At 42.8% G+C, this 128,797-nt stretch overlaps 4 protein-coding genes and 1 long non-coding RNA gene across 10 annotated transcripts in view; 3 read left to right on the top strand and 2 right to left on the bottom strand.

The window, feature by feature from the left end:
- Positions 1-8,208: 8,208 nt before the first annotated feature.
- On the bottom strand, positions 8,209-30,920 carry TGS1 (trimethylguanosine synthase 1). 2 transcript variants are annotated; one of them, XM_081204477.1, is made up of 13 exons: positions 30,711-30,920; positions 28,433-28,497; positions 26,521-26,702; positions 25,210-26,041; positions 23,350-23,476; positions 21,550-21,636; positions 20,059-20,233; positions 18,895-19,237; positions 17,799-17,969; positions 17,433-17,576; positions 16,620-16,836; positions 13,755-13,833; positions 8,209-8,510 (listed from the first exon to the last, which is right to left on the bottom strand). In XM_081204477.1, exons 1-13 carry the CDS (start codon positions 30,827-30,829, stop codon positions 8,394-8,396), a joined length of 2,658 nt encoding a protein of 885 aa, XP_081060603.1. In that variant the 5' UTR covers positions 30,830-30,920; the 3' UTR covers positions 8,209-8,393. The 2 variants fall into 2 exon arrangements, with proteins under 2 accessions (XP_081060603.1, XP_081060602.1); XM_081204476.1 differs by lacking the exon at positions 30,711-30,920 and having other exon boundaries at positions 28,433-28,727.
- Positions 30,921-36,509: 5,589 nt separating this feature from the next.
- On the bottom strand, positions 36,510-70,765 carry LOC308593625 (uncharacterized protein). Its single transcript, XM_081206075.1, has 16 exons — positions 70,758-70,765; positions 61,805-62,131; positions 60,643-60,807; positions 59,565-59,758; positions 58,975-59,035; positions 57,530-57,669; positions 55,969-56,072; positions 53,641-53,707; positions 50,517-50,700; positions 49,399-49,455; positions 47,820-48,185; positions 45,501-45,665; positions 42,578-42,771; positions 40,758-40,818; positions 40,051-40,190; positions 36,510-37,927 (listed from the first exon to the last, which is right to left on the bottom strand). Coding segments are annotated over exons 1-16 (2,325 nt in total). The 5' UTR covers positions 70,759-70,765; the 3' UTR covers positions 36,510-37,828.
- A 7,989-nt stretch (positions 70,766-78,754) lies between these two features.
- LOC308593145 lies at positions 78,755-81,182 on the top strand. Its single transcript, XR_014010780.1, has 3 exons — positions 78,755-78,966; positions 80,148-80,495; positions 80,691-81,182. It is a non-coding gene; the product is annotated as an uncharacterized lncRNA (long non-coding RNA).
- Positions 81,183-84,746: 3,564 nt separating this feature from the next.
- On the top strand, positions 84,747-92,696 carry LOC308592962 (DGAT1/2-independent enzyme synthesizing storage lipids-like). Of its 5 annotated transcripts, none has more exons than XM_081205069.1 (9): positions 84,747-84,854; positions 85,262-85,373; positions 86,753-86,973; positions 87,972-88,350; positions 89,464-89,628; positions 90,017-90,207; positions 90,627-90,687; positions 91,144-91,283; positions 92,513-92,696. In XM_081205069.1, exons 4-9 carry the CDS (start codon positions 88,071-88,073, stop codon positions 92,615-92,617), a joined length of 942 nt encoding a protein of 313 aa, XP_081061195.1. In that variant the 5' UTR covers positions 84,747-84,854; positions 85,262-85,373; positions 86,753-86,973; positions 87,972-88,070; the 3' UTR covers positions 92,618-92,696. The 5 variants fall into 5 exon arrangements, with proteins under 5 accessions (XP_081061195.1, XP_081061193.1, XP_081061194.1 ...); XM_081205067.1 differs by having other exon boundaries at positions 85,262-85,410; XM_081205068.1 differs by lacking the exon at positions 86,753-86,973.
- Positions 92,697-103,355: 10,659 nt separating this feature from the next.
- The window catches only part of LOC308593590 (uncharacterized protein), a 44,749-nt gene continuing 19,307 nt past the window's right edge, over positions 103,356-128,797 (top strand). Inside the window, exons 1-7 of the mRNA XM_081206049.1 lie at positions 103,356-103,805; positions 106,220-106,569; positions 107,797-107,961; positions 114,576-114,766; positions 115,223-115,283; positions 115,747-115,886; positions 118,364-118,459. Coding sequence (XP_081062175.1) covers positions 106,314-106,569; positions 107,797-107,961; positions 114,576-114,766; positions 115,223-115,283; positions 115,747-115,886; positions 118,364-118,459 — 909 coding nt within the window. The 5' untranslated portion in view covers positions 103,356-103,805; positions 106,220-106,313. The remainder of the gene's footprint in view (positions 103,806-106,219; positions 106,570-107,796; positions 107,962-114,575; positions 114,767-115,222; positions 115,284-115,746; positions 115,887-118,363; positions 118,460-128,797) is intronic.

Raw genomic sequence — 128,797 nt, 5'->3', positions numbered from 1 at the left:
CATTAATGCAGAATAAAGGAGTATAATCCAGGATATAATGTGGCAGACAGCAATCTTTCAACAGTGAAACTCTGTAAAGTACCCCTGTCCATAAAGGTGGAGGCAACAAATGCAGGTTTAACCAGTTGCAGGTATTTGCACAGCCAAAGATGCATGAATCTGGGTGCTTTAGTGATGTAGTTGATGCTGGAAAAAATGCTTTCCATATAGTCTGTCTCTGTCCAGCATGTTGCTAATGGTTTGGATTTGAGGCTGCTAGCCCTTCGTTTCTATAAGGAGGCCCTATTTCTGCCAGCTTTAGTTCCATCTGCAGCCTGCACCCCATTCCATATTCAAAGCATTCAGAGGCCCCTGGAGCAGATTTTCAGGGGAATGCAATTGGAAGGGAGAGGTGAGAGAGCCCCATTCTGTGAATATGTTTTGTTCAGGGAAGGAAAGATGGGATCCAAAGTAATGTATGCAAGCAACAAATTGTGGGCTGGAGCATCAGTTCATTCTTTTCCCCTTCACCATCCTAGAACAAGAAGGGTAAAAGGCAGCCTTGAAATATTCCAGTTGTATACACAGATGCCCTCTCTTTGACCTAGAAAACCATGCTCTGCCCTGCAGGCATTATATCCTGTAGATTGGATCGCAGACTGGAATGTATGACATCACTTTGTACATGTAGTATGCAATGCAAATTTACATAGGAGCTTTCCTAAATATTCAGAAGGCTTCACATGTATTATCTCAGTAATACAGCCAGGTAAGGCAGGCAGGTTGTAGAGACTAGACTAGTGTAATCCCCATATTATAGAAGGTCAGAAGGGTAAAGCTAGGAGACTATAGACCTGAACTTACAGTGAGTGCATAGCTGACCTGAGATTTAAACAAAGCACTTCCAACTTCTTGAACTACAACATTCTAAACACATTTTTTTCAGAAAGAGAGAGATAATATGATGGTTACGGTTTTAAAGCATTTAAAAAATCAGGTTATTTTCAGCTTATAGAATCAAACTATACTCCATGAAGTCAACCTTAAATACTTTTCTCCTACGGAAGAAGGAAGTGCACTTTGTTTTTGTGAGCTGCGTTGCTATCAAGAGTCTTTTGTTCATAATCACACATTCCTGAACCGGTTACTTGAGGTGAATTCTATTATAAGGAAAGAAGCAAAGGACTGTTACAGTTAAGTAGACAACGGTAAGTGATGAAAGCATAATAGAAGATTACTATCACAGGAAGCAAAAGCAAACATTTGAAGCCAACTCACTAAGTAACCAAACAGCTTTTTAAAGCCTCTAATAAAAAACCCCACAACCAGCTCATATTGATTACAGTATTTTGAAGGAGCAGTAGTGTTGTTCAGAATCCTTTACAGAACTAATGTGGTTAAGGAATGACTCAGGCAAAGTTAAGTATTTGTGAGTCCCAGCACTTTTACTGTAATAGGAAAATTCTGTGCTTAACCAGCTCACACCCAAAATAAGTGAGTGTGTGGAAAAAAGAAAGAAATACAAATAAATTGGACTTCATTGTGCTTAATTTTGGAGGAATCATAACCTTACACTAGTATTTTGTATTTTAAAACATGTTTATAAGGGAACTTCCTCTTTGATTCATTGAACACATTATAACCGCTCTCCGTTCATATTTTTCCTGCTTCAAATGTCACCACAACTCTTCTGGTGAGGTTGCATGCACAGTATATACATAAAGTATCAAATGTGGTGTCAGTAATAATAATACAACAAAACAACACCACCACCACAAACTGGCTTATAAGTATAAAACCAAATTTACTAGAATAATAGCTAGAATAGAGATAGACTTGTAACCATTCAAACAACAAACATACTAAGGTGCCATGTGCAAGACAAAGCCTGGAGATAATGTAAACATGGAGTGGATAAATGTACAACTGTATCTTAACAAGTTACATGTGCAGTAAACGTTATACAGACTGGATAAATTAATCGTTCAACAAGTAGCATAAGTCCAGTCAGAGAACGGCAACCCTGTGCCGCCACAATGGCAAGGGTAGCACACTGGAGAATGTGAAAAAGTTTTTCAAAGCTGTTTTTCAAAGACTGGACTGGATGAGATGTTCTTCAATAGGTCTTGAGTTGGAAACACAAAGCCGTATGCATGGATCAATCACGGGAAGGCAAATCAAAGCCACCACCCTGGTGAGAATAGCACAAATTGGCAAAAGGAGACCTGTTCTCCGAATATATTACAGGTTTCGCTACACGCTTCATCAGTCTGAAAAGCTGCATGATACAAAATAGCACTCCAATTACAGTGTGTGGTACAATGTGTGGGCAATCTCCCAAGAAGCTCTCCTAGCTTGTAAGTGGTACCTCAGGTTAAGAACTTAATTAGTTATGGAGGTCCATTCTTAACCTGAAACTGTTCTTAACCTGAGGTACCACTTTAGCTAATGGGGCCTCCCGCTGCCGCCAAACCGCCAGAGCGCAATTTCTGTTCTCATCCTGAAGCAAAGTTCTTAACCCGAGGTACTATTTCTCCGTTAGCGGAGTCTGTAACCTGAAGCGTCTGTAACCCGAGGTACCACTGTAGTTACAATGCACTCTTCCATAAACTACCCTCTCTAGTGGGAAGAGTTGCTTCCACATAGAAAAAGCAGCTGGAAAACCACTTAGGTTTTGCTTTCAGCCCTCCCACCCCCGCCATAGGACAAAAGGATAAACAGGTCTCAAAGATACCACAAATGATGGCGTGTTTGATTGTTAAATATGACCAATGTGTTTCAGCATAGAAAAACTGAAAAAAACTCATTTTGTGTCTGTGTTTCCCCTAACAAATAAAATTATAAAGATACCACCCTTCAAAACCTATGTGCCCTCTCCCTCCTCCTACTCCCCATCTGATCATCTTGAGTTTTTCTTTGATAAATTGAACGTTAAAGACAAAATTGTATAACAGTTGTGATGCTGAAAAGTTGCTAGATATCATTTCATCTGTACTTCTAATTTGATGGTGCAAAGTAATCTTGCAAATGACCCCACAGCTTTTGGTGTGAAATAGTTGTTTTCGACCACATCCTGGCCATTAACAGAAGAGGAATGAGCCAGATCCTGTGAACCTAGTACCACAGGATGGAGCTCAAAGGCTGCCAACAGCACCATCAGCAAAGCACTGCCCTTTCAAATACCCGTCTTGTACAAAAATATAGAACTTCTGGACACAATTCACACAGCATGTACAGAAAAATGAGAAGGGCCAAGGAGGAAAATGCACTTTAATAGGTTGAGTTCTCACAGTAAGAGAGATGTATGTGGAAGAAGAAGAGTTTGGATTTGATATCCCACTTTATCACTACCCGAAGGAGTCTCAAAGCGGCTAACATTCTCCTTTCCCTTTCTCCCCCACAACAAACACTCTGTGAGGTGAGTGAGGCTGAGAGACTTCAAAGAAGTGTGACTAACCCAAGGTCACCCAGCAGCTGCATGTGGAGGAGTGGGGAAGCAAACCCGGTTCACCAGATTACAAGTCTACTGCTCTTAGCCACTACACCACACTGCAGCTCAGTGGGAGAGTCCACATTTCGCATACAAAAAGCCCCAGGTTCAATCCATGATCTCTCCAGGCAGGGCTGGGGAAAGACACAGTCAGTGTTGACAATACTGCGCTCAGTGGATCTATTCTCTGACTCAGTATAAGGCATATGATGCTTTCACACTAATGAAACCCCCTCCCCACCTATATTCAAAATATTTAAATGCAATACCATAAAACTCAGAATCAAGCAAACAAATTAGACCACTTTCTGTTGTCATGACATAGCAAGGCTGGCGTTTGGGCTAAGTTCAGTTTGTGGAACCTCCCAATGTATAGGACTCATACACACAGAGCATACACATGAAGCCTCCTTTGATGGAGACCCAGGTGTCACGCCCAGTCCTATTTGCTTTCCTTTCTGAATCTGGGAGAGTGGGAATATCATGACAAATTGTCAGCACAATCAGCTTTGACAATACTAAACACTTTGCTTGGGGGGTAGAAGATTAAAGTGCAATATTCTGGACCGGCTCATTTTTAAAACTATATTAAAACGTTTCTTGGGGGGGGGGGAGCTGTCCAAATGCAGACATAAATGTGAACATATTCTCCTTTCTTCCGGGGATGTGCTGAGAGTCTGAAGTATGAAAGGTTCTCTCCTTCCTTCCCCCGCTTGTTTTCCATCCATGCTCATCAGATGGGAGAGCAAAGAAGTGAAAGAAAAAACTGGGCAGCAATATCAGGATATCCTGCTCTGTTTATCTAGCGAAGTCAGATACATGACTCATCAAACTGTTTAATAACCAGACCCTACTGGGCAGCTTTCTGCTCATTTAAAATTACTCCCTCTCCCTCTCTCCCCCTCCCCCCCCCTCTCTCTCTCTCTCTCTCTGTGTGTGTGTGTGTGTGTGTGTGTGTGTGTGTGTGTGTTTAATACAACCTTCTGGAACAGAAGCAAGTCATGGGAAGGAGGAGCCAGAAGGGGCATCTCTTCCAGCTGCAGCCAGGTGGAATGGCTGCTGCCACATGACACCTGAGGGAGGAAAGGAGGAAGCTGATGGCCTGGAGCTGGTCTTCTAGCAGAGCAGATAGAGGCTCTGCTTCCCATCTCAAATATATCTCAAATATAGTTATCTTTATTTCTTGCAGTGCTAGATAACCATAAGAAGCTGTCAGAAGTGCTGCAGATTCTACTGCATTTAGGTACGCTTTCCATTAAGCCTGGAGAATTCACAACAGATTGTGATGATCACTTGTGCTTTGGCTGCTTTAGTTAAGTGAGTTTTTCTAGGATCACGTGTGTGAGCACATAGCAGCTTGAGAAGAGCCTGCTGGCTCATTCCAATGGTCCATCTAGTCCAGCATCCCATTTCTCACAGTGGCCAACCTATGGGAAGCCTAAAAGGCAGGATCTGGGCACAACAGCACCCTCCCCACTTGTGATCCCCAGCATACTTGCCTCTGACGGTGGAGGTAGAACGTAAGACACTGTGACTAGGAGCCATTAATAGTCTTACGCTTTCAGCTGCTCTACAAATAAGATGCCAGCCTAGCCTAGTTTTATTGCTGCTAATCATGACAAATGATTGAATGTTTTCAATAGAGCAATAAAAAGCAGCTGGATGCCTGACTCAATGCATTCTATGGTTCTAAGTTCAACTGCAAATCATAATCATCTAATGCAGCTCAGTAATTTAGCACTTGGCTGGTTACTTGTAACAATTCTCTTTTCACTGCCACAGAGAGAAGAGCGGCAGGAGCAGCTACCATAAATACTGTCTTACACAGGGCTGTGTGAGGAGAGCAGCTCTGTTTCTAAGTGCTATTGGTTCTTAGGCTACAAGAGAGCATGAGACATGTAGGCAGCTTTCATAGATCCACCCTGAATTAAATGACAGCGGTATATGACAATTGGCGGCTCATTCTGTTCAGTTCAAAACTCTGTAACAAGGACTGCAACAAAATTTTGCAGAATGTCCTCCCTCCTAAAAGTTTAGGAATCTGGTCAGTAATTCCCTCCAATAAGAGTTCTACTCTTCCTTCTTCCCCTCCCCCTACTGGATTTTCCCTTTTCCAGCTACTTTCCCAGGCTACTGAGCACGCAGTTTTAATTGTTTCAGAGTTTGTCTTGCTCTTTTAGTAGCAGGTCACGTGATCCCCATGAACACTTGGATACCTACCTCTCTCATTTCTCAGTGGCCCTGTTTTGGCTACAATCCTAGCAGCACTTGCCACCAGAGATCTCTATTAGGGACCAACAATTTTTGTTGATTTATTAACAAACAACACTCCCAGAAATCTTTCCATGTTAATGATGGTTCAGTTTCAATTTGCCCCCTGTCAGTTTTCACTAATTCTCTGGAAATAGAGCATCTTGTACTGATCAGCTTGGTCACTCCTTTGCCCCAGTGCAGCAATCTAAAGGAATTTGGCAGCAATTAGAAAGTTATTGTTGCTAGTATGGCGTTTAACAGGAAAGGACAAATCCAAAGCATGATGCTCCTTTGGGGTTGTTACATTTGAGTGTGGAATAAGTCTGGGGGTCCTTCATTTCATCCCTTGTTCTCTTTTCTTTTTGCTGTAATATTGCTGGTAGTATATAAAGAAGGCCGATCGCCAAAGAATTGATGCTTTTGAATTATGGTGCTGGAGGAGACTCTTGAGAGTCCCATGGACTGCAAGAAGATCAAACCTATCCATTATGAAGGAAATCAGCCCTGAGTGCTCACTGGAAGGACAGATCCTGAAGCTGAGGCTCCAATACTTTGGCCACTTCATGAGAAGAGAAGACTCCCTGGAAAAGACCCTGATGCTGGGAAAGATGGAGGGCACAAGGAGAAGGGGACGACAGAGGACGAGATGGTTGGACGGTGTTCTCGAAGCTACCAACATGAGTCTGACCAAACTGCGGGAGGCAGTGGAAGACAGGAGTGCCTGGCGTGCTCTGGTCCATGGGGTCACGAAGAGTCGGACACGACTGAACAACAACAACAATATTCTTGTATGGGATTGGGAAATTGGAGAAATGTACAGTATGTGGGTTGTTTGACCATCCCTAGGATTAAGTGTGATTCTTGGGATACCCAGTGTGGAAGACAGTTGTGATTTACGAGTTAGCACCCACTGGGCATGAGCCAGGGGATGATGCATGTTTGCAATACTACAGGTTAAAAGAGTGGAATGCCTGTGAACAGGATTTATATTATGGGTGCTATAAACTATTATGCTAGGTCCTTTTAATGTAAACTGGCTGCAGTGCGTCTGTGGTTGGGTTGTCATCTGTGGGTAGTGTATATAGCTGTCTGTGACTACTTCTGAGGTGGATTGTAGGAGGAATGTGCCTGCAGGGAGTAAATGTTAGGGCAGTCTATCTCAGTGTCAGGCCTGTCCCAGAGAAGGAACATGCCTGATAATTAACTGTTTATTGGCAAGAGCAATACAGCAGCTTCCAGGTGCTCCGGATACCACACATTTGTAGCCTCTAAGCAGCTGTCCAGAGGTCTGGACCCTATGGAGTACTCGCAGCAACAGTGGGGGCCCTCCTCTCCTCCAGCTTACATTGCAACCCTGATGGGTTGCATGCCTGCAACCTGAGGCTTCTCCTGCACAGAAGGCGCCACTGCTCTTCCCACTTCAAGACCCCCCTGGTTCTAGGGGAAAGTGGGGTAGGGAAAAGTGGGAGTCTACTGTCAGCTGAACCACCTCCACATCTGGCACACCTTCCTCTGCCCCGACTTTCCCTCCTCCCCAGCTCCTGCCTTGCAGGCAGCATCACCCCACCTTGCATAAATCACTGGCCCCCTCTTCTGGGTCACTGCCCTTGTCCCCTACCTCCCCCACACTCTTCAGAGCCCTTCCAGTCCCTGACACTCAGTGTTCAGGGGGAGGGGCAAGCATGGCCAGGGTAGGGTGCACCAGAGGAGGGATTACAGGTCCTTGCATGGTGGGTCCTCTCAATTCTTGGTATCTCTGGATGCTCCACCACTGTGACCAACAGTCTGGGGGTGGTGCTGTTAAAAGACTGGGTCTGTTTGCCATAGGAGCATGCTGATCCCTTAATTGTGGATGAGCAGGCTGACCTACTGCATTTTATCAAGACCTGGGTGGGCCAGATGCAGCTCTGCCTGCTAACCTAGTCAGATTTGGCAGGGGGAGTTGCTGTGGACCACCAGAGTTCATTTTCCATCACCAGGAAACCCTTTGGAGCAGGAGTAGAAGGCTTGTATCTGGTGTTGGGTCAGACAGGTTAAGGACCCTGCTTCCCAACAGCTTCCCAAACTGAGGTGGTCTCCAGCATAGTGCTGGAGAATTTTGGCATCCATGCCAAAATCCATGCTCTGGGCCCAGTTTAGGATTTCATCATGGGCTGTCTCAAGTGGTTATCTGCCTGACATATGGAAGAGTGGGATACACCCTTGATTTGGCCTTTGCTCCAAATAGGGAGGTGTGGTGGTCTAGAAATATGGGCAGAGATTGCCCCTCTGTCATAGTCTGACTACTTCCTGGTGAAGTTTGTATTTGCAGCAACTATTCCCATCTGCAAGAGGGCAGGAAGTTCAGGTGGTCTATCTATCCTTGGAGGCTAATCTAGCTAATATGTTTGGGAAATGGCCTCACTGCTCTGTGTATGTAAATGGAAGTCTAATTATTAATCCATCTCACACTTTACTTTGATAATCACTTAGAAAATCCTTCAGACTTATTGTAAAATATTTTATTGATAACTGCAACAGGCATTCTAAACTATTTTTCATTAATTAACAAAATGACAATATTTTAGAGGAGCCACTGATTGTAAAATATATAACAGGCAAAGGGAGTATTCTTCAAAGCTTTGGGATAATACATTTTGCCTTGACAAGCAGGTTCACTCACATAAATAAGTCAGGGTGCATGTTTTTTTATTAGATCACCAAAGTATGCAGTTATGGTTTTCAATTTGTTGTTCAGAAAGTTTTGTTCTATTTCAACTTTTCCTCCTGGCCCAGCTAAGGAAGCTACCTAAAAAGTAAAAAGAAAGAAAAACAACAACTGTTAAATAACTCAAAATGTGACACCAAGATGGTAATAGATTCGGAACCTTAAAAGCCCTAAACATCCTCAGCCTTGTATACCTGAAGGGGTGTCTCTATCCCCATCATTTATCCTGGACACTGAGGTCCAGCTCTGAGAGTCTTCTGGCAGTTCCTTCACTGCGAGGTTACAGGGAACTGGGCAGAGGGCCTTCTCAGTAGTCACCCCCACCCTGCAGAATACCCTCCCATCAGATGTTAAGGAGATAAACATCTATCTGACTTTTAGAAGACAACTGAAAGCATCCCTGTTCAGGGAAGTTTTTAATGCCTGATATCTTACTGTGTTTGATGTTTGAATTTGCTAGAAGCAGTCCAGAGTGGCTGGGGGAACCCAGTCAGATGGGTGGCATACAAATAACAAGTTATCATCATCATTATTAGTAGAAGTAGTAGTAGTAGTATAAGCGGGAAGGCTCATCTAGCCCAACCTGTTTCAGAAAACCCACTACCACAGGATCCTTGATAGGTGACTATGAGCCTCTGCTGGGGAAATAATCAAGCCCATAAGAAGTTGAAATAAATGCTACCTGTTCCATACATAGGGACAGCTAGGAAGGCATAGCTAAGGAGCTCTATTCATTGATAAGGCCGTGGTGTGTGGGGAAACAGGTTTCTTTTTGTTCAAAAGTGGGGGACACTTTGGGGCAAGCAAGGCCTGTACAAAGAGGATATGTTCCATTCAAACTAGAATGGAACCAGTCTGCTGACACTTAGGAATACAGGAAGCTCAGTCTTATACTGTGTCAGTCTATAGATCCATCTAGCTCAGCATTGTCTACACTGACTGGCAGTGGCTGTTCAGGGTTTCAGAGAGTGTTCTCTCCCAGCCCTGCCTGGAGATGCTGTGGATGGGGCCTGGAAGCTTCTGAATGCAAAGCAGATGCTTTACCAGTGACCTATAGCCCCCTTTAGTAGCAAAAAGAGGGTGATAAGTCTTTTAAACTGGCATCTTTAAACCGACTACCTGTATTATGTGGTACCTGTATTAATGCCAATTCCATCACCAATTGGCCACATTCACATGTCACTGTGAAGCACAAACCATAGCTTATCATGCATACAAAGATCACGCCTACTACCCTGCTCCCTGGTATGGTTATGTGAAAGCAAATCACATTCTTCGCCTAGTGCTACATCCAAATCAGGGACTGTGGTTTGTCTCAGCCCTAACAAACCACAATCTGTAGCCAGATCATTTGGGAGTGAAACAAACCTACAAAAACTGTTTCAAACGAAACACAAACCAGAATGATGGTTTGTTTTCTCCCAACACTCAGAGGGAGAAGGAAAGCAGCTGTGATTCATTTGTGCATTGCAAACCACGTGACATGTGAATGTGGCTAATGCCTCCTCCCATGGCTGTATTTGGATAGAATATCAATTCATGACATGCCAGCATAAGCAGTTAAGTAGTAAAAGAGTAAACTGGAAGGAAGCATATCTGATTGAATATAAACCCTCCCAGTGACAAACCTACGTTTACTAAAACCCTCTCATTTCCCAGTGCTACTTCCTGAGCTCCTTGCTAGGTAAGGGAGAATCTTGTCTGTGGTACAGTGATTCATTAAGGAATTACTAACTTATCTTGACTCCCCAAAATATCTCAGCAGTTTCCATTTTTGCTTATGTACAAATGACTGGAGTCATGATCTACTTGTGTGGACTAGTTATATTACTGCAAGTGGATTTCTCTAAAGTTCATTGAACCCTGAGAGTTAAGGGGAAAAACTGGATTACGCAAGACCCTCAATACAATCTAACTGCTTCTGGAAACTGCATTTACTTAGTTCCTGTCCTATGCGCACTTGTTTGTTAAAACACATGTGCATGTAGGCAGCACAGCAGGCTTTTAGGGAGAAACAGATTGGATTATATTTAAGAGATGCAACTCTCAAAAATAAAAATAAACATTCTTAGAGAAAATGAATTTCTGTTCACCCCATCAGTTAAAAGAAGGAGGGATCGTCATTCAAATATATGTCGCTTCCAGTTGCCAGCTGCTTATGGCTAGGTCAGGGGTCTGCAACCTTTAAGACAAAAAGAGCCACTTGGACCCATTTCCGAAGAAAAAACAACTGGGAGCCGCAAAACCATCGCGACATTTAAAACAAATATACCCCCGGAGCCGCGATCTGACAGCGGGCGGGAAGGTGACGGGACGGTGCGTGACTAACGCACGCACCGCCCCCATGCGACGTCACAGCCAGTACAGCGCCCGCCACAGTGGGGAGTGTCGGGGTGCACAATGCGCCTCCTTCCCTCGCTAGTATCCGCCCAGGAGCCGCGGCAAAGGTGTAAAAGAGCCACATGCGGCTCCGGAGCCGCGGGTTGCAGATCCCTGGGCTAGGTGCTACATGGAAATTTTCAAAATGGTCTGGAGGACACCCTCATCTCAAAGCCTCAGATGGACAATGTGTGTCCTGTAAAGCTCAATGGGACCTTCTCACAAATTTGAGCATCTGTATGTGAAATGCCCATATTTGCTGCACGGCCTGGGCTGTGCCTAATGGAATAAATTTCACAACTCTTTCTGTTCTCAGTGTACATGTTCTCTATCTGCAGCACATGGAGATGTACAGTTCCAGAGTGCCTGCCTATAGACTACTGAACCCAGTCAAACTTGTTCGTGATCATCTCCAATGGTTTGAATTTGAGTTAACATATCTGAAAAAGGAAAAACACACACACACAAATCTTCCTGCTTCCTAGGATAGAATTGGATGTGGAAGCTGTGTGGATATTTGAAAGGGATATCCGTTATGCTTGTGCAAATAATGCTATCAGTGATGAGATCTGTGTAGTCTCTGCAGCAAAGATTACTTAGGAAAAGCATATCTGAGCATCCCATACCACAAAGATGCCATCCTATGCACATTTACCTGTGATTACATCCCGCTAACTTGACACACCTGCCCATTTGGGACCATCTTCCTATTTGATTGTACAAGCTATCACTGACATTTTTAAGTTTTGCTTTTTCATGTGCTACCAGTTTTTATCTCTGTTAACATTAGCAAGATCTGACATTTTTGGAACCTTTGGGAATTTTGGAATCTGCAATATCTCAGCAGACCTTTATGTAAACTTGGGGAAAGGCTCATGATCCTGAGAGAATAAGTATCTGCTTTTCTCTACGTACTTTGTTATTGCAACAAACCTAGAACTGCAACTGAAGAACAGACAATGGCTTAGATTGTAAGCGCAAACGATCAGCTTCTAGAAAGATCAGTTCCAGAAATGACAGCACACTGGGAATAGTGGTCTGGATGTGTGTGTGCAAACATACATACAATGAAATTTTAACAAAAGTCTGTCCTATTCCAGGGTAGGTGTGTACATCCATATAAATTGTCTTTGAAGTAGTACTTTTTACTGCAAGTTGCTATGAGCAAACATAATAATGTCTAATAACAAACACCACAAAAACAACATTTGTTGACCTAGTTTACCTTCACTTTGCTTTTGTGGTTCTGAGCTTTTTAAACAAAAATACTTTCATGCCAAGCAAGTATCCCACAACCTGAAAACTCTGTCCTGAAAAGTGTATAAAGAAAGCCAGCAGCAAACACCAAACAGTTCATTCTTTGCTCAGTTTAAAAGCACAGCATGCATAATTTACTTATGCTATCTGTATCTTTTTGGTATGACTGCTCCCTCTAGAGGAAGTAGAAAGAAACTGACAATAATTCAAGTTTGATCACCTTTGCCCCTTCAGGCAGTGTTTATATATCTTCAACATTTTAAGGCTGGATTTGGTTATTAACTGCTTATATTAAACTTTGTGGGGGTTTGTACATTGCTACATCTACAGCAATGTAAATGTTGTAAGAAAACTGAAAATGCAAAGTAACGGTGCCCAAACTTTTGAAGTGTGATGGCAGACCCCAGTACAAGGTAGTGTAACAGGTATGGTTCAGGATCTCTGATGTGCAGCCTGCAAGCCTTTCCTTGCTAGCCATGCTTGTAGACATTCCTAAAACAAGGTTTTAATGCTAAACGACCAGGGCTTGGGAACACCCTTAACCATTATTAGAATGCTTAGATGTCAAAAATCCTTAAGTAAAAAGAGGAGAGATCTGTATACAAAGTGAGAAAGCGAATAATCCAATTTCCAACTTTTAAATAATTACTAGCATTGGAAAAGTTGCAGCTGCACCAGCCCAGTACAGCAAAACATTTAGTGATGGTCTTTGCCAAAAAATTACACCTGGTCCAGCTCTCTGAGTTCTTTGCTCGGCATCAACTAGTATCTAGGGTTACATTGCCTCAGAACAAAGAGATTCTATTTTTATAGTCATTAACAGACCTAGCCCCTATGGACTGGCCTAACCCTTTAAAAATGCTATCTAAGCTAGTGGTCCTTGCTAACTTTTTGTGTACTCACTGATTTAAATTATGTTTTTCTTTCTGTCTGCTCTGCCACTCAATCTCACAGAGTGACCTCAGTTTCTAGCACAGAATGATAACACTATCCATACTGTCTCTGCTGTTCAACCTCTATCATGTTTCCCTTTGGTCCTTTCCGCCCAAACGTCTAAGGTTATTGAATGTCAAAGAGCCTACTTTTTTTTACAACAAAAATACATATTTAGCATTCTAGGACCCGTAACCCTCTAGGTGTTGGACTCCAACTCCCGTCAGCTCCACTGTGTAATGGGCAAGGTCGGGAATGATTGGAGATGTAGAGGCCACCTGATTCCCCATCCTTGTTATACAGGGAGAAAGCTTGACAACAATAATATTCAATCTTACACATTCTACATAGGCTCCCAGTCCTCCTTACAACAAACGTGTAAGGTAGGTCAGTATTATTGCCATATTGTAGATGGAGGTGGGAAGAAATGGAAGGTGAAAGAGAGAGACTGGACTTAAGCCTATTGGGCAGAGGGGAAATGTCTGTTCGCAGCTCAGGGGCAGAAGTCAGTCAGCAGAAGCCTTGCATAAGGACTTTCACTTGTGCAACAGGGCTTTCCCCACCTCTGCCCCCCCAAAATGGCTTGAGTAGGTGTGCGGAGAGTCCTCAAAACAGTGTGTGTGTGTGTGTGTGTGTGTGTGTGGGAGGGATCATTCCTTTTGGCAAGCTGCAAATGCGCAACACTGAATTGCACCCTACGTCTCTAGAATAGCAACTGTACCAGCGCTACCCCTGAACCTGCAAATTAAAACTTACCTGATCTATGTTAGCATTACGAGGAAGAAAGTACACAATCTTGCTGGTAATCTTTTGCGACAGCTTGAAAATTTCAAATGTACAGATGTGTTAAGGAAGAAAAAGCAAATACTCTTTCAATGGGGATGGCTCTTTTAGTAAGACAGTCCCCATAGGTAACACACATTCTTCCACAGGTATATACAGAAGACCATGAGTGATATTCTAATCAGGGCCCTAGTCTACACAAGCAGCAGGATGAGGTAGCAGAGTGGATTGTACCACTTCAGAATGCAAGATAGGTACAGTGGTACCTCGGGTTAAGTACCGTAGGTTCTAGTGTATTAGAAGACCCCCCAAATTGGCAGCTGCAATTTGGGGGTTCGTCTTATAAGCCTAGTCGCCTAATACGCTGGGCAGGTCCGTGTTGGGAGAAAGCCGCCTGGCGTGGAGCGGACTCCGCTCCGCCCATACCCGGCGTATGAAACGACCCCTGACTCTTTAACCCCTTTTCCGGGGTTAAAAAGTCGTCTTATACACCGGACTCTACGGTACTTAATTTGTTCCGGAGGTCCGTTCTTAACCTGAAACTGTTCTTAACCTGAAGCAACACTTTAGCTAATGGGGCCTCCTGCTGCTGCCACGCCGCCGGAGCACGATTTCTGTTCTCATCCTGAAGCAAAGTTCTCAACCTGAAGCACTATTTCTGGGTTAGCGGAGTCTGTAACCTGAAGCGTATGTAACCCGAGGTACCACTGCATAGTTTTTAAATATCTAGTAAAAAGCAAAACACAACTATTTGCAAGTATAAAAATGAAAACAAAGCATTAACAAATCAGCAAGAAGTATTGTTCAGATTAGCCTTCTTCTTGCTATGCTAATTTTCAATTTAGAGCTGTTATTCACTTTCAAAAACGTGTCTCCCCCTACCCCTTGCAGTTTAAGTGGTATATTCCATGCAACCACTTTAGGTCTCTCCAACCTAATTCCCAGCTTCTCTGCTGCATGTACTGACCATACCCAAACTACTTGTCTAATGTTGTCTGATGTTGTTCAGATGCCTGATGATCGTCTTCCAAAGCAACTACTCTATTCCCAACTTAAGAATGATAATGCTGGTGGACAGCAAAAGAGGTTTAAAGATTATCTCAAGGTAAATCCTTAAAAATGTAGTATAAACACCAACAACTGGCGACAACGAGCCCGCCAACTGGAGAATAAAGGTAAAGGTAAAGGTACCCCTGCCCGTATGGGCCAGTCGTGTCCGACTCTAGGGTTGTGCGCCCATCTCACTTAAGAGGCTGGGGGCCAGCGCTGTCCGGAGACACTTCCGGGTTACGTGGCCAGTGTGATGAAGCTGCTCTGGCGAGCCAGCACCAGCGCAGCTCACGGAAACACCGTTTACCTTCCCGCTATAAAGCGGTACCTATTTATCTACTTGCACTTAGGAGTGCTTTCGAACTGCTAGGTGGGCAGGAGCTGGGACCGAAAGACGGGAGCTCACCCCGCCGCGGGGATTTGAACCGCCGACCATGCAATCGGCAAGCCCTAGGCGCTGAGGTTTTACCCACAGCGCCACCTGCGTCCCTGTTCAACTGGAGAATAGCCTCTACCAAAGGCGACATGGACTTTGAAGAAGCATGAACTCAGGCCGAAAGGGAGAAACGTTTGGCAAATCATCCTCACAGTGATTTAACTCTCACCCAGAAACCTATGTCCTCACTGTGGAAAGATGTGCAAATCCAGAATCAATCTCCACAGTCACTTACGGACAAACTGCTAAGACCATTTTCGGCTACGAGTGATCGCCAAGAAAAAAGAAGGTTTTTCTCCAGAGACAGAAGTGTTTCTAACCCTCACTCATACCATATGGACAACAGATCTGAAAGGATGATCACGATGAATTTGGAAACCTGAAACTGCCCTTTACACTAGGTCCTCAATGTGGGAATTAGTTACTGAATCATCTAGGACACATGTAAAGTCATCCTATAAGAACTCAGAAATGTTAACCCGGAAGGAATTATTAGATTTAGTAGGTGATCTCGCCACAGGACCAAGAGTGAGATTTGATAAGTATCTGATTCTTTACAGCCCTAGGAGTCTATGAACCAATTTAACACCTTTTGTCTAACAGACAGTCAAAACTAAGAACAAGGAACTGTCAAAATGTGGTGGTTTTTTTTTTTTAAGCAACTACAGAAATTCCCCAGATTACGCAAGACTTTATGCCAACTCAAACAAAACCTCTTCAACAAAAGAAATCTGGTTGTCAGCATTATAAAGGCAACATCCTAATTAGGACCAATTCTGAAAAGAAAGTCACTTTTTAAAATAAATAAATAAATAGTATTCAGATAATAAACATAGGGGTGTGTGAAAAAACCCAGCTTGTCTGGAAGCTTATTTATGATGTAATTGTCCACATCTCTTGTTAGTCAAGAGTACCCAAATCTCTCGTGAGAGAAACAGCAATGAACATTTGATTTACAAGAATCAGTTTGCAACACTGTCATCAGCTGCTTTGAAGAAGAACATCACCAATCATTCAACAGTACAAAAATCTTAACTCATGACACTGGAATTCCTATCCAAGTTGTGTCATGGGAAAAAAACACACCCCACAATAGAACTTAAGCTTAATATAAGCAACTTGAAACTAAGACTACAATTTTCAGATCATCTGAGCCCCTTGCAACTACAAAGTAAGGGGGAAGGACCCTGTTCTCTGGAAATAATTCTTTGGGAGGAAGGGTGGGGTATTAATTTAATGTATAAGATGAAATGATATATGGCAGAAAGCATAATATGTGATATGCGGTCACCCTGTAAGAAAAAACAGCATTGGTTTTACTTTTGTGGAACAAGTGACTTGAAAAAGGATATCCATCGGGAGAAATCATAGTCTGAACATCAAAGATTTCTGCAGCAGCATATTCAGGGCCACCCCACGGAGGGCTCAGAAACACAACATCTGCTTTTAAACTGGATGCTAGCTTCATGAAGTCTCCACAGATGAACTCTATTTTATCTGCTACTCCATAGACTTCTGCGTTGTTGAGAGCAAGACTGATCTTCACAGGGTCGATATCGATTGCGATTACTAAAAAGAATGAACAAGGTATTTTTTTTAACACAGAGGTTTTTTTTAATTCAATCAGTCATGTACAGTATATTGAAAAGCAAGGAAGCAGTGGGAATTAGTATTTGTGCCACATAAACAACCAATTGCCTAAGCTGGAATAACACCACTATATTTTCTCTGCATTTATATAATTTTTTTGGCTGGTGTATATTGTGTAACTCTAAACTAATCTGATAATGGTTTACTTTTTCTAAGCAAGCAAAGCGTAAGGCTGAACTCAGATCGTCATGGAAAAAAAGACTCCATCTCTTGGAGGATCTCACTAGTGAAAGCAGGAAAGGCACTTCTGCAGATTCCTCCCTCCTCTTACATCCACACAGTAGAGGGTGGAGGCAGTATCCAACACTTCCAAGACAACATGGAAAGTGACACTGGGAACTGGAGGGAAGAATTTAGCCAATTGCAAAGACTAGATCTGTCCCCTAGTAAGAATCTTTAGCTTTAACTAGAACACACACAATACACAATCTCTCTCTATATATATCTACCACAACACTAGCATTATTAATGCGTACACAGTGGAGAAGAGAAAAGAAGCAAACAGAAATGTTTACCTTTTTTCCCTGCCAAGGCAAACTGAATAGCGTTTCCTCCTACGCCACAGAATACATCTGCTATTAAGTCAGAGTTGAAGGACTGGCTTACACGATCCGCAATATGCTCTGCAATCTTCTCAGGCGTAACAGAAAACCATCCCTCTAATGGAAGAAAGCAGTAGTCATATTTCTGTACTTAAAAAGGGCAAGCTTGAACATAAAAATCAGTGAAGTATATAGCTCACACATGCACAATCATCATTTAGCAACCGAAGTATCAAGTGATGATCTACATGTGTAGAATGGTCTATTACAGAACTTGCCAATCACTTCAAAACAAAGTAGCTTCCAATCAATATATTCAGCTTTATCATTACTATTTACCTCTGTCTAACTGAATTCCTTCATCAAATCGAGAGAACAGTCTATACCGCTGTGCCCAGTATTTAGCCAACTCGGGATCAGCAACTATTTCAGGAGGCAGGGGTTGCCCACACCTGTTTGTCATCTTCGGTATTATCTTGATTTTCCTCTTGTTTGTAGTTTTTACTTCACCTAAACCAAAGAAAACCATACTGTGCAATTAGCTCATTTCTCTTAAATGGGTTTAGGAACACAAAGAAAAATCTAAACTACTTTTATTACCCATTTCAGTTCAATTTATGCATTGCTTCAGAGAGCCAGGAGGAGTCCCAAAATGATTACAGGGACAACAGCATGCAAAATATAACATACAATAAAATCCATTAAACTGAAATAAATATTAGTGTAATTGTTCACTTCGGCTGCTGATATTGCAACAGGGAAACAAAAAAGCCACAGAGATCTACTTTATTGCTGCATCTACTGTAGTAATCAAAAGTGAAATTCCCTACAAATTTATTCACTGGGAATAAGAAATAAAAAAATAAAAAATAAAGTAGCAAAAGAAGCATACAAACACATTTCAACAAAAATTAGTACAATGAAAACCAAAACATTCTTTTCTCCCACCGAGATTTCAGAAATTTAAGAGAACACAGAAATTCTCTTAAACCAACCAACAAAACCTTTTACGCAAAACTCCCCCTAACACCTATGTTGCTTATCCTATAACATTTCTTGAGAAAGAAACTCTTCATTGGACCAAGAAGATCTCTACTATAGGTTGGAACTGCTCTCTTGTAAAGCAAACTCACAGAAGCAGGCAGAGTTCCATGCTCCCTCATCAGCCTGCTACATTTATTTCCAGCAGAAGTTGTTGCTAGCTGGATTTTTATTCAAAGGAGTAGCTGGTGAAGTAGCACTCTGTTCTTCGCCAAACAATCCCTCTTGCAAATAAAAAGGGGATTAATTTTGGTTTTTTAAGGCTTTGGGGGCTTATCAACAGTTTCTCATTCATACACACAGACACAGACACAGACACAGACACAGACACACACACACACACACACACACACACACACACTTTTTAAAGCTTTTACTCAGAATTATCACATACCTTCTGCTTCCACCTGTAAGTAGTCCGGAATGTCCACAGGAACTAACTCTCTTCCTGAAGGATGTGCATCTTCTCTTCCTGCCTCTTCCTTAGGCTCCTGGAACTTCCAGTCACTTGCTGCTACTACCAGATTTTCTTTGCCTTTTCCCTCAGCGCTGTTTCCTCCACGCTTACCAGAATCTGAACTGGAGAACGGCAGGTCACTTTTGGAAGAATCCAAATTATTTTGTGAGCCAGCAATGTTTTCCTGTTCCTCTGAATCACTACTGGAAGAAGGAGGGTGAACTCTGTCTTGAGACATCTCTTCCGCAGGCTCATTCACTTGTTTCAAGAAGCTTTCTACCTAGGAAGACCATGTATTACAGAACCACATTTCAAACAATTGCAGAAATGTGACTTGCTACTGAAGGGAGATTATCACTACTTCAGCAGTCTAAGTAAAAGGAGAAAGTCGTCAACAGAATCCTACAAAGGAACACTACGTTTTGGCATTTGGGAGCATTCACCTCACAGGCTTGTAGACTCCCCCCACCCCCAGGAAGGGCTCTTCCTCCACTCCACCACTGTTTACTGTGATATCCAAGTTGCTTAAAAATTATGGCTCAGCCTTAATCCTGATAGTTTCTTGTTATGTCTACAATGAACCTTGATGTAAGCGGACAATGCCATTGCAGAGAGAAACAAGCTGTTTTATCTGTGTAAACTGGTCCTTGGGTACATTGTGTTGCAGTTTCTTTCACTGCACATATGCAAACCAATGAAAATATTCGGATGGACATGCAGTACAGTCATCACATGATGCACCACCACATCAGATGACCTTGGCAGCTGCAGGGTATCTATATGTAGGGAGCTTCTGACATGGTAAAATCTCAGTTCCTGTATATGCCCCAGGAACAATCCCAGATGGTATAATGGGGCTGCGTCCTTCCTAAACATTGAAGTCTCTTCTTAAGATACAGTCCTTACTAGACTAATATGAATTTAATTACTTACATAATCTAGTATACAGTAAGAAACATACTTTCTTTCTCTCACTAGCAACTAAGAGCATTCTAAATTATGAACACAATCTTGCACTATTTTTAAGAGCCAACAGACACACAGGTTTTAACATCAGAATCCCAAGTTCAAGACTATTAATATACCATATACAATACTGACCTTAATCAAAATGCTGCTCTTTTTAACTGCCCCTGTCTCAGGTTCTTCTGTAAAAAATATATGTTTCCTTTTGGTCTTGACTGTTCTGTGCATGTCCAAGAATTTTGATTTAAACTTCATATTTTTATTGAGATGACTCACTCTTCTTTCACTGAAGTCAGGAATGTCTCTGTATCTGGAGAAAACAGAATAAAAGTTAAAAACAACCTTTTCAGTGAGGGGGGGAGAAGTTTTGCTCAGCTTCACAGTATGTTTATTAGCTGTGCCTTCTTCAACTGAAGGCCCCCTTTAAGCATGCCAACATTGCCACATAAATAGGCCTAAAAAATTAATGGAGTCACAGCAGTAAACTTTGCTTTTATACATACTGTGATACATTTATAGCTTACTAAAAGGCTTTAATGCATTTTGTACGAATATATCTTGTGTTGAATCACGCAAGTATTTAAATAAGGCCTGGGGAACCTTCAAGCCTCCTAGCTAATTAGGCCCATCAAGTCTCCCCATTTGGTCTGCAATGACATTTCAGCCAAGCCATGCCCACATGCCCTATACCTGATGTCATATATAATGTTGGGGGTGGGACAGGTTTAAATCCGGCTCAGCTGAAAGGTGATTTGCAGGCAAAACCAATCAGTTTATGCAAAGTACTGCAAGTATAAGTGCTTTGAAAGGAGCTTAGAGTCCTTTTCAAATCACTCCAGAAGACCTTGATCAGATGACTGAAAGGGACTTAGCAACAGTGACCAAAGTGCTATCTTGTGCAGTACTTTGAAAGGGGTTTCTCCAGAGGGTACTGAGTAGCACTTTGCAAAGCACTCTGCAAGACATATGGAGGGCATAAATGTCACCCAACATCAATGTGAAGCCAAGTGATTGACAAGTAAGCTACCAAACACTGCCTGCCCAGGGCAAGGGAGATCATGATCTGGCCCACTGGCCAGATCCAGTTTTCTACCTTTGATCTAAATGGTCTTAGGTTGTGGTTTTTTTTGTAATTATGAACAAGTCTAAGTATCCGTCATTTGTGACAACTTTAGTATATCAAGAAGATGCAGGAAGTGAACACCCATAGTATTTCAACAGCAACCTAGGAAAAGGACATATTCTATGCATAAAACCAGCAACCATCAGCAGCATCACTTTTAGGAAGGGATGGGGAACCTTTGGCCTGATGGCCAAATGTGGACCTCCAGAATTCTCTATCTGGAGTTTCCAAGTCATACCTCTCACTGACCCTGCTCTGCCTGCTCCTGAAGTGCTTTTGCATCTTACTTGCTTGAATGGATACAGGTGTGTAGAAACCTCTAGATTTTGCATGGGTTGAATGTAGCCTACTGTACAAAGGCAAGAGCCACACCTGTTGCTCCACCCACTTTTTGCCAACCACCGGCATGCAGCCCCTGGCAGGTTGCCTAAGAGGCAAGGTGGTCCTCAGGCTGAAATGGTTCCTCACCCCTGCTTTAAGGAAACCATTAGAACACTTATTACTTTTGTCCTCTGCCATGTTTGAGTCCCAAAAGACAGCAAATCTTTTCTGAATCAGCCTGGGAATGTTCTTCAGCATCCAATTCATGGCTAGAAAGAAACAAAAATATTTGTCACTACAGTTCACAGTAACTTGAGACAAAACAGCTGCCTATTTTGACTTCAAATGAAAGGTAAGTTGATTTCTAAATGATTATAAAGCAACTGAGCAAAAGAAACAAGTGTTTACTGAATTCAAATAATGACTTTTATCACTTGTTTACAAGGTCAGAAATTCGCAAAGCCGGGTTCCCCAATGATGCCTAATAAATGCCTTCTCAGCATTACCCGAAGTTTTGTGCCCAATATTGTTTCAAACTGAGACTTAGGGTCTTCAGTGAGACTGCCATAAAGGCTTTTGGCTTGAAAGGTAAAAAGTAACTGTACAAAACCATTAGTCTGCCTATCTCTACCAGGAAGGGAGGGGACAACCTTGGACTCAGAGAACTCATAGAATATTAGAGTTGGAAGGGACCCAAGGGTCACCTAGTCCAACCCCCTGCAATGCCGGAATCTCAGCTAAAGCATCCATGACAGATGGCCATCCAACCTCTGCTTAGAAACCTCCAAGGAAGGAGAGTCCACCACCTCTCGTGGGAGTCTGTTCCACTGCCGAACAGCTCTTACTGTCAGAAAGCTTTTCCGAATGTTTAGTCGGAATCTCCTTTCTTGTAACTTGAAGCCATTGGTTCGAGTCCTACTCTCCAGTGCAGGAGAAAACAAATATGCTCCCTCTTCCATGTGACAACCCTTAAGATATTTGGAGATGGCTAGCATATCTCCTCTCAGTCTCTTCTTTTCCAGGCTAAACAAGCCCAGCTCCTTCAAGTGCTCCTCATAAGGCTTCGTTTCCAGACCCTTGATCATCTTGGTTGCTCTCCTCTATACACGTTCCAGCTTGTCAACATCATTCTTAAATTGTGGTGCCCAGAACTGGACACAAGTATTCCAGGTGTGGTCTGACCAAGGCAGAATACAGGGGTACTATTACTTCCCTGGATCTGGACACTATACTTCTGTTGATGCAGCCTAGAATAGTGCTAGCTTTTTTTGCTGCTCCAAAGGCCACTGTCTGTGGCCTTTGGCCCATTTTCAAACATACAAGTAATCTGTTCAATCCTCTGGCAAGAGCAACGTGCCTGTCTATCAGCAGCCTGCTGAGTAGCAAGGAAGGGCAGGGAAAAGACAGAGAAGTGAGATCAAAAAGGGAGAAGAGAAGGAAATGCCTGGCCATGCTGGCTTTGGCACCTTCCAACACTGACATGTGATTCCCGACAGAAAAAGGCTGCAGACCCCTGTTCTAAACTATAGTGAGTTATTCTTCAATAGAAATAGACCCAAGAGAACAGCCTTATATTTCACAGAATATTCAAATCACTAGTAATAACATGAAAGCAGCAACATTTTAAAAAAGGCAATATGGCAGCAGCCAGTAAGGGTTAATAAGTACAGTCATACCTTAGTTTTCAAACAGCTTAGTTCTCGAACGTTTTGGTTCCCGAATGCCACAAACCCAGAAGTGACTGTTCCGGTTTGCAAACTATTTTTGGAAGCTGAACATCCGAAGGGGCTTCTGCAGCTTCCGATTGGCTGTAGGATCTTCCTGCAGCCAATCAGAAGCTGCACTTTGGTTTCTAAATGTTTTGGAAGCTGAACAGACTTCTGGAACAGATTCTGTTCGACTTCCAAGGTACGACTGTACACTAAATCATATAGGCACCCAAATGTGAATGGGAGAAGTGAAAGATATGATAGATAACCTGCCTCCTCTTTAATCTGACTTGTTTGTGTTCAGGTGGCTCATCATCATCACCATCATCACCGTCACTGTTACTGTGCGATCCCCTACCTCCTGTGGCATCTGAACAAGATCTAGATGACCCCTGTGAAACTAAGAAGGAAAAGGAGGGGGGGGGGTAGAGAAAGCATTGCTTTGATACACTGGTGGGGAATTTGTTTGCTGCTAGGTTTTTAAGACTCCATCAGCTCCATCGTTCATGGACAATAGTCAGGGATGATGGGAGTTGAAATCTAACAACATCTGGAAGGCCACAAGTTCCTCATCCCTGCGTTAATGAATTTTATTTGTTTGTTTGCTTAATTTGTATCCCACCAATGGTGCTCAAAACGGCCAACAATAATACAAAACACAGCAAAATATAATAAAATACAGTAAAACAGCAATCTTCAAGCAGTCATTCATTTCCTGTATGAGGAAAGCAACTTCAATCAAAAAAATTACATTTTCACCAAATTCACAGTGGAAATACTATTTTCCAGTTGCTTTTCATTAGGAACCCAACTGCACTCATCAATCTATCTGGTGTTGAGACAAAACTGTTGACTGTGCATTTGGCGAAACAAATCAATCTACCATCAATCTGAAAGCCTCTGCTTCATTGAGTATCTGATCTAGGCATTTAAAATTCAAAACTATCAGAAAGCCATTCTTTCAGAGCCTCTTTCCAAACAACAGTATAACAAAGTCCAAGTAGCCAGCTCTGAATTGAAAACATCAGCATCTCAGGAATGTTCGGATTTCTGAAATACTGACAGGGCTGGGAGGTGCCTGGGCACTGCAGTATGTTCTGATAGCACCTCAAATTGGTAGAAATGCCTAGCAAGAAAACCAAACATTTCTGTGGAAAGATCAGAGGAATTGTGGATAGAATATTAGGGGTGTTTCAGAGAAGCAAGGTTGGGCTTTGTCTTAAGTGAAGATTGAACAATAGTTTCCCTTTAGAATGACAAATGCATGTGGATGGAACACACACACCCTTTGCCCCTTTACCACCTCACAGACTAAAGGCCATTATTACCTGTACATCTTGCAAAATGGAACCAATCACTCTATTAGATTAATATTTTCAAAGTGAGACATCTGGGTGCTAAATAACCTTTGAAACCCAAGACCATAATATGGATGTGAGGCTCACTTTGTAAACAATATTCTAAAGACCATTCACATTTTGCAAATGACTCTTCTGAGTCCAAAACATATCCCTTTTGAGAAGAAATGCCTCATCCCTACCTGCCCTGGAAATGATAGGTAGAATTCCAGGCTGCAGAAGTAGCTGCTTATGCACACTTATTTATTCTCTACTGGATTCAGTGCAGGAATGTAGTAGACAGACAATATCTCTGAGCTGGCACTGGAAGCGAGTTGAGAATGTAAGCTGGAGCGTAGCACTTCTACACAAACACTGTCTACACCAATGTTCTGCATTTCTGCTGGCTGCTCCCCTGCACTATTTTCCAGGTCACTATTATGTGTGGTGTCAACTGAGAGCACAGGGAGAGGGTCTTTTTAAACCTGTGTTCCAAAGCAGTCTAGGATGCTTGAAAGACAAAGTGTTCAGCTCTAGACACAAAGTCTTCGATGTGTCATCTACACTTCTTCAGCTGAGAATGTAAGTTGAAGGATTGGGGGAAAGGGGAGGGAAAGGGAAACAGGATTGCAAAGAATGGGGAATAAAACATCCAAAATAATACAGCTTTTATATGTGCCACTCAATGGAGAAATGCACAGTACGGAATATAGGATGGCTGCAAGGGAATTTCTTTCCTAGCTTTTGCAAACACAGGGTCTTATGCCTCCTGGGAAAGGGAACCTAGTATACCAACCTGGCTTGTCTGAACATCCATTTTCAGAAGACGCATTACTTTCTCTTGTTCCCTCATCACATTTCACAGTCTGAGCAGTATCACAAGGACAACACCTCTCAATGCTTGTTATGCTCAGTCCTCTCTGACCATTACAATCATCCGCATTTTCCAATTTGATCCGTTCTGCTTCTTCAGAGTTTAGATTTATTTTACTAATTTCAGGAAGAATGTCACTATTACAGTGATTATCATTTGGAGAAGGATTTTCCTTGCAGCTGGCACTGGATGCGAGTTGAGAATGTAAGCTGGAGCATAGCACTTCTACACAAACACTGTCTACACCAATATTCTGCATTTCTGCTGGCTGCTTGGTTTCCAGATCCCCTGCACTATTTTGCAGGTCACTATTATGTGTGGTGTCAACAGTCCAACCTTGACTTGCCCAGTAGTGAAACTGTTGCCAGTAATACCAGTATAGTTCATTATAGTGCTGCTCCCACTTTTCCTTTACTTCAGGATTATTCCAAGGCTCAGTAATAGACAAAAGTTCAAAATTTTTCTCTTGCCAACTTTGCCACAGAAGTCCTTCTCCATACTCACTCCAATACTTTTCCCATTTTTCTTTCATATGAAACTCATCAAGTAAAAGCTCTCCATTTTCACAGCTCTTGTCATTCTCCGATCCCTTTTTAATTGAAGAGTGATCATCGGAAAGAGAGAGGTCATCTTCATCATGATCTTCTTTCAATGATTCTTGCATTTCTGTGACAATATCTCTTTGCAGCGTTTTCTTTTTCTTCATCTTCTTCTTCTTCACTTTCTTACTTTTCTTACTAATATTCTCAAGTGCCTGAAATTCAGCATGAAAAAGCATAAATGCAGTTTTATGTACTTTGTTCAACAGATTCTGATTCAATATGGTTACCTAGTTAATTTATTTCACAAATTTTCATGGTATAGCTTGGTTGTAACCCAGCCAGAAAATCACAAATGACACATCTACCCAGCTCTACAATTCTATGATTCTACGCCATAATCTTCAACTGCTATCTTATTTGAGGTGCTCTTAGATTAACAGCCAAGAATGCATTTGCTTTCCAATTTTTTATTTCCAACTCAACTTTTCTTTTGTCACACTTCTTAAAAGCCCATTTTCCCTATTCCTTCTCTCATTTAACTTTGGTTTTTAATTCTAGAGCCAGGAGGAAAAAGAAATGTATACCTGAAAATTCTTTTGTGGGGTTTGTTAATGCAAAGTACTAAATTTACTTTACATTCCAATAACTTTAAATAGCACAAAGGAACAGAAAATGCATTGGGTTTTATTACCAATGTCTTATGGGCTGCTGCGTTGCCAAATTGAACAGGTAAGCCCATGCGTTTCATGAGTTCAGCCTCTGAATCGAGTTCAACGTCTTCCACTCCAGAAGCATGACTGTTAGATAAATCAGCAGTCCCAATGGAATTACGCTTGTCTTTTTCTTCATCCTCGGTGGTTACTTGATCTTCCCCTGTAAACCACAATACCAAGTTACAAAGTTGTATTTTCATTCTTACTTTTGTCAGTCGTAGATTTCTGATGCAGAAGAATTACAATACCAAATTACCGTATTTTTCGCTCTATAACACGCACCCGACCATAACACGCACGTAGTTTTTAGAGGAGGAAAATCTGTAGGCATGCCACCCATAGGCATTCCCTGCATAACACGCACAGACATTTCCCCTTACCTTCTAGGAGGAAAAAAGTGAGTGTTATGGTGCAAAAAATATGGTATTTTTCCCAACAAGCATCATTTCAAAAGAGTACACCAAGTTCCTTAGGAAAAATGATTAATTTTCCTTAAAGCGAATTGCATTAGATGTTTATTGAAGTTTGAGAAGATGCTCTCTTGAAAATACCAAATGTAAGTGAATAATTGACTCAAATGTATATTCAGTGATTGATTCCAGGCTTAGATTAACTCTGTTAGTCCAAAGCTAAAGTTCCCAAAATGCTTGAATTTAAATAAAATATTAAAAGCACGATTTCCTACTGCAGACACTTTTTCTTCCTACAGGCACAAATACAAGGGGGGAAAGAACCAGAGGATCTCACAGTCATGAAGACTAGATACCAAAGGCACACAACTGTCTATATGAGAACCCAGCTGCAAAACATTTCAAGCCTGAAATTCTATTTAATGCAAAACTATGTAACAAAGCAGGCAGCTGGCAGCCATACCATGTTTCCCTAGTCCATGTCCCTGTTTGTGAAATGTTATTTCCTCACAGGCACCTATTCTCATGTCCTCCTTATTCTCCCATGCCTTTTACAAATATCAGCTAAATTATTTTTAGCCTGTTCTTATTGCTGCTATGTTCTCTTCTGCTGCTTTGCTCTTGTTACCAACTTGCTGTTTTTATCATTTAACTTTTGTAGGGGTTGCAATGCTGCCCTGAATACTATCAGGGCAGAACTACAATCACTACAAAAATTCATTGATGGGTGGAGTATGAATTGTATAGTAAGCTAACTAAAATGAATAATTATTTGTGGAACCAGTCAAGAAACCTAAACAGAATTCACATGCAGCAGTTTGTACAGCAGTTTCTTGGGATAGGGGCGAAAGCAGGGAAGGGGCACTGCTGAGATGCCCTACCAACTGGTTGTTGATCAGTCTCCTACTGTTTTATGGCTGAGGACTTTTAGGTTGGAGTTCTGAGATTTAATTGTTTTCAGGTACTGATGTAACCATCTAATAAAAATCACTAGAATCAGGCTATGAGATATTGGATAGCCTTGGGTAGAAGTGCTTAGCAGTGATTTGAATCCATGTTTATTCACATATATGTGTAACACTAAGAGTGGAATTTTGTGCACGTTCACTCAGAAGTAAGTTAATCTAGGCTCACTCCCAGGTTGATGTGTATGTAGTTCATAAGTAATTGGTTCACGTACCTAAAGACACCCTATCTTGCCGATTCTCAAGCAGATTTCATATGTGGTTTGGAACAATATATTTACTCAAGCAAAACTACTGTTGTAACACTTTCCATATATACATTCTCTTTACTTTTCCAAAAGTCTTCACCTACATTTTCTTATATGGAAAAATCTGTATCTGAGCATTGGGTTGATAAATTAATAGCAGGAATACAACTATAATTTGTTAATTCAAGTTTCTCTACCTTAGAGGTGTGCAAACAACTTATTTTGCAATGCACACAATGTTAATTCAACATTGTGAACATATCTTACCTATACTGTCACCTTCATCTTTGACATAAAAGCCCTTCAAGCCTAGTTTGTAAAGTTTTCGATCCCTAGGGAATAAAATAAAAATACATGTCACTGTTAAGGCCATCAATGAAATATGGAAGTAAAATAGCAGATGACAAAGAAAGCATGCAAAAAAGGCCTTCTTTACACAACATGCTATAATTTTAGTTTTCCTGAAACTAGTCATCATGTACAACAAAGAGTCTTGAGGCATCTTAAAGACTAACGAATTTATTTCTTGGGCTACATTCCATTTCATCAAATGTATGAAATGTTGTCCCAAGGTGTAGACAGCCCAACTCTCTTTGGCATATTCTTCTTTCTGTTGCTCTCATATGCCTTCAGCTTGACTGAAAATAGTGTGTATTTCCATTCAAGAAGGGAGGGACGCGGGTGGCGCTGTGGGTAAAACCTCAGCGCCTAGGACTTGCCGATCGCATGGTTGGCAGTTTGAATCCCCGCGACAGGGTGAGCTCCCGCTGCTCGGTCCCAGCGCCTGCCAACCTAGCAGTTCGAAAGCACCCCCGGGTGCAAGTAGATAAATAGGGACCACTTACTAGCGGGAAGGTAAACAGCGTTTCCGTGTGTGCTGCGCTGGCTCACCAGAGCAGCTTTGTAATGCTGGCCACGTGACCCGGAAGTGTCTGCGGACAGCGCTGGCTCCCGGCCTCTAGAGTGAGATGAGCGCACAACCCTAGAGTCTGTCAAGACTGGCCCGTACGGGCAGGGGTACCTTTACCTTTTACCATTCAAGAAGTGGCAGGGGTCTGTTCAACCTGGCACGTCTCCATGCCAAGACAAAAAATGCAATGGGTTCTTATCCACAATAAGTGGTTTGTAGATAACGCAACCTTGACAGCACAAGGAAACTACAGAGACTCATCAACCCCAAGCCTACATGGAGTTTGGCCTCACCATCAGCCTGACAAAGACCAGCATCCTGTTTTATGGAAGTGAATCATGGGTAGCTTACACCCGCCAGGAGTGACACCTCAATGCCTTACATATGTGCTGCGTCAGGAAGGTTTGGGGCACCACATGGCAGGGCCGAGTCTCAAACAAAGGTGTTTTCTCCCAAGCTCACATTCCCAACATGTTTGCACTTCTGTCTCTGTGGCATCTATGCTGGCTTGCTCATGTACACAGAATGGAAGATGGCAGAATCCCCAAGGATGTGCTCTACGGAGAGCTGCCTTCAGGCAACAGGCCTGTTGACAGACCAACTCTAAATTACAAAGATGCTGCAAACGTGACATGAAGGCTGGCAACATTAACCCCGTAGTATGGGAATCCTTTCCAGACAATCACGGTGCCTGGAGACGGGCAGTCAGGTGCATCCACACCAGTGACCAATGGAGGAATGTCCACTGGGAGGAGCACAGAGAGAAGAAACACCATGGTGCACTTGGAGCAACAAAACCAGCATGGAGCAACAAAACCAGACGGCCTAATCTGCAACAAAACATGCCTGTTCCATATCAGTCTCTACAGCCAAAGCAGGTGCTGCAACTCTCCAAAAGTTTGACTTTACACCCAAAGACACACACTTCCATTGTATCCTGAGACAGACAAATGCCAACAACATGAGAAGTCTAACACATAGCAGCTTTACCTTACTTTACTTGAGGGGGGGGGGCACCCCTTGCATTTCACCCCACTGTTAGCTAGCAAAAGTGTGGCAGAACCTCATAATTACTAAAATCCAGGCTAAATTAGCTGAACTTGGAACCCCACTAAAGTACATGAGACTTAGTTGTGACTAACATGTCCCATCTATTTCAGTGGTACTTGAAGTTCAACTAACATATGAACAGGATTTCCCAAAGTTGTGGTACACATACCCCTGGGGGTATCAATGGGTGCATGACTCCCCCCTCACCCACTTCACTGTGATGTTTTTCCGGCTGCAGAAAACAATTCAAGGATAGAACAGTATTATTAACCCCTGCCCCCCTATATATCTCCACTTGTGAAGATCTTTGCAGCAGTAAAGACTACGCTCTCTATCTAACAATGGATCTAACCCATTGCCATCATCATCACCACCAGGTTGCTACTACTCAGAAGCCGCGGGAATTCAAAAGGACACTCCTCGGCGCCACTTCTCCCGCAATTAAGCCGCCTCGGATCCCTGTCAGAGAACTAGGCGGGAAATAAACAAGCAAGCAAAAAAAGCGAGTGAGACCTTCTGGGTGGCCGCTCACACCGGCTCCCCCCCCCGCCCCCCACCCGACTCCACGACCCCCACCCGACTCACTCCACGAAGGCTCGCGTGCACAGGCAGAGGATGTCGCTTCCTGCCTCCGCCTCTCCTTCGCCCCGCAGCGTGAGCAGCAGCTCGGCCACCACCAGGGTCTGCGGCACCTCGCGCAACATGCCGCCACTTCTGCCCCTCGAAAGGACTCGAGGCAAGCAAGGGCTCCGAACCCCGCGGGAGAAACAGCGTGGCGGACCCACACGCGGACGGGTATTTCCGGCGGAAGTGCGCGTCCGCGAGTGTTGCACCCTGTAAGAGTCCGGCGGGTGGGAAAGGCGATGGCGCGCGGGGCCGCTTTGTGCCCCCGAGGAGCAGAGCGAATTTGCTTGGACCCCTCCCTGTTCTGCGGACATTTGAACTACAATTACAATAAAAGATTTTGTGCTGTTTCAGCCGTGCAGTTGTTTTGTGCTGTTGCCAGGTGTTCTCGAGGCCGGTTTACCCCTCCCTCTCCGCCTCCGGCACAGGAAGGCAGAGGCAAAAAAGGGCTGTGTCATAAGAAATGCAACTTTATCCCGCTGGATGGCGCAACATCAATCCTTAACCACAGCCCGTCTCCCATTTTCTAATGTTGTCCATGTTACAAGGAACTCTCTCTTTCCCTCTCCCTCCCTCCCTCTCTCTCTGTGTGTAAATCCACGCCCTCCGTTTCCAAAAGCCACAGTGCTCTATTTTTAAAATGTGAGCTGCCACACAGGCTACTAGTTTTCCTAGAAACCACATCCTCGGTTACGGAAGCGCTTCGCCATGATGCAAAATAGGCGTTCGTGGAGATTGTACTCGTGCTCAAAAGCGCTGCTATTATTTCACATGTCCCAAAGCTAATCTCTAGAAAAGATCAAATTAACCCCTGTGCAGTAAAACATGTTTCATGTCGTGGTGTCTTCTGGGTTTTGTTGTTGTTGTGCTTAAGAGCATTATCAGAAATTATTTTCCCCTTACAAATACCCCATAACTCTTTACCATACCAGACACACGTCGGCTCTCATTTGGTCTCTTTAAAACCAAGACAGAACCACAGTTGCCCCCTGTCTCTCTACTTGGGCATCCTTGTCATCATGTCTAATAAAAATAATGCATGAACAAAGACACATAACTACCCTTCTTCTCCACACTGTGTCACATTGATCAGTCAAGAAAGAAGAATGTGCAATGCACAGTTGTTACCCATTGTTCTTTTTAGACCAGGGATGGGGAACATGAGGGTCCAAATTTCATGGAGCCCATGGCTCAAATTCATACGGATTGGAGGAGCCCAGTGAAACAGAAAGTGGGCAGGAGGGGGGAACTGGGGGAGGAAATAGGAAGCCTAAACAGGCCAGATCTCTGGAAGAACAATCTGTCCAATCTTGTCTATCCGCTAGCAGCCCAGAGAGAATGTGGGGAGGAATTGAGTGGGAACTGGGGTGGCAGAAAGAGAAAATGTAGCTTTGTCTACCACTGACTTCAGTCCCACCCATGTATATCCACCTGATTACACCAAGGGAATGTGGCCGTTACAAAGAAGCAAAGAGTGATAGTGGTCTTTGTTTCCTATCATGTCTAGTGTGATCCTTATACAGTACCGCAGTTTGTCGCTTGCTCTAATAACACTGTTAATATTTCCGATTCTTAGAACATATATCTGAAAAATTTAAGTTTGCACCTATGGAGAGCCTGCTCAGGAGGATATTTCGAGAGATGTGCTGAGCCCTGCTCTCAGCTTCGAATGGCATTCACAGAAGGCATGGAAAACAGGAATGGGGTTGTGCCAAGTGACCTCATCATTGACCTCCACAAGTTCAAGTGAAAGACGTATACAGCTGTATGAATTTAATGCCCTGCTCACACCTTCTGTTGAACACACTGAAATTGAGTGGGACCAATCAGTTCAATCCCTCACCCTCTGTTTAATGAATGTGAGAATAGGGCTCCACTCTCCCATACACATGGATGTTAACAACCTCCTAGTGATACAGCAATAAAACTGCTAGCACATGTACAAAGCTAACAGGATCTGGTATGCTTTCAAGCTGGATGGGGGACTGAATGTTGAGATTGCTGGCATTGCAGGGGGTTGGGCTAGATGACCTTCAGGATACCTTTCAACTCTATGATTCTATGATAGACACATAGAAAGCAGAATCTCAGAATTGTAAAGACACTCATGACATATGAGAACCTGTACCCGCCCAAGGTCTCCTGGATCATCAGAGTGTGTCTTACCTCCTGCAGAGTCCATTACTCTGAAAAGTTGGGTACTCTTTTCAATACTGTGTTTGATAGGCTCTTTTTATAATTCTGTTGCACACAACTCCAATATCTGAGAGGTGTGTGATTCCATGAGTGCTTATCCAGGGTATGTGTTTCCTTTAGAATGAGGGACAGTCGAGACTGTGGGGTCTTTATGATATATGGTTTATTCACACACACACACACACACACACACACACACACAACCCGAACCTATGATGAAGGGGTTCACATCATTAAGACCCGAAGAGGGTTTTGCTTCTCCTTATTGTTTAGTCGTGTCTGACTCTTCCTGACCCTATGGAGCAGAGCACTTCTGCTTCTCCTATTTCAACAGGCTCTTTTTATTGCTCAGTCTCCCGGCTGCCCAACCTACAGCCTGTCAGCTTCTACCTTTAAGCTCACATACCGGTAACTGCGCAACTTTGGCCTTTGTCACCATCCTATTTGTCTTAAGGCACAGAGGCACTCCCTTTGTTACCTTAATGGCCCATACTTAGAGAGCCATTATTTCATCAGGAAGCTAGTCAGGTTGTTCCAGGAATTGAACCTATGCTGATCCCAGGAATTAGAAGGCGGTTCAGACATACAGCCTACTTCCCCAACACATAACAATATAGTGGCCTCTTTCATCTTCTGCACCTCTCCTAGCTCACCACTGGAACTGCAAGCCCCAAAACCTTCCCTTCCCTTCAGACCCCTAGCTTCTTTATGCTAAACATACTCTCTTTATCTGGTCAGCATTTTAAATGGTCAGCATTTTAAAACAACTTACCAGTCCCAGACTGAATTGCAGAGCTAAACACAGCTATCAATTGTATTGCATCCTTCTCCAAATTCTACAGTGAAGTTTTGGATCAAAATGAATATACTGTATGTACCATATTATTATTATTTTTTAAAAAACCACCACAAAAAAACCACACACAAAAAAAAACCACTGGAAAGCGTACAAAAATGGGCATGCATATAAAATGCATACACCTTACATACAAAATCTGAACTGCAGAACTTTAACTCCACTTGAGTAATTTCTCTAGTTTTTTTTTAAAAAAATCATCATTTTCTAATATTCATACTTTCTCCTTTTTGAGCTTCTTTGTACATGACCCAATTATTTTAGCTTGAAAAGAAGCCACCTATTGCATATAAGCCATGTACACATTATACACTAAACTGTCCAAAATCTAATTGCACAAAACCCAATTATTATAAATACATACCTAATAAATCACTTGGCACATGATTGAAACTCATAATTAAAATTTGTGCAATAAGTAAGTCATGTGAAATTAACTTTTATGTGGCATTCACTTATTATGTAAAATTCAATTACACAAGGGTTATTTTACAACAAGAGCCATTAGTTGCACAACTTATCTACTGTATAACTAGACAGGTTTCTATTTATCCAGCCTGGGCTGCCAGCAAATAATGCCCAATTCCTTTGAACAGTGTTGAAAGTAAATGAATCACAATGGTTATCTAGCACATTTCATCCCATGCAAGGGGCTCCCTACTGCCAGAGAAACTGCACAGCTGTTTGTAGACCACACTTTTAAGCTGCACAGGCTACCGCAGCAGATTGTCTCTGGCACAGGAACCCACTTCACTGCTCAGTTCTGCAAGGCATTCAATGCAGTGGCTGGAGCTGGAGCTGAGCATCTCTTCTGCCCACCATCCAGCTACAAATGGCAATGCAGAGGAAAGGAAATAAACTATGCAGCAATATTTCTACTGCTATGTCAATTACCAGCAGGACAATTGGATGGCATTCCTCTAGCTAGCAAAGTTGACATACAATAACTCATTGCATGCCTCCACCAAGCAAACTCCCTTGTGAACAATGGATATCATCCTCACACCTGCCAGACACCGGCTCCCCTCTTGTCAGTGCTGGCTGCAGCAGAGGTTGTAGAAGAAGAAGGAGGAGGAGGAGGAGGAGGAGGAGGGGGGGGGTTGGATTTGATATCCCGCTTTATCACTACCTGAAGGAGCTAACATTCTCCATTCCCTTCCTCCCCCACAACAAACACTCTGTGAGGTGAGTTGGGCTGAGAGACTTCAGAGAAGTGTGACTAGCCCAAGGTCACCCAGCAGCTGCATGTGGAGGAGCAGAGATGCAAAACCCGGTTCCCCAGATTATGAATCTACTGCTCTTAACCACTGGCTCTTACACTGGAAGAGCTGGAAGCAGTTCAACAGTTGCTATGAGCACAACTTGACCGCCCCAAAGTGACATACCAGAGGGCAGCTGATGTGCACAGGCAACCAGGAACTCTGATCCAAGTGGGGGGTTGTGTCTGGCTCTCGACACAGGATCTGCCTTGGAAAGCCCTGTGTAAGAAGTTGAACCGAAAGCATATCAGTGCCTTCGAGGTGGATGCAGATCAACCTGGTAGTGTTCCACCTGCATCTGACCTCTGTGAAGATCCACCCTGTGTCTCCAGAAGGAGGCATATAAGATGCCATCCAGCTAACTTGGGGACTCCAATCTGGATTTGTTTTGTCCACTCAAGTCTGCTGGAGCCAGTCTTTGCATGCAGTGGAAGTCCCTAACTCACCAAAGATTTCATACTCATTGGCTACCCTCACCTGGTTTAGCCGGCCAGTTGAAGCTGATGACAGATGTCTGATTATGGGCCAATCTGCCATTAAACAGCAGCAGCCCAAACACTTTAATAAATGCCTAAATAAATTATCTAATTACATCACCAAATTATATACGGTGGTTGGAATTACAGACAGATGTACTTGGAATCTCATAGAACAATATATCCAACAAGTTTTCATGTGTCTATCAGGGAGTGATAGTCCAGTAGGTCCAATGTCTTAATGGGTGTATGTAGGATTGCAGTTTTGCATGGATTTGAGCTGCAATATATACACCAACCTTATTTGGGCAGCTGAATTTATTTATTTTTTTAATACATACAATGTATAACCTTATAATCAAAACGCTCAGGATGACAAATAGGGATTAAAACCAATAAAATAACAAAAAAAATCAACAACACACCATTATATATATACATATATATTTAAAAAAGGAAAGTTGGTTTAGAAAGGGGCAGAGAGACTTAGTAGCAATAATTCATTGTGAAACTCAGGGCAGAGGAATAAAATCCAGTAGTGGAAGCAATGTAGAACATAATTTAAATGGCCTGAGAAAATAAAAAGGTATCTGTCTTGATCCAGTAAGATATGAAAGCAATTGTACGGTGTGCATCTCTGATGATGGCATTCCATGGCCAAGGGATCAATTCTGAACAGGCTTTCTCACACAGTTTTGAGATCACTATCACTTTGATGGAGCCTTGCATGGATTAGAAGGCTGAAAGTCCAGCTTGCGTCACCACAACCAAAATCAACTTACAAGTGGATAACAGATATGGGCACAGTTCCTGCTGATTTTTATCTTCCTATTGCTAGTCTAGGAAGGGACAGGATCTTTCTTATGTTGGTTTCCATTTGTACATAACATTACTGTATTATACTGTCTTGTTTAATTAGTGTTTTTATGGAGCAGTCAAGTAATTTCGTTGTCCCCGAAGGGGGCAATGACAATAAAGATATTATTATTATTATTATTAACTATTATTACTTGAATACAGCCCAATGACTTTGATAAGACAGGAAAATTGGGGTTTGGGCTTTCATTTTAATCATTAATTCACCCACTTCCATCTCAGTCATCAAAACAGTTCTTTTTGCTCTAGCCTTTTGAATGCCAGCAATATCTCATTTCCTTGCACCAAAAATTCCTGTGGACCTTTTCTCCCCCTCCTTCTTCGGGTGACCTGCTCTCTTTCCTTTGCTGTCCTTTCTTTCATTCTTGACTTTCTGGCTCCAATATCTCATACTCTCCTTCCTATGCTTTCCATAGCACTCCTCACACTATTGCTCTTTTGCAAAACCAGAACTTTATTTCACTCCTAGCCTACCCTGTAGAATCGCCCCCAGTCTCTGGCCTGCTTTCTTTTGACTGTTGCCCTAAAAGCTTCCCCAATGTCCCACAAAATCACTAAGCTCTCTTCTTCCTCTGGGAACCTCACCTTCTCTTTCTAGTCAACACGTTTCCTTCTGAAACAGCCTATTGATGATTATTTTTGGCCCTGGCAGATATATGTGGAATGAGGGCCAGCCTTCAGATACCAAGGCTTCAGAGCACAAAGGGCTTAAAAGGGCATGTAGGGGAATTTAGGGCTGTGCTCAGGCCCTGCTTTCAATTTCCCATATGCCTCTGGTTGGCCACCACAATAAAAAGATGCTAGACTAGATGAGCTATTTTCTTGTGTTAAAGGTATAAACGGATCCAGTGAAGATGACTAGTCACAGTTGGTATTTTGTATTGACTGAAGTTTCTGGCCAGTTTTCAAAGGCTGCCTCATATAAAATGCATCACAGTGATGCGAACAGGAGGTAACCAGCACATGGAACACTGAATCCAGACTCTCTGTCCAGGTAGGACTTTACCTGGTATGCCAAGATGGTATGAGCAGAAGGGCAGTGCTACCCAGGAGTAACTTGGAAAGAGGGATACAATGGTTCATGGTATGAAAAGGTGCCCTGAGGTCCAGGAGAATCAACAGTTGCACTCTTCCTGACTCTCTCCCAGCAAAAGACCCCCATCAGGGTGACCCAGGCAGTTTCAATGCCAAAACCAGGCTTAAACTCCAATAGAATTGGATAAATAAAAAGCCCCCCCCCCATCAAAACAGCTGGCAAAAACTCAACTCAAGCACTTTTCTTAGAGTGAAAGATGCTGTTTCTGTGATACAAAACATTAGCCATGTTTTTTCAACAAAAGAGATGCTTGTATAAATAAAAAAATACTGCAAGACTGTTAGGAAGGAAATATATACATTTTCAAAAGAATTTTCCTATTAACTTGGAATCTTATAAAATCGTTCCAACAGTGCTCTTTGTATGCTACCTGGAATTTTTTGGTGTTTATCTCTGAGATCTTCTATTGCTGTCTTTGTCTGAAAAAAAAAATCCAGAAAATATTATGTTTATTTTTATATAACCCCAGAATATATAAATGCAAGTGTAAGTTTAAAGTATTTAACCCTTCTATACAACAGAGTGGCTGTGGACCCTAGTAGGTCCAATTTTTAAGTAGAGCTCTGTCACTTAATATTGCATGCAATTCTCAGAGGTCATGTGTCCTGTTCAGTGGCGTAGCGTGGGGGGTGCAGGGGGGGGGCCGGCCGCACCGGGCGCAACATCTGGGGGTTAGGGTTAGGGGGCGCAAATCCACGGGTTAGGGGGCGCAAATTACTTGCCTTGCCCCGGGTGCTGACAACCCACCCTACGCCACTGGTCCTGTTGTGTTCCATCTTTTCTCCTCTCCCTTTATTTTTTTTTTTTAAAAAATGCAAATTACATTTAATTTATGAGCAGAGCAATCCTAAATCCAAATCTACCGGGTGGAGAATGGCATAGAAGTGCCCCTTGTCCTTAGATATAATGATCTACCAGTGGAGAACCCATGTTCACCATAGAATTATTCTTGTTATTGTTATTCATTTATTTATACCCTGCCTTTTTCCCTGACAGGGACTCAAGATGACTTACAGATATCAGAAAGAAGCAATTAAACATTGATAGAATTAAAACTCTCTGTCTCTCAAATCTATTTAAAACAGTAAATCCAGCATTGCACCAGCCCTTTCTTTCATTAAAAGCAATCAATTTCAAGAGGCCTGTTGCAATGAAAAAGTCTTCATCTGCCAGCAGAAGTACAACATGGAGGGAGCCAGTTTAACTTTCCTAGGGAGGTAGTTCCAGAGTCCGGGAGCAGCCATCAAGAAGACCCTCACCTGAGTCCCTACCAAGCAGGCCTGCCAGGGTGGCAGGACCAGGAGAAGGGTTCCCCCTGAAGATCTCAAAACCCAAGTTGGTTTGTATAGGGGAAATACAGTCAGCTTGGAACTAAGCCACTTAGGGCTTTATAGGTCATAACCAGCACTTTGAATTGCGCCCGGAAACAGACCGACAGGCCAGTGAAGCTGTTGTAGCAAGGGAGTTGTATGTTCCTGCTATACCCATGGAAAACTTTATTTGCATAGATGTAGTACCAGTGATCTTCCGGTGGTAGCTGTCATTAGGACCGGAAACAGAATGTTCCAGGGAAGAACCTCAAGCTGGTACAACTAATTATCTTCTCACTAAAACCAAAGGAAGCAGGAAGACACAAGTGGGGTGGAAGGACGTAAGTTCAGCACCGCCCCACTTTCCAGCCTGGTTGCTCCAAGCCAGCAGGCCTTTAAAGGTGGAATGCCTCTCTCCACCCCTTTCCACGTAGGAATTCACACCAGGAGACCTAATTACTCCTACTGAAATTAATGGGAAAGTGAAACTAACCCCACAACCTTTCAAAATAAACTTGAGGAAATATTTTCCCCTGTATAATCTAATCTATTTTTAATGTCTTTATACCACTATAAAGCACACTGAAGGACGCCCTCCCGAGTTTTGTAATCTTCCCCTTTTCTCAAATTCCCGGTGTGCACAAAAGAACGCAACAGAAAATGACAGGAGAGGCTCACTGAAACCCAGGAGACAATTTTACCGTAGGTTAATTCTGCTACACTTTCTCTGTCTTCAGGCAAGTGTTGATACTTTCACTGTGTGAACCTGCAACACTGGTTTCTTATCTGTAATGCTCTTTTGAAAACCAAAAACCATATTAGGCAATTGGGGTACGCTGGGTCCCTTCCATTATTTTCTATAAGCCCAGTATTTTACCTCAGCATTTTTTGGCCACTGTCATTTTCTCTTCTGTTAAGTCCAATATTTCAGCAATGCATCTCTTCTGTTTTCTTCCCCAGGACTTAATACTCCAGTGAGGAGTTTAAGTGAACACCTATACATGTCTACTCAGAAGTAAGTCCAGCTGAATCAATCTCAGGTAAATGGGTGTAAGATTGCATCCTAACCATTTAACCTTATGCTTGCCTACTGAAAAGCAAGAAACACTGAACTCAGTAAGATGTACACCCAGAAAAGTGTGCATAGGATTGCACTCCCAGAATACTACATTACGCATATGCCTTGTACTTTAGAACATAGGTATTAATAAAACCTAGTACACCAAACTTACCTTTTCAACTAGTTCTTCAACTGTTATATTCGGATCATAAGGAATGGGATCTCCTACATAGGAGCAAAATTTGACTGGAAACCCTCCATATACAGGAACAATTGGCCATCGGGTACGTTCATACAGCCACTTAAATGGCCCTGTGTGTAAATTTTTCAAAAATTCTCATTTTTAATATATGGTAATATGATATAGTCTTAGGAATGAGAAGAAGCCTTAATAATAGATGAGCAAAGGCCATGCAGTTGGGGCTAACTGTGCAAAAAGTATGTCTAAATTGTCATGCACAATAAGCAGCCTCAACCCATTGTATAATTATACATATTTTAAACCTCATTGATTTCAATGTGCTAATGTGTGCACAAATACATATAAGACTACAGTACAAGTAAATCAGCATTACCCGGCCATGGACCAGGCACAACTGGACACCTAAACAAATTCAAAGAAACTGAAGAGGAAGAACCACACAAACAGAGATGGAGCAGGTAAAGGAAAAAGAGCTAGGATAAGACAGTGTGATGCAACGCAGAGAAGGATGTATGACAGCATAAAGTTCAAGATGACAACAAAAATATTTCAGGAGAAAAATTCTAAACACAATTATACAGAAGTCCAACTGAAGCCAGTGGAATTTACTTATGTGTAATGTGTTTAGCCCTAGGGCATAAGCTGATATGGGAAGATGCAAAGGGAATCAATCTTACATATTTTTCCAAGTGCTCTGTATCCTTCCCGAAGATTTTTTGTAAATATAGGGATGATAGGCTGAGAAAGGTGGGAGAAAAGTAGCCACAATTAGGGCAGTAGTTCAGCCTCCACTACTTAAATATCTTGTATTGATATCATAGTTATCCTCCATGCACAAAAAGGAAATCATCTCATGGATGTTATCTCCATGTATAAAAAAGGTGTTGTATGGTAAGATGCCACAATTCTGAAACCAGTTTTCCAATGAAACTTATCACTTCACCTATGTCTCTCAAAATTTCAGCATCAGTATTTTAAGCTCATTACATAAACTGAAATCGACACATCTCAATGTAATGATAAACTATGGTTTAGTCCTTACATTAATAAGCTTTGGCTTTTTACGTTATAATAATTTTAATAATAATTTATTATTTATACCCTGCTCATCTGGCTGGGGAAACCCAGCTACTCTGGTGCATCTGTGAGATCATCAGAAACTTTCACTCCATTGTCAAGTAAACTCTGAACTATGTTTTATTGAAACAGTGTTTGAAGTTTAACTAAACAGCTTACCAATTTCAGGCATAATGCTACATAATGCTTCCAGTTTCCCCCTCCTAGTTGGGGAAGGGGAGGGAAGGGGAAGGACAAGAGTTTGAGACTCATTCACATACTGTAGTGATAAAGGTAATGTCACTGCCAATGAAAATTAGAGCAAGTTACTCAGCAATTTAATACTAAGAAAATGAGTGGGTGAGAATATTCATGCATCTGTTTGCCGTTTTGAAAAAAGGAGGGGATTCCCTTTCATTAATCATCCCAGGGTGCGGTCTGGAGCCACATGAGACCACCACCTTGCTGAAGCTGAACTGATGTGTGCCTGGGCACCACCCTGGGTTACACGGTGGAAGAAAGGTGGTATACAAATGAAAGGAAATAAATAAATTATATTTCTTCAGCTGTCGTGGGGCATGAGCCCAAAGATAAAAACTTTTAAATGTCACTGATTTCCAGTGGGAAAGAGTTAACTCTCATTTCCTTAACTCTCTTATGCCCCACCTAACAAGTTTTTTTGAAGTTAGGAAATATCAAGTGCATAAGACAAAAGGAAAAACCTTTGCCCCCTCCCCTTTGGATCATGTTAATGTATTTTCCCTCCACAAGTAAGTTTAACTTCCCTCTAAAGTTAAATGCATCTGGTGCACAGGCACTGCTGGTCATTGTCCTATTGAAAGGTTGTAGCCTTTATCCTGTTACTAGTGTATCAGGTGGAGTTGTCCAGCAGATGAGATTTCTCATCCCATGACACGTCCAGACAACCTGCCAGTATTTTCTCAACACACATGGATAAAACGGTTGTAGCATCACTGATCTTTCAAAAGGTTCTCTTACGGCTTTGCTGCAAATGCGTTTTCTATTCAGGGACACAAATACACTCTTCAAATCTACAGCACCTGGCCACTCACCACTTTTGCATCTCTGGCCACGTGAGCAAAGCCTTTGCGGCTGCCCCACAAGAGACCCTCCACAAGTAAGTTTAACTTCCCTCTAAAGTTAAATGCATCTGGTGCACAGGCACTGCTGGTCATTGTCCTATTGAAAGGTTGTAGCCTTTATCCTGTTACTAGTGTATCAGGTGGAGTTGTCCAGCAGATGAGATTTCTCATCCCATGACATGTCCAGACAACCTGCCAGTATTTTCTCAACACACATGGATAAAACGGTTGTAGCATCACTGATCTTTCAAAAGGTTCTCTTACGGCTTTGCTGCAAATGCGTTTTCTATTCAGGGACACAAATACACTCTTCAAATCTACAGCACCTGGCCACTCACCACTTTTGCATCTCTGGCCACGTGAGCAAAGCCTTTGCGGCTACCCCACAAGAGACTGTAGTTTTCGTCACTAAAAAGTGCTTCTCGGGCTCCACCTGGTAAGACTCCAAGCAAGTATCCCTTTCTCAGAATTTCAACACATTCCTCTCTTCCATCATGTGTAAGGCCATGTACTTTATAAAACAGTTTGATACCTGCAGGAGAAATACTTTGTTAAAGGGAAAACACACTATATAAAACAAGTACATCCTGCACATTTTAGACATAAAAAAGTGAAAGGTGTGCCATCTTTTATGAAAGATAGGCTCAAATGCAACAGCACAATTTTATACACTTCCACTCAGAAGCCAGAACCAGAGTTCAGTGAGGCTCACTGCCAGGTAAGTACCGTATTTTTTGCACCATAACACTCACTTTTTTCCTCCTAGAAAGTAAGGGGAAATGTCTGTGCGTGTTATGGAGGGAATGCCTACGGGTGGCATGCCTACGGATTTTCCTCCTCTAAAAACTACGTGCGTGTTATGGTCGGGTGCGTGTTATAGAGCGAGAAATACGGTAAGTGTAGGACTGTAGCCTAAAAGTTGGCATCTGTCTTGTATGTAATAAAATTAAATTATGTTTATCAGTTGTGGACAGAAAAGGCATGAGACTGCAGGGCTAACAGAAAGCATCCATTTGTGTTTCTGAGCATTACATTAATTCATCCATGCAAACATGCAGCTTGTTGCACATCCTTTTTTGGAACACCAAAATCTTGATATACACGTTAAGAAACCAAAGCTTGATATATTATTCTGCTCCCAACATCTAACATTTAATTTGAAAGCAAATCTACATGCCATTCATGCAGCCTGCTCCTATGTAAATAACTCCTACTGAGTCCAATAAAAGTTACTCAAAATTAAGGGCAAGATCCAACATAGCATGAGCAGCATTCAGTAACATGAAGAGGCTTCACCTTCCTCAGCTGTAAAGCCTCCCATATACCCCCATAATTTGCTCTGGAGGACCAGAGAATCCTCTGAAACAGAATTTATGGGCATTTCGTGGGCTAGGGAGGTAGACAAGAAACCCAAAATCCATTGCGCACCATTGGATGTTGTCCTAAGTTTCCAAGTTACAGATAGGTAGCTGTGTTGGTCTGCCATAGTCAAAATAAAAAAATTCCTTCCAGTAGTTGGTCTTTAAGGTGCTACTGGAAGGAATTTTTTTATTTTAAGTTTCCAAGGTTTTCAGCCTTAGATATTGCAAATGGATTACCAGGGCTTAATTATGCATACTGTATAAGTGTGTTCTGAAATGTGTTTTTATAAATGCATTAGATTCCAATGTTTCTCTTCCTCTTTCATCCAAGGCAAATGTATCAAACATAGAAACCCACAGTTAATTTAACAGAGCACAGCTGCCTCCCCTCTCTAACACATGATCAGTTGTACCTACTCTGAGAGTGCTCCTTAGCTACTTGACAGAGAGAAAGTGGGTCTACAGCCATACTATCCTAAACACGACCAATCTTGTCTGATCTTGGAAGCTAAGCAGGATCAGGCTTGGTTAGTACTTGGATGGGAGACAGAAAGGGAGGGGAGCACAAGCACACTGACTCCTGAAGTACTAATAGTTACTTTGTTGTTCTGGAGGGCATCATCCCACGCATAGACACAAATACACAAATCTCTTACTAAACTGAGATTTTCTTTAATAATTGATACTTAATAACTGAGTGCTGAGAACGTGAAACAAATCACTAAAAATAAAATGTGTTCATTCAACACTTATATAAACTAGTCATATCTAAAAGCTTTCAAGGCCAAAACTTATTTTCTGAAAGAGGGAAACAAAAATATTGCTCTTTAAAATAACAAATTGGGCTTCATGGATGTGGGCTTAAAACACTCACACACAGAACAACAACAAAAACCCCAAAGGCAACAAGACTTGAATCAGGTAGTTAGAATACACAGCGGTACAAGACAAGACATTATAGTTAGGCTTTGAAATTTAGAAAAGATAGGAAGCAGATTGTTTAGAAAAGAGGGGAGAAGGAAAGGCATTGGATAAGGAGAGCTGGCAAAACAGCAATGGCTCCAGGGAGCATAGAAAGTGAAATACAGTGGTACCTTGGTTCTCGAACGGCTTAGTTGTCGAACAAATTGGCTCCTTAACACTGCAAACCCAGCAGTGTTCCAGTTTGTGAACATTTTTGGAAGCCAAACGTCCGACATGGCTTCCCCTTGAGTGCAGGAAGCTCCTGCAGCCAATCAGAAGCTGTGCCTTGGCTTTCAAATGGTTTCGGGAGCCGAACAGACTCCCAGAACGGATTAAGTTTGAGAACCAAGGTACCACTGTATCCCTTTGGAGGAGTCCATCATTCGTGTTCTTTTTCTATGTGCATCTTTCTAGACTTTTCTTGTAGTTTTATCAGCAGGTTAGCACATCTTCTAAGGCATCTTCTGGGCAATATACGCAGTAAGTTATTCTTGGTTTGTTGAGGCAAGTAATTGAATCCTTCAAATAACTTTCCAGGAGATACTACATAAAGTGCTAATCTTGGCCTATTTTGTATTTTCAGAGGGGTACTAGACACTGAAAGAGCCATCCTAGACATCCCGAGGTTACAGAGAAACACTAGTCCTTGGGCACATCTGTATAAACCTATATAAATGTAGAAGCAAACTAAAGCCAATGTAAACACAACAAGTGGAAATGTCAATTATGACATACCTAGGGACTTGACTGGGGGTTTCTAAAATTGCCCCCGAGACTGGCCATTTCTAACACTGGTCCAGGCAAGATGCATATTATTTCCTATCAGCAGTGCAACAGTACCCAGATATGCCTGTGTTTCAGGACTAGCATTTTAAAATTATGGTGTACATTTTAAAGTTTTGCAACACAATGCACATGCACACCCACTACATTTTACCTGGTATTTTGGAAAAATGGTAATCAACCACTGATTGGCAGAGTCTGCCTGTCTGCAAATAGAGTCTAGATACAAAGTAGAAATAGTCTAGAGGAAAGGCTCCATGGTAAAATACAACAAGCCCTGGTCCTTCTGGTACTTTATCCATCCCGTGCACCTCATAACCTGTTCAAAGCACAGAATATAAGAGTTTTAGCATTGCTTCAATCAAGCCCCTAAGATTAGCAGAAAGCAACAGAAGAAATTGCAAGGAATGTCAAATGTTAGTAGAGTTATTGCAGTCAGAAATGGACTCCAAATTAATTTTTTAGTCTAACAGTGTTGAGTAGCCTGTATTCCCCCATTTCACTACAATGACAGCCGAACCAGATGATACTTTAATTGCACAGTGAGCACCTACATCCATGCTTAAAATAATAATAAGAAGAATAAGAATAAGGTAAGGTTTCCATTGTGGTCCTTCCTTTCCCAGCAATGATTTTGACAAAAATCAGCCTCCTAGACAGGTATGAGGTTTAGGGCAGAAACTTCCACCAGTAGCTCCCCACCCCCCACCTCACTGCTGGTATTTTTTAGATTGAGAGGCAAATGTTCATTGGCATTGTGGCTGTTAAGGGAAGGATTTAACCTCCTTCCTACATGCTTTGGTCCCAATTATCATCAGTTCCTGTGCCTGTGATTGATTTCTTTAAAATTCAGACACAGTTGCACTTACCCATTTCTGCAGCTCATGAAAGCTGAGCCTGGAGCTCTAAAGGAGCTGTTGGTTCAGAAATGAAAAACTTCACCCAAGGCTCATAAAGGACCTACAGGGCTGGATGCAACTAACCTGACACTCTAGTGGAAGCCACCACAGGGGCTTCTCTAGTGCAATGGGGCTTTCCTTGTTCTACTTCCACCAATCTACTCTGGAGGGTCAAGCGAAACCCTGGAACATAATGTGTGGGGAGGAGAGGAGGGATCATTCCATCTGGCAGGCAGAAATACTTGTGCTGACAGAGCAACTGTAAAAGCCCAACAGTGAATTCCTTTCAGACACTTCACCCCTTCTTGGTTCTCAGCCCAGCCCTGATCAAGGTTGAAGCTTACACACCTCTCAAATAGCCAAAAGTACAGCCAACTGGGCAATCTGATGACAGGTATGAAACTCCTGTTTGGCCATCTCCCCTGTTCCTATGGTACTGGGCTGTTTGCATGTGAGGGGTGCTCTGAGAGCCAGCCTAAAACCAAAGAAACTGAAATTTGGAGTTGGGAATGGTGATGCCTCACGGTCACAGGTGGTGCACAGACCTACTGTTGGGTATCTCCACTGTTCCACCCTGGGAAGTGAAACCCACTGCATTTGCTGAGACCCTACATTCATGTAGCACAGGGACTCTAGATGTATCTGATACGCATCTTGTGGTGGTTTGAATAATGATGCTTTCACTTCCAGGGATGTCAGTACTTTTACTAAATTACCATTCCATCATGTAAAAAATAAAAAAGATTTTAATGATGTATGGAATCTTCATACAATAACGATAACCCAAGTCCCTGTTCATGTAGTCAAGTACCAAAGTGCCATAAAGCAGAGCAGAGGGAGAGAAGATAAACAGGGCTATTCTGTCACCTCTTTGGCCCTTCCTCAAGTGTCACTCGTTGGCAGCCACTCTTATCAAGCTACCTTTCATCCCTGCAAGAAATGTAACTGTTAGAATGGTACTTGACCTGCCTTTTAACTATTCCCTCCTCATGTCTTTTTCCTTGTCTGTTTTTGTCATTTGAAGTTGTGTGTCTGAGGAAAAGGACTGCTTTGCTGGTGACTTTTGTAAGCCACTCTGGGAACATAAATAAATGGATGTCTACTCACATTTTCAGCTAAAGTGCAGGGTATAAATAAATAAATAGTAGCTAGATAGCTGGATAGAGGTCTACTCCTAGCACCCATTGAGTTCAATATGGCTAACTCTCAGGTCAGTATGAATAGAATTGTAGCCTAGTGATACAATCCCATACTCATTAGTAAGCACCACTGAGGTCAGTAGGACTTCTTCCAGGTAAACATATAAAAGACTGCTGCCTACACAGTTTTAGGTAAGTCGATAATGCTACCAGTTCAGCTTACAGGGCTGTTGTTAAGCTTACTGAGATAAAAGTATGAAAAGTGCTTTAAGCACTTGAACTGCATGATACAAGCGAATATTATTAAAATCGATTTCTGCAGTATTTCTAACAAAAACTTTAATAAATAATACTTTTTAAATTCATGATTAATAAATAATCCTGTTACCCAAGTTGTCCCTGTGCAATGTGGAAGGGGGAGAAAATGGTGCTTACCATGCCACACTGTGCCATACATGTCCCAAAGATAAAGCACTGCCCTCCTTCCAGTGTCCCATGACTTACTGAGATAATCATCTCCTTTTACCTTAATCTTTATCTTGTAAATATTCAGAAGAAAATTAGAAAGGTAAATACATCCAAGAATGACTAAGACAGGTGACAGCAGAATTATGAATGGTGTTAATATCACCAAGAGGTACACTGTATAGTCTGTGAAAATCCCTAGATAATTATTTGGATACATCCAATTTTTCAGGAGGTCCATGAGCCACGTCACTTCTTCTTGTTCAAAATAAGAAAATGAACTGATCATCTTCCGTCTAAAAAATTTAAAAAGCAACTTGGCCGAAAAAGAAGTTTCTTAACGTTGGCCCTAGATATAGAAAAGAAACTTGTGGTTAATGCAGTGCAATTATCACAGCAGGTGTCATGTTGACCAGAAAATCAAAGCCATTTTAGGACTGCTAGGCCAGGAGCATCCCAGCCCCTGGTGATGTCACAGGGCAGTTTTGCAGATAGAGGCTAATTGGGAGAGGCGGTAGAGAAGGGCAGATCGCCTCTATTTGCACCCAGCTGAAATTTGTAAACTGCACACACAGTTTTCTTAATGCTTTGCTATTGTTCTTGTTAATTATTATTATTGTTAATAATAATAAACCCAGCTGGAGATTCAGACCTTACACCTGCCACCTGGAAGAGGCCAGGCAGGCCAACTTGGAGGCTTCATGATAATCATAAAACAATTACAACTAGTAATAGTAATATTAAACCCAGCTGGAGATTCAGGCCTTACAACTGCCACCTGCAAGAGGCCAAGCAGGCCAACTTGGAAGCATCATGTCTGACGTGGCTTGTTATCCCTTTTCGATGGTGTCCAATTTCAACAGCCCCAGCCAGGGAACGGTTGACCGTGCAATGCTACATGTGCCTACTCGTAAGTTACTCCCACTGAGTTCCATGGGAATCACTCCCAGGTTGGTCTCAACCTGGGTCCTGAGCAGCCGCCTTGCGGAAACGCCTTCCAGCCCGCGCCGCGTCCCTCAGCTCCCTGTCTCTTTCGTTCCGCCTCGGCATCCCTCTCCCTCCGAGCTGGGCTCCTCCTCGCCTCCCTCGCGCCAGAGGCCGGCCCAGCTCCCCCTCGGCTCCGCGAGTGTCGCACCGTCGCCGCTGACTCACCTTCGTGCGGCTTCGGATCGCGGCGCTCCATCAAAGGTTCAACCCCACCATTCCTGGCGCGCGGCGGAGACGCCCAGGCGCGCGCAGGGTCCTCGCCTAGTGGTTTCGCGCGCTTGGGCCCAGCGCGGGTTTCTTTATGGCGGGGCGGGGCGAGGGGGCAGGTAGGGAATTTGCGGGCCGGTAGTGTGTGTGTGTGTGGGGGGGGAGCCGCAATGCAGTGCGACGTTACGCGGCGTCGTCCGGTTGCAGAAGGGGAAGGAGGCGTTCTGAGGAAACCTCTCCTCACAACCAGGGGCAGCTGCGCCTCTCGGGCGCTTCCAGGCTTTCCTGTTGCGTCACGCGCCACTGATACGGTGGAGAAAGGCTTTGTGTGAAACATAATATGAACCCCCCCTACCCGCGCTGGGCTGTACCACTTCAGAAGGCAGGTGGAGATTGGCATCTTTCAGTGCCCCTTGCAGGGGGAAAAAAATCAAAACATAGGAGGATTCAGCCCAGCCTGGTCCCCATCCCACTTAATTGGCATGTAGCTGCTCTGTAGCATTGAAACATACCTGCAGCCTGAAGTGGTCCTGCCCACGCAATGTATTGCCACAGGAGCGGCAGGGCCAATAAAACAACAACTGAGAATAGAGAAGGAAACGAGAGGGAAGTGATTCTAAGAAGAAGTGAATCAGCCCTGTATGGGACAGCTTGTATTCCCGCCCCCAGTCCATTTTTATTGGTTTCTTTAGACATACTGTACATTCATCATACCACATTGTAACAACTTGATTTTCCTGTAATTAAACAATATATATTTAAAACACAATAAAAGGGAAAACACACACACAAATGCATACTTATTTATTTGATTCATTTGTAATCCATTAGCATTTGACTTCCCTCCCCTTCTTACTTGGGGCTTCAGTTGTACTTGGTTAACTGCCCCTCCTAACACAGCCATTTATTCAGTAACCTGGTTCATTGTATTTTACTATTTTTTTCCTTACAGGAGTTATTCTAAACCGGTCAAAATTTTTAATTCTCTATAATGGTATTGTAGCAAAATAAATGTCTGGACTGAAAGGAAAAACTCCAGCAGCGTTGAGGAATAACAAAAGGGTGTTTATTGCTAGCAATAAAGGCTCCGTGGGATTGCTCTCCAAAAGCTGAGCAAAGCCCGAAAGGGTGGGGCCTGCTTTATATACATAGCTGTTTTCTCTTTAAAGCAATACATATGCCAAAACCTCCTTCAATCTAAAGTTACAACACAATACTAATTACAACATGTATGGTCTTTCCTTCATTACCTATTCATTAGGCAAGAAAACAAAGGACTCTCTCTTGTCAAATGTAGACACTTAGGAATGTTGTTTACAACCTTGGGAGTAAAGCTGCTCCTAGCACAAGATAAGGCACAAGGCCTCTAGCGTGGCTAGTTAGCTGAGCTTATGTGCATCAGTCTTTCAAATATTGTTTGAATATATTCCAATCATTTTTAAAAAAATTGTATTGTTTGATCTTTTATCTGACCTGTCAGCTTGTCCAGTTCTGCATACTCCATCAATTTGATCAACCAGTCTCTCTTGGTCAGCATGGTCTCCATTTTCCAATTCTGGGCAATCAAGACTCTTGCTGCCGTGGTGGCATACATAAATACTTTCTTAAAGTCTCTTGGAATTTTATTCCCAATGATCCCCAAGAGGAATGTTTTGGGCTTTTTGGGGAATGAGATTTTAAACATCTTTTAAAATTTGTTATAAATTACCTCCCAAAATTTCCTCATCTATTTACATGTCCACCAAACATGATATGTTGTGCCCGCCACTTCTTTACATTTACAACACTTGTCCGAATTTTTTAAATACATTAAAGCAAGTCTGTTCGGTGTTAAGTGCCACCTATAGAACACCTTCATATAGTTCTCCCTAATAGTGTAGCATGCTGTGAACTTAATGTCCTCCTTCCATTATTTCCCCCACTCTTGACAACTGTACATTATGACCTAAGTCCACTGCCCACTTCACCATAGCTGGTTTTACCTCCTCATCCTTTACCAACCAAACCATTCTAAATTTTATACATTGTAGATAGAGTTATATGGTTATTATATATCAGGTCCTTCTTGAATCTTGAAAGTTCTTGACCAAATCCCTTCTTTTTATCTTGTTTGAATAATTCATGTATTTGGTGATACTCTAGCCAGCCTGTAACCTTTTTTTTTATCTTGTCAATATTTTAAAGCTGTAGTTGATTATCTTCCTCCCAGAGAATTTATTTATATGTTACCCACTCGTCCCTCATGTTGACCTCTTTTACAGTCATGGCCTCCATTGGTGACAGCCACCATGGTGTTTTTTGCAAGACAAGAGCACAGCCATTGTCGGGCTGTGCTCTGTATCCCCACGTCGGCAAGGCGGTGGTCCAGAAGATCACGATCAACCATATTAAAGGCTGCTGACAAATCTAACAGAATCAGCAGTCCCAACCTGCCTCCATCCAGTTGTCTATGGAGACCATCCGTTAGGGCGACCAGATATGTTTCGGTCCCGAAACCAGGACGGAAACTGGACTGAAATGGATCTAAAGCCAATGTTTCCTCCAGAAACCTACCAAGCTGTTCAGCAACCACTCTCTCTTTTTTTGTTGTTCATGTTTTTATTAATAATTTTTATTAAGTTTTCCATTAAACAATCCAATCATATCACATTAATTATTCCAAATTATACCAATACAAATCATAAAATCCGAATATTTTGCCAAATTATAAATTTTGTTGGGGGTTCCCATGCTTCGAGTTCTGTAGGGTCCGATCATCTCATATTTGTGCTGCTTCTAATGTTCACCAATCCCATCTTCCAATCTTCTTGATGTTATCCTTTTTTCCTTAATAGCCTCTGAGTTGTTTCCACAGGTGAGTTAAAATAAACAATATTATGTGAATTTTGTAAGGCTCTCCCTAAAACAAAACAAAACTGGTAAGTCTTTTGTTTGCAGTAAATCTTAATGCGTTAATCCAAAAGTCTTCCTCGAGTGGCAAATGCCATTTTTTCCAGCTCCGATGAAATAGAATCTAGGTGTTTGCTCATTAATTTTACCAGACGATTTGCACCATAAATTAGCCTTTGTAGAGGAGATGTGCCAGAAATCTTAGAGTACAAACATAATAACAAAGGCGTGTCTCCCCCTATGGCTATTAATTTTGCAACATAGTCTGCCTCATAATGGTGGATCCCGATTAAAAAAAAACTGCGTCACAGAGAGCCTTTTATTTTCTTCCCAGATATTCCAACAAACAGAGGCTTTACTTGTTATTTTCATTTCCACACAGTTTCTTTTACTCAGCCACCGCTCTCTCAATTACCTTACCCAGATACAGAAGATTTGAAACTGGGCGGTAATTGGACAGATCTAAATCTAATGAAGTTTTCTTTAAGAGTGGACACACCACTGCTTCCTTCAGCTCCCCTGGGAATGTCCCCGTGCCAAGGGACAAATTGATAATTTCGACCAGGGGAGTCTGTGCGACATCTGGGCACGCCCTAATCAGCCAAGACGGGCATGGATTAAGGAGGCAAGTGGTGAGCCTGCCAGCTTGGAGGAATCTATCCACATCAGCAGGGAGTATCTGATCGAAATGGTCCAATACTGGACCCAAAGACAGTCGAGGGGCCTCCAGTTCTATTACTGTATCTAAATTGGCAGGGAGGTCATGGCGGAGCAACAGGACTTTCTCCGCAAAAAAGCACACAAATGCCTCACAGCTATGAGTCAAATTTGTGCTTAAATTAGCCAGTACAAATATGCTGAGAGTGGGGCATGTTGTGAAACTGGCACTCTGAGGATTTATTGAGTAAAAGAATAAGTACAATTGAATATTCAAGCAGTTCATTTGTTTTTTAAAAATAGGATATTTATTGAAAAGGTCAACAGAATCAATTGGCACAGACCTTTGTAAGCAACATGTTGATAATAGACTAAATTGTGATTAGTTAAACCAAATAAATCAAGCTTTCACTTTTAAATGCATGCATAGAAATACATAGGAAACTTAAAGGTAAAGGTAAAGGTAAAGGGACCCCTGACAGTTAAATCCAATCGCAGACGACTTTGGGGTTGTGGCGCTCATCTCGCTTTACTGGCCGAGGGAGTCAGCCTTTCTCCACAGACAGCTTCCGGGTCATGTGGCCAGCATAACTAAGCTGCTTCTGGTGAACCAGAGCAGTGCACAGAAACGCCATTTACCTTCCTGCTGGAGCGATACCTATTTCTCTACTTGCACTTTGACATGCTTTCGAACTGCTAGGTTGGCAGGAGCAGGGACCGAACAATGGGAGCTCACCCCTCGCGGGGATTCAAACCACCGACCTTCTGATTGGCAAGCCCTAGGCTCTGTGGTTTAAAATCAGGGCACTTCCTGATTGTCATTATTTCCACAATGCAGAGTACTAACCGCTATATGATCACAACCAGATTGTCATTATTTTCAGGTGTACCATGGGGCTGACAGGAAAAGCAGGTCAGAGAGGTAGACGCGAGGCTAAATTGCAGTTAGTTTCTTTATTAAGGAAATGAAACAGTACAAGGAAGCACATCAAGGCAAGTGTCCCCCCCCCCCAAATAAGAGTCTATTAATTTTATTAAGTATTTGCTTCACCTGGATTTTGGTCATGATGGTGTAGGCTGCCCTGTACATGGGTGTATCCGGGGGGGCAGGGGGGTAGCTGTCCCCCCAAATCCATTCAAATCAATACAAATGTAAGGTTCCACCCCCTAACAAAAGCTTGCCCCCCCAACAAAAATCCTGGCTGTGCCTATGCTCCTGTGTCTCTCAATGACTCGATTTTCAGCCTTCTATTCCATGCATAGGTTACATCAAAATTATGGTGAAGTGATCTCGTAACAATGTAAGAAAGTCTGTTCAGAACTGGTCCCTTGGCTGTGGAATGCCATTGTCAGAGAGGCACACCATGCAATTGCTGTAATATCTTTCTTGAGCAAGACAAATAGCTTTTTATTTTCTTAGACCTTTTAAAACTATGTTTTACACTGGTTTTATACTGGTTCTACTACCCTGTAGATTTTATTCCTCTGTCCTCAGTTTTATAATGAATTATTGCTACTAAGTTCCCCACCTTTTAAATGGAGTTTATTGTTTTATAATAATTTGTGATTTTATAATGGTGTTGTATTGATTGTTTTTTTGTGTTATTTTATTGCAATCTTGCTTGTTTTAATCCCTGTAAACCAGGGGTCAGCAAACTTTTTCAGCAGGGGGCTGGTCCACTGTCCCTCAGACCTTGTGGGGGGCTGGACTATAAGGTTCATGTATGATTATATTGCAGATTATATTGCAAGGCTGCAATCCTACACACACCCATTAAGACATTGGCTCTACTGCACAACCACTCCTTTAAAAATTGGTGGATGTTACTTCCAAGCACACCTTAATTCCAACTGCATCATATAATTTGGTGATGTAATTGTATGGATAGCTGTTTTGTTTTCTTATTTGCAAAGTACAGCCTGATACTGATAACAGATTATAATGACTGCTTACCCAAGAAAATTTTACACCTCATATCTAAACTAGATAGAGTTCAGGGAATCACATGGCATGAGTGCTCTGTTGCATAATTCATAATAGCCTTAAGCTGGGGAGAAGTACACATTTTAATAGTTTCAAAACGTACAGTGGTTGCATAATGATAGGTTTTAAAAGAATAAAATATTAATTTATAAGATAAAGCAGGTTGTTGCATCTAATGCTAGTACTACTAAGAGTAGAAATTAATGGATATGACAATGTTCTATTAATTTCAGTGGGATACAACCCAATGCATTGACTCCCATGAGAGGTGGTGGACTCTCCTTGAAGATTTTAAAGCAGAAATTGGATGACCATTTGACATGTCTGATTTAGCTGAGATTCCTGCATTGCAGGGGTTGGACTAGATGACACTTGAGGTTCCTTCCAACTATACAATTCTATGATGATGATGATATTTTATCTATACCCCACCTTTTTCCCTGATAGCACTCAAGGTGGCTTAGAAATTAAAATAAGAACCACTAAAACACACAAAAGGCCCATAATTAAAAAAACAACAACAATTAAACATTGATTATAAAAAACCTATTAAATCCATAACAATAATTGCAATAAAAACAACATGGTGCCAGCCCTTTCATTAAAAGCTGTCAGTTCCCCAAAGCCTATTGGAATGAGAAAGTCTTCACCTGCTGATAGAAGGACAACATGGAGGGAATTAGTCTGGCTTCTCTAGGAAGGGAGTTCAAAGTGTGGCGGCTGACACTGAGAAGGCACTCTCCACCACCCCTGCCAACTGTCCCCCTAACGGTGCGGGGACCAAGATAAGGGCATCTCCTGAAAAATCTCAAAATCCAGGCAGGTTCATATGAGGGAATACAGTCTTTCAGATAGCTTGGACCTAAAGCTGTACAGTCATACCTCGGGTTACAGACGCTTCAGGTTGCGTTTTTTTGGGTTACGGACCGCCGAAACCTGGAAGTACCGGAACAGGTTACTTCTGGGTTTTGGCGGTCGCGCATGCGACCAAGGGTCATATAGTCCAAGTCCCTGCAATGCAAGAATCTCAACTACAGCATCCATGACAGAGGGTGGGTGTCATCAACTTAACCCTGAAACTCTGGACAACCTCCTCCAGAGGTTTCATGTACATGTTAAATAGGATGGGGGACAGAATAGAACTTTGAGGGACCCCACAGGCCAACAGCTAAGGCATCAAACAGGAGTTCTCCACCACCACCTTCTGGGTTTGCCCCTACAGGAAGAAACAGAGTCACTGTAAAACAGTGCCTCCAAGTCCCATATCAGCAAGTCTGCCCAGAAGCATACCACCAAGGAAACCCACCAAGAGGTCCAGCAGAACCAACAGGGGCAAACACACCATGTCTCATTCCTGGCATAAGTCATCCACCAGAACATCCAAAGCGGACAGACTAATTCTCTTTGTGATATTTATCAAATCGTTCTAAGAGGGCTCTTAATATATTTCCTGGTCTCTTTTGGTGTCTGTTTCGAATATTTTCAAGAGCAATCTTTGTCTGTTAAAAGAAAAGAAAAAGAAAAGACATGAAATTATATTCAATATTTGGAAGAACGCTATTTATAGGTAGCAATATCATTACAGTCGTACTTTGGATCCTGAATGCCTTGCGACTCGAACGTTTTGGCTGCAAACCTGGAAATGAGTGTTCTGATTTGCGAATATTCTTTGGAACCCGAACGTCCAATGGGGCTTCCATGGCTTCCGCTTGAGTGCAGGAAGCTCCTGCAGCCAATCGGAAGCTGTACCTTGGTTGTCGAACGTTTTCAGAAGTCGAACGGACTTCCGGAACGGATTCCGTTCGACAACCAAGGTATGACTGTAATGGAAAAGGAAGACTTTTTCTGCATAAGAACAAAAAATAAAATCACCTTCGGCTGCAGAAGCATCAGCGGTATCCAGTTAAGTTGGAGTAGACCCAATAAAAACTGATGGACTCTGAGTATTACTTAAATGCAATTGCCTTCTGTAGTAATGAAGTATGTTTGTTCAGTGGGCACTATGCTGTGCAAACACACAAGTGTATATGCAACCCAATACAGTGGTACCTCAGGTTAAGAACTTAATTCGTTCTGGAGGTCCGTTCTTAACCTGAAACTGTTCTTAACGTGAAGCACCACTTTAGCTAATGGGGCCTCCTGCTGCTACTGCGCTGCCGCCGCGCGATTCCTGTTCTCATCCTGAAGCAAAGTTCTTAACCCGAGGTACTATTTCTGCGTTAGCGGAGTCTGTAACCTGAAGCATCTGTAACCTGAAGCATCTGTAACCCAAGGTACCACTGTATATATGTGTACATTTGCCATACTTTATAGTGCAATGTCATTTTTCTTCTACAGGAGTGGGGATCCTCTAGCCTGCAGGCCAATCTTGGCCATGAGGGGGTCCGGTTTGCCCATGGGTGATGTCAGCTGACTGGCAAGGGTCCAATCCTGCTGGATGCCATTTCACCAACATGCTTTCTGCAGGGAATGAGCTGATGAAGCAGGCCCCTCCTTTTCACCCTGCAGGTCAGCTTTGGCAGGTGGGCAAGACTGTTCACCTATCAGTCACCTGCTGTCATCATCATGTAACCCTACCCACCTGTGAAAGTTGTCCCAATGGGTGGGGAAAGATAATGATCTGGTTCCCCAGAAGCGGCAAGTGCATTTGCATATGAAATTGTTTTTTGTAAAGCAGTCCTGAGGAGTGCGATCTCTGTCTAAGCAGAATTGTAGCTAAAAGTTCTGTAATTTCAGATTGGGGGTCCATTTAGTCAGTTATAGAACTCTTTGTGTTAGCTAGCTTTTGCTTAGTGTTAATAACTTAAATAAAAAAGAGAGGCTGAATGACAAACATGCATAAAATACGTAAAATGAATACCAGTTTTGGTCTTATATAAGCAGTAACTTCATATGCAGAAAATGATTCAAAACTGAATTGTGGTTTGCACAAGAAACCAATATAGAGGTAACTTACTTTTTCAGCCAGCTCCTTAGCAGTGATATCCGGATCATATGGGATGGGTTCTCCAATATATGTGCGGAATTTGACTGGAAACCCTCCAAAAATGGGAAGGATAAATATCCGAGTCTTCTCATACAGCCACTTCAGTAGTGCTGCATTTGAAAGAGAAAAACATTTTGAGAGAGAAAATGAGTTCCTACAGGTGTGGAAATCTTTATGTATATAAGCCACTTTGCCAAACCACACCTTAGCTCAAACATGCAGGCTTCTCACCGCAGCTTTGATCTTTTAACTCAGTGTGTGGCATCAGCTAAACCGAGGTTTGGCTTAGCGAGCGGTCTGAGTCTGGGGTTGAGGATATGCCGTCTCCTTAACCAATATTTGTTATTGGCTACAGATTGTGATTAAGAAGGAGATCGCTTAACCACAGTCCTAGGTTCAGCTGGCACCCTAAGCCACACAGTGTCTTAGGGCCACATCACACAGAACTAAGCAAATACAACCTCTAAGCTCAGCTCTACCATTAGGCCGAGTAATGCAGTTGCCTCAGGTGGCAGACATGGTGGCGATGCATTTGCTCTCCCAGATATTCTGCTTGAGCACTTCCACCATTCTCATCCTCCTGAACCAGTGCCCTAACAATGGCAATGCTAGTAGCTGAGCTGGCTGGCTGGCTATCTTGCCTAGTTGCTTCCTTCCAATGTGCCACTGGCAGTGCTATTGGAAACGGCTCCTGACTAAGCAAGCAAGCAAGCAAGCACACATGCAGCCAGCTCAGGCCATACACTCCAGCAAACACTGTGCATGTATCGCCTTGCTCATGAAACACCTGCAGAAGTCACAGTGAGGCACTGTGAATGGGCAGAATTCAGGCACCATGCAGAGCTGCAGATGAGCGTTGACAAGGGGTGGAGGATGCAGCTGCAGCCAGCCCAGGAACCTCTAAACTAAGTCACTTTGGGTTGCCCTGAGCAAGATAAAACTACCAACAAATTAAATAAATAATAATAAGCTAGTCTGATGTCCTCAGGTGCAGTGGAGGACGCGCCTAGTAAGATTCGACTGACAGTCCAGTAGGATTCTGAACAAGACCAAAGGGATGGAATCATAATCTTGCCTCTCGCTTCAGCTAGCAAAGTGCCTTGTGTCAGCCCTGGCAATCTCCACTGACAAAAAGCTATCCTGAATGCTTTTCATCGGTTGTTGTGTTTCAGCTGCTAGCTACCTCAGCTTACCACTGATTCATGATGGACAGCAAGCATTGTTCTAGGTGGCCTTTAGAGTGAACCTATTCAAACTCTACTTCCTAATAAAACTCAGAAGCAGCATACATCACATATACATATATTTCATGAATGGGATATGTTGCCAATTCATGAGGACGATAACGTACATTGCAGAAGTTACATTAAGGGTGACAATGATATATAGAAAGGAACATAAAAAGTGAAGCTCACATATTTTCCCATATGTTCTGTATCCTTCTCGAAGATTTTGTGTAAACATAGGAATGATAGGCTTTCAAAAAAGGAAAGGAAAGATAAAAACAAAACATTTTAACTGGCTCCTAGACTTTTTAAATTTTAAAATTATAAGACCCTCCCCAGCCCTGCTGGCCCAGAAAAAGTAGTCTCAACATATTTTTGACTGCAAGAAGCCCAGTTTTAGGCTTTGGCTTAGTAAGCAGTGATAAATCCATGAAAATAAGTGCTCAGTTGGCAAAAAGAACCACATACAGTATTGTATATCTTAAAAAACAACAATCTGTCAACAAAATATTCAGTTTTTTAAAAACCCAGTACAACTTAATTGAACAGTTTATCGTGGCAATAATGTGTTAAAGCCCAGCTGTAAAAACACTTTTTGCTACTATTTAGAAATGAATGGTAAACTCACTGCTCACTGGAAGTCAACCATATATTTCAGTCTCCATGTTTGTAAAATTTGTGCCATATTTCTTCAGTACAAGTGTGTTTTAATACCAACTGACTGCACACAATCAACAATATTGTGGGAAATGTATAATTACTACAAATAGGCTACTTACCACTTTGGCCTGTAAAGCCACTTGTGCAAAACCTGTACGTTTACCCCAAACCAGGTTGTAGTTCTCATCACTAAAATTTCCTTCTCTAAGTCCACCAGGTGCAATCCCCAATAAATGGCCCTTCTTCAGAATTTTTACACATTTATCTTTATTGCCTTTTAGGCAAAAAAATAAATCAAGAAGTGGTCTGACACCTGAAAAATACACCCAGAACAAATCACATTTTTATCAGTATTATTTATAGTATAGATAGATATTATACAGTTTCCAGTGATGTGGCCCCATTAAGACTGCTTGGCAGTCTTTCAAAGTAAGATAATTAGGATGTGTAGACTTTGTAGACATTTCTTCCATTCTCTCACGTATTCTAGCAATAGACTTTTTTCTGAAAAATCGAAACAGGGAAGGTATAGCCCTATGGTAGGCAATCTTTCTGACGTATATTGTTTAACTGAAATATAAGTATGAGAGAGTAACACTCTGGTACATGCTACAATGCAAATGTATCCACCCATTTCTTACAGTGTAATCCTATACAACTATACTCAGCACATGTAATGGCACATGTATCAGCAAGGTTATAAATTGTTGCCCTACAAGTCAAAATGCTACCAGCCACCACAGGGTCTAACATACTACAGTGGAACCTTGGTTCTCGAGCATCTTGGAAGCCGAATGATTTAGAACCTGAACGCCTTGGAAGTGAATGCTTCCATTTTTGAACGTGCCTCGGAAGTCAAACGGCTTCCGAGGTAAGTTTCTCCATTTTCTCAATGGAATTTGCCAACCGCCCATTGCACCTTGATTGTCAAACGTTTCAGAAGTTGAATGGTCTTCCGGAATGTATTACATTCGACAACCGAGGTACCACTGTATTTGCGAATTAGAGTTGACCATTGTCTGTCCTAACAACACTTTATTGTATCCTTTCAGTGGAAGCTCATACTTTGGATTTGGAAGTCTTCTAGGGCGGAAATGATATTACAGAGCCAGCAGATAGATATTCTTTATGACGCATCACAGTATTAGAGTCACTTTTCAATATTCTAATTCTAAATATGAAGTAAAAGTATTTTACCTGGTAGTAGATACAAGCCATTATCAGCTACACTGTAGATGTGTCTTCCAGTCAGTGTATATAATCTAGCTACAAAGAGCATATAATCCAAAACAAAAGCTCCATGATAATAAACAATTACCCCTGGTCCTTCTGGTATATGCTCTATGCCAATAACTTCATAACCTGAAAAGAGCACAAAATGCAACAGATTACTATTGCTGTCATACATGTTACATAATGATTGGAGGAAAACAATTAGCAACTTGTCCCAGGGGATTTGTGGAGGAAAAATAGAGGCCACTAGCCACTCTGCCATCACACTTCTTCACTGCCTTTTGCTTCGATCCCTGCCACATCTCCAAAATGTCCACCAATTTTGCCACGTGAATGATACTGCAAAATGGAGTTAAGTGGGGGTTTTGGAATGCTATATTGTCCTGCAGCTCTTTCTATGTATGCTATATTGTCCTGCAGCTCTTTCTATGTGATGGCCCCAGGTTTGTTCCTTACAACACCTTTACTGAAAATCAGATTCCCTTCTTTCATGATATTTCCCGAAATGTTTAGGGCTGAGCCGCCTTGCAGCAGTCTGCCTGTGTGCTGAGGTATTTGTCAAGGAAGCCTCCTTCCACCAGAAGAAGCTGAAGCAAATGGAAACTTCAGAGAGTACCTTTACTTGTGGAATACCCTTATCAGGAAGGTTCATCTGGCCCCCCGTTTATTGTAATTTAATCACAGGTATGGAGTTATTCATTTTGTCAGGCTTATAAAAACCATTTCAAGCTGAGGTTTCTTTTTTCTGCTTATGATATTGACCCCAGAGTTCCTGGTTGTACAGTGACAATATTCATGCTTTTGCTTCAGAGCTTAATCCTGAAGCTCAGTTTTCTGAAGTGAAGTGGTTTATAGCATTCAGTGGTTACTGGTGCCTGTTTGAACTGCTAAGGCAGAAGGCAGAGAGGTCAAGAGTTCCCCTATGCTCCATGGTAACGCTGCGGCTAAGAAAGAAGAAGCTGGAAGCTTGTGCCACCCTCTGGACTAGATATAAGTAAGAAGGCAGGAAAATGTGGGCTGGCTGATGGCATACTAAGGCTGCTGGGACAGAGCTTCATTTGGTGTAAAGGACAAGCCTGCACTGATAACATTGTCACTATTGTTATTTAAGGAAATACTTGCTTACCATGCCATATCTTTCCAATTATATCCAAAGCACTTGTAAGACGCCTTCTTGGTGTGACCCATGCTTCAGTAGAAGTGTCTTGAACTATGTTATTCATTTTCTTGTAAATATAGAGAAGAAAGCTAAAAATGTACATCATGCAAAACATGGAGATATATATTGCCTGTGACAGCATTAAAAGCATTAATAGCAGTCCGAAAATGTAAACCACGTAGCTTGCATTTTCTCCCAGGTATCCAAAACCAATCCAGTTTTTCAGCACGTGAGTAAACCAAGCCACATTTTCTTGTCCTGAAACATCTGATGTGATAGCAATAATTTCATCCACTGTAATGAAATAAATAAAAACCAATGATTACTTTTACTTCAAGGTGATGTTGCTTCTTCACTTTTCTCTTAGAAAAAAACAGAAGACAATTTATCACTTTGAACTGTCATCCCACAGGCTGCATTAATTTTACACAGAATTCTATGCTATTTAACCCTGTTTCCCTTCCGCAAAAAACAAAAAAAAAAAACAAAACACCTTTCTAAAACAATTTCATACAGAGTTGTTTATAGACAATAATATAAGTTAGCTGATTTTAATTGTGGGCTAGAATGTACCTGAAATGCTTTCTGCTGCTCCAGAACCTGCTCAATTATAGCTGATCTTGACAGTCAAAACTGCAATGTATTTGCTGGGGGCGGGAGGGGGGGAGGCACCCCCCCCATGATTGTACCAGAATACAAAGAGTCAAATGAGAAATGGCTCTTTCTGAAATTTAACAATCCAATTGGCTTAAGCTGCAATCCTAAACAGACATACTGGGGTATTAAGTTTCACTCTGTTCTGGAGTGATTTAGCAACTTGCGAGATGCTGCGTTGTTAAACTTCAAAGGATAAACTTGGGCAACAGCCTGGATTGGAAGATTGGAATGAAGCCAGAACAAGCTGCGCTGGTAAATAGACAGTTGAAAAAATATATATTTACAAATAAAGCTGTATTCGGTGGATGAAAGGACATATGATTTTTTGACATGATTGGGAATCGCATAGCCAGGGATGGAGAACTTTAAAGCGTTAAGACCAGAAGGCGGAAAATATGAAAACAATGAGAAGATTAAAATGAATGTATTGCCTAGAATGTTATTTTTGTTTCAGACATTGCAGATTCTTGACAAGATGGAATGTTTTAAGAGGTGGCAGAAAGATATCTCGAAATTTGTCTGGCAGGGCAAAAAGCCCAGAATCAAATTTAAAATATTGACAGATGCTAAAGAAAGAGGGGGTTTTGCCCTGCCGGACTTAAAATTGTACTATGAGGCAGCAGCGTTTTGCTGGCTGAAAGAATGGATGCTCCTCGAGAACACAGACATCTTGGATCTGGAAGGTTTTAATAATGCTTTCGGTTGGCATGCATATCTATGGTATGATAAAATCAAGCTGCATAGCGTCTTTAAAAATCACATTGTTAGAAAAGCATTGTTTAATGTTTGGATAAGATATAAAGATCTGTTGGAAAACAAAACCCCTAGATGGGTGTCACCAGTGGAGGCTAAGGCAGTGAAGAAACTCAATATGGAGGTCGGATGGCCAAAGTATTGGGAAATCTTGGAACAGGAGGGAGATAAATGGAAATTACAAAGTTATGAGAAAATGAAGCATAAAATACAATATTGGCTCCAATATCATCAAATAATGGAGTGTTTTAAACAGGACAGGAAAATTGGCTTTCAGGTGGAAAAATCAAAACTAGAGACTGAACTGCTAGAACCCAATACTAAGAATTTATCAAGAATGTATAACTTGCTGCTGAAATGGAATACACAGGATGAAACAGTTAAATCGGTTATGATTAAGTGGGCACAGGATGTTGGACACAACATTATGTCAGCTGATTGGGAATGGTTATGGAACACCGGTATTAAATTTACGGCATGTAATGCCTTAAAGGAAAACATTATGAAAATGGTCTATAGGTGGTACATGACCCCAGTCAAGCTGGCAAAAATTTATCATTTGCCCGATAACAAATGTTGGAAATGTAAAGAGACTGAAGGTACCTTCTATCACCTTTGGTGGACATGCCCGAAGATTAAGGCTTTCTGGGAAATGATCTATAATGAAATGAAAAAGGTACTTAAATGTACTTTTCCTAAAAAACCAGAGGCCTTTCTCTTGGGCATTGTCGGCCAATTGGTGTCAAAGAGGGATAGAACTTTTTTTATGTACGCTACAACAGCAGCAAGAATACTCATCGCAAAGTATTGGAAGACACAAGATCTACCCACTCTGGAAGAATGGCAGATGAAAGTGATGGACTATATGACATTGGCCGAGATGACAGGCAGAATCCGTGACCAAGGAAAAGAGACGGCGGAAGAAGAATGGAGAAAATTCAAAAGTTATCTTAAGGACTATTATAAACTTAATGAATGTTAGAGTGTTGTGGTTTTCAGGAACAAAGGGATACAGTGATATAAGGTCAGAATACAGAGATGACTAAGATGACAGAGGTTGGAAAGTAACAATTGGGAGTTGCTATAAAATTATGGACATTGGGATGCAGAAAGGGGGGGTATGGGGAAGTCCCAGAAAAGAGGTTTATGAAAATATGTTATGAAATTATACGTGTATGTTTGTCTTTTTAAGTGTTTGTTTGTTCTTTAAAATTTTGTAAAACCAATAAAAATTTTATATAAAAAAAAAAGAGAAGAGGCGGGGGGCCATCAGGTGGCGCGTTGGAAGATGGCCGACAATAACATCTCTCTGACCCATACAAGGTAATTAAGGGGCTGCTATGGGAAGTATGCAGTCTTCCTACCCCCCAGGAGATGGGGGGGGCTGCCTTGCCAGCGGTGTTCACAATGTACCCCCTGATCTGAGAGATGGGGGTGCCGAACACTTGGCACGAGCCCTCGGTGAAGTCAGATCTTCCTGACGCTGATTCCAATCAGCTCGTGCTGGTTAGCTTCAGCTCGGAATTATAATTGGAAACATACGATTGGAATGAAGCTGAAGCACATACATCAAGTAATGTTTGAGAGATAAGACTGCTGATTAATGGATCTCTGTGACCGGGAGTGACGGATGGATAAGTAAATCTTCTGATGAATCACCACTAGGAGACTGTATGTTTGGAATGAAGGGGGGGGGGTGGAGGAAAAAACTTTTTTTTTCTTTGCACGATGCAATATTAATAACCCTTCACCCCAGATAGAAATAAGATCGTTGCGTTTTTACTAATCACAAGCAGGAATTCAAGAACTGTGTGGGATGGATTATAACAGGAGAGAGGATTGGTGAACGGTGAGAAAGAGGAAAATTTTTATGACGCAGTTAAAAAATGACGTCTCGTCAAGACAGGCTTGCCGGAGAAAGAAGGACAGGGGGAGGAGAATCAGGATCGTTCGAAAGAGAAGGAATGTTGGAACGCAAGCTTGACCTGACAGAGCCTCCTGATTCATTTGATTTATTTGGCAAGCCTGAGAAAAGTAAAGGACAGACCGAAGATTAATTTTTTTTTTTAATGGAAGCGTTGAACAGAGGCTGTCCCTGAGCGATATGATCTTTGGAGAGTGCAAAACCCGCACAGAGGATGCCTGTTTTCAATCTGCTTGTGAAAATTATCAGAGATTGCAAAGAAAGGAATATACGATAACAACAAGAAGAGAAAGAAAGTACAGTGGTGCCCTGCAAGACGAAATTAATTCGTTCCGCAATTTTTGTCGTCTAGCGAATTTTTCGTCTTGCGAAGCACGAAATCCCATAGGAATGCATTGAAAATCAATTAATGCGTTCCTATGGACAAAAAAAATGGAAACAAAGCCAAATTTGGTACAACAACAGTTTATTAACTGCTCTTTAAAGTCACACATACTGTAAAGAGCAGTTCAAAAATTGAAGGGAAAATAAATTAACTTTATAAACAAAACATGTCTTTGTTTTTAAACAAAGGAAACAAAGCCGCGAGACGTTTTCGTCTTGCAAAGCAAGCCCATAGGGAAATTTCGTCTTGCGAGGCAAATCGAAAACGGAAAAACCTTTCGTCTAGCGAGTTTTTTGTCTTGCGAGGCATTCGTCTTGCGAGGTACCACTGTAATAAAGGACTATCTGGATTGAACTGGATAGAACTGTCTAATTAAAGCAGTAATATAAGTGATGTTTGGACTCGTTCGGAGTTTTTGACTCGTGCGGAGCTTGATATATGGGTACCCCCAACAAAATGTAAAAGTTGGCTGTATAATTTGGAACTAATGTGATTTGGATAATGTGATGTGATTGGCCTGTTAATAAAAATTATTTAAAAACAAACAAACAACAACAACGAGAAGAGGCAGGACTGAAGATTTGGAGATATGCTTCAGAGGTCCAGACTATGGGGAGCCCGAAAAAAATAATAATTACAATTTGGATTACAATTTGGTCCTTTTAAAATTTCAGTTTCTTGTTTTTAATTGGATTATGATGTGGATATGTTGATTGGCTGTTTTTATTGGAAAATCAATGAAAATGATTTTTTAAAAAAAGTTTCACTCTGTCCCATGAGCCTTATTTGCAAATAAAGACACTGTTTGGCTTATATTTTAATGGTAAAATACCTTGTGAGATCTCACCAGTAATCGGCACCAATGCGGGTGGTAGTGGGGACAGTGGAGATGGGTAATGCAGTGGCTGTGCTGGCAGTGGAGGCAGCAGGATAGGTGGTGCAGCAGAGCAGGGTGGCGTTTCCCACTTTGTCCTCAAGCAGCAAAAAAGGCTGCACCACCCTGCCCATTGTGGTCTTGTAGTAAGGTTAAATCTTACTGGGAAATGATATATAATGCTTCTATATTACTATTACTATTATTATTATTAAATTAATTATCCACCCTAAAGCAGCAGTTTAAATGCCTCTTGGATTTGAGCAGAGTGAGAGCATTTACTTTTTGCTGTTGGAACCTGAAAGGTGTTTTGCAGAGTGAGAGCATTTACTTTTTGCTGTTGGAACCTGAAAGGTGTTTTGCATAGGCGAGCTGCAATTTTAACAGCAGACAACCTTACAATGCTGTCATTATGCACTCTTTCCTGGGAGCTCACTTCCAAGAAAACTTGAAGAGGCTTGCACTCTCGTTGTGTCTGATTGTGCCATACAGTTCTCCAACCAATGTATACAAAAATGAATCTATCAGGGGGAAATGTGGATAAAAATGAATATGTTAGTGAAAATAACACAAAAATTGCTTGCAAAAATGTGAACATTAGGCAAAACTACATACAAAAATGTACTGCTGCAGAAATGTGAAGAACTGAATTTAGGATTGGAAACATGAGAACCTGATAGAACTAAAATGGGCAGGTCCTTCCATCTGTAATTATGGGTTCATCTTATGTAGGCCTGAAGTAGCTTAGGAGAATTAGGCATAGATTTAATTGTGCCTAGGTTACTGGAAGCCAGTTCAGACTTCCAGTTCAGACCCATGGCATTTTGATGCAACTCAGAGTATCCCTCTTAATGGATACTGAATAGCCTACCACTTCCATGAATCCTTTGATTATCTTAGTCCCATAAACCTCAGCGTGAAGAGAAATGAAGCTTAATGTGTTTAACTTCATTTGTCCACTTCAGTTCTCTTTCCCTCCCTCTACCCTTTCTTATTTCCGGAACTATTTCCAACAGTTATATCTTCCAGCTTACGTGATCATATAAAGTGCCAGGGACATAGACTGTGCCATGGAAATAATATCAATCCAGCTCAAGTTTAGTCATAGTATGCATTTTAGTCTGCTTTTTGACAAAAATCCTCAAAGTGGCTACTTGCTTTTACTGGAATAAGGATGCCAGAATGTGGCGTTTGCCCACTCATTATGGATATGTCGTACTTGGGGGAGAGAGAAAGGGTTAATAGGGTGACCAATAAGAAAGCCCAGAGGTGGAGCCTAACTGTGTTTAAGGCTCAACACAGGGGTTTTGGCAGTTATTTTGGTTGGTTCTTGTGGGTGGGAGGCATAGGAGTCAGAGTGAGTTAGAGACAGAGGGGAGACAAAGAGAGTGAATTGGATTACAGTGTTTCAAAGTATTTAAAATTTGTTTGCGTTCACAATAAACTGGAAACTTTGTTAATAAGTTACAACCTGACTGATTCTGAAACCTGGTTGGTGGCAGTGGAAGAGATAAGCTGTAGTGGTGCAGGGTCAATAGTCCATGGAACGACCGGGGGCCCTGTGCGAATGCCATACAGAATAATGAAATCTGCAGACATATCCACAGGAAATATCCACTGATCAAGATCCCGTCATGGGAAAATCAATCACACTTGTTGCAATTTTCAAGTGGGATTCATTCACATACCAACAAATTCAGGTTCAATTAAACCTGATTTGACCCTGGAACATAATGAATCTTTCACTATTAGGCAGAGTCGACTATAAAAATAAATGCATTACCTAGAATGTTATTTTTGTTTCAATCAGTTCTGGTCATCGGCAAGACAGATTGTTTCAACACATGGCAAAAAGATATTTCTAAATATATTTGGCAAGGGGAAAAAATGAGAATAAAATATTGATAGATGCTAAGGGGAGAGGAGGGTTCTCCCTGCCAGATATGAGACTATATTATGAAGCATCTTTGTTGGTTGAAGGAATGGATGACATTGGATAATTCACATATTTTAAACTTAGAAGGTCATGATAAGATTTTCAGTTGGCACACTTATTTATGGTATGAAAAGGTGAAAGTATGTAAAGGATTTACAAATATACAGTGGTACTTCAGGTTAAGTACTTAATTTGTTCCGGAGGTCCGTTCTTAACCAGAAACTGTTCTTAACCCGAAGCACCACTTTAGCTAATGGGGCCTCCTGCTGCCGCTGAAGCACAATTTCTGTTCTCATCCTGAAGCAAAGTTCTTAACCCGAGGTACTATTTCTGGATTAGCAGAGTCTGTGACATGAAGCGTCTGTAACCTGAAGCGTATGTAACCTGAAGCGTATGTAACCCGAGGTACCACTGTAATTAGGAAAAAATTGTACAGAGTATGGAATAAATACAATAATCTATTAGAGGCAAAAACACCACTTTGGCTCTCACCATTGGAAGCCACAGTGGTAAATAAAAAGAATATGATAGAAGGTTGGACAACTTATAGAAATTTCTTAAAACAAGAGGGAGGGGAGTATCAATTAAAAGAATTTAAGGATTTATCAGGAAAATTAACAACATGGTGTCAGGGACTGGGCAGAGGAGGAATGGTGGAGACTGCCTCCCCAGCCTGACCTTTCCAGGGAGGAGGAAGAGGAAGACAATTTAGATTTACAAGAGGGGTTTGAGGAAGGTCACAACTCAGAGGCAGATGAGGGAGAAAGGTGGGAAATAAAGGGAGAGGAGGAGGAAGCAGTAGGGGGGCGACAGCTGACGGACACACTGTCTTTAGAAAACATTCCAGACCCCCCTCTCTCAGAACCCAGCGAGCCTTGAAAGTAGGAGAGCAAAGAGCTCAAAGACAAAGGGCACGAAGCAGCATGCATAGAAATGATGAATGAGGAAGTGGGAGAGACGGAGGGGTGTGTGGAGATTCACTCAGGACAATGCCATTATCAAGAGGCTGGGTTATATAGCCCCTCTCCGTAAATAATGAATAAAAAGAGGATGATAAGAAACATTCCCTTGTCTTTGGACATTCCTGGGCAACAAGCCAGGAGTTGATGATTGCTTCCTGATAAATGGATACAATATCATCATTTCAATGAAGTATTTAAGAAAGATAGGATATGATGCAACTGGTCTGGGAAAATTACTGAGCAGACGCTTAGACTTGATTTCATCGGAAGTGAGTGAAGATGGCGGCTGCCAGCAGCGAAAAGACCTTTGGATTGATTCGGCAGAAATACCAGCGTGTGAGGAGATGCTGCAAACTTATAGAGGGGAATCATAGACATATAATCCACACAGAAACACATCATTGCTTGTTTTAACTCGCTTGTGGGAACAACTCAGAGGCTGTGAAAGAAGGAAGGTTAACAACAGAAAGAATTAGAGGAACCATTGGAAGTGACTATGAAAAGCAGTAGAAGTATGAGATAGAACCTTCCGAACTTGAAGCACGGGAAGTCCTATTAAAAATTTGTAATTTGGCAGAATATTCAGATTATTTGATATGTATATGTATAATTTGGAATATTTAATGTGATTTGATTGGATGGTTAAAGTGGAAAATTGAATAAAAATGATTTTTTTTTAAAAAAAAAGCTTACTGGGAAATGATCTATAATGAATTAAATAAGATGTTTAAAATAACATTTATAAGAAAACCAGAAGTTTTCCTTTTGGGAATTATAGGGACAAAACTACCCAAACTGTATAGAAATTTATTCATGCATGCGACTACAGCAGCAAGAATGTTAACTTGCCTAAAAATGGAAAGAAGAAGTTCCAATGAAAGAAAAATGGGTACAAAAATTTATGGAATAATCAGAAATGGCGAAACTTAATGGAAAAATAAGAAATCAAGGTAACAAACTTTTTATAAAAGAATGGAAATTGTTTATTGAATATTTACAAACAAACGGTAAACAGATTAGAACATCGGCAGGATTATTGCAATAACTTGCAGTTTTATAAGAGTATATATTTAAAATAGATGAATATATGAGTAAGTTACGTTAATTTGGAATATGCAGAGAATATACAAAATAAATTTAAGGAGCCACAGAAAGAGGGAGAAGGAAGTCGAGTTTCGAAATGTTAAAATGATTGTAAAATTATTGAAATGTATAAAATTGAAAATCATAAAAAACTGATTTGACCCTCTTAAACAACAAACCCTCTTCCTCCCCAAATCAGATTTTTTTTGCGATACAGAATGTGACAGGGAAGTGCACTGGACATGTGGGAAAGCAATTGCTTGACACAACATAATATAACCTCCCTGCAAACAAATCAGGATGAAGGCCCAATGAACAGGTCATCTGTAAATGCCCTCATACTTACTTGAAAATCTGACTTGTCACTTGCCTACGTCTCACTTGGAAAGCAGCACCAATTCCTTCTGAACTTGTCACATTGGTTTTCTCACCTAACTGCTGCCCACATAGTGAGACTTCCTGCATGCAAGGGTGGAAATCACCTTGGTGGGGTGTGTCACCCCATTTTAAAACCACACCAGCTTAATTGGAGATGTGAATGTACCTATTCTTTAAGCTAGCACAGCAACCTCAGGACACATTTTCTTACATGTCACTGCATTGTGCAATGATGGGTTACAGCAGTAGCAGACAGTGTGGTGGGGCACTGCTGCTCACCTGACCTCTGACTGTTCACATTTCTGCTGTTTAACCGGAGGTACAGGGGTAAGGGCAAGTTGGGAGTGAGGTCAGCATGGTATAAACATACAAAGCAGGAGCACTGGATTGGCTCCATCAATGTCTTTGAAACATACCCACCTTGCCAACATCTTCCCTACTCTACAGATAAGTAGCAGTGATGTGATGTACCAGAGGTCAGGTGAGTGGTGCTCCCCACAAAACTCTCAGTTACTGGGTTACAGAAAGTAAGACCCCCCTGTCCCTTGATTTGTATCTTTGCTTTCTTAATAAGTCTTAAAATTTATCCACTAAGTGCACCCTTCTAAACTGCCATGAGTGAACAGGAGAAGACATTAAGTAGATTTTAAATAGCTCCATTCATTTCAGCCACTCGGGGGGCGGGGGGCTTCCAACAAAATATTAAAATACAGTAATGCATCAAACATTAAAAGCTTCCCTAAACAGGGCTGCCTTCAGATGTCTTCTAAAGAGCAAGCAGCACCCAAAATGCCTTCTGATCTGGAGGGCTGCTATAAAAGAATGCACATAAGTCAACCTAATAAATTCATGGAAAAATGGGTAATCTTTATAATGCATTGGAACAAGAAGTAATGATTATGTTCAACCTTATGCCACTTTCAATTTGTTGTAATGCTATCAGTATTTGTAGACTTGTATTTATTTACCTTATTTGTTAGAATCTGTTGTTTTGCTATATTTAAAAAACTAGGTGCATTTGTGCAGAAAAGTTAACATTGAATCTGGGTTAGTTACGCAAGAGAGGTTTAGCAATTTCACTAGGTGTTGGGACAACTTAAATTATGGAATCTTAAATTAAGGAAGCCTTGTTCTAATAATTTAGTAATATAACCTGAGGCAGATGAAGAAAGAATTGATTGGGTCATACTTACCTTATCTCCTCCTCCCTTTCAAAATATCCATACCAAAAAGCATTATGGCTATAAGTACCCAGCAAGGGGGATAGGGAGATTATATAGATATATAGCAGCAACCTTTCTAAAACATTTATCTTTTTCCTGCATGTTTCATTTAAGGGCTCTGGGATAGCTCCTTCTGAATGTGAAAAGCAAGAAGCATTGGATGTTTCCCTTCAGTTTGGGTCAAGTGGACTGCATCCAGGACTTTGAAACAGAGAGGGAAAGGAAAATGAAGGAGCCCTGAGGCTTTTACACAAGGAGAGTCTGGTCTCACAGTCAGAAACTGAGTATTAAGTAGGTTCACCTTTAAATATAAACTGAAATGAATTTCTCATTCATCCCTGAAACACGGCTCATATCCAGACTTCCTTTTGCACTGCACTTTACAAGCATAGGTCTGTGCTTTCTGGGTCCGGGTCTGAATGGTTCCCCACCCAACCCACAGATTGTTGTTTGTCCCTTCCCCAAGTCACTGCTGAAGCAGCTGCTTCAATAGATTGCTTCCTAAAGTTGTTTCAACATCTCTCCTCACCATGATCCTTAATTGGTGTGTGTGTGTGTATTACATTTTTATTTTCAATTTGCACAAATTTATTTAGTGAAATAAAGCAGATGAGAGCTTTTTAAAAATGTAGACTCAGTGCAATTTTGCAATAACACCCCCACCCCAATGTAACAACTATGCTACTAAAATTCCAAAGAATGGTCTGAAGGTACAAGGCCCCCATTTGGTGGGACCAACATCCATCAAAGCATCACTGCGCACCTTAGGACACCACCACTTCAAAAGGGAAAGAAGTGGGCCAACCTCAGGGCCGCTAGGGGCGCCTTGGAAGATGGCCGACAATACCATCTCTCTGGCTCACACGAGGTAAATTAGGGGCTGATTATGGGAGTACATCAGCCTCCCGGATTCTTCCCAGGGGATGGGAAGATGCAGCCTCGTCCGCGGTTGCCCATATATCACCCCCGAGTTCGAAAGGAGGGGGTGGGGGCACTGGACGGAAAGCCCTCGAGTGAGCTTTGGATCTCCCTGACGCTGCTTCTAAGAGCGACGCTAGTTGCATTACTTAAGATTAACAATTGGATTTAAAAAGTAAATGCACATGTTTCGAGCCAAGGAAAGGGTATGTCAGTATGTTGAAACGGAACGGAACGGAAAGGGCGGGGGAAGCTTCTTCTTCTTTTATTTACGATACTGCCTAACAAACCCTCCCCTAGAAGAACCGTCACACGACTGACAGCAAGTGAGAATGGAAAATAACTGTGTGGAATAAACTGTGTGGAAATAAAAATATTAATTAAAAGCTTTGCTTTTTGGAAGATACGGATAGAAAATGAAAGGCTATCCGGTGACGCAGTCCTTAATCAGGATCTGCCATTATGAGACAGACTAAGTTGCAAGATTGATAGTCAGAGGGGGAGGTGAGCCATTGCTTTGTTATTATGTTTGGATTGTGTGTTTGAATTGGCAAACCCTCCACTGGAAAGACTGATTTATGGTGCAACTGGTCTGGGAAAATTAATGAGCAGACGCTTAGACTTTATTACATCGGAACAGACTAAAATGGTGCCTACCGCTCGAGCAGGACTGTTGGATCAGCGTGTTGTGATTTAAGGAGAGCCTTACAAAGTTCACACAGAAAAATAACAATGTTTGGTTTAGCTCGCCTGCGGAAACAACTCAGAGGTTATTAAGAAGAAAAATGATAACAACAAGAAGACTGGAAGATGGGATTTGTGAACATCAAAAGCAGCAGAAATATGAGATGACTGGACCCTTACTGAGCTCGAAACATGGAAACCCCCAACAAAATTTAAAATTTGGCAAAATATTCGGACTACATAATATGTATTGGTATAATTTGGAATAATTAATGTGATATGATTAGATTGTTAAATGGAAAACTTAATAAAAATTATTATAAAAAAGAAGAAGTGGGCCAACCTGACTGGAAGAATCCGCGACCAGAAAGAGGAGGAGTATCAAGAAGATTGGAAGAAATTCAAAGAATACTTAGCCAAATATTGTAACATAAGATAATTAGAAGATACTTTGAAGTATCAGATAGGTTTAGGATTGGAATAAGAATGAATTGTAAAGCATTAAGGATTAGAATACCAAGAAAAGAGAAGAGGATAGTAAATTGAAGGAGTTAATTTTATTAGAAATATGATTTTGGAGAACTGTTACAAGGTGATACAATGAAATTCAGTTAGGGGGGATTTGAGGAAGTCAATTAACAATGAAAGTTAATTTAGGTTTTGGAAGCAATAAGGGTTTTTATTTTTTCTCTCTCTTTAGTATTGTAATGTTTTCTCTTTTGTGTGTTTTGTATGTTATTTCTGTTATAAATGTGGAAAATTAATTAAAAAATTGAAAAAAGAATCAAAAGGGAAAGAAGTGTGCAGGGCATCAAAATGTGCAAAGATTGAAGTATCCTGCTCTCTGCGATCATCATCTGAGGACTTTCTTTGTGTGCCTCCTCCATGAGCGGTCCAGAGGGTAGCAACAGGAGAACGGGCCTTTTTAGCAGCAGCTCCCTGTTTGTGGTATGCTCACTCCAGGGAGGTTTATCTGGCACGTTCATTATGCATCTTTAGGTGTCATGCAAAAATGTTCCTTTTCAACCAGGCCTTTGGCTGATTAATATTATATGGCCTTTTAAATGTGATTGTGGGAGAGGAGGTAATTGTTTTGTTTTGACTATTTATTTTGTGCTTTAATTTTGTATCTTAACCTTGAGAACTATTGCCCCGAGTTCTTCGGATGAAGGGCTGTGTGACAGACAGCAGAGCCAGACCAGAATCTGGTTGTGCAATGCCTCAGAATTCCACCAGTGGGGTGGAGCCTCTCTCTGACTGGCTACCAAGACAGCAAGCCAAAAGTGGAGCAGCACTTTGGGAGAGAGAATAAAAGGAGCAGTTTTTGAGAGAGGGTTTAGTTTGAGAGGCAGAGCGGGTGATGGCTTAAGGGAGAGAGACAGTTGGTTCTGGGTAGAAACATCCACTTTGAGGAAAATATCTAAAGCTAGAGAAAGGAGTTTCTGAGCTTAATGAGAAGGACAGTGTGTAGCGTCCTGTGAGAGTATTAAGCCTAAAGTCCAGGAGGCTGAGGCAGTGCCAGGAGATCACAATCTATTTGAGTTTCATCTCAGTCAGGAGGGGAAAGGTCTTCTAGAAAGAAAAGACTCCCAAACCAGTTCAGAGTGGTGTTGTGACCCCCTGGGTTTTAAGATGACAGATTGTAAACAGGCTAAAGTTTCCACACAACTGGTTTTCACACACACACACACACACACACACACACACACACACACCCCTGACCCCTGTTCACGGATGGACAAATAACACAACTGCTAGCACATTTGCAAAGCTTAGCAGGGTCTGGTATGGTTTCCAGTTTGATGGGGGTCTGTGTACGGAGATTCCTTGGGGTTCCTTCCAACTCTATAAGTCTATGAAACACAAACTTTTTACTTACGTTCCTGATAAGCCTAAATTGCCTTTACATCCGTGGGACCAGCAGAAGTCTTGTCTGGTGCGCTTTTTCATCAGCTAATTTTTAGCCCTCTTGTGATGCATCCCTTTATGTAATATTTAAAGAGATTCTGATGGGTGTGCCATCTCTATGAAGATTCTGGAAGAGATATATACAGCCTTTAACTAGATAGATGCAGCCTGTCATTTGCAATAAAACATGAAGTGGGGTGACATGTATAACAAGCATTGCAGAGTAGAATAATGGATCAGATAAAGTCAGTTTTTGCTGAAGTATCAAAGGAAGTAATTGTGAGAAGTATGGTATATCCCTTTGCTGATAGCTCCCTTCTACCTTTAACTGAATGTACAAGTCAAGGAACAAGCTACTTACACCATCCACCTTCAAGAAAGGTGCAATACGTTCTTGAGATAGGATCTTCTTGCTTGATATTGCTTCTGCTGACTTGTGTACAATCAGCTTGCCCTGTGTAGTCACCCCTTTGTAGGCCTTAAGGAAAGAAGCCTTTACAGTGCATGATGTTTGGGCCAGGGCCTCCAAGGCACATGCGTATGAATAGGGTGAGAGGGATGGTGGGGAGAATGGTGAGCAGAAGGCTGGAAGTATCCTGGGGTGCACTACAAAGGGCCTCTTTCTGGGGATGTGATGTGGGATAACAAGTCTGCTGCCAGGTATGAGGAAATGCTGTTTGCCTCCACCTCCAGGAACCAAAACCAGATAGTACTGGCCCTAGAAATCCTTTCCATTTTGGTAACCAGGGACCATGCCCCAAGACTACTGCATTTTTATCTCCTGAAAAGTCTTTGGAACTAGTGTTATTTTTCTAGGAAAAGAGGTGCCGGAACCATAGCTGTCAACTTACAGATTTGAAAATAAGGGACCAGCAGCCTTGAAAATAAGGGACCAGCAGCCAAAATAAGGGACCTGCGGCCTCGCCTGTTCCAGGCACTCCAGTCTTTCTGTCCTCCTGCACTCTGGTCAAACATGCTGGTAGCTTCGAGAACACTGTCCAACCAACCTTGTAACCAGAGGTTCAACTGAATAGAATCTGAATCACATGCACCACAAGGCCTATGCAGCCTCAACTTAAGATGGCTCCCTGGCCTGGCTTTGCACTGCAAAGTTTGCAGCAGCACGTGCAGCAAAATGGCGTCCAGCATTCACAAACCCCCTCAGCTTGCATTTAGCCACACACAAGGCATGCAAGCTCCACCCCCAGTCTTTCTTAGACTTCTTATTGGGTGAGCAACACAGCCAAGCAACACAGTTGGAGCCTCCCTCCTCCCTGGCTGGCAGGGAGGGAGGGAGAGGAGCTGCTTCCTTTGAAATTTAAGGGACATCATTTAAGGGACATTTAAGGGATATCCATCAATAAGGGACGGCAGCGGGACATGGCGCTGGAATAAGGGACTGTCCCTTCAAATAAGGGACACTTGACAGCTATGGCCAGAACTCACCATGTACACCTCCTTCTTTCTCTTAGAATAACAATGGCATCCACCTGAGAGGTGCTGGAACTGAGTTCCAGTGATGTCCCCCTGGAAAAAAGTCCTGCAGAAAACCCAATTAGCTCTATATAGTTGGAGAGAGAGAGAGAGAGAGAGAGAGACTGTGCAGAGGGTGAACGGAGCCCTGGAGGCACATGGCTTGGCTCGTGTCTCGGCTGCCTCTCAGCCTCTCACTGCCTCAGTTGTCTTCGGCTGCTCCTTGCAGTGGAGGCTGGAGAGGACTGCTAGCACCACCTTGCACAGATGCAGCAAGTTTGGGGCTTGGGGAGCAGTGGCCCCTCCCCCCCTAGGCACTTTCCTTCCTTGCCCTCCCTCCCTCTCAGCCAGGCAGTGCACAGGTGGCAGTGGCAATGTCGAGGGGTGCGGGGCATGCTGACGGGCACCCATGCTGGGAGAGCTCAGGGCTGCCCTCGTGTGCCCTGCCATGGCCAGCCAGCCATGGCCCCCTGCCACTGTTGCTGTGGATGTGGAGTATGGCCAAGGCACATGGCACCAGGGTGCACACTGGGGAAGAGAGAGCAGCTGGCTTGGAGTGGAGGCAGGTGATTGCAATACCCATAATGTAGTTTTTTCTTTTTCTTTCAACAGACCAAGACTGCAATTGAAAATCTTCAGGATAGACACCAGAAACAGCCTGGAAATATATCAGGAGCTCTTTTAGAACGATTTGATAAGCGTTACAAAGCTAACTAGTCTGTATAAAACAATTGTAATGTTTATGATCATGTGTCTGTAACAGAAAACTTCAATAATTATGTAATTAAAGCTAAGTTAACATGCACAGAATTGTGCTGGATTGTATCTGAAATATTTTGAAGGGTGGCTAGCTCAGTAGCTCAACACTTGCTGTGCATGCAGAAGGTCCTAGGTTTGGAAGAGGTACAAGTACTGTATTTCCCTATCCTGCAGGACTCCCAGAATGCCCCTTTTGGGGAACTTACACTAGTAGAGCCAGAATCACAGAGTGGAAGGTGAGTGTTTAATTGAAATATGAAATAATGTTACATCTGAAAGAGTAATGCCTAAAAAGCAGGTGTATTAAAACAATGACATTTCCTTTATGTTTATAATAGATTGCTCCAATATCTGAACCCCATAAAGCAGGTCTTTATAAACAAATAGAAAGAAAAGTAACAAAAACAAAAATTTGGCAACAAAGCATCTCAACTACTGTCAAAAACTGTAGAACTAGTAATCTATTTACTGTGATCTGCAACCCTGAAGGGGTGATATGTAATGACACAATGGAGATCAGCAATATATTCAGAGGATATTATGCTTCTCTGTACTGATCTGACAACCCACCCCAAAAATTAATAGATGATTACCTTTCAGATGTAGATTTTCAGCTACTGACAGATGAGCACAGACAGCACCTAAACCAATCCATCTCTCAGGAAGAAGTCCTAGAGGCAATTAACAATTTAAAATCTGGAAAGTCTCTGGGATTGGATGACTTTACAGGAGAATTTTATTAAGCTTTTGCAATGAGCTTGCCCCATGTCTAATTGAAGTGTACAATTCAATCCTAGAACAGGGGGATATACCACAAATGTGGCATTCTTAAAAACTGATATAACTTCTGAAACCAGGGAAACACCCTACGAGAGTAGAGTCATATACAGTAGGCCAATCACTCTCATCCATGCAGATGCAAAGTTGTTCACAGCAATAATGGTCAAGCGGCAAACATGTTTATAACTCAATACATAAATCCAGATCAAATGGGGTTCCTGCCAGCGAGAAGCATCTCAGGTGTTCTCAAGAAGAGCATTAAAGGTTATACGTGAGCTGAATAGAAAGAGAAGCGCTGGTATATTACTCTCTCTTCATGCCTATAAGGCTTTGGATAGAATTGATTCATTGTTTTTGACATGCCTGCTAAACAAATTGAAATTTGGATCTAAGTTCTTGCACCTCATTAAGTAACTAAACTACAAATCAAAGGCAATCATTTCATTTTTTTTAAAAAAATAATTTTTATTAACAGGCCAATCACATCACATTATCCAAATCACATTAGTTCCAAATTATACAGCCAAATTTTAATTTTTGTTGGGGGTACCCATACATCAAGCTCCGCACGAGTCCAAAACTCCGAACGAGTCCAAACATCACTTATATTACTGATTTAATTAGACAGTTCTATCCAGTTCAATCTAGATAGTCCTTTATTACTTTCTTTCTCTTCTTGTTGTTATCATATATTCCTTTCTTTGCGATCTCTGATAATTTTCACAAGCAGATTGAAAACAGGCATCCTCTGTGTGGGTTTTGTACTCTTCAAAGATCATATCACTCAGGGACAGCCTCTGTTCAACGCTTCCATAAAAAATTAATCTTTGGTCTGTCCTTTACTTTTCTCAGGCTTGCCAAATAAATCAAATGAATCAGGAGGCTCTGTCAGGTCAAGCTTGCGTTCCAACATTCCTTCTCTTTCGAACGATCCTGATTCTCCTCCCCCTGTCCTTCTTTCTCCGGCAAGCCTGTCTTGGCGAGACGCCATTTTTTAACTGCGTCATAAAAATTTTCCTCTTTCTCACCGTTCACCAATCCTCTCTCCTGTTATAATCCATTCCACACAATTCTTGAATTCCTGCTTGTGATTAATAAAAACGCAACGATCTTATTTCTATCTGGGGTGAAGGGTTATTAATATCACATCGTGCAAAGAAAAAAAAAGTTTTTTCCTCCACCCCCCCTTCATTCCAAACATACAGTCTCCTAGTAGTGATTCATCAGAAGATTTACTTATCCATCCGTCATTCCCGGTCACAGAGATCCATTAATCAGCAGTCTTATCCTCGAACATTACTTGATGTATGTGCTTCAGCTTCATTCCAATCATAAGTTTCCAATTATAATTCCGAGCTGAAGCTAACCAGCACGCGCTAATTGGAATCGGCGTCAGAAAGATCTGACTTCACCGAGGGCTCGTGCCAAGTGTTCAGCACCCCCATCTCTCGGATCAGGGGGTGCATTGTGAACACTGCTGGCAAGGCAGCCCCCCATTTCCTGGGGAGGAAGACTGCATACTTCCCATAGCAGCCCCTTAATTACCTCGTATGGGTCAGAGAGATGTTATTGTCGGCCATCTTCCAACGCACCACCTGGTGGCCCCCCCAAAGGCAATCATTTCAATCAATGGCTTTGATGCTCAGGCTATAGATCTCTCAAGCGGCACTGACACGGCTGCTCTCTGTCACCATTGTTGTCTGCATTGGTCATAGAGGTACTAGCCATCCAACTACAGAAAGACACTTCTATAGAGGGGGTCACCCTGTGGGATGAGGTACACAAAGTGAATATGTTTGCAGATGACACCCTCTTATTTCTGGAAAAACCAATAACAGCCCTTGAGCCACTTAAGCAACAGTTAGAAAGGTATCACAGGGTAGCAGGATTGCAAATTGACTATTCTAAATTTGCCCTCCTTCCTATCAATTTAGACGACACTATGAGAGACGTTTACTAAGGTAAACGGCATTCCGTGTGCTGTGCTGGCTCGCCAGAAGCAGCTTGTCATGCTGGCCACGTGACCCGGAAGTGTCTGCGGACAGCTCTGGCTCCCGGCCTATAGAGTGAGATGAGCGCACAACCCTAGAGTCTGTCAAGACTGGCCCGTACGGGGAGGGGGTACCTTTACCTTTTTATGAGAGACTAGTTACTAGTTAACTCTCCATTTGTCATAATGCATGGAGAATTTAAGTACTTAGATATTAGCCTTACTGCAGATACAAGACAACTGGGATGTAGAAATATAGGGGACTGAATAAATTCAACAAGAACTTAGGAAATGGATACATCTCAGCCTTAGCTGGCTTGGGCAAATACCCGTAGTTAAAATTTCAGTGTTACCTAAATTCCTTTTTCTTTTTCAAGTTTTGCCTATTCCCATCTATCCACTTCAGTTAAAGAGATGGCAAAAGAAACTCAATGTGTTTGTGTCGGGATTCTTGCCTTTAGATTCTTGCACACCTTTTGCATCTCAGAAAGCACACAAAAATTTGCATGACCCAGTTTTCTATGCAGTTCATGTACACACCCCTTATGAACTGACAAATTCTCCTGAACCATCTGGGCTGCTTTAAGAGACTTGTCCTGCATTACATACAGCCCATTTCAATCTTTTCATGGCCACATACCTGAGTTCCATTCTTTATCAGACAACCACCCTGCATGACCGAACCCAAAGGGTGCTCATCAATGGTTCCTCTTCATCCTGGAGAAGAGTGACTAGTGGGGTCTTATTCAACGTCTTTATCAACGACTTGGATGATGGACTCAAGGGCATCCTGATAAAATTTGCAGATGACACCAAACTGGGAGGGGTGGCTAACACCCCAGAGGACAGGATCACACTTCAAAACGACCTTGACAGATTAGAGAACTGGGCAAAAACAAACAAGATGAATTTTAACAGGGAGAAATGTAAAGTACTGCACTTGGGCAAAATAAAAATAAAAATGAGAGGCACAAATACAAGATGGGTGACACCTGGCTTGAGAGCAGTACATGTGAAAAGGATCTAGGAGTCTTGGTTGACCACAAACTTGACATGAGCCAACAGTGTGACGCGGCAGCTAAAAAAGCCAATGCAATTCTGGGCTGCATCAATAGGAGTATAGCATCTAGATCAAGGGAAGTAATAGTGCCACTGTATTCTGCTCTGGTCAGACCTCACCTGGAGCACTGTGTCCAGTTCTGGGCACCACAGTTCAAGAAGGACATTGACAAACTGGAACGTGTCCAGAGGAGGGCAACCAAAATGATCAAAGGCCTGGAAACGATGCCTTATGAGGAACGGCTAAGGGAGCTGGGCATGTTTAGCCTGGAGAAGAGGAGGTTAAGGGGTGATATGATAGCCATGTTCAAATATATAAAAGGATGTCACATAGAGGAGGGAGAAAGGTTGTTTTCTGCTGCTCCAGAGAAGCGGACACGGAGCAATGGATCCAAACTACAAGAAAGAAGATTCCACCTAAACATTAGGAAGAACTTCCTGACAGTAAGAGCTGTTTGACAGTGGAATTTGCTGCTAAGGAGTGTGGTGGAGTCTCCTTCTTTGGAGGTCTTTAAGCAGAGGCTTGACAACCATATGTCAGGAGTGCTCTGATGGTGTTTCCTGCTTGGCAAGGGGTTGGACTCGATGGCCCTTGTGGTCTCTTCCAACTCTATGATTCTATGATTCTATGAACTTAACACTATACCTTGCATTAATCAAACAGCTTACAGACAGTAAACAATAGTCCAAACTGCTGACAAACAGAGTCTCTGGTAGAGAAACACTGTTCAAACACTGCAGGAAACATATTCCCTGGCTTCTACGACCATCAGCAAGATAAATTGAGTCTTTTCCATCGGCTGGCTTCCCCAGGGTCTTAAAGTCCTCCCAACTGTTGGCTCCTGCTGCTGCCAGAGTCCAGCAACCATGTTCCTGGAGGTATCTTCCTCTCCTCTCGAAAAAATGCAGACACAAGTTGAGCAGAATGCATGTTCTTCTTCCCTGAAGAGAACCCCTTCTGCTTACGTTTCTGCATCGATTGCTGTCTCTGCTCCATGCCGTCTCCTGGAGGTTTTGCCCTGCATTGACATTGGAGATGCCCGGGTTGGCTGCATCTATAGCACCTCCTCACTGCCATGGCCAAGTCCAAACCTTGGTGTTGCTCCATTGGCAGATTCTGGCGCTGGCCCCCTCAGGTGCAACTTCTCCGCCCTTGGTGTTCAGCCTGTCTATGTGACCTTCTTTCAGCTTCTTTGGTCAATCTTACGACAACATACTCAAGGGTCAGACCTCGGGGACACATACTCTCCTTGCTGTTAATCACGGGCAATCAGTTTCAGGCAAACTTGAAAGGATAATGTATGTTTGGTCAGTCTCATCATAACACTTACCTCTCTGCTGTAGTTGAAGAAACAGATTTCAGCGTTTGAAGATGAGTTGCCAAACTCTCACCTTCTTTCATAACAGTCCTGAACGGCCTTCTGGTCAGAGAAATTATAGTTCCAGCAGTTTCTCTGACATGCATTGTCCTTAATTAATTCTAGCACTCAAACACTGTGCTGGCATTTGCTACATGCAATAACAGAGTTGCTCAAACACAGCATAATTTGGGCATGAGCCCTTTCATTCAGCCATCTTTTCTCAGCCGAGTCCCGGCTCGAAACCTCAGTTTCAACACAGTCCCACAAACCATCTCTTAGCAACTGCTGCATTTTTATCAACCAACTCAGCCAGTTGCTTTCTCAGAGAAGTTCAAAAGGAATGCCTCCCCCAAGATTCATGACTTGGGAGGACTGGAAATCTGCCATCTCTGCTGGTGCTTGCTGAGCCCCTTCTGTGGGGCCTCCAGCAATCTCTCCTGACTCTCTCTTTAGAGTCCGACTGGACGGTCCTGGGTGGCACTCACCGGCTTCTAGCTGCTGCCTCTGTCGACCCTCAGGTCCTGCCTGCCTCTGCAACTGGTGTAGCCGCTGTGTGAGTTGCCTACTGTGGTCCTCTAGCAGTTCAAACTGTTCCAGTAGCTGACACTGAGTGCTTTCCTGATCCTCAGATCATAGCCTCTCCAGTGTCGCTGCAGACAGTTACAGCTTGCCACCAACTCCTCCAACACACAGCCACTGGCTCCATACACCACCAGGACTCACCAGCTCCCTGCTCAGATGCTGTCAGTTGTTTTGCACTCTGCACACGCTCAGAAACACTGGGCCCATAACCTGTCAGTGTTTGAAAAATAAAAGGTTCTGACCTCCTTTTTACTCCTTTGCCTAGTCCTCAGACCTTAGTTGGCACAAAAGAGTCTTTGAGAAAGAGTATTCTTGCAGAGTATTGCTGCTTTTATTCTTAAAAAGTCTTCTTCTCCAACCACGACTGACAGCTTTTACACACACCAAACTCAACCAGCTACCAACCAACCAACCAACCAACCCACACCCAACACTAACATTGACCACTCTATATACACAGGTACAATTTGGTGAAAGGTTGCATGAGTCATTGTAGGCCGCTGACTCATGCTGACTTAGTTCTTTTAGCATTTAAGAAACAGCAGCCAATTTTTAGCCGTGACAAGCAATGGAAGAAATTCCCCTGAACATATGGGAAAATAATATCTGAGATACAGTGATGTCTTAACATCTCACCAGACAGGAGGGCAATTAAAGGCATAACAAATAGAGACACTTTCCAAGAAATGTGGAGCTCTTTCTTTAACTCTGTTAATGACAAAAATCAAGGCCTGATTATACCAGCTGCTCAGTCTTCTCAGAGGAGAGGTTTGAACACTGAATGTGTGAGCTTATGTCTAAAGTCAATGGAAAGAACAAACATTATTAGATGTACTGCTGGATAAGGGTTTAATGGTAATTGTTAATGTATTTGTATTTGTTTAAAAACCAACAAAAATTGTTTGTGTTTTTTTTGTTTTTTACATTACACAAATTGAGGCGGATGAAGAAATAATTGGTTGGGTCATATTCAACTTATCTTCCCCTCCCTTTCCAAATATCCTGACTGAAATACACTATGGTTGAATGCCCAGCAAGGGAGACTGGAAGACGATGATACAAGGATAACATTGCTAAAACGTCTCTTTTTCCTACATGTTTCATTTGAGGATTCTGGGATAGCTCATTTTCAGTGTGCAAAGCAAGAAGCATTGCCTGTTTACCTTGAGCCTGGGTCAACTGGAAAAGGTATATGCTGCAAACAGAGTAGGAATGGTTGAATCTGTCAATTTTTGGTTTCTCTCAGTTTCTGACCCCACATCCCTGGACTGCTGTGAGCCATGCTGTAAGATCTAGACTTCCTCCATGCAGTATGAATTTGTAAATAGGTGAATAAACCAAATTTATTAAAGTATGACAATCTCCACTGTCTATTCTCCAAAGGGACACAGACCCTGTGTGCGTGCCTGGGAATCCATGGGCTCTTGCCAGTCCTCAGCAGAGAGAGGGGCAGACACCCGACTTTTGTATCAATGTTGTATTTTTCTTGACAGTGGATGGTGTAAGTAGCTTGTTCCTTGACTTGTTCATTCTGTTCAAGGTAGAAAGGAGCTATAAGCAAAGGGAGACAACATAGTTGTCAGAATTCGTACCTTTTATCCTTTGCCAAGAACAGGCTTTATGTGATTCACCATGCTACTATGCAATGCTTGCTATTACCTCGCACAGCATGTTTAACTGCATATGGGAATAAAACCTAGTTGGATCGTTTCCAAAAAGCTTGTTTTCATCATAGGGTGTCACACCCATCAGAGTCTCTTTAAACATCACAAAGGGATGCATCACATTAGGAGTGAAACAGCCTATGAAAAAACCCACAAGAGAACTGCTGCTGGTCCCATGGAGAGGTAACTGATGTAAAGGGAATTTAGGCTTATCAGGAATGTAAGTAAAAAGTTTGTGTTTCATAGACTTGTAGCGTTGGAAGGAACCCCAAGGAATCTCAGTACACGGACCCCCATCAAACTGGAAACAATACCAGACCCTGCTAAGCATTGCAAATGTGCTAGCAGTTGTGTTATTTGTTCGTGAACAGGGGTCAGCAGAATGTGTGTGTGTGTGTGTGTGTGTGTGTGTGTGTGTGTGTGTGTGTGTAAAAACCAGTTGTATGAAAACTATAGCCTGTTTACAAACTGTCAACTTAAAACACAGCTAGGGTGTTCTTTTTTTAATCAGGGTTTATCTGAAATTGGTTTAGGGGAAAACTAACCAATATACAGTATTTCATAAGAAATAACATGACATTAGCCACATATAGATGGTGGCTAATGTCATGAGTAAACAGATCTCCAAACCAGCAATAGGAGAGCACTGGATGCAGAGCAAACCCAGACTTAAATATATGCAATATAAAACACTTTGTTTTAGTCACAACTGGAATTTATCATTCTTCTAATACCAGTAGAATCATAGAAGGTAAATGGCCCCTGGATGGTTAAGTCCAGTCAAATGTGGCTATGGGGTGCGGCACTCATCTTGCTTCAGGCCGAGGGAGCCGGTGGTTTGTTCATAGACAGCTTTCTGGATCATATGGCCAAGCATGACTAAACTGTTTCTGGTGCTATGGAATACCGTGAAGGAAGTCAGAGAACATGGAAACGCTGTTTACCTTCCTGCCACACTGGTAACTATTTATCTATTTGCACTGGTATGCTTTTTAACTGCTACTGTAGGTTGGCAGAAGCTGGGACGGAGCAACAGGAGCTCACCCCGTTGCGCGGATTCAAACTGCTGACCTTCTGATCAGCAAACCAAAGAGGCTCAGTGGTTTAGACCACAGCACCACCCATGTCTCTTAGAATCAGAGTTGGAAGGGACCCCGAGGATCATCTGGTATAACCCCCTGCAAGCTTCTTTCCTTAAGGTCCACAAATGGGGGGGGGGGCACTACATAGGGGAAGCTGTTTGTACACAGATCTGCAGAAGAAATATACAACTCTGCAGTAATATAATGCCACATATTTTTACTCAACTAGCTATTTAAACATAGGGTAATCTGGTCATCAATATATTTGAACCTTAATTGGGCATTCCATTTGAACAGCAAGACTCTAGTGTGAAGGGAGCTGCTTTACTAATGTGCAGGGTTTCCAACACAGAGATGGGAATCCTCATAAATTCAGTGGTGCTCACTTCTGAGTAGACGGGGTTTGTTTTGCAGCCATTAACTTTATCTCTAAGGTGTCACAACACTCATTTTTTTATTTTTGCTGCCAAAATCTAACAGGGCTACCTCCAGACATCTGTGATCACACATAGAAGGCAATTGGTTTTAAATCTTATAATGATGACAAAAAGAGGACAATACATATGTATAAAGCCTCCATAGAAAATAGCAGGACAGAGAGCAATGTACTGGGGGAAAATGGAACAGCAGTTGAATGAAACCAGCTTGCTTTGTGACTAGTGCTCTTTCCCAAAAAAGAACCCAACCATGAAGTTGTTACAGTAAGTCACTGGGCGACTCAGGGCAACCCTGAACAGATGCCAGTTCTCCATGGTTCTTGTTAAGTTGTGGGCGAACATATCAGACGACACAGCGATTCTTCAAACAGCTCTTGTTTATTCAAAGACCAGAACTGAACTGAACTGAGGAGCTCAGTCATTTGCATAACTATCTACAGTATCCCACTGCTGGCCCAGGGTGAGAACTTCAGTACATAACAGTTCTGGTGCGCCCCCACCTCCCCTCGTTTTCTTAGATTCAGGCGGATGACGAGAGCAGCTCAGAAGGGCCTTGCATAAACGCACATGAGTGCAATGGTAGAGGCTTCACTGGAATGCTTAAAGCCCACCACCAGTACACGTGAAAAGGATATACGAATTGGCCCCTCCATGTAGCTTGACAAATTGTGCCTAGGAACGGCTAGGAGTGGAGTCATAGATCTAAAAAAGGGGTAGACTTGCAAACGCTGGTCAGCTTCTGTTTTGACTCGAATTGTTCGTTTGGGGCTTCTCAGAAGTACATAAAGACAAGAAGCAGGTGGAAGGAGCATCAGCTCACAATGGCGCCCATCTGAGAGGTGCCAGAACTACATTCTGACTGAAATGTGATGAATCATACATTACTAATACAGTGGTACCTCCAGTTGCGGATGGGATCCGTTCCGGAGCTCCAGTTAGATCCCAAGGTTTCTGCAACCGGAGATGCGTGCACTATGCATGCGTGCGGTGCGACAGAGCACTTCTGCGCATGTGTGTGTGGCGAGACCCGGAAATATACTTCTGGGTTTGCTGGGTGCATATCCCAAAGGATACGTAACAAGAGGGGCACGTAAGTAGAGGTACCACTGTATTGTACATCCCAGCAATGAATGTTGAAAAAACAATATGTCTACTTGGCAAGTTATAATAGGAAAACTAGAAAAATAGTAAATAGCATTAGATTTCATGAATGTCTCTGGGGTGGCAATTCAAACTAATGTACTGCATTTTCTGTTTTCCAGGTAAATGGTGGTGGTGGGGGAAACCATTACGACTGTGGAAAATTCCACTTGATTTCTTTCTTTCATTGGCATACACTTGATGCTTCAGATCAGGAAACAATGAGCTGCTTTACTCAAATGCTGGAAAACTGGATTAGTTTTCCTTATTTAGAAGACTACCTGACCTCGGTGGTTCACCCTCTGTGGTTTTTTGTGCTTCCGATGTTGTTTTATTCAGAAATATTGGTTTTCTGGTTTTTTTCCTCTTGTGCCTCACTATTGTTATATATTTACAAGAAGATGAATAACCACCAAGAAAATGATTTTCATAGCAAATTTTGGGACAAGCCAAAGCAAGTTATGGCTAAAGTTGTAGATACATATGGAAAGATATGGCATGGTGAGTAAAGGTTTCTTTCATACCAATTATTCCATCTTATGAGCCACTATACTTTCATAGTACTGAACATCAGAATTTCAGGCTTCAAGCACTGGAACAATAGTTGCCACAGTGCATCAGGAGCGTAGCTCTGAACCCACCTTGGGGTCACAATAGCTACAAGTTTGGTTTGGCTTCATAAGGCTCAAAACAAAGCCATCAATATTTATTTATGTAATAAGCAATCATAAAGAAATACAAAACTTTATGAGGTATGAAATTAAGACTATCACAGAAGAAAGCGTCAATTGGTGACTGCATAAACACCATACATTTAATCACATTTAAAGCATGTCTCGTCTCCAAAAGAAACTTGGGAGAATGTTGCTTACACCCAGTGCTTTTTTCCTGTCGGTACGCATCATCAGTACATTGTACTGCCACCTCTTTTTCCCCTGCCACCATCTTGCTGCCACTTGCCCATCCCCCACTCACTCCCCCTGCACCTTTGACGCTTTCTCCTCCAAAATCTCTGCTGCTTCCCTCAGCTGCAGTCATGCCAGAGCCAAGGCACTCTGGCCATTGTAAGAGCCATGCCAAAGCACCTCCAGGAGGATTCCCCTGCAACCACGGGGAGCAGCAGTGATGGAGGAGGAGGAAGAAGCAGCAAAATAGTACCTCGGGTTAAGATCTTTGCTTCAGGATGAGAACAGAAATTGCGCGGCGGCGGCAGCAGCAGTGGGAGGCCCCATTAGCTAAAGTGGTACCTCAGGTTAAGAACGGTTTCAGGTTAAGAACAGACCTCTGGAACGAATTAAGTTCTTAACCTGAGGTACCACTGTAGCTGTCTCAAAGGCTGGGCAAAAAATGATTCCACCTATGCCCAAACGTAAGCAAGGAAAGAACATTTCAGGAGAGTAGGTGTCCCCCTTCTTTAATTCTGCGACCACCAGAGTAAGCTCTGTTTCCTGTGGATGACAACCTAGCACCCACAATGTTTGAGCATATAGCAGAGCTTTTTACCTGACCTTTAGTTTTTCTGAACCACATTGTTTTCCTCCACTAAAAGTTGGTGGTATCGTATTTAGTTTCATTAAAGCAATATTTATTTGTTAAACTTTGTATTATTTTCAGGTTATGAAGTTATGGACATGGAACGTCTCCCTAAAGGTCCAGGGATTATTATTCTGTACCATCCACCTTTTCCTATCAACTATCTATTATTTCTGACTAAACTTTATAAAAAGACAGGGTTACACTGCCATTCAGTAATTGATCACATGTTGTATTGGACGCCAGGTAAATGATTTAAATTCAAATCATGCCCTTTTAGATAAAAATGTATAAAATATAACATAAAACAAAGTGATTAAATATAAAACAGTGCATCAGGCAAGCAGGTAAAAAGCAACAGAAAATAAAATACCACCAATAGGTGAAATTGCACTCAGTCTCACTCTATTGCTTACCAGAAAAAGATTACTCCAAGAACATGTGAGCAAAAGAGGAACTAGCATAAAGGTCACCTTTCATGAAATCATGGTTGAAGAAGATTTGCAGAGAGCTGTACTTGTGATCCATAATAGTGCAATATCATTTGAATAATGACACTTGTATAGTATTCACACTATTTCCTAAATAAGAGTTATATAAAGTGCATTTTTCTGTTTGGGGTTTATTTTTTTAGGGATGAAGATGATATGTGATGTTGTCTTCTCGAGAGATTTCACGAATGCTGAATGTGTGGAAATTCTGAAGAAAGGCTATTTATTGGGCATTATACCTGGTGGAGCTAGAGAAGGAAACTTTAGTAATGATTACAGCTTAATGTGGGGTAACCGCAGAGGTTTCGCTCGGATAGCTTTGGAGGCGAAAGTGGTGAGTGACCTTTGGGCAATTTGCATTGACCTCAAGATTATCCTGGAAATGACGTATGACGTAATGTGTTAAAATCCTTGATCTAGCATCCTAAATAGCCAAGAATGGCAGACATCCTGTTTTGGTGTCAAATGATTATCTGGAGAGCCACAAATCAATGGCATTTAGAAAGAAAAACAGCTTTTCTTTCTTTTTTCTCTTCAATTTCTGAAAATCTGGGGGACAGCTTGTGGAGTTTCTTCATCTGAGATATTTGAATTGAAGCCAATTAAATAATTTATGAGTTGCTTGTTATTATAATACCAAATGTGAAGCATTCTTCCTAGTCTTTAAGAAAAATAAAGGCAGGACGGTTGGGGGGAAGTAGTTTTCCAGTTCTCGCCTTTCTTTTCATTGTTATTCCATCTTTTATCTTTTAGCCCATCATCCCTATATTTACCCAAAACATGTGTGAAGCATACAGGACCATTGGAAAGACAAGTGAGCTAAATATCATGTTCCTTGGTTGACCAAGAGCTCTGATATCAGGGAATAAACATTTTAGTATTTTTTAAAAAAGAATATCTATTTATTACCTTCTAGTAGAGTTTATTCCATGTACACTTATCTGCAAAAAGCTGTGCTGCCTGCCTCAGAACTGAGTGAACATGCCCTTGCTTAGTTTCCCATTAAATTTAAAACAAAGCTACAATAGATAAATGTGGTAGCAACCCTAACATGGAGGGGAACTGAGCAGGAAACAAACCATATTCTGCAGTCTATTGCACAACCTATGACCCTGATTGCAAAGTATGAGAAGAGCTGACTGAATATCTTGCATCTCTTTCCCCAAGCACTTATATTATTTAACTCTTCCACGCTGTGATGTATGGATTGTAACTCAGAATGCCAACTAATTTGAAATTCTTTCCTAATCTTCTTCAATTTCATACACAGGTCTGACAAAATGGCTGTATGAGAAAACTCGATGTATATTCCTTCCCACTTATGGAGGGTTCCCAGTGAAATTGAGGACATATGTTGGAGAACCCATCCCATATGATCCAAATATAACTGCCACAGAGCTGGCTGAAAAAGTAAGTGAACCCTACACTTGGAAGTAAAGAAGCAGAATATTTTTTCCCTGTTGGTTTCTCTCTCTTTCAGTTCTAAATTGTATTCTGCGTACAGTGGTACCTCGGGTTACAGACGCTTCAGGTTACGCGTTTTCGGGTTGTGTACCACGCCGAACCTGGAAGTTCGCGCTTTGCACATGCGCAGAAATGCCGAATCGCGACCTGTGCGTGCACAGATGCGGCGCTGCAGGTTGCAAATGTTGCGGGTTGCGAATGTGCCTCCCCCACAGATCATGTTCGCAACCTGAGGTTCCACTGTACTCACTTCCTCATTCTATATGACCAGAGATAGGGTTCATTATATACACTTTTGTGCATCATTTTCCTCGCTCAGTTCCCCTCTTCTTAACTTGTTCAGACTAATTAAATGGGAGAAACTATGCATTTTATCTAGTGCAGCACAAAGAGAGATCTGCTCACACAATGGAACTTTTTCTCCCCCACTATAGAAGGTCCCTCTAAGTCACCCCAGTGCCAATTTTTGAGGGTGGTGAGAGGGCTGAAGAGGAAGACAATTCATTGTACACGTGGATGTGTGTTGCATGAGCCGAACTGCACTGTTGGATACCGCTCTCTTTAACAGCCATGATTCCAATCCAATGAGCTACCAACCCTGAATCTCCAACACATTTTTCGTTAGCTATTGCTTGTGCATCATCAATCTCCTAAATGGGATGCTGTTTCACAGAAGACAATTTTAAACACAGGTGCCATCTTTATGGTAAACTCTGGTATTACATTATAATGTGACAATAACTCATTCTTAAAGAGTGCTGTTGGTTAGGACTGTCTAAAAGAAGCTCAACAATTTTGGGTCCTTCCTAAATGAGAAAACCAGGGTAAACATGGATACAATGGGCTGGATTCCCAGAGAGATGAGCGGTTGTACTGTAGAGTTTGCTGGCCCTGGCTCCTCTTGCCCAACCCTCCATGCCTAAAAAGCTGCTCTTGAGTGTTGATACACAAGGCCTCTCACGCAACACATCTCTGAATACAAATGACTGGATTTACATTTGCAGCATCGTCCCTCAAAATAAATTCAGTTGCTTACATTTACATTTTTGCTGGAAAGAAGGAGATTCTGGATGCCACAGATTCTGATGCCTTTAGCATTTCCCCCACTGATATGAATAACTGTGAATATCTATTTTGCAACAACTTAATGTAGTCCTTTGTTTTTCTTTCAACAGGCAAAGACTGCACTTGAAAATCTTCGGGACAGACACCAAAAAAGGCCAGGAAATATATTAAGAGCGCTTTTAGAACGATTTGATAAGCATGACAAAGCCAACTAGTCCATATAAAACAAACCATATGTTTGTAATAGGAAAAATTAATAATTATGTAATTAAAGCTAAGTTAACATGCATAGAATTGTGCTGGATTGTATATGAATTCTTTGGAAGGGTCCCCAGCTCAGTAGCTCAGCAGCTGCTGTGTGTGCAGAAGGTGCTAGGTTTGGAAGAGGTACAAGTGCTTTCCTGCCCTATCCTGCAATACTCCCAGAATCCCCTTTTTGGGGGAACTTGCATTAGTAGAGGCAGAATCAAAGAGTAAAGCGGGAAGGCGAGTGTTTAACTGAAACATGAAATAATATTACATGTGAAGGAGTAATGTCTATAAATCACCTGTATTAAAACAGTGGCACTTCTTTCGTGTTTATAAAAGGGTGCTCCAAGATTTGAGCCCTATAAAGCAAGTCTTCATAAACAAATAGCAAGAAAAGTAGAGAACATAAAAATATAGCCAGGCTTGGTGAAAAAAGTGACTGATCTAACAAAAACAGCCAACTCAGCTTTGAATCTGAGTCTCAGCAATCCACGTGCAGTTAAACAGCTAAAGAAAACTGTCCCAGATTTACATCTTAAACCTGAGGATTACTGAAATTGGGATCAGAATCTGAGATGGAGTGAGGTGCTAGAGAAAGAGCAGGGGGCAGACATGGCTGAACAGTTTGTATGTGGGGTAGGTAGGGTTGCGCAATATATCAATAAATCTTTAGAAACCAGTTTGAAGAGCATATCCCGACGACCATTCTGAGATTGTGACACATCACCAGAAGGAGCCTGAGAAGGTGCTCGCCTGCTTGCTTGCCTGCCTGCAGCTTCCATCCTTCACAACTGGGCTGCCTCCTCCCTTCCTCCTGATCACTCCTCCTGCCCCACCCTCCCCTCCACAGTCCAGCCAATGCAAGGGGCTAGAGGCAATTACTGGGAAGGACCTGCTGCCTGTGATTTTAAAGCACATGTGCTCGCTCCTCTACACAGCCCTTCTTAAGTCCACTCTGCCTCCTGCAGCCACAGCTATAAAAAAAATCAACAGTTATTTACTTAAAAGTAAGAAATAAAATATTGTCCTGCTCCGTCTCCACTTTTGTGTGTGTGAGAGAGAGACTGAGTGAGAGAGAGAGAGAGAGCGCTATGGCAGGCAGAAAGCAGGATTGCCTTCCCTCTCCCAGACATGAGTTTTTTCTTTTGTGCCACAAAAGGTAGAAATGGGATAAACTGAGGGGGAAGATTCAAACTGGCTGCCTTATGGGAGAGGTTGGATGGCCACCTATCACAGCTGCTTGAGTTGAAGGGGGATTCACACTATCCATGCTTAAGGCCTGGAAACAAAAAGTAGGCACATTGCCACCAACCCCATCCCCACTAATCCCCTTGTCTCATTATCCATTATCAGTCACGCAGCCCAAACCTTTCACATAGAAACATGGCAAACCAAAGGCCTATACTGTCTTGCAGACTTCTACAAAAACAATAAACCCATATCAACACAGGAATTACAGGATAAATTAGGAGGCATTCAAGTATCCTGGCTAACGCACCATCAACTGCACACATCCCTAAACAACAACAAAGCCTTCTCTTGTCAGCAGAGGGACATGGTAGGTGGGTGGTATCTGCAATATACAAAATACTACTTCACAACCCCGCAATTTCACTTGATACAATTAAAAAACAATGGGAACATGACATAGGTTAAGAAATAAACTCTACCCAATGGACTACAATTTGGTCCAAACCTCCCTTTAAATCCATCTCAGCCAAAAGAAGAGAACTCACTTTGAAACTTATCTATAGATGGCATCTGACCCTGAGGAAATTGGTGTTAATACATACAGGAACCTTATCAAAATGCTGAAGAGGCTGTACCACTACAGACACATACCTTCACATGTGGTGGGAATGTTCCCGAATCCAACCCTTTTGGACAGCAGTCCTACAAAAAATTGTTTTCCAAAACAATAATGTTCACTTACACCACAAAGAGCTTATAACCCACCTACTCTCAGCAGCCAGAAACGTCATAGTTAGACACTGGAGAGACTTGTCTGGAGTAAGCATGGACCACTGGTACCAAATTGAAACAACCTTATTAGAAAAATTAACCGACAAACTAAAACTGACATGAAGATAAAAAAAGAGGACACCTTCACTCTGGTATGACTCCCTTTTGTTACACACACAGCTCAAACTGGCTACAGTGATAGCAGGGATATACCAACAGCATTCAGATCAATATGGCTAACTTGATGTAATATTTCACACACACCCTTCTGCAACTTCAAACAAATCTCACTGTAGTTCATCAGTGGCAATAAAATGCAAATAAACACGGCCTGCCCCCAATCTTCTCTCATCGTCATTGTAAACCAATAAATATACAGAAAGAGAACCTGCTCAATTGACACTGGCATAAAACTCCATAGCTACCATCTATGGACCAGCTGCTTTTACAGCCTCAGAGGTTCCAGAATTATTAAAACAGCTGATCAACTCACATGTAACAAAAAACAAACAAACCACTATAACAACCTTATACAAATGTTTATTATAAGCATACCAGTTTGATAGGCAAATATTAAGAGAGGAGCGGAATAATGAATTAGGGATGTCAATCTTGGCCAAGCAATGAGAACCTGTGCTAAATTCTACAGCATGGGTGTCTTGGGACCTTAGACTAAGACTCATACAACAAAAAATATTATTTAGAATTTACTGTACTCAACTACGTTTGTTTAGGAAAGGGCTGTCTATGACATCTAGCTGCTGCAGATTTAATAGGGGCAATGCTTCAAATTTCTTGACGAGCTGTCTGTAGTAAAATCAGCAAAGAATAATTTAATTCCAACTATCAAACGGATGGTATTGGAGATCTCAGATAATGCCTGGAGCACAAGTCCATTCACCCCTTTTGGTGTGGCGGCATTGCAGGACGGTAGAGGATCCACTGGGGCCCCAACGAGGGAACCATGCATTCAGTGCCCTTCCTGATAGGTGGTGGGGACTTATCAGGAGCCAGATCCTGGCATGCACCCTGTTTTGGTGAATGTGGATGCAGGCTGGGACTTGGGCTGTGCCTGGGGGCAGTGCCAATGGAGCAGGAAGGCTTCCTTCAGGTCCACTCCCTGGCCATTTAAGCAGCCCACACCTGCCAGAATTTATGCTCTTAGTCTTGGCAAGAATTGAGTCCTAGGGGCCCCTGGATGCTTTGCTCATTCATTTGGGGGGAAACGATGTGGGCCAACACAAGGGTATTGATCTAACATGGGTTATAATCGAGGACTTGCAGACATTGCACAACTTGTACCCTCCATAAGCCTAGGCTGGTCCGAGATGCTGGAGAGACAATAGCAGAATCCAGACTCAGTGGGGATCAACCGGGCTTGGCAAAAGGTTAATCGCGCAGTGAGGCGCTGCATACTACAGTGGGGTCGTTGAGAGATTTCCCACCCCAAGATCACTTTCTCGGATGAGACCCTGTTCAGGCCAGATGGCGCGCATCTTTCCTTATCAGGAAACAACATTTGGTTGCCAGATATGATTGAACGTTTTAGGGCGTGGATGTAGATGTAAGTGTTTTTTGGCAAGGTTTCTGCTCGGTTGGGCATTGGGTCTTCGCCTGCCCCTCCAAAGACTGGTGTATCCCATTAATGGGATATGGGGGGAGTGGTTATATCTGTGTGCCCAGGCGGGGCCAGGACTGAAGCCACTCCCCCTGTGGGGGTCACCCTATTTGATGTAACTCTTAGGAACCCCCATCTGGATTGACCTATGCGTCACTTCTGGCGGGTGGGCTGGAAATATTTTGATTGCCCCATGCCCAAGCCAAACCTCTTTCATCTGTACAGTGGTACCTCGGGTTAAGTACTTAATTCGTTCCGGAGGTCCGTTCTTAACCTGAAACTGTTCTTAACCTGAAGCAGCACTTTAGCTAATGGGGCCTCCTGCTGCTGCTGTGCCGCCGCCGCACAATTTCTGTTCTCATCCTGAAGCAAAGTTCTTAACCCGAGGTACTATTTCTGGGTTAGCGGAGTCTGTAACCTGAAGCGTATGTAACCTGAAGCATATGTAACCTGACGTACCACTGTATTCAATAAAGTTGTGAGCTGTTTTGATCCAAACCAGTTTTACTGGTCTCTTATTTATCTGAGTTGGGGACTGGGGAGCACAACCCCTGGGCCAGCAAGTGGTTGGTCAAGTTTATTGGAGCAGGATAAGTAGGAAAAGGAGAAACCTGCTCTTCAAAAGAATGTTTTATAGTTCTAAGCTTCCAGTTTATTGGAGTAGGATAGATTACTGAGGATGATTACTTGAGATTCAGTATTCAAACACAGAATGTGTTAATGAAATCCTCATATGCAGGCTGCTGTAGAATTAAAGAGACAAGTGCCAATGGAAGAACTTTTACTTAGGAACTAGGATTCAATATTGTAAATCCGGCACTGCTTGTAGCTTGCTTGAAGGGGGGGAAGCTACCAGGAAAGGGAGGTGACAGACTTGTCACAAATCCTACCTTAAAAAAATAATAATATTGGAATTTTATTTACAACATAACATAACCCCCCCACCCCCCAATACACAATCCACCCTCACTAAATGTGAACATAACATACAGTAAGCATAACATACAACAATATAAACAACGAAATAAAAGACTTCCTTTATCCTGTATCTGGCCACCTTATTTACGGTACTTCTTATAAACTGTTTCCTTTATGAATAATTATTAAGATTTTTCTAATTATAACTTAAATATCCACAAAGTCTCCTGCAGACATTAATCGAAACAAGTCCAGGTATGTATTTTAGGGCACTGTTTGTGAAGTATTCTCTGCATTTTCCCCATGCTTTTTGAAACTCTTTTCTCGTGTGATCTTTAATTTCCTCTGTTAATCTAGCCAGTTCAGTATGCAGTTTGTCTTGCCATTCCTTTTTTGTGTCTTTTTTTCCAGTTTTTAGCAATTAGGATCCTTGCTGCTCCTGTGGCATAGAGGAATAGTTTCTGATCTTCTCTTGCTGTACCTATGTCCATTATCCCTAATAGAAAAGCTTCTGTATTTTTCATAAAGTTATACTTAAACATTTTTTTAAGCTCGTCATATCTTGTGTTCCAGAAGTTTTTGTTATGTACTGAAGTTCTCACCCTGGGCCAGCAGGGGGATACTGTAGATAGTTATGCAAATGAAGGATCGAAAGTGACGTTCAGTGATTGGATAGTGTTAGAAAGTTGCTACAGTTACGTTGTTCTGGAGCGCTATATAAGCAGGCTGACTGAGCTCTTCAGTTCAGTTCTGTTCTGGCCTCTGAATAAACAAGAGCTGTTTGAAGAATCACTGTGTCGTCTGATATGTTTGCCCACAACTTAACACTGGCGATGAGGATGGTATCGATGGACATCAGAGCACAGCCAGATGCGGCCACCCTCTGAACTGAGCTGAATCACTGAGCTGAATCACCGAGCGAAATCACTGAACAGAACCAATTCAGAGCTGACTGTTCTGGCTAGAGCACGGTGTTCCATCCATTGCCCTACCTCGCTCGGTTTGACTGCTACCTCCAAGCCAATGAGCTGGCAGAAGTATCAAAGGAACAGAAGCGGGGTCTATTCCTCAGCCTCTGTGGGCCTGAAGTGTTTGAGACGGCCCGAGCATTGGTTGCGCCTGAAGCAGTCCAGGCAACACCATGGGACACGATTCAAGAGAAGCTCTGCAAACACTACGCGCCAAAGCCGTCCAAGATTGCTGCCCGCCATGCATTCTACCACCAGAACCAGGCAGAGGGGGAGTCAATTAACAACTACACTGCTGCCCTCCGACAGGCTGCAATGCACTGCGAGTTCCGAGACTTAGACGATGCCCTGATGGATCAAATTGTCTGTGGGGTCCGGGACATCCGTCTGCAACGGCGTCTCCTCGCCAAGCCAGACCTCACGCTGCAGAAAGCCATTGAGGAGGCCGTGGCCTCGGAAGCTGCCGAACGCTCCGCCCAGGAGATCCGCAAGGCCAGCAGCCCACGTCTTGCTAGGAAGCTAGTTACAGTGCATCATGAAGAGGCCAGCAGTGATGAGGCATCCTCCAGTGAAGACGAAGACGTGCACCAGACAAAGCGGGAGTGCAGAAAGTTCCAACAGAAGTCCAAGGGCCAATCGGAATGTGCCGGCTGCGGAGGCAACCATTCCCGTGCCAAGTGTTGATTCAGAGATGCCATCTGTCGGAAGTGTTCCAGAAGGGGCCACATCGCTAAGGTCTGCCGATCGGCTCCGTCTGACACCCCCCTTCACCGACTTGCAAGTCCAAGTCTTTACTCCAGTCTGCCAAGGAAAGCTGTTTCACTCTCACCAACTGCCGCTGCCCGTCTGGAACCACAATTGGCCAAACTGACTCGCCTACGCGACGCAAGCTGAATGTCATGGTGCTCATTGAAGGAGCTCCATGTGACATGGAGATCGACACCGGGCCTGCCCTGTCCATCGTGTCTTGGAGCACCATCAAAAGACTGGTACCCAGAGTGTCCAAAAAGCAACTTGACTCTCACCGTGTACACCTGAGAGACTACCAGGGAATTGACATTCCCGTGGTAGGTGTTGGCTGGTTCTGGATCGCCTTCAAGGATTTTTCGGGCCTGCTCCGACTGGTGGTGGTCAAAGGTCAGCGGCCAAGCCTCCTAGGGCTAGACTGGTTTGATGCCCTCGGCAGCGGCATCAACTGCATCTCCAACACAGAGACTGAGGGTCTGGTCAAAGACTTTGCTGAAGTTTTTGATGGCACTTTGAGACAATATACAGGTACGCCCATCTCCTTTAGCCTTGATCCACAAGTCGCCCCCATCAAGCTAAAGCCACGCTGAGTTCCCTTTGCTCTCAAGGCTGAGGTGGACGAACAACTGGACAAGGTGATCGCCCAAGGAGTTTTGGAGCCAGTTGACCACGCCAAGTGGGAAACCCCCATCGTCACGCCTGTCAAGCCAGAGGGTTGGTGAGAATCTGCACTGACTACAAGTGCATGATCAACAAGGCACTTCAGCAGCACGCTTATCCGGTTCCTGTTGTCCAACACCTGCTGCATTCCCTGGCTGAGGGTAAGGTCTTCACTAAGCTGGACCTTGCCCAAGCCTATCAACAACTGCCCGTCGATGATGCTACTCACTGCTGAAGCCCAGACGATCGTCACCCACTGAGGGGCATTCCGTTGCCACCGGTTGCAGTTCGGGGTGAGTGTGGCTCCTGGCATCTTCCAAAGCCTTATTGAGCATCTCCTGCAAGGGCTTCCGGGCGTGGTACCATATTTTGATGACGTCTTGGTGTCCGCAGACTCACACCAGCAGCTGTTCGAGCACCTCCGCGCCGTGCTGACCAGGTTCCAGGACCTTTATGGTAGTGGTGGACACCTATTCCAAATGGCTGGAGGTGGCCCTGATGCCCTCCACCACTACCGAGGCCGTCATCCGGGTGCTGCGAGGCCTCTTTGCGACGCATGGGTGTCCTGATGTCCTTGTCTCCAACAACGGACCACAGTTGACGTCAGGCACTTTTGAGCGGTATCTTTTGGGACTGGGCATCCGCCATGCCCTAATGGCACCATTTCACCCATCCAGCAACGGGCAAGCAGAGAGAATGGTGCACTCGGCAAAAGAGGCACTGGCATGCCTGGACAGGAGAGACTGGCATGAGCGGGTTGCTGAATACTTGTTCGTACAACACATCACCCCTCATGCGGCCACAGGACAGAGTCCTGCCGAACTGCTTATGGGCCGCTGCCTCAGGTCCCCGCTCGACTGGCTGCACCGAGACTTTGCCGTGGCCGAACCCCCAGGCTGTGCCAACGCACCACGGTCATTTGTTCCAGGAAACCAGGTCTTTGCCTGGAACTTTGTGGGGGACATTCCTTGGGTGCCAGCCACAGTAGTGGGAGTCACTGGACCTCACTCGTACCAGGTGGCACTCAAAGACGGACGCTTGTGGCGCCGGCACATAGACCAGCTTAGGCGCAGAGTTGGGGACTTGGACACTACTGTGGTGCCCCCAACTGCGCTCGTAGCTCCAGAGCAGACACTTACAGATGGTGAGGCTCCACAACACCTCTCTCGCAAATTGCCAGCGTGGAGCTGAACCAAGCCACTTCAGAGGGTCTACCAGACTTACCACAGACTCAGACCACTGCCCATCCCTGACATTCCGCCAACTCCACTTGTGGAGCTTCAACCCACAGCAGCGGATCCAGGGGACTTGGTTTCAATGCCACCTAGGGTCGCACCACAGCCTCAGCAAGAATTGGGTGGCCCCCCGGACTTGGCTACCAGTCCTCGGTGGTCTGGCAGAGTTTCCAAGCACCCAACTTATTTAAAGGACTATGTTGTTGGACATGTATCACTGTTTGTCTAAGTATGTGAAATGTAACCGATATGCTTTTGTGCCTAATTGAACCATTACATGTAGTGCTGTATATAAGGAAACCATTACGATTGTAACTAACGCCTTATCTCAGTGGGGAGGGGTGTTATGTACTGAAGTTCTCACCCTGGGCCAGCAGGGGGATACTGTAGATAGTTATGCAAATGAAGGATCGAAAGTGACGTTCAGTGACTGGATAGTTTGTATGCAAATGAAGGATCGAAAGCGACGTTCAGTGATTGGATAGTTTTAGAAAGTTGCTACAGTTACATTGTTATAAGCAGGCTGACTGAGCTCTTCAGTTCAGTTCTGTTCTGGCCTCTGAATAAACAAGAGCTGTTTGAAGAATTGCTGTGTCGTCTGGTATGTTCGCCCACAACTTAACACTTCTGATTTTTTCACAGGTCCACTAAACATGTATGTGTCCCCTCTGTTTTACCACACCTCCAGCACAGATTTGTTTTTGTCTTATACATTTTAGCTATTTTGGTAGGTGTTAAGTACCATCTATAAAGCATCTTGATTAGGTTTCCCCTCAATACTTCACAGGTTGTAAATTTCCAGTTCTTTCTCCATAGTTCTTCCCATGCTGTTAAGTTAATGGTTTTCCCAATATCTAAAGCGCACTTGATCATTACCTCCTTGACCTGTTCGTCTTTGACCTCCAACTTCAATAATGTATCATACATTTTTGATATTACCTTGGTTTTTTTTTATAATAACACTTTTTCTAATAATGAAGCTTCGTTTGAGAAACCATTTTTCTTATCTGTCCTGAACACTTCATGGAATTGATGGTATCGGATCCAACCCGTAAGGTATTGTTTAATTTCCTCATAATCTTTAATTACCAATTTATTGTCTTTTTCTGTATCAGATTTTTATATGTGGCCCATTCTAATTCCTTATCTTTCTTTTTAATTGTAATTGCTTCTACCTTTAATCCTTAGTCAATAACTGGTGTTATGTTACACAATATGTTATTCTGAAATATGAATCCTAATACAGGTGTGACTCCATACATTATGTCACTAAGCACTCTGTCTTTTTCACAATGCTTGGTTTCTTCATGCAGATGAAGAAACCATAAAACCTGTAGGTCATGCGTCAGCTCAGACTTCATGGCCTCTGTGGCAACCATGAGACCATCTCAGTAAATTAAAGGCCCAATATGAGATAGAACATACCCTAGTTCAGGTCTCTCCAAGGGAGTGGGAAGATAGAAATTCATTGGTAAGGAGGTTTGTGCTGAGCCCATTGTCTGAGATGGATAATTTGAAAGTTGAAGTGATGATGCAGTGCCCCTCTATAAGGCTGGGGGATCCATTAAGGTGGTCTTTTCCCAGAGACTTATGGTATCTGGTGGATTCCTGAATACTCTCAGGAATTTTCAAAATAAAAGATACACTGGTTTCAGTGTATCTGAAGAAGTGTGCATGCACACGAAAGCTCATACCAAGAACTAACTTAGTTGGTCTTTAAAGTGCTACTGGAAGGAATTTTTTTATTTTGACTATGGCAGACCAACACGGCTACCTATCTACTACAGGAATTTTCAAGTTGGCATGCTCACCACTTCTGTCGAAGTCTCGCTATAGAATCATGAAATAAGGTAGGCACTTGACAGGTTGGCTCTCAAGTGTCATCCTCAACACTCTCAAGTGCCTTCCTCAACACTGAAGCAAACAGGGCTCCCTCATATTCTCAGGAGTGTCAGGCAATGAAGTAGAACAGTGCCTGGAAGGGACTCAACAGCTTGCAAGGCAACATTTCTCTCTGGAAAGCCTGTGGTTTTTATCTGCCTTTTAGTAGGTTTTAAGCGATTTTAATGAGTTTTAATTGGTTTTAACTCTTCTTCAAGTGATTCATGAAGTGACTAGGGAAGATTGTTCCAGTTCTATTTGCCTTTTACATCCCATGGATATTTGTTTTTAATGTGTTTGTGACTGAATCGCAGACAAAGTACTGCATGACACAGCATTTTTGTGGATAAGGAAGGTGAGATGCTTTATTAATGCTCAGAAATCTTGAAAAGCTGGTGATAAAGGATTGTAAGGGGGGAAATGAATAATAATAATCATTAGAAGATTGCAAAAGAGAAAGTTAGAATAAACTAATCATATCAAACAAATTAAACAAGGCAAGCTATCACATTATTTCTCCCCTGATTTAATTTCAGTGATCAAACAGATGGTATTGGAGATCTCAGAAAATGCCAGGAGCACAAGTAACTGGTCAGGTTTATTGGATTAGACTTGATTTCTGAGGATGATTATTTGAGATTTGGTATTCAAACCCAGTAGTGTTAATGAAATCCTCATTTGCTGTAGAATTAAAGAGTCAAGTGCCAATGAAAGAGCTTTTACTTATGCACTAGGATTCAATATTGCAACAGAACATGTTGTTAAGGTTGTGTCTTACACAACATACATGTTGTACCTGACTGGAAGGGAGAGACTACCATGAAAGAGAGAGAACACACTTGCCACAATTCCTTCCTTTACTCTGTGACCCAAAATGTCATTGTGCAATAGGAATACTATTGTAGGTGTGACTCCCTATTTCATGTTTTATTACAAATGGCCACAACCTCCAAGCAGCCAGCTCCCTAAGCCTTCCCTCATTTTCACAATGCTTCATCTCTTCATACAAATGTCACCACCCATCACAGTCTCTTCAAGCCACTACAGAAACGGACGTGCTTCATTACGCCTGGAAATTAGCTTATGAAAAAGTGCACCTGACAGGACTTCTGGTGCTTCTACAGAATGGTGACTGAAGCCAAGGCAATTTAGACTTACCAGGAATGTAAGTAAAAAAAAAAAAAAGTTCATAGATTGATAGAAATGTAGAGTTGGAAGGGGCTCCAAGAATAATCTAGTCAATGCCCTGCAATGCAGGAATCTCAACCAACCAGTCTCTTCTTACCTTAGCAAATGTGCTATTAGTTGTGTTAATTCTCAGTTCCAGTAAGGTTAAATTTGGTTTTTCAGAGCTGCGCCAAGAGAGGAGCTTGAGCTCTTATGGTTTTTGAATTTTATAACACGGAGAAGCAGAAATTTACATAATAACGCAGAGTCTTCTTCAGTAAAAGAATAAAAGCTTTACTGAGTTAAAATAAACTTATTTGCAAATAACAGCATAATGAATAGAAGATTAAACTAGCTTCAGAGCATACACAGAGTTTCCATTGAGCACAGGCTTGGCAGAGCACAGGATCCACCATACACACTGAGACACACTCTCTCTCTCTCTCTCTCTCTCTCTCTCTCTCTCTCTCTCTCTCACACACACACACACACACACACACACACACAGACACTGAGTCTGCCTGCAAGCAGATACGAAATTTATACAGAGAATGAGTCATCCTCAAGCTAAGTGACAGTGATTCAGCATGCTAAATGATTTTGCAGCTTTTCAGCATTTCACAACATTTCTAGACTCCTTATCTTCTTCCTTTATGGCTTCTCCTCTCAAATACCTTTGTCACACGACACAGCCTTCCCCCTTTGCCAATTTTATCATACTATTTAGTTGTAAGATGTAGTGAAAATAGAGTAGAATCAGAAATATGCAATTCAGCTACAGTGGTACCTCTGGATGCGAATGGGGATCCGTTCTGGATCCTGAGCAGAACACAACCCGCGTCTCCTCAGGCTGTGATCCACCGCTTCTGCGCATGCTTGTGACGTCATTTTGAGCGTCTGCGCATGCGCGAGCGGCGAAACCCGGAAGTAACCCATTCCGTTACTTCCAGGTCACTGTGGAACACAACCTGAAAACGCTCAACCTGAAGCTACTTTAACCCAAGGTATGACTGTATGTGACGCTAACAGGTTTTCAGGTGATTTAGTAATTTGTAGATGAATACACGGTCAATGAGTATTGTGGCATGGTTCCCATTACCCATGTGGAAAGAAGTTCTAAAGGCAGTGATATTAAGTAGGGTTTGGTTTCAAGAGGTAGAATCCAACAGCATTGGCTCTCACCTGGCAATCCCACATCACATCCCCAGAAAGAGGCACTTTGCAGTGTATCCCAAAATGCTTCCAAACTTCAGCTCCCCATTCTTTCCACCCTCCTTGTTGGGTGTTGTGTTTGCACTGCAGACGTTCAGTCAAGCGGTTAGGCTCAGTATAGGAAACAACTGTGTAGCAGAGAGAGCTTTTACTTCAGGGGCAAAAAGACACACACTATATACACACGTTATTTGCAGTTGTTACAAGAAGTCTTCACTCTCTGAAGACAAGAGAGTGTTTCGGCATATAAAGTACAGTGGTACCTGTCAGGGAACTGCCATCGGAGGGACAGGTGGTGGAAGGGCTCACGGAGGTTGGGAGAGACCCAGCAGCTGAAGCAGGAACCAGCAGGGGGAGAGGTGGGTCTCTGAGGGAAGGCGAGCGGGAGGGAGGAAACAGGGACACTTCCAGCGAGAACAGTGGGGAGGTTTTTGGACCTCCCATAGGGAGACCCACTCCTCGCCGGAAACTGTCACGCCGTGAGTCCAGAAGACGTGTTTCCGTTAAGGAGCTTTTATGTTGGAAGCGATTCCGAAAGCAGCCACTGTCGGAATCTGCCAGTGACTAGAGGAGCCATGTCTGAGAGGCTCCGTCACAGACAGAGGTTTGTGGACTTGAACAAACTCTGAGGGATTACGATTTTACGCACAAGCAGCTCATCATCCCATCACAGTACCTCAGGTTAAGAACTTAATTTGTTCTGGAGGTCCGTTCTTAACCTGAAACTGTTCTTAACATTAGCTAATGGGGCCTCCTGCTGTTGCCGTGCCGCCGTGGTGCTATTTCTGTTCTCATCCTGAACTAAAGTTCTAAACCCGAGGTACTATTTCTGGGTTAGCGGAGTCTGTAACCTGAAGCGTCTGTAACCCGAAGTACCACTGTACTTGCTGAGGCAAACTCTACACAGCAAGTGCAAAGTCCAGTGGCTAACAAAGTCCTGCAAGTGCCAGAGCTCTCAATCTAGAAGACCTTAACACTTCAGCTATGAAATGAAACCAGCCTGCTTTCCAAACAAATAAATGATGATCATACATTACTAATTTTGTACATCCCCACGATGAATGTTGGAAAAACAATATGTCTACTTGGCTAGTTACTGTGGGAAAACTAAAAAAATATTAAATAGCATGTGATTTCATGTAACTATGAATGCTCTGGGGTGACAGTTCAAACTGATGTACTGCATTTTCTGTTTTCCAGGTAAACAGTGGGGGGAAAGCATCAAAACTGAGGAAAAACTCACTTGATTCATTGGTTTCATTGGCATACGCTTCGTGCTTCAGATCAGGAAACCATGAGCTGGATTAGTTTTACTTATTTGGAAGAATACCTGAGCTTTGTGGTTCACCCTCTGTGGTTATTCCTGCTTCCGATTTTGATTTATTCATATTGGTTATATTTTTATTTTGTTGGCTGTGTTATCTCATTTTTGTTCAATGCTTACAAGAAGATGAATAACCATCAAGGAAATGATATGTATAGCAAATTTTGGGACAAGCCAAGGCATGCTTTGGCTCGATTTTTAGAGCTAGTTGGAAAGATATGGCATGGTGAGTACATATTCCTTTCATACCAATAATTCCAATTTATGAGCCAATATAATTTCATAGGACTGAGCATCAGAATTTCAGGTTTGAAGCACTGGAACAATAGTTGCCATAAGGATCAAAACACAGGCATGGGTATTTATATATGTAATAAACAATTATAAAAGAAAAAAACTTTTTATGAGGTATGAAATCAAGACATATTACAGAAGGGTCAGTTGGTGGCTGCATAAGCACCATACATTTAATCACATTTAAAGCATGCCTCCTCTCCAAAAGAAACCTGGAGAATGTTGTTTACACCTCACAGAGACACAATTAGCAAAGCCCTTTGAAAATAGTTTCATGGATTGTGGAAAGGGAGAGGGATTGGCCTTAAGTGTGCAGTGGGTACACAGCCAATGTGATTAATATAACATTGTATAGTGGGACTTTGTAGGTGCGATTTCCCTGAGCATGATAAACCACAAGGTAGCTCTGAAACATAAACACTGGAATTTGCCAGCACAGGATGTGGTGATGGCTACTCTTTAGAGGGACACTGCGGGAAACAGGATGGTGGACTCTAGAGGCCTTTGGCCTGATCAGCAGGACTCTTCCTATATTCTGAATGCTTCCTAGAGGACTTTTATTTCTTTAGGAGTTGATGTACAAATCCAAAATACACTACTAAAACCAAGTCTGGGCCATAAGCATGAGACCCTGTAACTACTTATGACATGATTAGGGGTGCATCTGTCATGGAAGCAGCTTGGTACGTGATTCAGAAAATGGTCTGAAGATGCCTGAAGTTGGAGCTCTTAGGGAGAGGGGATAAATGTACTCCAGGCCTTGGATAGCTCTTTCCCAAAGCAATCTTGTGCAGAAGGGTAATGCTGCCCTTAAAATAAAATTTAAACATCTCCAAAACATTTATCATAATAATGCATAAAGCTAAAAGTAGATTAAAACAGAAAATAGCTCAATCAAAGACTGCGCCTGGAAGAAAGCATGGAAGGAACATTCCACGAGAGGAGAAATTCCCCTTCCCGCCATTAATTCTGGGACGACCACAGAGAAAGTCCTGTTACGTGTGGATGACAGCCTAGTATCTAGAAAGCTGAAGGATATAGCAGAGCTTTTTACCTAAATTTCAGTTTTTTGAACCACATTGATTTTCTCCAGTAATTTTTTTTGATATTTTATTTACCTTTCAACAAAGTAATATTATTTGTTTCATTTTATTTTCAGGTTATGAAATTTATGGCATGGAACATCTCCCTAAAGGACCAGGAATTGTTATTTTTCATCACTCAATTGTTCTTGTCGGCTATACCTTATTTGTGGCAAAAGTTCTTACAGAGACAGGGAGACTGTGCCATTCAGTAATTGATCATGCCCTGTATGGGATCCCAGGTAATTTATTTATATTTAAATTATGTATTTTTACATTAAACACGTGTTAAATCTGAAATAAAACAATGCTCTAGTACAGTGTTTCCCAACCTTTTTTGGGCAAAGGCACACTTGTTTGATGAAAAAAATCTCGCGGCACACCACCATTACAGCCCCGTGACGTCAGCGCGCAGCGTCACGCCGGGAGGGACGCACGAAAGTGAAAGTTTTCAATTTTTTCCCCTCCCCCTTGCCGGGGAACCTCCAAGCTTTGGGGGTGGGGGGGGGAGGCAGCAAAGCGAGGGACTGAGGGACCCTAACCCTAACCCTAACCCTCACCGATCACCCGGGAAAGCATGCGAACGAGGAGCCCCCGGCAGCGGACGGCACAAAGCGAGGAGGCCTGGACAAGGCAGCACGCTCCCCGCTCTCGCTGCATTGGGGCTTTTCTTCTCCAGGCCGCTTTCGAAGTCCCCTTCTCCACTCCCAAGAGCTGGAGCCGCTGCTTCCAGGCCCTGTCCGAGCCCCGACTTGTGGCCTCACTTCGAGGAGCGCCTGTTGCTGGGGACGGGGCTGCATCCCCCTCAGCCGCCGCCTCGCTTCCTTCCAGGAGACCCGACGGCTCCCCCTCTCCCGCTCGCCCTCCTGCGCCCGCAGCAGACCGAGACCTCCCCGCCCCCGCCCGGCTCGGCCCTACCTGGGCGCCTCCAAGCCCGGCTGGCTCCGCGTCGCGCTCCACGCCGGGCAGCTGCAGCGGGGGCGCGCGGCGGCCCGGCTGAGCACGCCCCGGAGCCGCCGCACCGTTGCTCGCGAGTCCCTCCGAGAGCCCTCGGGACTGACTCCGGAGTCGCGAGGCGGCGCGTCGCCCAGGGAAGGGGTGGCTTCCCACAAGTCCTCCGGGAAGCAAACGCCCTCGCCCGCCTCCCTCCAGGCCGCCTCGCTTCCTTCCAGGAGACCCGACGGCTCCCCCTCTCCCGCTCGCCCTCCTGCGCCCGCAGCAGACCGAGACCTCCCCGCCCCCGCCCGGCTCGGCCCTACCTGGACGCCTCCAAGCCCGGCCGGCTCCGCGTCGCGCTCCACGCCGGGCAGCTGCAGCGGGGGCGCACGGCGGCCCGGCTGAGTGCGCCCCGGAGCCGCCGCGCCGTCGCTCGCAAGTCCCTCCGAGAGCCCTCGGGACTGACTCCAGAGTCGCGAGGCGGCGCGTCGCCCAGGGAAGGGGCGGCTTCCCACAAGTCCTCCGGGAAGCAAACGCCCTCGCCCGCCTCCCTCCAGGCAACATCTCGCGGCACACCAGGCAACATCTCACGGCACAGTAGTGTGCCGCGGAACACCGGTTGGGAAACACTGCTCTAGTATATAAAACAGTGTATCAGGCAAGCAGGAAAAAACCACAGATAAATAAAATAGCAACAGCAGGTGAAAAAGTAAGTTAGTGGAGGGGAAGGTTATTTCTCACCAAGCCCCTGAAATTAAACAGATTGAACGAAGGATGAATAGTTATTTCCAATTCATTTCTTTCTTCAGAGCATTTTTAACAGAAAACACACCATAAGGAAGACTCAGGGCACAGTATTATGAAGAAAATGTCATATTTATTAAGTATAACGGTCTAAAGGATCTTTAAATCAAATTAAACTAGCCAAATCAAAATACAGTTAGGCAGGAGAAAACAGATCACTCTACTTTCCTGGCCATGTTTATAGGCAACATTGCCTCAGAGTAAAGGACTGGAAGGAATATGTCCTCCTTGTTCCTAGAATCGTGGGCACATGACTTGACGAGCACAAACCGATGTGAATGTCAAGCCAAATGACCCAATGCAAGGCCGAGCAGGGCTCTGTCAATATTATATTGGCCTCTAAACTTCATACTCCAAAGGTCTACATCAGGCACAGGCAAGCTCGGCCCTCCAGATGTTTTAGGACTACAACTCCCATCATCCCTAGCTAACAGGACCAGTGGTCAGGGATGATGGGAACTGTAATCTCAAAACTTCTGGAGGGCCGAGTTTGCCTATGCTTGGTGTACATCATCCAAATGAATTTACAATGGGGGTTGAATAATTTCAGTTGCAACACATTCCCAGTACAAAATCATTCCTTGGGGCTAGTATCATCACCCACCACAATTCTACATTATTATTCCATATTATCTTCGTCAGTACTTTAAGGAGTTGCTTTGATGTTATGAGGAAATGCAATCTATAATTTTGTGAAGTTTTTGAATAAATCTTATCAGGTTATACAGTGGTACCTCGGGTTACATACGCTTCAGGTTACATACGCTTCAGGTTACAGACTCTGCTAACCTGGAAGTAGTACCTCGAGTTAAGAACTTTGCTTCAGGATGAGAACAGAAATCATGCAGCGGCGGCACAGGGGCAGCAGGAGGCCCCATTAGCTAAAGTGGTGCTTCAGATTAAGAACAGTTTCAGGTTAAGAACAGACCTCCAGAACAAATTAAGTTCTTAACCTGAGGTACCACTGTACCTTGGTGCGCCAAGCTCCAACTGACGCCCCGCAAGTCACCCATCACGATGCCCATGGCACGGCCAAAACCTCCCGCCCGCCCACCGGCCTCTCTGTCCACGGCTGCACCGGGTTTACCTCAGCTGCGGGTGGCAAGGCTTCGAATTGGCTGCAGGAACTTCCAGCAGCCAATCCAAAGCCGTACCAGCATTGCTGCCCACCCAGAAGCCATGCCAGCACCATGGAAGCCAGTCCCCATGCGGCGAGGCATTCGTAGTGTGTGGGGACTGACCAAGCAGGTGGCAGGGTCCGTGGGCCGGATTTATGAGCCTGGGGGCCGCATCTGGGCACCGGGCCTTAGTTTGCCAATCCCTGCAGTAAGGCATGTAGATCCGGGTCTTTTAGCCCTTGATCACAGATTGCAGGTGAACTTTTTAAATTTTTTAAAATAAATCTTTATTAATATCCCACATATACATATATACACAAATAACAATCATACAAAGCAAAAGCAATACAGGTAAAGAAAAGGGTAAAAAAAGGAAAAAAGAAATAAACAAAAATACAACATATTACAATTAAATAACAAATTAAAATGTAAAACTACCAATCATTCTCATTATATTGTTTATATTGTCTATATTTTCTTGCCCAGATTTATTTTATGTTATTATGTTATTAGAAGCCTAGCTCTTTGTTGGTGGCATATTGCTTCAATTCCATTTCTAAAATCTACTCCTAGTCCCTTTATTTCTGTCTTTTTTTTCATAAAATACCAGGAAACATTGTCAAAGGCCTTCTCCGCATCAAGTAATAACAGGGCTGCCTTTTTATCACTTTTAGTTTCTATTTTTTTTAAAAATAATCTTTATTGAAGTTTCAAAAGGTTACAAAACACAAAACAGAAAAACAAAAAAGAAAAACACAAAAAACAACAAAAAAGGTTCCACCTTTTAAGTCTCATTTCCAATAACTCCTTTTCATGACTTCCCCACGCCTCCCCTTATTGTATTCCAGCTCCAGTTGTTTGTTCAAACAAGTTTTTATCCTTAGTGTCTTAACCATAATTTGTTAATTTACTTAACCATAATTTATTAATATAATTCTTTGTAATAGGTTTGAACCTTAGTTCGTTATTATGCTTAGTTTAATTTATTCAGCAATTTTTAAAATATATACCTTAATCATATATGAAAGAAAAAAAAGATAAAAAAAACAAGAGAAAAGATACCTTTCCTAAGGTTGTCCCTAGTTCCCATCCACGGATTCCCCATTCTTGTAATAATAAAAAACATATAATTTTTACACTGCAAAGTAAAAATCAGGCCCCCTTTGGACTTCTAAACCCCACCCTTCTCTCCCCGGTTTCAATCCCAAACCAAAGTCCAGTTAGTCCATCTTTTTAGCCTGGTGACCTTACGTCCGAGGCTCTCAAATCTCTCTCAGTCCCTTTCAGCCGGCTTCTTCGGAGGTCTCTCATACTAAACACCCAAGCTCGAAGAGGTACCTTCTCAGTACTGACCATATTTCTTCCAGCCAGGCCTACTTGTTTAAAGGTGGAGCTCCAGCTCTGTTTCTTGAGTCTATATGTCCCAAATAGTCCAGCTTTCACCTTTGTCGAATTAGAGTTCAGCTTGGCAGGTCTCCGGCTCTCATTTGTCTTCTGTAACATTTCGGCCACCCCTTCTTTCTGCTCCTCCTGTTCAGCAAATGTCCTTTCCTCCTCTTCAATCTTTGGTTTCTTTTCTTGTCCAGTTGTCTGTGTTTTAAACATCAAGTCCCTTTCCAACTCAATAGGTATATTTTCTGTTAACTTCGGTTTTGTAGGACTTGTAGACAAAACATGGCCTTGCTTGAACATCTCTCGCAGCTTTCCCACGAGAAATATAAGCTCTTGCAAGTCAGCTCGTATTTCCCGACCTAGTTCCATTCTTGTAATGTCCAAGAATCCCCTCTAGAGGGATTCTGGTTACTTAGTATTCCTTTCCCTTCCGATCCAAAAGTCAGATTTATTTGTATCAATCTTTCTTTGCTTCCAATATTTTGTAGCAATATAGCCGGTTAAAATTTAGGCTTTCAGTTTTTCCCAACTTTGACAGCTAATTTGACAGCTGTCAAAAGTTTTCTGTAGATTCTCAGCAGGCTCTTTTCACGGGTTACTCCCGGGCTTGAGAAAAGTGGTACTTAATCCAAACAAATAAGCTCTTGTCCTCCAGCACATTAGCTTATACTTTTAAATCCGTGGAATTTATATCTTTTATCCAATCACAACAGTTCTTCTCACAACCTTAGTTGGCAAATCCTTGCTTTAAACTGTTTACAATAGGGGGGAGACGGACTTCCTTTTTTTTCACCTCCCCTGCTCATACCAAATCCACAAACGAATTATTTGCAATCCAATTTCCAAATTACTCACGGGTTGTTGTTCTTGATTTTGAGTCCAAATTTAGCAGGAAGAAGTCAGCGCTCTCCGACAAATGGCATGTGGCTTCGCTCGGCAGGGGAAGCAGAAGACTCACAGCACCACGCCACTCCCTGGCACCCGTTCCGTAGCCTTTAAAAAGGCTCCTTCGCGAGTCGGGAGGGCACTAACGGTGCCCGCCGAGTCACCATGTCCACGGGCTCCGTGCCCGTGGTTTTTAAGGGTCCCCGTGTCGCCGGCACGGCAAGACCCAGCCCCCTGTCAAGCCGATTCCCTCCAGAGCTCGAAGGGAATCCGCCATTAGCCGATCGCGCTAACCCGGAAGTCTATCACTTTTAGTTTCTAGATATTCCAAAATATCGACAATGTTTCTGGTATTTCCCGAAATTTGTCTTCCTGGGAGAAACCATCTGGTGTGGATGAATAATTTCTCTGCTGGCTTCTTTAAGCCTGCTTGCCAATATATTGGCAAAGAGTTTGTAATCACAGTTTAATAGTGATATTGGCCTAAACTGTGATTGCAGGTGAACATTAACTGACCTCAAAACGTCTACAAGAATGCCATTTTTTACCCCAGTAATCTCAAGGCTTCCATAAAGAAATTTCATGCTTTCTTATACAATTGTCTACATTCTTCCTCAGGGATCAAAAAATGGGGGGAATCTGGATATGTGTCATTGGTTTCTCCACTACGTCTACAGGTTCTCATATAGTAATTGCTGCTGCCTTTAATGCCAGAATAGAACAAGGTGTAAAAAAACCTGGGTCCCCAACTTGATGATCCCCTCAATCAATCACTAATAAAGATGGATGTCTTACTGGGAGGAACAATGCAAAGAATGGAATCCTGTTTGGTAGCCTGTTCACTAGTAAACCACCTACGAAAAAGTTCGCTGTATTCAAACAGCACTTGGGATGGGGTGGGAGCTACAGCTAAGGAAAAGAGCAGAAGCCCACATATATGCCCACGGCTCTCATAGGAACCGCAACCCATTAAAAAATGGTCAATCAAGCTCTCCCACGCACAGCTTTTATGCCCCCATGTGACACTGCAAGCAAACACATGTGGCATCCTTGCTGCACAGTGTACATGGTCCTCCACTGCCCCCCCATCATCAAACAGCAGCCATCCCAGGAAACATATGTCAATTTTAAAAATAAAGCAAAAGAAGTGAGGTCAGAGCCCAAACAGAGAAGTGAGGTAAGAGAGCTCTGTTGGGGGGCATTCCACTGGGTAAATTAATGGAGCATCTAACCCCCTGTCTGGGCGAAAAGATGGGCTTCTGCTGGTGGAGGCAGGTTTCCACCAGCAGGTTCCCCTCTCTTCTCTCTCTTTCTTTCTCTCTCTCTGTATCTGTCTATGTGTGAATGTCCACTGTATCCAAAGCCCATGCAGCCTATAGGGATTGAAGACTTGTATTATCCAGCAAGGCACTATGGGCTGTATTTTTATCATGATGCAAACTAGAATATCAATCTGTTGTACTACAGACTTGAGGAACACTTATCCAAAATGTGCTCACCTCAGCACGCAATCTCACTCTGTGTGCTTTCCGAAAAAAAGGCTATTGCCAGAACACGTGAACAAAAGGGAAACTAGCATAAAGTCCCCCTTCCATGAAATCCTAGCTGATCCGTAATAGAGTGATATCTTTGGAATAATGACACTTGTATAGTATCCACACTATTTCCTCATTAAGAGTTATGTAAAATGCATTTTTCTGTTTGGGGCTTACTTTTTTTAGGGCTGAAGACGTTTTATGATGTTGTCTTCTTGAGAGATTTCACAAATGCTGAATGTGTGGAAATTCTGAAGAAAGGCCATTTACTGGGCATTGCACCTGGTGGAGCTAGAGAAGCAAGCTTTAGTACTGACTACAGCTTAATGTGGGGTAACCGCACAGGTTTCGCTCGGATAGCTTTGGAGGCGAAAGTGGTGAGTGATGTTTGGGCAATTTGCATTGTCCTCATAATTATCGTGGATATGACGCACTGTGTTTACATCCTTGATCTAGCATCCTAAGTAGTTGAGGATGGCAAATATCCTGTTTGGGGGTCAAATGATATCTGGAGTTCCAAGTATTTCCCACCCCTGCTTTTTAAAAAAGCTACTGAAATCAATAACGTTTAATAAGAAAAATGGCCTTTGCCCCCTTTTTTTCTCTTCAGTTCCTGAAAATCTGGGCAACAACTTGTGAAGTTTCTTCATCTGAGATATTTGAATAGATATTTTGAAGCCTGTTGCATAATTTATGACTTGCTTCTCCTAATAATCCCAGATGTGAAGCATTCTTCTTTGTCCTTAACAAAAATAAAGGTGGGGTGGTCAGGGCGAAGTAATTATCCAGTTCTCGCCTTTCTTTCATTTTTGTTTCATCTTTCATTCTTCTAGCCCATCATCCCAATATTTACACAAAACAGTTGTGAAACATACAGGAGCTTGGGAAAGACAAGTGAGTTAAATATCTTACGTTTCTTGGTTGAGCAAGAGATCCAGTTTCAGGCAATATACGTTTTAATAATAGACTATGCTTTTTTAAAAAACCAATTATCTGTTTCCTACTTACTAGCAGAGTTTATTCCATGGACACTTATCTGTGCTGCCTGCCTCAGTATTGAGTAAATATGCCTTTGTTTAGTTTTTTATTAGATTTAAAACAAAGCTATAATCTATAAGAGGGGTAGGAAGCCCAACACAGACAGGAACAGATCAGGAAACAAACCATATTTTGCAGTCTATTGTACAACTTATGATCCCAATTGCGAAGAGATGAGAAGAGCTGGTTGAGTATGTTGCATATCTTTTCCCAAGCACTCATATTATTTAACTCTTCCTCCTTGGGATGGATTGATTGCAATTGCTTAACAGAATGCTAACTAAGGTCCGATTTGATATGCGGTCACTTTCTTTTACAGGGCTGACAAAATGGCTGTATGAGAAAACTCGACGTGTACTCCTTCCCACTTATGGAGGACTTCCAGTGAAACTGAGGACATATGTTGGAGAACCCATCCCATATGATCCAAATATAACTGCCACAGAGCTGGCTGAAAAAGTAAGTGAACTCTATACTTGTAAATACAAAAACATAAGAAATTTTTCCTAATGTTTTTCTCCTCTTACAGAGCTAGGCTTCATTATATATACTTTTGTGCATTATGTTCATCACTCAGCATTCTCTTTCCTTAACTTATTGATTCTTAAACTTGTTGAGGCCGAGTTTCAATATGTGTGCAACCATGCATTGCACCAAACCCAGAAATGACCCCAAAATGTCACATTTTTGGAGTGGGTGCGGAAGGGGGAGTGTGGCAATCGTACAGAGCCCCGGTCGTTTCACGGACTATTGACCTGTACACCACTGCTTTATTCTTCCGCTGGCACCAACCAGGTATCTTCTGGTGAAATACTGAGTCTCAGTCAGGTTGTAAAGTCAACAACGAAGATTAAAGTTTATTGAAGAACAAACAAGTTTTAAATATATTCAGAACTGTTTCTCAAATGCGCACCCTTAACTAGATGTGGCACCATCTCACACTGTCACACTCTTCTCTCTCAGTTCTATCCGTGTCTTTCACTCTGTCCAACCACTGTGTTCTACTTTTTCTGCCTCTGTCTGACCCTCACTTCTTTATCTCCCCATGGTAAACCCCTGGCCTGAGCCTCAAAACCGGGTAGGCTCCGCCTCTGAGCTTTCTCATTAGTCAGTCTACATTAGCCATTTCCATCCCTCCTGTACAAACATAATCACAAGGAATGGGCAAATGCAACAGGGAGTTTGCAGGCTCTTTTAGTGGTGTTTCGATTATACAGTGGTACCTCTACCTATGTGCCCCTCTTATTACGTATCCTTCGGGATACACACATGGCAAACCTGGAAGGATATTTCCTGGTTTTCGCACTGTGCGCATGCACAGAAGCGCTCTATCACGTGTGTGCAGAACAGGCACCTCCGGTTGTGGAAACCCAACCAGAGCTCCGGAACGGATCCCATCTGCAAACGGAGGTACATGATTTCATTTAAATGTGATTTCACTTAAATATATCCTCAGAATGTAACCCCCATGTAAATGGGGAGTAGCCTGCACTATATCTCTCCTTTTAAAATGTTTGTTAATCTGCTCTAAGAAGGCATCATCCAAGTCTTCAGTCTGTCTTGGTGGCCTATAGCAGACACCCACAGTAAGGGTTACTGTAGTTCTGTCTCCTACAATTTTTACCCGTGTACTCTCAATCTGCTTTCCATGCTACAGATCATGAATTTTTGCACAAGTTTACACATCCATTCAATATAAAGCCCTTCCTGTTTAGTTCATTCCTTCTGAATAGGTTATACCCATAAATTCCTACATTCCAGTCATGAGACTCATCACACAAAGCTTCATTAATGCCTACCAGGTCATATTTGCCATCCTGTAGTAAAAGCTCCAATTCATCTTGCTTGTTTCCCATACTCTGTGCATTTGTGTAGAGACAATTGAAGCCATGAATCATTCCTTCCTGATGCTTCCTTCTTATAGTTTCTTGCCCTTTAGTGGGTTTCTGGAGCACTACCTCCTGTGCATCTATATAGTTACTGCTTGTGCACCATCAACCTCTTAAATGTGATGCAGTTTTACAGAAGACATTTCAAACACAGATGCCATTTCTAAGGTACTCTAGGGTATTATATTGTGTGACAATATCTTAGGTGTTCCTGCAGGGGGGTGTCGCACTTGCCCCCTTTCTCAAGCAAGTCTTGGGACGTGGACTTCCAAAGGAAGGGGGTTAAGTGTAGGAGCATGTGGGGGTCTGATGGCTAAAGGGAAGGAGTTTTGGAACATGGTATTTTATGCCTGGTTCTCCCCAAGCGCTTTATGCTTTCATTCTTGCTCAACCCCCTCCCTCCCCACATCTAGTTTCAGCTTTTGGTTGCCTGTTTGAAGGAGCAGTAGTTTACTTTAGTGGGTGTGCAGGGGTTGATCCTTTGGTGATCCTGTGGTTCCCTTCTTTATTTCACATTGTTAAGATGCATTACATTGTCATTGGACAGTGGTGTGGTTTGTTTGCTCCTACCACATTGAGTCTGTACAGGTGAGAAAGTTGTGGAGAGAAAGATTAGCTTTACTGAGGCATTATTGTGTTAAGGGTGCCCTTTAGGGACCTGCCAAGACAGTATGCCTGGTAGGACTTGCATAGGTCCTCTTAGGCCTGGTACACGCATTTTGGCTGAACACTGCAGAGCAGGGTCTGAGTGAGCATTATGGGTTCATGCTCAAGGTTCAATATGCAAGGAGACAGTAATTTCCTCCCTATCCTTTGCTGGGGAGCCAGTTGCATATGCCTTAGGATCTGGAGAGATGGTTTCCTACCACAATTAGCTAAAAATCCTTATCTGCCCTTACTTCTGATTCCAGAAAGAAATTACATATTGTGCTTCTTTAGCTGGAAAAAGTGGGATTTTTAAAATGCTACTGGGTCTGACTCCTTTATCTTTTTCCTGTTCCTTTAGCTATAACATAATGTATTCCTTTGTTTTTGTTTTTTCAACAGACAAAGACTGCATTTGAAAATCTTCGGGATAGACACCAAAAAATTCCAGGAAATATGTTAAGAGCTCTTTCAGAACGATTTGATAAGCATGACAAAGCTAACTAGTCCATATAAAACAGTTGTAGCATTTTGACTATGTGTCCACAACAGAAAACTAATGATTATGCAATTAAAGCTAACGTAATGTACATACAATTGTGCTGGATTGTGTATGAATTATTCGGAAGGGTGGCTAGTTCAGCACCTGCTTTGCATGCAGAAGGTCTTAGGTTTGAAAGACATACAAGTGCTGTCTTGACCTATTCTGCAAGACTCCCAGAATGCCCCCTTTTGGGAATTACACTGGTAGAGCCAGAATCAAAGAGTATAATGGGAGGATGGGTGTTTAATTGAAACCCAAAATAATGTTACACCTGAAAGAGTAATGCCTAAAAATCTGCTGTATTAAAACAGTGACATTTATTTTATGTTTGCAAAAGGCATTTTCTGCTTCCTATCTGTTCTTATTTCCAAACAGGATTTTATACTAGGTTATTTAGTCCCATGGGGGAGTGAATCCAGCAATGGAGTCTGGATTTCTGTCACTCTATAATTTCCCTGTGGCTGGGTGCAGTTCTCATGTTTCTCCATGGGAGAGGCACTTCTCAAAAGGGGAGGTTAATGTTTGAACTTCCAGTTTTGATTACCATTAATGTTTGTTTGGACCACATTTGTAATAGTTCTAGGGGTTGCTTGTGTGTAAATCAACGCCACTCTTGGTTGGTTGCCTGTATGAACCCTTTCTGTCTGGACAGCCACGCGCCCGTGACTGTCTCAATTGCTGGCAGCATCCGTTAGTGGGCGTTTCTTGAACTTCTTCCAGCAAAGAAGCTCTTTGACGCTTAGTCTCCTCCTAGCCTCCCTGCGCGGAAGCCTTCTGCGCAGGGAGGGTGTGGGCATCGGAGGACCCGGGCTCTCCCCACTGGTTCCTGGCGAAGAGTCTCGGAGCCACCTCGCCGATTCCCCCATCTGCCCCCCTTCTCCACTGGTGTTACGCTGATTTCCTTCCCCAGAAGATGTGCTGCTTCTCTCTCTCCTGGCACGCTCTCCGGAATACCTCTGGAGCCCTCCCTCTCCCTCTGGCTCCAATGGCAGTTCCCTGACAACATTGTTTCTAGTGTCTGAAGTGACTGGACCTGATGTCTTCTAGTCCAGTGTTTCCCAAACTTTTTTGGGCAACGGCACACCTGTTTACTGAAAAAAAATCTCGCGGCACACCACCATTAAAGCCCCGCCCCATGACGTCAGCGCGCAGCGTCACGCCGGGAGGGACGCACGAAAGTGAAAGTTTTTTCCCTCCCCCTTGCCGGGGAACCTCCAAGCTTTGGGGGTGGGAGGAGGCAGCAGAGCGAGGGACTGAGGGACGGCGGCAACTGAGGCGGCGGCGGCTGTTGTGGTGGTGGCGGCGATAGCGGGCGGAGGAGGGGGCGGCGGCGGGGCTTGAGGAGCCGTCGCCGGGAGTTGCTGCTGCTGCTGTTGCTGCTGCTGCCCGGACATGCCGGCCTCCTCCTCCTCCGCTGTCTCGCGCTCCTCCCTTTTGCACGCGCTGCCCCGCCGCTCGGCACCACCACCGCGGAGCTGCCCCTGGCTCGACGCGGATCCTCGCCGCCACCTCAGTTGCCACCGTCCCTCAGTCCCTCGCTCGGAATTCAGCTTGGAATTCAGCCTGAGGAAAACCCCAAGTCCCCACATTTCTAGTTTCCCGCGCCCTTTAAAGGGCGATACGAGCCCCACGGCAGGCAGGCAGGCAGGCAGAGCTGGGAAGGGGGTTTCCAGGGGACACGGCAGCTCCTCGAAAGGCTTCTCTCAGCTGCGCTCAATCCTCCTCGGAGAGGATTTCCCCTCCGGTCCCATGCGTTCGTTTGGGGCATCGCTCCGGCTGCTCCCTCTCCCGCCGCGCAGGAGCGATGCCTCTCTCTGGCTCTCCCTCCGCGCAGGCTGAGGGAGGGAGGGAGGTGCGCGTGTGACCCGTCTCTGCTGGGAGACCAAACCCAGCGAGGCAGAGTCGCGCGGAGGCGCCCAGGCAGCGCTGCCGGCTGCGAGGAGGAGCGCCAGGCAGCAGCAGGAGGCGCGGCCTCTCCTCGCCGCCGCCGCCCCGCCTCTCGCCGCCCGACTCGCCCGCCTCCCTCCAGGCATCTCGCGGCACACGAGGCAACGTCTCACGGCACACTTGTGTGCCGCGGAACACCGGTTGGGAAACACTGTTCTAGTCTTCATCCTCAAGCCCTTCCACCTCCACAAATAAGTCCCAACTGTTTTCTTTTTTCGTAGTTAAAAAAAGGTAAAGGTAAAGGTAAAGGACCCCTAACAGTCCAGTCTTGAATGACTCTGGGGTTGCGGTGTTCATCTTACTTTACTGGCTGAGGGAGCTGACGTTTGTCCACAGACAGTTTTTCCGGGTCTTGTGGCCAGCATGATTAAGCCGCTTCTGGTGTAACCAGAGCAGCACACGGAAACACCGTTTACCTTCCTGCCAGAGCGGTACCTATTTATCTACTTGCACTTTGACATGCTTTCGATCTGCTAGGTTGGCAGGAGCTGGGACCGAGCAACAGGAGCTCACCAGATTGAAGGGATTCGAACCACCGACCTTCTGATCGGCAATCTCTAGGCTCAGTGGTTTAGACCACAGTGCCACCTGCATCCCTTTTAGTAGCTACAGAATTGCAGGGGGGGCTGTATAGTTAAGTGAAATACATCCTCTGTTACAACCATATATTTCATTCTCTATGTAACTGAGAAGAATTGTCAAATCAGTTAGAAACTGGTAAGTGAAAGAATCTTGGGGGAAATGTACAGAAAAATCAGATTAAAATACATAGGATTCACCTCTACCACTGCTGCTCTTGAGTGGTAAAACATAATCCAGCCTGATCTGTCTGGATATTTCCAACAATCCAAGTGTACCACTAAGATGGGCTTTTCGGTTTGTTTTTAAACCTATTGTATACTGTAGGCTGTGTCCTCCTTCAGTTTTTCACTGGAGAAGAGAGAGTAAAGGACATCATACATGCTCAAATGGTGGCTGCCACCACAGCAATTCAGTGGACAAGATCAGAAATGTAGATATAAAAGCTCAGATCAGAGTCAAATGGCACCTTAAACCTTTGTTATGGTCGCCACAATGATATGTTTGGCACATTTTAAAAAACCCTAAGATTGTAAAGCAAATGAAGCCAAGATGGGAGATCTAGCTGAAGATGGAATGAATACTGTCTACAAATGACAAATTATTTTAAAATGCAGAAGCAATCAAATGGAAAAGCAGTGTGGAAGAAATGTGACTGCGGTTTCATTCTAGTTTGTCAATACCTGTATAAATGTGTGGACAACTTAGCATAGAGAATTTATTTGGCTCCTTTTGCAATTTGTGGTATTTTGAGGGTTGTAAAAAAAAGAAAAGAAGGTAATGATCCCTGGGCAGTTGAGTCCAGTCAAAGGAGACATTGGGTTGTGGCTCTCATCTCGCTTTTCAGTCCAAGGGAGCTGGCATTTGTCCACATACAACTTTCCGGGTCATGTGGCCAGCAAGATTAAATCACTTTTCTACAATGGAACACTGTGACAGAAACCAGAGCACATGGAAATGCCATTTACCTTCCCACCGCAGTGGTACCTATTTATCTACTTGCGCTGGTATGCTTTCAAAGTGCTAGGTTGGCAGAAGCTGTGTTTTTTGGTTCTGTTTACCTTTTCTCATGGATATTTGTTTTTAATGTGTCCGTGACTGCATCACATTATTTCTCCCCCGTATGTATTACACAACATACATATTGTACCTGGCTTGGAGAGAAGCTACCATCAAAGAGAGAGAACACACTTTGCCTTTACTCTGTGACCCAATATATTATTGTGCCATAGGAATGCTATTGTAGGTGTGACTCCATATTTCATGTTTGATTACAAATGACCACAACTTCCAAGCAGCTGGCTCCCTAAACCTTCTCTCTTTTTCACAGTGCTTGGTCTCTTCATACAGATGGCACACCTATCACAGTTTCTTGAAACCACCATGCAAAGAGATGTTTCTCAATACAGCTGGAAATTAGCCTATGAAAAAGTACACCAGACAGGCCCAACACAAGAGACAGAACATGCCTTGTTCTGGTCTCTCCAAGGGAGTGGGAAGGCAGAAATCAATTAGGGAAGATCAGAAACGTGTGGGGCTTCTTGTTTTTTGTTCTGTTTGCCTTTTCCCATGGATATTTGTTTTTAATGTGTCCATGACCACATCACATTATTTCTTCCCCTTAATCCCGCTTAATGCAGGAAAATACTACTTCTCTGTTACAAAGAATACCTCTCCTCTCGAAAAGAGAGTAAAACAGACCATGATATGTGTATGCAAACATTGCTCTGACAACTGACAAATGCATGCTGGACTTCCTTCACCTCCACCTGACAATACTGGACATGTACTGAATACCAGAGACCCTTTGATGTCAAAGCATGTCAACCTGGAACGTTTTTGCTCCTGATCAAGCAATGCATACTTTGTGAAGAAGCTCTTCAACCAGCTGCTTGCAGTAAAATCAGCATAGCAGGGTTTAATTTCAGTGATCAAACAGATGGTATTGGAAATCTGAGAAAATGCCTGGAGCACAAGTGACTGGTCAAGTTTATTGGAGTAGGCTTGATTACTGAGGATGATTACTTGACGTTCAGTATTCTAACCGAGTAGCGTTAATGAAATCCTCATTTGCTGTTGAATTAAAGAGTCAGGTGCCAATGCTATTGTAGGTGACTCCATATTTCATGTTTGATTACAAATGGCCACAACTTCCAAGCAGCCGGCGCCCTAAGCCTTTTTCACAATGCTTAGTTTCTTCATACAGATGGCACACCTTTCACAGTTTCTGGACACCACTACATAAAGAGACGTGTTTCAATACGGCTGGAAATCAGACATTGAAAAAGTGCAGCAGACAGGATTTCAGGTGCTTCTACAGAGAGGTGACTGAATTAAAGGCAATTTAGGCTTACCAGGAATGTAAGTAAAAACTTTTGTTCATAGAATCCTAAATTGTAGAGTTCGGAGGGGACCCAGGGGTCGTCTAGTTAACCCCTTGCAATGCAGGAATCTGCACAAACAATCCCTGCTTACTTTTGCAAATGTGCTAGTACTTGTGTTATTTGTCAGTTTCTGTGATAGCATCTCTTTTTTATAAAATATTTATTAAGATTTTCAAAATATTACAAAATAAAAATAGAAAAAAGAAAAATACAAAAATAAAAATAATTAAAAACAACTCAATCTTTCCATTACTTATTCTTCATTAGCTTGTTTCCTGGACCTCCTCAAGCCTCCCTTTTTTGTATTCCAATTCAGTTGGTTGGTTCAGCAAATCCTTCCCCTCTTTGTTTATCCAAATCTTTAATCTTAAAATATTATAACATTAAATCTTTACCTATTGATAATCCATTTTTCATATTCCCTTATAGTATTGCAGCTAAAAACCCCTTAGTTTCTATCCAACATCATTCTAACATTCATTAATTTTACAATATTTCTGTAAATAGTCTTTAAATTTCTTCCAATCTTCTTCCACCGACTCTTCTCCCTGGTCTCGGATTCTGCCAGTCATTTCCGCCAGTTCCATATAGTCAATCACCCTCATCTGCCATTCTTCCAGAGTGGGTAGATCTTGCGTCTTCCAATACTTTGCGATGAGTATTCTTGCTGCTGTTGTGGCATACATAAAAAAAGTTCTATCCTTCTTTGGCACCAATTGGCCAACTATGCCCAGGAGAAAGGCCTCTGGTTTCTTCAAAAAGGTATATTTAAATACTTTTTTCAATTCATTATAGATCATCTCCCAGAAAGCCTTAATCCTTGGGCATGTCCACCAAAGGTGAAAGAATGTACCTTCAGTTTCTTTACATTTCCAACATTTGTTATCGGGCAAATGATAGATTTTTGCAAGCTTGACTGGGGTCATGTACCACCTGTATACCATTTTCATAATATTCTCTCTTAAGGCATTACATGCCGTAAACTTCATACCTGTGGTCCATAACTGTTCCCAGTCAGCCATCATTATATTATGTCCAACATCTTGTGCCCATATAATCATAACAGATTTCACCGTTTCATCCTGAGTATTCCATTTCAACAGCAGGTTGTACATCCTTGACAAAATCTTAGTTTTGGGTTCTAACAGTTCTGTTTCTAATTTTGATTTTTCCACCTGGAAACCAATTTTCTTGTCCGAATTATATGCCTCCATTATCTGATAATAATGAAGCCAATCTCACACTTTATTTTTTAGTTTTTCAAAACTCTGCAATTTCAGTCTATCTCCCTCTTGTTCCAGAATTTCCCAATATTTCGGCCATTTGGCCTCCATATTGAGCTTTTTCTGTGCTTTAGCTTCCATCGGTGACAACCACCTTGGGGTTTTGTTTTCCAATAAATCCTTATATCTTATCCAAACATTAAACAATGCTTTCCTGACAATATGATTCTTAAATGCTTTATGTGCTTTAACCTTATCATACTACAGATATGCATGCCATCCAAATACGTTGTTAAAACCTTCTAAATCCAAAATGTCTGTGTTTTCAAGAAGCAGCCATTCTTTCAACCAGCAGAAAGTTGCTGATTCATAGTAAAGTTTAAGGTCTGGCAGGGCAAATCCACCCCTTTCCTTTGCATCTGTTAGTATCTTAAATTTTATTCTGGGCTTCTTGCCCTGCCAGACAAATCTAGAAATATCTCTCTGCCACTTCTTGAAACAGTCCATTTTATCCACAATTTGTAATGTTTGAAACAAGAACAACATTCTAGGCAATACATTCATTTTTATCGCAGCAATACGACCCAGCAGTGAAAGCTTCAAATTTGACCAAATTTCTAAATCTTTTTTCACTTCGGCCCAGCATTTTTCATAGCTGTCTTTAAATAAATTCCCATTTTTTGCTGTCATGTTAATCCCCAGGTATTTCACTTTCTTAACCACTGTTAAGCCTGTCTCATTCTGAAACCTCTCTCTCTCAATCAGTGTTAAATTTTTCTCTAAAACCTTGGTTTTTAACTTATTCAGTTTAAATCCTGCAACCTGACCAAATTCTTGGATCAGTTCTAAAACCCTTTTGGTACTAGATTCTGGCTCCTGTAACGTCAATACTAAGTCATCTGCAAATGCTCTCAATTTGTACTGTTTAGCTCCGACTTGTATACCTTTAACCAACTGGTCCCTTCTAATCATATTCAGCAGGACCTCCAGGACCGATATAAAAAGCAATGGGGAGATTGGGCAACCTTGTGGTGTCCCTTTTTCTATCTTAAATTCTTCCCTCACCACATTATTTACAATTAGTTTAGCCTTTTGTTCTGAATAAATTGCACTTATACCATTTTCAAAACCTTGGCCTACCCCCATCCCCTGTAGATTCTTCTTCATAAAACTCCAAGAAATGTTGTCAAAAGCTTTCTCCGCGTCCACAAATATCAAAACTGCTTTAGTGTTTATGTTCACTTCTAGCTTTTCCAAAATATTAATTATATTCCTCAAATTCTCAGACAAATATCTTCCTGGGAGAAAGCCCGCTTGGTCTTTATGAATCTCTTCCATCAACACTTTTTTCAATCTCTTGCTTACTTTTGCAAATGTGCTAGTACTTGTGTTATTTGTCAGTTTCTGTGATAGCATCTCTCCCTTTGTGCGTGTTTGTGCATTCATGCATAAAAACCATGTATGATCTTTTTTTAAAAAATAATAATTGCATTTTCAAAAACAGGAACAGAGAGCATGTTTAACCCCCTCCCCTCCCCCTGTTACAACTTCGTACCAAATACAGCCTGTATACATATACCATATGACTTCCCTTCCACACTTTTCCTGGTTTCTTTGCTTTTCTACTACTCCATGTAACCCACATCTTTTTAAGCATGCAATTTGTTATCAATTAAATACTCTATTTCAACTCTGCTGGATTTACTCAGGACCTGCTAAAATCCTTAGCCACTCACTTTTGTAAATATCTGGGAATAAGGTTTACCATCTCCCCCTCCTCATATCTAGAATAATAATAATAATAATTTATTATTTATACCCCACCCATCTGGCTGAGTTTCCCCAGACATTCTGGGCGGCTCCCAATCAAGTGTTAAAACAGTACAGCGTTAAATATTAAAAACTTCCCTGAACAGGGCTGCCTTCAGATGTCTTTTAAAGATAAGATAGATGCTTATTTCCTTCACATTTGAAGGGAGGGTGTTCCACAGGGTGGGCACCACTACGAAGAAGGCCCTCTGCCTGGTTCCCTGTAACTTGGCTTCTCGCAGTGAGGGAACCGCCAGAAGGCCCTCGGCGCTGGACCTCAGTGTCTGGGCAGAACAATGGAGGTGGAGATGCTCCTTCAGGTATACAGGACCGAGGCCGTTTAGGGCTTTAAAGGTCAGCACCAACACTTTGTATTGTGCTCGGAAATGTACTGGGAGCCAGTGCAGGTCTTTCAAGACCGGTGTTATATGGTCTCGGCAGCCGCTCCCAGTCACCAGTCTAGTTGCCACATTCTGGATTAATTGTAGTTTCCAGGTTACCTTCAAAGGTAGCCCCATATAGAGCACATTGCGGTAGTCTAAGCGAGAGATAACCAGAGTATGCACCACTCTGGCGAGACAGTCCACGGGCAGGTAGGGTCTCAGCCTGCCCTGGACACAAAATTGACCTGTGCCTCCATGGACAGCTGTGAGTCCAGAATGACTCCCAAGGCTGCGCACCTGGTCCTTCAGGGGCACAGTTACCCCATGCAGGACCAGGGAGTCTTCCTCACCTGCCGGCCTCCTGTCCCCCAAAAACAGTACTTCTGTCTTGTCAGGATTCAACCTCAATCTGTTAGCTGCCATCCATTCTCCAACCGCCTCCAGAGGTAGAGCTGGGTATAAACCGCATACTGATGAACACCCAGCCCAAACCCCCTGATGATCTCTCCCAGTGGCTGCATGTAGTTGTTGAAATGCATGGGGGAGAGGACAGAACCCTGAGGCACCCCACATGTGAGAGCCCAGGGGTCTGAACACTCATCCCCCAACACTACTTTCTGAACACGGCCCAGGAGCAAGGAGCGAAACCACTGTATAACAGTGCCCACCAGCTCCCAGCCCCTATAGACGGTCCAGAAGGATGTTATGGTTGATGGTGTCAAAAGCTGCTGAGAGATCCAGTAGAACTAGGAAACAGCTCTCACCTTTGTCCCTAGCCCGCCAGAAATCATCGACCAGTGCAACCAAGGCAGTTTCAGTCCCATGATGAGGCCTGAATCCCGACTGGAAGGGATCCAAATGGTCCGCTTCTTCCAGGCGTGCCTGGAGTTGTTCGGCAACCGCTCGCTCAATCACCTTGCCCAGGAATGGAAGATTTGAGACTGGGCGATAGTTGGCCATATTGGCCGCATCTAAAGATGGTTTTTTAAGAAGCGGTTTGATAACTGCCTCTTTCAGCGGGTCTGGGAAGGCTCCCTTACAGAGAGAAGCATTCACCACCCCGCGAAGCCCATCGCCCAGCCCTTCCCAACTAGCTTTTATAAGCCAGGATGGGCAAGGATCAAGGAGACAGGTGGTTGGTTTCACTCTTCCAAGCAGCCTGTCCACATCCTCGGAGGTAACAGATTGGAATTGATCCCACGTAACTTGACTAGACAGGACTCTAGCACTCTCCCGCCCTGGCCCTGCTCCCATGGTAGAGTCTACCTCTTCCCAAATCTGAGTGACTTTATCTGCAAAATCATTGCAGGAGATCATGTGGCCCGTACTGGGCCCCGATGTAGCAGGTGGTTCCGCTAAATTGCGAACCACCTGAAAAGGTCTCCTGCTGCTGTTTTCTGCAGATGCAATAGAGGCAGTGAAGAAAGTCTTCTTCGCCGTCGCTACCACCACTTGGTAGGCTCAACATTGAGCTCTAGCCCGTGTCCGGTCAGCATCAGAATGAGTTATCCACCACTGGTGCTCTAGCCATCTCAATGATTGTTTCATTGCCCTCAGATCCATGGAAAACCACGGGCCTGTCTGGGCTCCATGCAATCGGAGAGGGCACTTCAGAGCCAAACAGTCAATAGCCCTGGTTAACTCCACATTCCAGCGGGCCACCAGGGAATCACCTGAAAGGCCATCAACATGGGATAAAGCATTCTCTACCAATCTCTGGAAACCATCTGAATCCATTAAGTTTTGTTAGTTCAATTATTGGGCAACAAAGCTCCCGAGTTAATCCCTAAACCGCTCTATCAGCACAGCATTGCCCAAGGACGACACTGGAAAACACAACCACACGCAAAATATCTTCCCATATGGAGAAACAGAACAGGACACAGGAAACCGATTATCCAGTCCTCCTGGCCACACTCACAAGTCTGATTTGTGATTAAAATCTTATTTCCTTTGGCACCCAAGTT

This window comes from Podarcis bocagei (assembly GCF_964188305.1).
Source record: "Podarcis bocagei genome assembly, chromosome: 8".
Taxonomy (NCBI): Eukaryota; Metazoa; Chordata; class Lepidosauria; order Squamata; family Lacertidae; genus Podarcis; species Podarcis bocagei.
The sequence above is the reverse complement of the archived record's forward strand: the minus strand, read 5'-3'. Positions and strand labels throughout refer to the sequence as shown.

Coding starts and splice junctions, on each gene's coding strand:
- TGS1 (XM_081204476.1), bottom strand. CDS start 28,712: ATGAAATGGAATGTAGCCCAAGAAATAAATTCGTTAGTCTTTAAGATG. Junction 23,477..25,209: donor TGGATGTTCAGACAAGCCAG/GTTGGTATACTA, acceptor TTTCCTTCTTAG/TTTCACAGGGGTCATCTAGA. Junction 21,637..23,349: donor CAAGTCAGATTAAAGAGGAG/GCAGGTTATCTA, acceptor GTTTCTTTCTAG/CCATGAATTGGATGCTGAAG.
- LOC308593625 (XM_081206075.1), bottom strand. Junction 59,759..60,642: donor TGGCTTGTATCTACTACCAG/GTAAAATACTTT, acceptor TGTATTTTTCAG/GTGTCAGACCACTTCTTGAT. Junction 40,191..40,757: donor CAGAGCACTTGGAAAAATAT/GTAAGATTGATT, acceptor ATTTACACACAG/GGCCATTTAAGTGGCTGTAT.
- LOC308592962 (XM_081205068.1), top strand. CDS start 88,071: ATGAGCTGCTTTACTCAAATGCTGGAAAACTGGATTAGTTTTCCTTAT. Junction 89,629..90,016: donor CATGTTGTATTGGACGCCAG/GTAAATGATTTA, acceptor TTATTTTTTTAG/GGATGAAGATGATATGTGAT. Junction 90,208..90,626: donor TAGCTTTGGAGGCGAAAGTG/GTGAGTGACCTT, acceptor TTTATCTTTTAG/CCCATCATCCCTATATTTAC.